A 115,520-nucleotide genomic window follows, 5' to 3' on the forward strand; every position below is an offset into this window, starting at 1 on the left:
TATCTTGCCACATACAGGGGTACAGGGCTTGTCTGTTTACAGTCTGCAATCAAAATGCAATCACTGTTAACCCTACCAAATACAATCAGTATCCCACAGAAAAAAAGGAGCACTGTTTCTTTTATAGTCCTATTCAAACACGCATCCTGTTAAGTTAAAGGATCGCAGCTGCTGGGTGTGTGTGCGCGAGCCAAACGGCATTTGACCTCAAAACAGTGTTGCACATCTGGGCGGACGCGCATGCGCAACAAAAACTGGGTGAAGTACTCCAACTCGCAAAGAACTTTTCAAACAACTTCTCTGCGCTTTCCTTGTCATCACTCGCAAAAACCGACACCGGTCAGTTTGTTTTAGGGGTGGCGTAAAACGGATAAGTGAAGAAATCAGATGTCGTGACGTTGCATATCCTATGTTTCACAGGAAGATGTTGAACTTTTCTGCAACGCTATAAATTAGATCATGTTGCGCCAGACCGGGGGACACAGCGCCGTTGTTTTGAACTTGACATTGCTTTTATGCCACTTCTTATAATAAAACGCCATTCAAGTCGGTTTTAGGCCCACTTTTACGATTTTATTCCGCGGATGCAAAGCTCGCCGTCATGACAAAGAAAACTCTCTGGACCGTGGCGACCACGGTGACGCTTTTCTTCTGTTTATGTTTTTCAACTTTTAAAGCAGAAACCTCTTCTTGTCACGGAGCATACGATCTTTACTTTGTTTTGGACCGGTAAGTAGGCTACTCAAACACTTTGATGTTGTTCAGAATTCAAAGTCATCAAGACAAAACATATGCATGTATAACGCAGAGAGTTACTATTTATAATGTTGTATATATCGTTTACATCACACCAAGCTCGTTTTTGTAGGTTAAGGTGTGAATAGCGTCCAGTTAACTGTCCGTGTCAGCTATTCTGCAGTTTGACCTGATTTTACATTTGTGGCAGACACTGTTGGCGTCCAACATCGTTCAAGCCACACAACAAGACACTTGGCTGAAATAAGTCTTTTGAGACTTGAGACACAAGCAGTTTTGGTTGGTACAGGGAGATTGGTGATTGCAGAAGTAGGGGATAAACGCTGACATCTATCTATATATCTATCTATCTATCTATCTATCTATCTATCTATCTATCTATCCTCTTTCTGTATATCTAATTGATGTACACAAGTTCAAGAAGACTATCCGTACCTCTTTTCTGTCTACATATCTGTATATCCATCAGTCTAACTGTCTGTCTTTCATCTGCATGTGTAATGTTTCATATTAACTTGCACTCCTTTGAGAATCTTTTGTTTGCCTCAGTGCAGTCCTCCATCCTGTCTGCGAATATTACAGGATGATGGCACAGATATGCTCTTTCCTCTTTTTGAAGATCTTAGAGCAGCACAGAACCAGCCATGCATAATGACTGGTCAAGACCAGCAGATCCGGCCTCAATAATCGGAAATCAAACTTCCCTTCACTGGTCCAGACCATTTTTCTTACTGGATGTGGTATGATGTTCTCTGATGATCCCACTAAAGCTTATCTAGATTCTCTGACCTTGGCTTGAGACAAAGAAGAAGACAAAACATAAAAAATGATTTTCTAATTACCTATCGCTTGTGTTTTATGTTCTCAGCACATGCAGTGGACTATAATTATTAGTTCAATTACCTTGTAGCTATTACATCAAGGGCACATTTTATACACTTTTCTCATTAAAGACACTGCATTGCATTGAGGTTAATGTCGCAGAAGTCCACTTCCACTTGAATTGATTAATGGATCGTATATATACATATTTTGCAATAATGGAATAATAATCAAAATTATTATGAAATCATCGCAGTATGTATGTTTACAGTTGCATTCTGGCTAGGCATTCATTATACCACAGCTTCATTTGATGTTCATCTGAGTTTTTTTGTATGTGCTATAGACCTTTTTGGCTTTGGAGTCCTAGCTTGGCCAAAGTTGTGTGTTCTCTGTTACCTGTCCCATTACTTGCCAGTTTAACATGATTTGTACGCTATACCAAACAGAAGTGTAAGCATCCTTATAATAAGAGCCAATAAGAACAATAAATTGACATAATAGCTAATATAAACACACAGAATAATTGTAAATGCTTATAGTTTTCTTTCTGTTCAAGAAAATGACAATACATTTTATGCTTTGTTGGATATTTTCATCTTGTTTATCTGCTAAATATCTTAAAATGTAAAAATATTTGTTTTATTCAGCCAGGCTAATTAATAGGCTGATATTTGACAATTTTGAGATTATCAGCATTGCTTAATAACTATGTTATTAATAACTATGTTAGCTTGGCCAGTTAATATGTGCCACTTTATACCAACAGTCTTGTTAATGGGCAGTAAACATTTTTTGTTTTGGAATTACACTGCCATTTAAAAGTTTGGTGTCAGTGTGATTTTTATACAAAAGAAATGAATTTATTAAAAAATGAAGCATTAAATGAATCAAGGGTGACAGAAAAGACAATTAAAATGTCACAAAGGATATTCCAAGGCTATTTCAAGTAAATTCTGTACTCTTGTACTCTTCTTTTCTTCTGAGAATTCCCCCAAAATATTAAACTGAATGATTTCTGAAGGATTTCTGTGACACTGAAGACTGGAATAATGGCTATTGAAAATTCAGATTTTCCATCACAGGAATTAATTGTAAAATATAGTGAAATCGAAAAACATTCCTTTTCAATTGTAATCGTATTTCACAATACTACCATTTTTTTACTGTAATTTTGTATTTTTAATCAAATAAATGTAGCTTAGGTGAGCATTAGAGACTTTTGAACGGTAATTTATAGGCTATATCATGTTTTTGGTGTAGTTTGTCTCATTTGCTGTTATGTATACACTGGACATCCACCACTGACCCGCTAGTTTGATGTTTGGTGTTGGAATGATGCAGTGGTTCAAGGACTGAGTTTTACTGGGAATTGAAATGGTCAGCAGTTACAATGAAGTGCTTTGACTCATACTGTATGTTGTTATCATAGCTCAAGGTCTGTCCTGAGCCCATTATAGACAGACACCATTTCACTGAGACCGTGTTAACACTAAAGTGTAACTGATTCAGCAGCTTGTTTGCCACAATGTAATCAACAGCACAACTCTTACAGTAACCAGATGGGGACATTTCACTTAAGGATTTAAATATAATTGCCTCAAGCTGTTTTTTTTTAGTGCTGACTTTGTTTTTCATGTGCTTCCTTACAGATCTGGGAGTGTTTCGACCGACTGGAATCAGATCTATGATTTCGTCAAAAATCTTACAGAGAAATTTGTTAGGTAAATATTGTAGTTTTATGCTGCCCGACAAGTTGCTTGTACAATTCTGAAAGTATCTCCCATTTCACCACATCAAAGAAAGTCATCCATCACTTCACTTGAATCAAAGCTAAATGCTAATTTGGTTGCACAGCAGCTACACATCCCTTTCTGAGATGGCCCTACAGTGGGGGGAAGGGGAAAAAAAACAAAAAGTATGTATATATATATATATATATATATATATATATATACAAAAGAAAAATCGCCAGATGAATTTGAACTTATGTAACGTTGACTCAATGTATGTGCCAATACAGACGGTAGCGACCTAGCCAGAAGAAAGCAGTCTGCTTGAGAAAATAGCAAAGGGAGCAGGTGGGAGTGGGTGGCAAGGAGGCTCAGTCTTCTGGGCTGTGAGAATGGCCATTTGCACTGCAACCATCCAACAGCACACTTATCCCTCACACATGAAAGGAGAAGACGCAGCCAATGTACTTTAAGTCATGAGTGCAGGAAGACCAGTGCAGTCTGCCATAGACTTTGATGGTCTTCTGTTGTGCCATGTGGTCTTTTTAGGGTGCTTTTTTAAGCATTGAATGGACCTGCTGTATGAATATATCATTTAGGAATTACCTAGAATATCTGTGTAAGGGGTTCCTGTGTTGTTTGATGGTGTAATAAGGGACCAAGCTGAAAGACGATACAAGTAGGTTACAGTACATCTGTATTCTTTAAATATTCAGGAACACTGAAGGGCATTTCCTTTTCAGGACAATTTTTTGTTTACTCAGGGTATCGTAATACCGTTTGGCGAGTCATTGTTGCATTTATCACTTAATCAGCCCGCGAAAAGTTCAGTTCTCTTGCCTCTTCTTCATCTGATTTTTGTTACCAAAATTTGGCTGCTTGGATACATTTGGATATTCTCACTGAGTATCTCATGTGGGGGATGGTTGTGGATTGGATGTCATGAGTGAGAAAAAGCAGCACCTCTCCTTATGCTCAGTCCTGAGACCTGACTTCAAATGTGTAGAGGAACCCAACATGTTCCTATGCTGTGTCAGCTTTCGTGACAGAAGGTTGTGAAAAAGACCAACTGCTTCATTGAAATGTACTTGTCATTATCAGCTATATATTTGTTGTCAGATTATGTGTCAGTTCTTTCTGAGAAAAGAATGCTGTTCCAGTATCATTAGGAAATAAAATCCATCGTTTTGACGATTTTGATTACTAAAACCTTTAAACTGAAGTATAATTAAAACCCAATTCAAAATGCTAAATACTGTAATGTTTTAATGTCGTTGTTCTACTTTTTGAACTTGACATAGGTCCAAATGCACATCTGTATTGCATCACTGTTATGCAGAAAAGTTGTGTGGCTGCTTGTTTGTCCTTCTCTTATTGCAAAAGGTAGGAGGAATATATATATATAAGTGACAGGTATAAATATAATCACCAACAGGATGTCTGCATGAATCACACATGACAACCTGTTTCCTGTCTGCATATCAATTAATCACTTCCTTGGTCCAGGCAGAAGGGATTTTTTTTCCCAGTCACAAGCTTTTATTAGCTGGTCACACTAGCTATCTTACGCATGAACCAACTCTTACGGTTGCGAAAAGATCATGAGAACAGCTAGACTTTCTACATCACAGGATTTCTCTGCCTCATTTGCAGCAATGCTTGTATTTGGCTTTTTTAATAAAGTATAAAATCAAGTCTCTTCTGAAGAGCTTTTTGCTGTGGTAAAAAAAAAACAAATGTGTCCATGTGTCCAACTAGAATTTGCGGCAGGGCTTGATTTTCCATTTGTCATTCATTTACAGCGTTTTTCCATTTTTCCCATTTTTTCATTCCAGTCCAAATATGCGAGTGTCCTTCATAGTGTTTTCATCGAAAGCAGAGATTGTGTTAGAGCTCACTGGAGACAGGTATGGAATCAAGCTTGCATGAAGTGTTTGCAGTCTCTAGTGTAAGAAAGATAGTAATACACCATGTGTTTGTGTTGTACAGCACATTAAAGAGGAGTAAATATTTATGGTGCAAAGGTTTCATTCATATGTAGATGGTTTTACATGACTTTTATATTTCCATTACATCTTATTGCGAGCATAACATTTAGTAGAATATTTCTTCCATGTACACTGATTAGAATATTCCTTGCTTTTCATTACCAGGGCAAAAATAAATAAAGGACTGAGGGATTTAAATGCAGTCAAACCAGCAGGAGAAACCTACATGCATGAAGGAATTAAACAGGCAAATAACATCTTTTTTTATCATAAACAGTGGAATGGAATTGGTGTGTCTGTTTTAAGAAATTAATTTATTTAAAAAAACTTTAATGCTGTGCAGAAACAGTAGTGTAAATATATTCGACTGACTGTATTTCCTGGACTTTAGTCTTGTACTGAAATAAACAAAATGAAACTTGGTAAACTGTTTGGTTCCCCTCATGACCAAGATAAGGTATAATTACGTCTTTCTAAGTAAACACACCACATTCAATGACCTGAATTCATCTGGCCTCAAGATGAGGTCTGTGTCTTTGATACAATGATAGAAAATTTAAATATTTTTATACATCCCTCCAGTTTTTGAGAAAATAGATACGTTTCTACTCACACAACTATCACTCCCTTTCTCTTTCCAGGCAACTGAACAAATGAAAGAACAGCATAAAAAGTCCTCTAGCATCATTGTGGCTTTGACTGATGGAAAGCTTGAACCATATATCCATCAACTCACTAAGGATGAGGTGAGCTGGTGTCTAAAATCATACATATTTTCCTTAATTTAACAATTGCATTGTTATGACTGTTTGTTGTGTGTATAGGCTGATTTAGCAAGGACGTTTGGGGCCCGTGTGTACTGTGTCGGCGTAAAGGACTTTGATGAAGAACAGGTAATACTGGCATTCCAGCAGATTTTAAAGGGGTGGTTTACTGGTTTTTTTCTAGGCTTGATTGTGTTTATGGGGTGCAGTCTAACATGTGTTCATGCTTCGTTTTTTAAAAAACACATTATTTTTCATATAATTTACCTTTATTCCACACCGCTCTGTCCCTTCTCTGACAAACGCCTCGATTATTTCCTGTTTTTATGAAGCCTCTCCCTCAGAAATATGTGATGGGCTCTGATTGGTTAGCTGGCTCAGTGTGTTGTGATTCACTAAACCGCCGAGTGTGCATCTAATGTCCCACCCCTCAGCTCAGCGGCATGTGCTCCGGTTGTATTGTAAACAATGGCGTCGTCTATATTGCTTATCAATTTGAGCCCGATTGAGACACAGAGGATATTAGCGAAGAGGATTGCGCAGAACCTGTGCAAGCACGGCTCTTAATGGTATGTTTGTTTGTTGTCTCATACTTTTAGATACGCTGTTATTATGCTACTGCTTATGTTAGCTTTTAATATACGGTTTTATTCTGATTAAAGCTTTAATACAGTACGGCAACCGCACACGCGTCCATGTATAACGCTTCTCATTGCTATGTGAAAATGTATAATTGGAACAGTTTGTTGGAGCTGATCTGACGATCTGAATGAGAGAGAGAGAGAGAGAGATGCAGAGCAGGGCGACGCGAGGATCAGTATTAAGAACGGCTGTTTTAGAACATTAATTTTGAAACTTGTGAATCCATTAGAATCTTTAGAAGACAGAATCGCGATTCAAATATGAATAGATTTTTACGTGCACCCCTAGTTTTCTCTTCCTGTTCTCTAAAGCAGCACAGCATGGCCTCGCCCCCTTCCTTACATGTTCCCGATGGCGGGGTTTATCTGGGTCCGTGACGTATCAGGCCCGGGAAGTAGTTTGTTGTAGTCCCTTACCAGCCGTTTTTGTAGGCATTAAACTTCCAGAATTTTAAAAGACTTTGCAACTTTGCAGATATTGTTTATGCTCAAACAGCAACATTACACACTAACTTACGTTAAAAAAGTGAAATTGCAATCAACCACCCCTTTAAAATATTGTGAATACTACACAGAAAACATGTGCGATTGACACTTAAAAAGGTCTCTAAAGCTTCACCAAGTGCAGTGGGTTTTGCAGAGTTTCTTGTAATTACAGGACTGCTTCTCTCTTCCTGTTTCTGTAGCGATGACAAACTGAGTTAAAGAAGAGGAAATGTCAGCACATTTTTTTCTTGCTTGGCTATCAGCCCTGTTATTATTTTCTCTCTGTTTGCATGCCAACAGCTCGCCGATGTGGCTGATACCAGGGAGCAAGTGTTCCCAGTCAAAGGAGGCTTTCAAGCTCTCAAAGGCATTGTTAACTCGGTAAGTTCCCCATGCCAGGGGCACCCATCCCTAAAGGTGTGATAGAGGGCTCTAGTCAACTAAGACAGATCCATTCTTTGAACTATTAAGTACTAATTTAAATGACAGTTTCTTCAAAGCGACTTACAGTAGACTTCTTATGTGAACAACCCCCTGGAGTGGAGCAAAAAGGGGTTAAATGCTTTACTCAAGGGAAGAATGTTGAGAGAAACGACACCAAGCACATCATCCCAACTGAACTAGCGTATACAGCCCTTTTTGGGAATATGTCCTGTGATCTTTGAAAATGGATGTATTTTTTGCCATTAACAAACTGGGTTCAGACAGATGCTTGATGCTAAAACAATCCAGATTTGTTATTTAACATACAGAAAATTATTTAACTACAGAAAAGTTTCCAAAAAGGCAGTTTTATAAAATATAGCTTTTGAAAGTTGTAGCATCACTTGGTTGTAAATTGTAGGTTTTTTGGGAAACATGTTTGTATGAACTTGCCAAAGCAGTTTCGTCCTGCACAAGTCTGTTGACAATTCTTTTGTGATACTTTCCATTTGCTTCATGATGCTTTGAAGTGTTCCTCAGCAAGTATTTTTCAGTGCATTTTTGCTGCTTTGTGTGCATGGCATTTATGGTTTAACGTTGTAAACATGGTACGAACACTGAACATCATCTGCCATCAGTAAACCATCACCAGCTGATGTCAGTGTTTTTGTATACGGGTGTGTTGTTTTGTGACCACAGGAATCAATTTCTGGGATATTTTTCAGGTTTAGTCATGCGAGACAAAAGACAGGACCTCCTTGTAATTTATTGTTTTGTCCAGAAAAGAGATATGAAAAAAAGACCAATCATCTTGTTACTGAGTAAGTTTGTTTGGCCAAATGCAGTTTCAGGCCCAGCAACACAGGCATTCTCCAGTGATTAGTAATCTTGGAGGCTGGGCTAGTTGGCCTCATGTTGCTCTCTGCTCAGATTTCCAGGATTTGAGATCATCTGTGCAGCTTTGCAGTCTGGGCCTAAAGTAGACTTAACAGAGATTTTGCAAAAAGCAAAAGCCTAAAGAATAGATTTATCCAGGCCTAATTTAATATTCCAAGAATGTTTTGATTGATGGCAGAGAAAGTTTTTATTTTTTAAAATTTTTTGTGGCTTCATTTAAAAATTTGCATATCTACACTACCGTTCAAATATTTGGGATCAGTATTTTAATTTTTTTATTCAACTGGGAGGCATTAGTGGATAACTCCACAAAACATAGACCTGTAATGGAGGGAATGGATCTTGCTTAAACGGTCAGAAAGATCTAAGTGTAAACACGGGTTTCTGAGTAAAAACATAAATATTGACCCAGTTGTGATATGAAAGGGAAGGATTTTGTGGACAAATGAGGTCAAGAATATTTTGAGCCAAATTCAAAAGCAGTAGTTGTAGTGCTAACTCTTACAGCGCCGACTCCTCATATATAACGTATAGTGAAGTCATGGCAATATCATGCTTTGGAGCTGTTATTAGCCAGAAGAATATCAGAGAACAATACTGGAGAATACCACAGGAAATGCTATTAAATCTGACTGCATAAATCTGTATTATAAAGATCTGTGTAATTATTATAGATAGATGGCTGCTCTAATGCTTCAAGTCTATTCCTATGTGTGTATAGATACCTGTCAGAGAGAATAAGTTGAAACGTCTTGCGATGAACCTCCCTTGTATTGTGCCATCTCATAACTCATTAAAGAGCCATAAAGACCATCCTGAGTATCTTTCAGCCCTGACGTTCAGTCAGTGTTCCTTCTCCCCTTTAATGATAGCAGAGTTTATCAGGTGTCATATTCAATCAGCCTGTTTTATACGTGTCCTCCACTTCAGTCTGAAGCCTCATCTCCACTGCAGGACCATATCTTTCTGTTAATGTTGCCTTTTTGCCGTTGTGTACAGAGATTTGCATAGTTTGTCCTCTGTTGATTTATGTGGATGATGGGAGAAGCGATGGTGGCCTCTCACAGGCCTGTTTATATGATAATGTCAGCCTGCGGTCTCTAATAGAGCTGAAGAGGGAAAATGGCACTGCATAATTTCCCCATAACGGCTGACACGGGTCTATCCCACACTGCACTGTATGTGATGCTCGTCTCATTGAGCTTGATTTGTCATAACAAACATCCCCAGCGTGAATGCTAAAGACCCGGATACTGTGATAGCTGATACAGTGATTCAGCAGTGACAAGTACTGATTTAAATACTTTTTTTTTTTTTCATAATACAGATCCTCAAGCAATCATGCACGGAGATTCTAACAGTGGAGCCGTCCAGTGTCTGCGTGAACGGTAAGCATTTCAAGGGCTTTTACAGCTGTCAGGGTGGATGGAATTGCGTTTTTGTGTGTGTGTGAATGTGGTCGTTGATTTGGGTGAACACCCAGGATTGCTTCTCATTATGTCCTCATCTGTTTTACATACCTCAGAGACCTTTGACATTGTTTTGAGAGGGAACGGGTTCACACTGGGGAGGCAAACAGAAGGAGTGCTCTGCAGTTTCATAGTGGATGGAGTTACGCAAAGTAAGTATGGTTATACTGCATATACTGATCTCAACCTTACTTGATATGATACTCCATTGACAAAACCAAATGATTTAAGAGAGGCTTTGTGTCTGAAAGTCAGTTGTGCCAGACAGGAAGTGACAAGCAGGCCACACCTAGGATGCAGCGCACCCAAGATGCAAGATGTTTTGTGGCTTAACTGTCACATTAGGCTACTAAGTTGTTAAACTACACCAGCAGATATTTAAAGCAGTGGTTCTTAACCAGGTGGCGGAGCCCACTGAGGAACTTTCAGGAGGGCTGCAGGATTATTTAATTTAATAAATTAATATAATTATTATTGCGCTATAATAAAACATATAGTCCAACTTAATACTGTATGCTTAAGATTGAGGACCACTGATCTAAAGCAACTCATTTTTTTTAAGGGAAATATCACCCAGAAAAGAAAATGTACTTTCATTTACTTACTCTCATGTTGTTGTTTCAAACCTTTATGACTGACTTTATTATGTGAAACACAAAGAAAATTAGTTTGAGAAATGTCTCTGTGGTTCATACTGTTAAAGGCAAGGGGATCCTAAACTACACTTGACTTTAATTGTATGGACACTTTCATTGCATGGATATTTTTCAATGCATCTTCATTTGTGTTTCACAGAATAAATGAAGTCAAATAGGTTTGGTACGATATGAGGTATATTGTTAATTGTTAACTATTTATTTAACTGTGTATTAAAATCATACATGTATAGTTTTCCATAAGCAGCCACATGCTATATAGCCACTGCAGTCAGCTCTCTAGATCTGTTCCTAGCAGACTCTGAATGGTGTTTACTTTATGAGTGCAGTATCATTAGATCACAGATCCACATATGGCATCCACATGTTTGCTCGCTGCTTTTGTAACCAGACGGGAAATACATAAACGTTGAATTCCGGGTGCCTTCAGCAGTGGTGCAACAAAGAAATCATTTTCAAATGAGATGAAAAAAAAAATGGCGCTCTTCCCTAAACTCTTCCTGTGCACACGTCAGCAGTTCTAGTGAGCCTCTACATCATAACAAATGGCCTGGCTGTACTCATCTTGGGGGGAGTTTGTTCTCCAGCTAGTTTGGCAGCGGATCATAACACGATCAACTTTCTGTTCATTTTGCAGAGGTGAAGCCAAGCAAGGTGAAGGATAACTATGTCCTGTGTCCTGCTCCAGTGCTGTATTCAGTGGGACAGTGAGTATTCATGTTTCATAAAGCAGCAAGTGTCACTCAGATCTCCATATGTACAGAAAGCAGACGTATCTTGTTACAGCCTATTGCGCAATTGTGACCCATTAAAACATTGTGTGATACACCGGCCTCAAATGTCATGTTACAGCATTACGTTATTGAAATATCCAAGAGACGCAGCACCCTGTTTAGATCTGGGATTAGCTTTGAGCAGCTTGTGTGAAATTATGGTCTGACTTAACCGGGACATTTGATCCACTATACGTGGTCGCCATTCAAAAGGCTTGCTTAATTAACTCTTGGCTGGCAACTGTGACCCATTAAGTAGTTTGCTGCTATGAACGGCTAGTAAACACATCTGGTGGAGGGCTTTAAAAGGATGTGCGACAGATGCACCGATTCCCTTTTCCACGCTCCCATTTAAATAATTCACCGCATACTGACAACGGGCTACCACATAACACCTGCAACATCGTTGAGTGCAACATCTTTTTCCTACCACTCTCTGTCCGTTTCTACCCATCTGTCCAGTTTGCATTGAGAAAACTGCCTGTTTTTGATCGGAAGCATATCTAGGATATGCCACCTAGAAACAAGTAGTTCATGTCATTTATATTATATATGCAAACATACTGTATATGAGTTGCCCTGAACAGTTCCTACTCAACAGACCACTAAGGAATATCAAATAGTGTCTTTTTGGGATTTAAAGGGTCTTCGTGGTTCAGTGACGTAGCGCCAGATATAAGGGTCTCATCTGCAACGACAGCTGTTGGTTCGTCAGACCAGGATCTAGGGCATCTGTCAGCCTGCCCATTAGCGCTGGCCGGCCCCGTCCCTTTGAGTCTTTGGCTGGAGGGGGTGAGGAACTTTTGTCTGGCAGCAGCATGTCCTCACCTGCGTTTTCATAACAACAACGGAGTGAGAAAAATAACTGAGGGACAGACCTGACACCTGCCTGCAGCGCGAGTGGTGGAACGTGCCTCATCAATAATCAATCTGATCTGTCAGGCCGCCATTTTAGTTCCATCTGCACAGGGGGTGGGAGATGCGCCCAGATAACATGGCAGCGCTGCCTCCACCAGAGCTCCTCCTCTCACTCTGCTAGATGATAAAATGATGGTCACTCTTTCTAAAATGAAATCGTTTGTAACATTATAAATGGCTTTACTGATACTTTTGATCAATTTAATCCATCTTTGCTGGATAAAAGAGAAACAAAATCTTACTGACCCCAAAATTATGAAGTATAGTGTATGCTACATGCTACTAACAAGAGGTAGCTAAGCACATTGAAATGATTTAAGCTGGCAATATATATATATTTTTTAACTGATATCAAGTATAATGTATTTGTTGTAAGCAGTTTTATCCTGGCACAAAAACAATTCAAACGTAAAATGAAAAAAATAATAGCAGCATTTCATTTCAAAACAATGTGATGTCATTACTTGGCAGTAAAACAGATTTAACTTTGCTTAAACTTCAGTCAGGCCTGTTCGCCATTGTGTTGCAGTCTGTGAGGCCTGCTGCATGTTAGGCCTTCAATAATGCAATAATGCCTTTAGTGACACCCGTGTCATCCCATTCAGCTACATCACTTTCAGTTTCTGTCACCATGTGCTTTGTGACAAGAAATCAAACTCACACACCACTCTCAGTCTCCTGTGGTGCTACGAGGGGCCTTCTGTGACTCCAAGAGCACTTTTGTGTCTTCTACTCTGCATTTCTAGACAAAAGAAAACATTAGATGAGGCAGTGTTGTTTAGCAAGGGATTCACCTGATTTCAATATAAATAAATGTAATTGGGAATGCCTTTTAGAGTTTACCACAGAGTTTCCTTTTTTGATATGGGACATTCTGGCAGGCACTGTGGTTTCAGAGTACCTCTAAAGATAAATAAATCAGCCTTCATTGATTGTGGTGTTTGTTGCCAATTGCAGTGTGTCCAAGAATTCTGATCGAATGTAATCAGTTCTCACGGAGCATCACATAAATATTCCTCCAGAACTACTTTGTGTCCAACAAAGACTGAACAAAGGTGATCTGAGGAATTTTAGAGCGTCAAGTCAAGTGCAAAATAAAATAATTTAGTGAATCGGTTCTCCTCTCTTCACCAAACATACATATATCCAGCTTGATTAACAACCTGCCTTCCATTTACATGTATTGAGTATGTCAGCTGAATTAGCCTCTCCTCTCATCCATTCAGCACACGGACCTAGTTAACATGCAAAAAACCCTTTACAAGCTTCCTGCAGCCTCAGGACTAGATTTTCAAAAGGCTATGACAATTCAAGCTAATATCATGTAAAAACCCTCAAGAGACCAAAAAACTACATTACAGTGCAGTACTGTGACAGATTTTAGAGTGGGGGTTAGGCAGTTATGGGAAAAGTTAGTTCTTTGGTTGTTGTTTGTGAAGTAACCTTGCTGTTCTCATTGGTAATGCTTTGCGCAAGACCCAAAAACGAGTGAAATCCTTGTTGTTCGCTGTAGATAACTCTTATCCTGCAATGTCTCTATTGCATCGTCATTGGCTCTGCAGACAGTGGTCTGTCTTTTTTACATATTCTCTCATTTTGGGAAGGATCTCAGGCGTTCAGTCAGTCGATTTCCTGCTTGAGGATTCTCATTAGCCCCATGGTAATTGTCTCCTGCATAATAGACATATGGAAATTACAATGCCGTTCATCATTAGTGCCTTAATTGCGAGCCACCTTCAACTCCCTCCTCAGTAAATAAGAGAGAATTTCAACTCAAATTCTGTAGGACTTAAACTTCAAATAATCTTCATGACACCAGTAAGCATCACTAGTTTTGAATTTTTGATGTATTTGTAGTTTATGTAGTTCATTAGTTTTAATTTTGAATTCATATTTAATTTTATTTTTATTTTTTGCCTATTTTGGTATACTTTCGACATGAGTTATAGTAATTCCCTTTTTCTTCCATTCAGTCTGTAAAACACTCCCTATTATAACACACTTATTTTATCAAACATTGCATCATATTCTAAATAATTCCCAAATTGACCCGTTCCCTGTAGTTGCTTCTCCATTTTTACTGTAACTGTCGTCATATTACAGAAACATATTACAAAAAAATCCCTGCAAGTAAAGCAGACTATACGGTTGTGCTTGAAGAATAACTATATTCCATTGCTTATTTTCAAACTTTATTCAAAGCAGTGTGTAATTACCATTACATTAAAAAAAACATTCAAATGTCCAATTATGTGTTCTCTTCCTATAGACAAATGGAGGCTCTGATTAGTTTGAACAGTGGCACATCGTATATCTCCAGTGCTTTCATCATCACTGCCTCCACATGTGTGAGTCAAACATGAGATCAGATTTTCCGAAAATGTCTCTTCAGCTTATATATTTATTACAGAATTTAGAACTTTAAAAATTTGTTTTATATTACATGCAGTATTTCCTTTGTTTCTTTCTGTTTTCATAACATTTTGCTGTTATCCTGTTTTTAAGCTAACTGTAAATGTTCCCTCTCTCATTAGTCGGACGGCACAGTGGTGGCCATTGTGTTCTTGGTGCTCTTTCTCCTGTTGGCTTTGGTTCTGATGTGGTGGTTCTGGCCTCTCTGCTGCACTATCGTAAGTGTCACATGTCTTCAAGCATCCCCGTGTGAATTTTGTCCCTTTTCACCTACAGAATCTATATTGAGATTTAACTGGTATTGAGATTAACATTAACATGTTTATTTCTCATGATTTATATTTGCCTATATGGTATTTAACTGTAAATTCTCTTGAAGTTTACATCACTCGTTTGACAAATAAGAAAGATAAGAAATTAGTAGTAGGAGCTCTATTGCTGTAATATAGTGCTCTGGTTTACTTTTCAAGGGAAGCACGATACACAGACCTGACCACATCCTGACTATTCATCTGATACGTGCAACTAGACCAGCTGCCAAAAATACAGAAGTATTTCATATGTGTGAAAAAAAAAAAAAAGCTCTTTTCCTGTTGGTGCATGTGTTTTTAAACAAACAAAGTACACTCTTCTATTATAATATAATAATAATTTAAATAAAAAAGCAGCTACACTTCTCGGGCTCTGATGTGCTTGTATATACAGATGGTGCACTTACAAAACATCTAGAATTCGTGGAGCTGGCGAGTATCGCTATGGCAATCAGCGTCACTGCACCACAAAATGATATGCACCACCTCTCTTTGAGAACCTGGCGGGAGCCTTTCCAGGATGAGATGGAAGCATATTTTGGAAAACCAACAAAGGCATTAAAATGTAAACCCCCCGCAGCATGTCTGGACTCGGCCCTGTTTGTCTTGGTGGAGGAGCTGCTGTTCCTCTCCATCAGGGACCCCGGCACAAGAGAAGGGCCATGTGTGCTTTGTTAATATTTAAACTCAGCCTTGCCAGTTTTCAGCAATCAGAGAAATACAGAAGCACCTCATCCCCCCGAAACACACAAATTAGTATCCACAGCCACGGCAACACGTTTTTAGCAGAAATGCCAAAATTTAACCAAATAATAATTAGAAAGGTCATAAGAAAGTAGAGGGTCAAGTATGAAAGTATGTGTTTTTGCGCCATGAAATGGGTCAGTTCAAAAACTAAATTGACTACAGTTGTCTATCTAAACATTAAGTGCCATATATGTAAATAAATAAAAAACATTTTATTTATAAATTATTTTTTTTAATTAAATATTAAACGTAATTTTATTTAGATAAAGGCATCTGTTTATTTATGTTCTGAGAACACACTCTTAGGTCATTCATTTGTTGTTTTACTGCAAACAGGTTAATTTGATGTTAATGGCAATGCACCATTTTAATTTGCAAATATGCTACCTGCTACTTGTCCATGATCATGTTAAGCCTGGGAAACAGCTTGACACAACATTGTGTTCAGAGGGGTGAAATGGACAGATTATAAACTCCAATTGGACAATTATCCCGAAAGCCATATGGGGACGTTGCACTGCTGGGCTGTGATTGGTCGATTCCACAGCTGTGCCACTAGTTTTTTGCCCCTCGCGCGAGTGTCAGATGGCTAAGTACACTGACATTTTAGGATTTAATTATCAGCTCTTTATCGTCCGAACCACATTTAAAGGGTTGTCCCAGCTCCACATCTGTCCGTCAGGTAGTTTGAGAACCTAACAGCCCAGCGTGTCATTTGTGTAATGCCTTATTTGTCCCACAATATGTCTGGCAAATATAAATCTGCTCTTTAATTACTCAATAAAAAAGCTAATCCTTTAGCACAAGGTTCTGTCCAAAGTTATGTTAATCATCACATGCTGGGGCCCCACGGACGGATGGGACTGGATTTTCCAGCAGTCAGTTGTGAGTCAAAGAGCAATTAATTAACTCTAATTGATCATTTTCCATCATTATAATGGTAACAATGGCGAAATGGTATCAGTGCACTTTAATGTGAATGAAACAGCTGTTCTACCCATGATATGTGATGATTAAAAGGCATTTTTTTTCCTGAAAACTAATTTAGTAAATGCTTAACCTGCAATGGCAGTGTATCCATCTTTCATGTTTAATGAGACAAGGCTTGCTTCCATTTTGGAAAGCATCAGCAATGGAAGGGGTTACATGGTTGACAGGTGAAACATGGTCACATCCAAGGCATTTTATCTAGATTTTATCTAGATTCATCTATGCTGTGCTTTTCGAATTACATATGTAGCCATTATATTGCCCTTTTAACCTCAGTGACTGGGAATGGCAAATGACATTGGATTCAAACATAAACTTTTGTCTAGTAACACATTTATCCATCATGTTGAAGAGTGGTTAGATGTGTCAGCTTAGTTGATAAGCAGTTTGCTGAGTGAGCACTAATATGACGACATTTCCAGTGAGGAAGACGTCTTGACTGTGAGTGAAGTCACCTGCTGACTGCTGAATCCAGCGTAGTGTTTCTTGTGACAGATAAGCAGTCACAGAAAGTGCTGCAGGAAGACATCTCATCCTGTTAACTCTCCTCTCCTTTGCACTGGGGATCGGCCTGGAGTGAAGCCCAAGTTTCCCTTCTGCATTTCATTGCAGCTAATTAATTCCTCAGGACTTTATGATTGGGGGATTGCAGGGGAGCGTTGAACCTCATCCAATTAATTAAGAGGTAAACGGACCACTGTGCTCACCCCAAAGACTCCCCTGTCAACAAGTTGATTTTTGGGCTTTCTTTATTTTGCACCAGGGGCCTACAGGGTTAGTTTACAAGCAGATCCCTGTAATCAATTGTGGTGGTGCCAGGCTCCAGTTGTTCAACTTGTTGTTCTAAATATTCTCTTTCTTTTCTCAGGTTATTAAAGACCCACCCCCTCAAAGACCTCCTCCACCTCCACCTGTAAGTTATTATTATTATTTTTTTTTTGTTGTTTTGTTTTTTTGTATAAAATATATTTACATTTACATTTATGAGACACTTTTATCCAAAGCGATTTACATTGCATTCAAGTTATAGTTTTTTACATTTTATCAGCTCATGCTTTCCCTGGGAATCGAACCCATGATTTTGGCGTTGCTCTACTATTTGAGCTACAGGAAAGGTTTTTATTCAGCAAGGATGCATTAAATAGGTCAAAAGTAGCAGTGAAGACATTAATGTTACTATAAATGTTACAAATAAATGCTATTCATAAAAAGAAAAAAAATGTATCAATGTTTTTTTTACAAAAATAATTAGCAGCACAACTGATTTAGGCATTGATAATAATAATAATAATAATATATGCCTCTTGAGCACCAAATCAGCGTATTGGCATGATTTCTGAAGGATCTTGTGACTCTAAAGACTGATTTAGGAAAATCCAGTTTTGGCAGCACAGGAATGAATTACGTTTTCCAAAAATATAATTCCTAAAATATTCAAATACTAATTAAAATCTTAATGACCCCAAACTTTTGAATGGTAGTGTGCATAAATATAAAAGTCACGCATCTGCTGTAATTGCAATGCTTTCTTTGAAGCTGAAAGTTTTAGTTTCTGTCCATGTTTATTTTTTTCAGAAGCCAGAGCCAGAACCAGAACCCAAGAAAAAGTGGCCAACCGTGGATGCATCTTATTATGGAGGAAGAGGAGCTGGTGGAATCAAACGCATGGAGGTGAACATCGAGACATTATGCTTTAATGATGCTTATAATGATTTGCAGCCCCCCGATGACAGGAAAGGTTTTGATGTCATCACAGCTGTCTTTGAGCATTTAGCAGTTGTCCACCACCTCCACTCTCTCTCTCAGGAGTGTTAATGGCCTACCTGACATTATTAATGCTTTGTATGTTTATTAAGTCACGTATTTCTACATCAAGATGTTTCTTTTTCTGACAGTCTTCATAATTCTAGGACTAACATAAAATTGTATTTTATACAACAGTTTTGAACGGTAAATGAGCTGTGCAGAGTTCAAGTGGGGGTGTGTAATTTTGCCTGGAGGCTGAAGCAAGTATGTTTTTGGAAAGTTGGACTATCCTGGTTTTCTTTGGCTTTCTCTCACCAGTGACAGTGAACTGAGAGTTTAGCAGAAAATGGAAAATCAGGAGTGGACATGGAGTTGGGTGCTTTGATTTGGGTCACACATAGGGATACACAATATATTGATACCATATTGGTTATCAGTTGACATTAGAGTTTTTGTTTTTATATATTTTTGGATTTCGGATATTTAATTGTATTGTATTTTTATTTTTTTGCTTTCATCAGACTCTTACCTAAAGTTATTTACACAACAGAATAATTGTATAACACAGTTAAATGTCATTTTTAATAAATCTCAAAGATAAACAGGAATATATAAAAAATATTCATTTTCATACTGTACATTATAATGTTACATTGACATTATAATTACCTAAATTGACTTTTAGCATTTAAACTGTTCATTACCAAAAAAAAAAAAAAAACTAACAGGTCAGGTGTACGTTATTTGATATTAACTTGTTAAAATGTTTAAAGAACTGCAAAATAACTTACTCTTATTCAGTACAACAGCACCCCGGCTCATGTGATATTGCTTTATGAACATAATTCTAGGTTATATTGTTCATTTGATATGGTAGTACTACTTGGGTTGCTTTAGATGACATGCAAATCTTAGTATACTTAACTGCTAAAGGTCATATATTCATGACCATTTTGGTCCAGACCTAAATAATCAGGTGGAGGATTGATGAAGTGAGCTTGGAAAAGAAAACATATTGTTTCCTTTGGATCCACACAAGAACACTTGCTCTTCTTGCCCGTCTAAAAGCCTTTGTGTCTGTGATGTCAAGCTCAAAGTTTCTGATAGAAATCCCCTTAAATGTAGCACAGCCCCTGACTGATGGCTTTGACGTGACAGTGCCCTGCCAGTTCAGCTTCCATGATGTCCCGCTGTCTTAAGTCATGTTGACGCTGAAGGATTGAGAACTGCTGTGACGAGATGAATTCATCTTGCTGACTTCCATTCTGTCATTCAACTTTGTTCAGCTGAAATGTGCTACTTAGCACTGTATCCATCTCAAAGCTGGTTTTAAAAGGGATATTTGTTACACACTCAACCATCCCTTCTTCAAGCTCCCAAGTAAAGGAGACATCACTACGGTTCCTTCTGAAATCTTGGGAAAACAATTCCACTAACTTTTCCCATGAGTGTGTAAAGCTCAGGGCTTACCAGAGCACAACTTTCTTTAATGTTTCGGAAGCTTTCATTCATCCAGACAACCTATCTCCATTTCTAAAGCCGTCTCAGGATGTCCTGGGATGAGATGTCCTGGGATGCTGTAGAAAAGCTGTTCTATTGATGTGTTTTTTAACCTACAGCTTGAGGAGTGCAGTTTTAATTAAGGCTTTTCAATGAGGGACAGGCATGAATTTATATATTATTTTATGTCTTTATATATCTTTTTATTTATAGTTTTAATTCATTTTATATAATATAATATAATATAATATAATTAAAAAATTGTGTAGGTCCGTTGGGGAGAGAAAGGGTCCACAGAGGAGGGTGCACGGCTCGAGATGGCCAAGAATGCAGTGGTGTCAATACAAGAGGAAACAGAGGAACCCATGATCAAAAAGCCATCCGCACCTCCACCCACATACCATCGATCGGAATCCAAGTGGTATACTCCAATCAGGGTGAGTCACTTCCTGGTGCTGTTGAGACCATCACCATCTCTCCTTTGCTTCCCGTTCCTCATTTTAAGTTGTAGTCCACCAAAAAATGGCACTTTATTATGTTTAATGCCTTTGCTTGAGATTAGTGGAAAGGAAATCAAGCTGAGGCCACATCTTGATATTTTTTTTTCATCATAGGGTCGACTTGAGGCACTGTGGGCTCTTCTGCGGCGACAATATGACCGAGTTTCACTCATGCGCCCAACTACCGCAGATAAGGTAAGCCACAGATGGTTTACCCCAATGTAGGTTGCAAATATGATTAATCACCCTTACATACTATACCAATCTAGAGCATTCCGTTGCTGCAAATGAAGTATCAGTGTGTGTTGTAACAGTTCAGGGGCATGTGTGTGAGTGTGTTGCAGTGAATATGTGTGCAAGTTTCACAAACCTTAGCTGCAAAGACTCGCAACAGGATGTGACTGTCATGAGTTCGTATTGGAGACACTTCCACTTTTGTAACTTTTGTAATGCGGTAATATGTGTGTACAAACAAGTCATATGAATGTGCAAAAACAACATTCAAGGGCCTTATATTTAGCAACAGAATGTGCCGCTTGATTTTTATCATTGTACAGATTACACTACCATTGAAAAGTTTGGGATCTGTAAGATTTTTTAAAGATTTCTTTTTCTAACGCTCATCAAAACTACATTTATTTCATCAAGCAAACAGTAAAATATTCTTAAAATAAAAACAGTTTTTTTTGTTTGAATATATTCTAACATTTGTTAATATTGCCAGTATTAAAAAGTTGTGCTGCTTAATATTTTTGTATTTTTTATTTTTTTCAGGATTATTAGATAAATATAAAGTTCTAAAGAACAACATTTATTTGAAATAGAAATTATTATAAATGTTTTTACTGTCACTTTTGATCAATTTAATGCGTCTTTGCAGAATAAAATCATTAAATAAACCTAAAATTTTGACCGGTAGTGTATGTTAAATATGAAGTGAACTTGAGTCAAATGGATCATCCTCTTGTGAGACAAAAGTAAACAGGCTTGAAGTAAACAAGTCATGCTGATGACGTGCACACTGCAATTGAACTTTTTTTTTTCTAAAGTAGGGCACAGTTTGAAGCATTTGTTTGGGTTTGTTTCATCTTGAAGAAGCCCTCACCGCATGTGTGGCGCTAGTGCTCCCATTAGCTAAAATATCCCAGTCACGCTTGAGCCACTTGTTCTGTTTTACTTTCTTCAAACGAACTGTTAGAACCTTTGTAACTCTCAATACATGTGAGAGGAGGGTCTGGAGCCTCCAAGCGGGACCCTGGCACACTTCAGTCAGACCACAGCTCGATCGTGCAGACTTTCAAGCCCTTGATCAAGTGCACTGGGTGCAGGCATGAGCTATCAAAGCCTGAGGAGTCCCTCACCAGAGCCAAGGTGGGCCGCGTACGCTCGGCTAGAGAGAGGGGGGGCTTTGATGCCCGACAGGAACCCTCCGGGGTCATGAATTTTTCAGCGCCGGATCCGTGGGGTTACGAGGACTCGTACAGGTGTAAGGAAGCAGGTTGTCGCAGACATCTGTTCAGCTCGGAGACCCCTCCCGGTCCCTCCCCCCACTCCGCCCACAGACAGACTGCTGGATTGTCAGCAGATGTAGTTTTTTCAAGACAGCCTGAACACTTTCTGCTCTCCCATTTACCGCCTGAGGGGCTCCAACACCAAAGGTAGAGAGGAGGGTGGACACAGCTGCACTGCCGAACTTGCCTGGGGCACAAATAAAGAGATCTAATGTGGTTTGACTGTGTTGTTAGGGAGACCGGGGAGCCAGAGAGGCACTTCAGAGCCAGCTTAGCGCTGCAACATCTGCCGTCAAGTTTCCGGAAAGAGCGGCGGGGGACAGCAGGTAGAGAAGGTGGCAGCGCGTCAAGGGCTGGCCTATTACTGGCGGGGGCTCTTTTGAACGCACGCCCGCCTGCCCGCCCGCCTCTGTGTTTCTCTCTCTCTCTCGCTCCCGCCTCTAACTAACCGTCTCGGCAGGGCTCGGTATTGTTTTACAAAGCAGCAGTCTGCAAAACACACTAATAAGCACCTTTATAAATGATACATTAACATACATTAACCCCAGAGACGGCACACAAAGGCAAACTCAAGACGGGACCCGCAGAACAGGCTTTTGTTTCTCCTGCTGCTGTGGGTCTTAAAGAGATAGTTCACCCAAAAATGACAATTCTGTCATCTTTTATTCTCTCATTCAAGCGTTTGGGGTTGGTAAAATTTTTGAAAAGTTTTTTAAAGCAGTCTCCAAGCAGTCACCAAGGCTGCATGTATTTAACCAAAAATACAGTAATATTGTGAAAAATTATTACAATTTAAAATAGCTGTCTATTTGAATATATTTTAGAATCCTGTAATGGCAAAACTGAATTTTCTTAGTGTCATATGAACCTTGAGATCCGTTAGCACTTATTTTTGAAATCTTTTGTATAATTAGTAGTGCTGTCAAAGGATTAATCGCGATTAATCGCATCCAAAATAAAAGTTTTTGTTTACATAATATATGTATATATAAATACACACACATGCATGTATATGTTTCAGAAAAATGTTATGTTTATATATTAAATATATCTATTTAAAAAATAAATTATTTGAATATAAATATAGACACATATATACATGTAAATATGTCCAAAATAAATACTGTATGTGTGTGTGTATATATATATGTATATATATATATGTATGTGTATATATATATATATATATACATAATGAATATAGACAGTACACTCACATATATTATGCAAACAAAAACTTTTATTTTGGATGCGATTAATCGTGATTCATCGTTTGACGGCACTAATAATTACAAATGTCACTTTTGATCAATTTATTGCATCCTTGCTGAATAAAAGTATAAAATAAAATAAAAATCTCACTGACCCCAAATTTTTTAATAGTAGTATATATAAAATACGTAAATATGTGTGGTCAAGTGAATCATCCTTGACTATGATTTAGGATTTTTTTAACCCAAAGTACGGCGCAGTTTAAAGCATTTGTTTGTATTCAAAAATCATCGTTCCAAACCTGTACAACTCACATTCTTCTGTGGAACACAAAAATATATATTTTTTTAAAATGTCTCCTTACAATGAAAGTCAGTGGGGTCCACTATTGTTTTGGACCTCGTTAACTTTCATTATGTGGACAAAAACAGTTAAAATATCACCGTTTTGTTTCACAAATGAAAGAATGTCATACAGGTTTGGAATGGCATGAGGATAAGTAAACGATGACAGAATCTGTTTCCTCATTGGAGACTTCTGGGGGTGGTATGGGAGTAATGATGTTAACTGATTATAGTGTGGTTTTACATTTATACATATATACATATTCATTTTCAAGGTGTCGTTCAGCAGGATATTTCTTCTTTCTTTTTTTTCTTTTTTTTTGAGGAAATCAATCCTCATTTTCTCTCTGGTTTCAACTCCCACACTCACTTACTCAGGCTGAGTTGATACTGTCAGAGGTTTTGAAGCCAAGGAAGGCTCAATGTGTAATACAAGATTGGTGCAAATGCAATATTTGCAGATTTAGCACCAATGGCCCCCCACACCCCCAGAAAGCATTGTTCAAGACATATAATGTCAGTTTAGCATAGCCTCTGCATACATTAAACCCTATTAAAATCTCTCTCTGTATAACACATACCTTATTAGCCCATGCCGACTGCTTGCCTCCTTAGGGCAGTGCTGTAATGAGGTGGAGTGTATTTTTAAATGGTGTAAATTCCGACCTCAGACAAAGAAAACATGTCAGCTCGCAGTCCCGAGGCCTAGTGCTTGTGGCGGAACTCGCCCCGGCAAAAATAAATAAATAAATAAATATAAATATACTGTTGCGGCCCAGTGTGACAGCATCTTAATTTAACAGTCATCGGTCACATAAACAGAGCGGTGGGAGCATTTTAATTAAGAGACTGTGAGCGGGCGGCACGGCGGGGCCAGCTCTTGAAGAATGCCATTAGAGGAGGCAGGAGAGAGGAAGAGAGGGAGGCAACGCTGGCATGGAGAAATAGCAACGGGGTAGAGGACGAAGGAGAGAGTGAGAACGAGGGAGAGAGTGAGGGAAAGATTAAGGCTCTAGGCTGGCGGGCCGGGTCCCTCAGGTCGGAGGCACACATGGCCAGGCTTAGCCGCAATAGTGTTTAAGAGCCCAGTCTCATGACTGGATTAGGGCGTGGAGCGGCAGACCGCGAACTGTTTGTGTTTTACCCCGGGAGCCAAGAGAGCGAACAGTGTCCTAATGAACTAGCAAGGCCAGTATGAAGTGGGTCTGGCTGCTGTAGTGAGGGACAACTGCCTAATGAGCAGAACTGAGTTGCACTGAACAGATCAGCAATACAACAACCGTCAGAAATGCGGTTGGCTTGGCACTAGGTAGAAGCAGCATCATTTAGATATGCACTATCTGCTTTGCATTTCGAGCTCATGTGTGTGATTTTTGTGCAATGTTAAAATACTTTTCTTATTCCAGAGACATGACTGATTTTCGTAAAATGTGTAAAAACTGTAACATCACCGCAAAAAAATCAATAGACCTTTTTTTTGGTATTTTTTGATGCGAAATATCTAAATATTCATCATTTTGAGCAAATCAAATATAATCGAATAAAACTCTGATAATAATATCTGATATTTAGAGTTGTTTTCAGACAGTATATCTCGAATTAAATTTATTTTTATTGCCTAAATTTCAAATTGTATAAACCTACCTATATTTAGTGAAGTTTCAGCTTAAAACAAAGACAAGAATGCGAGATGAAGAAAAAATGAACATATAATAATCATCTTTTTTAAGGGATGTTTATCTGTTTTTATTGGAAAACGAGATTAAAATACTGAAAATGTGTACTGATTTTTATTTATTTATTTTCAGCAATTGAGGTGATTTTTATTTTAATTTGTTTATTTTTGCAGTGATTGCAGTGATGTGAGTTTTGGGCAAGACAATCTCTTTAATCTGATTTAACAGTTATTACTTCTGTAGTTCCATTTAGTAATGCTGTGTGCAGAAATGAAACACTTCAGCTTTAAGGCAAAATAGTTTTTTTTTTTTTTTGGTTACATTTAAATGGCTCAATTTTTCACCCAAAAATTCTTTTGTGATGTATCCCATTGATATGCAGATTTTGTATAATCAATATGCTGATTAAACAAGAGCACAAATTGTGGACTCTCATCTCATGAAGAATGACAGGAGATAAGAATGCTTAATAGTATTTAATGATTTAATCTCTCTCTGATTGTGTTATCACAGGATGATATGTGACAAATATAGCACACATACAGATTTATTTGCCTCTAGGAAAAAAAAAACACTTTCTGTTCTGTGAACAAATACAAGCAAGCGTTGGTCTCCGTGTACAAATGAAACCTGGCAAATGTTATTAAGTTGAAACATACTCTAGATCAGAGGGCACAAGATTTCTAATTAATGGGGTAATTGGAATTAAATCAGAGCGTCACAAATAATAAAGCAGAGGAAAGCACTTGTTTATGGAAGCAGAGAGCTGACCGCGTAACGAAACATTAACATATTTATAGAAGTATGAGTCTTTCACCTTCTGCTGTAAATCTTCACATCTTCATAATTTTCTTTGAGCAGCTGAGTTTTGTAGCCATTACGGCACCATTGTGTTTGTTATGACAATCGGTGTGCATCCTTTAAACATGCTTGTGTCTTTTTTCTGGTCCTCATTAGTGCTATCAGCAGACTGGCCTGTTACCCTTAACAAGCATTAAGTAGAAAGCTGACAGTTCAGTTAAAGCGCACCGGCCTCAGAGGAGAAATGACAGCTTTAACAATGACTGGCTTGCCGATTCCATGAAATGGCCCCTTGCTTTTTGAACCAGGTCTCTCTCCGTCTTTTTTTGGGGGGGGGAGGATATGTGAAATTCAGAAAGTAGGGCAGATGTCCATGTGGCTGGTTGTAAATTCGACAATGTCTGCCGTGTTAATCTATGAGCCTCCTCAAACAGCCAGACCTCCTGGTAACAGGATTAGGTTGGGGACCCCAGTGAGCTGGTTTGGAGGGTGGCACTGGGAACTAGAATTTGGGGGGTGGGGGGGAGTGCCAAAGCGGATGACAGAACTCTTGGGTTGGAGTAGTGTACACATTAGATGGGTTTGGAGAGGAACTAACCTGTCCACAAATGTAGATAAATAGCGGTTTTCTTATTTGATGGGGCTTTAGCTATTGTCTCCAGTACATTAAGCACTATTAAATTACTATTTATAGTCGTATATTCCTCAGCAGTGGAAATAAATTTCAATTTACTTTAAAAAACTATGTTTATGGAAAAAAAAAAACATATCTTTGGATTATTTATAAAATAATCCATTTTATTTATATATTAGTGCTGTCAAATGATTAATCGCAATTAATTGTGTCCAAAATAAAAGTTTGTGTTTACATAATATATGCATGTGTGCTGTGTATATTTATAAATACACACACATGCATGTATATATTTCAGAAAAATAGGTTGTTTATATATGAAATATATTTATAATATAAATGTAGACATTTAAATACATGTAAATATTTTCAAAACATGCACTGTTATGTGTGTGTATTTATATATACATAATAAATATACACAGAACACACGTATATTATGTAAACAAAAACAAACATTTAAATCATTTTATGTCATTCTTACAATTTCTCTCTATGCTTTCAATTCCTTTTATAAGCTTTCAGCATGGCTTTATTTGACTTAAAACTTTCTTTCTGGATTGAAGGCTTGATCCGAGTACAACAAAAATGCAATCCATTAACAATCATATTTTTTCCTTCCTCTTTGTTTGCATTGTAATTTTTTTCCCCATTTGAGGTCAAGTGTTTTAGCCTACAGAGGTTTTTATCTTAGTGATGAATGTGACAGAGGCATGTGCTCAGAAATCCTTTTCCTCCTGTATCGGAGCAAATTCTGCTGATTAGCTGGGTGGGCTGGTACCTGCCCCCTTTAGCAGACTGTTTAACACAGGCGCAAGCTTCTGTGTACTTCCCCTTAACCCCCTGATTCAATCCGAGTTGATGTCCTGCCGCGTTTGTGTGTGTGTGTGTGCGTGTGCATTCTCTTTCCCTTGGCGAGGCTGACTACAAATGTGCTTGCGTCAACGTGCGGGCCGTTTCTTCATCGTCTATTAAAATCAAAGCCCTGTTGCAATGAGAGCTGGAATCTTGGCTTTAATTAAACAGCATTACTGTTAGTGTCAGACATTCCCTGGGCTGCTTTGTCGCATTGATTTTTCTCCTTGTGTGTGACAGACCTATGGAAATCATACAGGGAATCGGTAATGTATTGTAATTCACTCCTTCCCTCGTCTGATCAATTTGAATATTTAAAGTGATGAACACAGTGCACGACTGTTTAAAAGGCAATTTGCGTAGATTTGTTTTAGTGGTTTGTTTTTAAGATATTTAAATATGTACATTTGCAACAATGGTCATATTAAAATAGAGTAAAAAAAAGAAGAATTGAGAATTTATAATTCAATAAATCTAGTAATTAAAATGAAAGTGAGACACTTGTAAAATAATTAAATTAATACATTTCATTAAAGAAATAAAATTAAGAAATTTGAATTTAATTTAAGAAATTAAATGAAAATATATCTTTTGATTTTTGAAGGTATAGCAATAGTAGTAATCCCAATTTTTGCGCCGTTAGAAAAGTAATCTGAAAGGGAGAAACTACTATAGCTTATAATACACAATAGATCTTTTTTCAGTTTGTAGCTGTTCTTTTTCAGCTCTCTGAATGCCATGCACAGGATTTCAGCGGCTTGATTATGCTAATTAGTTTTAATATGCAAATTTGGGAGGCCTCTTTATTTTTAACCGATGGCCCAAGCAATATTAAATGCAGTTCTAATCTTTATTAGACACTAATTAATTGTGCTCATAAAATGCATGACTTTAACAGTGTTAAAAAGCAGGACTTAATTTTTGTCACTATACTGAAACGGCAAAAGTGTTTGGATAGACGCTGTGAAAATGCACCCTAGGATCTCCCTCTAGATCTCGTATCACAGCATATTATAGATAAGACTCGTGGTCCCACGATTTGGGCAGAAAGTCACTTTCTTACAGGTCTGATGCAATGCAGCATGTAATTTTGAGCAGATGTATTTTTTAAGATGGCAAGTTTGGCGTCCCTATATCACTTTGCGTTTGGAGTGTCTTTAACATTTCATCACTAGAGCCTGAATTGGCCATAAATAAATTACAACTTGTGGTTCATAATTGATTGGAAGAAAGGACACAGATGTGACAATTATCGTGCAGCTGTTGAAAAAATTGGTTTATTCATTTATGTATTTGTTCCGTCCTGTCAGTCAAACATTCTCTCAGAGGAGGCAAGCTAGTGCCCTCAAAAAACTAAATCAAAAAGTCCTACTTCTGTTGCCTAATGTCACTTCAAAACTTCTGCTCGGCAAGCTCACACTTTATCAAAATTAAAGAGATGTGAATCACAATCCATATGACATTCATCATCATAATAGATCATCTTAACAGTTTATAATGTAACATAGGAAGTTTAATGATGATGTCAACCTTAATGAGTTATAGGTCACTATGTCCCATACATCATATCATATATCAAATCAAGTAGAAACAAAGGACTCTGGGTTTGTCATCAGCAGAGAGATTTCGACATAAAGAGATCAGATCTGTGGGAAATGGCATTGTTTACTTTCCTTTGTTTTGATCACAATCATCTGGATATGTATCTGTGGGTCTCAAAACAAATGCATTTAAGTAGTTCTGAATCCCGATTTTTGTGTGCACAGATGCAGAACTGCTCTTGTGGTCTTAATAGTTTTAACCCATCAGATGGCCCAAACCCTTCCGAAGTGGCAGCCGCATAAATTTCCTACCCCAAGAAGTTTCGAGTTTTACCCATCCGTTCTGTCTATCTGTCCAACAGTAGATCTCAGTACAGTGCTCACTTTATTTCCATGCAATTTGCATGCATTTTATCTGATTGCATTTCAAAATATATTAAAGAATCTGTACAATGTAGTAATTCACCAGCTGTCTTTTTTAATATTTACTTTTTTGTAGAGACAGTAGTACTAATTAAGACTTAAACTGTGGTCACTAGCATAGTGATGGAAGCGAGAAATGATGACGTGACGATGTGAAGATCTAATGAAAGGCAAGGACTCAGGAGGGACTGTGTGTGTGTGTGTGTGTGTGTGTGTGTGTGTTTGACCTCTACTGGTTGTCTTGATTAGAAGCAGAAGGCCTTGTTTGTTTCTGGTTTTGGGCCAGTGGAATCATGGGGCACAATTTGTTTCGTATCATGGATGTGTTCACTTCAGCCTGCATGTGAGTAATAACTTCATCACATCATACTGACACTTACGGTATTTAAGGACTGAGGGAATTTCCCATGATTATTAATACATTGTGCAACACTCCTGACTCATATACAGGAAATCTGACTTTTTTTATTGTATCAGGTTTCATCGTAGTTTGTTGTTAACAACAAAACATAGAGGCTGTTTTCTTCTCCCTGATAAGCCTTTTTTATTTTCTGACATTGCAGAGTGATATGGTTATGATTATATGCATTTCATTATTTGCATTTAGCATTGTTTGTCCCTGATATCCACAATGTGACCTATTTTTGAATCGTGACACACCAGTTGAGAAACACTGCATTACAGAATCTGAAAACTGAAACCCAAACGGGAATTCCAGAATTGTGGATTTTCCTGACAAAATGGTTTGAAACTGTTACAAATCGTGCAAAAAAAAAAAAAAAAAAAAAATGCTACGTTCTAGATACTTCTTTCAAAAATAACTTCAAATTTAAAGAAAATAGGGAAGAGCTGAAGCATTAACAATTTTATGTGAACCTTTTTTGTCTCTGTCTGTGGGATGTTGCATTCTCATTTTGGTTAGTTTAACGTTGTGTCTTCATAGGTCTTTTTATGTGAACTTTGCTATCAGGTACATATGCACAGACTCATGACTTTTCATAAGCAAGGCCATCGGGTATGGGTTGATATGATCCACTCTAACAGAAGGAAATGGAAAGTTCTGCTCTTTGTAAATGGTTGCATATATTAGCACTAATTCTGTCGTCTGAGGCTTGGCTCGGGGGCACTGATTCTCCAGAATCGGAACATATGCAAATAAATCATATTTATGGATATTTTTCTCACTGTAAGATATGTAGGTACAGTAGTTGACATGGAATACTTTTGGAAAGTTGACGTCCTGTGTGGTAGTCAGATGATATGCTTTATCTAAAAAGCATTTTGCTCAAAAAAATTTAAATTATTATGCACATAGCTTTTATGACCTGATTTACAGTAGTAATTCATTTTTATAATAACATTATATTATATTATATTATATTATATTATATTATATTATATTATATTATATTATATTATATTATATTATCAGAATCGGAATGAGCTTTATTGCCAGGTGTGTTTACACATGCAAGGAATTTGTTTTCATGACAGAAACTTCCACAGTGCAACAGAATGACAGAAAAAACACAGATAAAAAAAAAAAGGAATTAAAAAACAGAATAAGTAAATAAGGAATAAAAATATACAAATTGACAATTGTATGTACAGATATATAACAATAGACAGTTGTATGTACAGGTATATTATGTGCAAATTGAAATATAGGTATGTGTGTTAGATAAATAAGTCTGTAAGTGTATAAATGGTGTGTGTTCCACAATTATTGTCAGGTGTTCATGAGATGGATTGCCTGAGGGAAGAAACTGTTTCTGTGCCTGGCCGTTCTGGTGCTCAGAGCTCTGTAGCGTCGACCAGTCCGCAGCAGTTCAAAGAAGGAGTGTGCTGGATGTAGTGTTGTCAAAAGACCCGGTACTTCGGTACCAAGTCGGTACTAAAAAAATTAAAGCGTCACGGTACCAGGTTTTTTTAAGTACCGGTGGTACCGAGTACACGGTCAACCTGGTTCTTGACGCGTACGGCCCTATGATTTCCGCGATGCAGAAAACGCGGACGGAATCTCGGAATCCAGTTATAAAAACGGAATTTACAGTTTAGCACGGAATGTCACGGAATTTGTCAAAGTTTGGATGAATTAATCAAAAGTAGGTCATTACATTTGAATCAAATCGCGACATGGATTAATATCTGTAAATATTAAGCCACAAAAGTCAATTCAGATATGAATCCCCATGTTCTGCGAGTCTCTGTGTGAATGAATGAAAAGCAGAGACGCGGTTTACTTTTTTTTTTGCTACACACACTGAAGAGCGCGTGACGCTCGTGGTGATTTCAGCATCTGCCGTCTCAATGAGGACATAAATACATAAACAACATCTACAGAACTGCTCTGAGAGTCACTTCACCAGCATTTTACCGTTTCATTTGAGTAAAACCAGCGTCATATCATATAGCTACACACAGAAATTTAAAGTTATTCACGGCAACCCGTCAAAATAAAAGTTTATCTTAAGGACATTGTGCCAGAAATATATTACTATAATTTAGTTGAATGTATGTGATACTATTACTACTGTTGAAAAAAATATTTATTTTTAAAGAAATAATCACACAATATTTCTTTCATATTTTAATTTTAATAGTAAATCCCCTTTATTTACCAAAAAAAAAAAAAAAAAGTGTTTAAATTTCATTAATTAAAAGACAAATTAAATTTGGGTGAAACTTTACTGTTTACTGTTTTTCATACCTTTATTACTTGCGGGAAAACTTGAAACACAATTTAAATAAGTATAAAGAATGGCATTCATTTTTGTACATTTTATTTTTGTTTGACTTTATTATTAAAAATAGTGTGTTTTATAATTAGCATGTGGTACCGAAATTGGTACCGTGAACCGTGGATTTTCACTGGTATCGGTACCGAATACTGAAATTTTGGTACCGTGACAACACTAGCTGGATGTGAGGGGTCCAGAGTGATTTTGCCAGCCCTTTTGCTCACTCTGGATGAGTACAGTTCTTGGAGAGTGGGGAGGGTTGTACCAAGTGGGGCGCCAGTGCTGATCGTACAGGTGTTGGATGTGTATTTTCCCAGCCTCACTAGCTGCTGCCTGTCTGTCAGGAAGCTGGTGATCCACTGACAGATGGAGGTGGGTATGGAGAGCTAAGTTAGTTTGGACAGGAGGAGGTTTGAAATGATCGTGCTAAAAGCTGAGCTGAAGTCCACAAACAGGATCCTCACATAAGTCCCTGGTCTGTCTAGATGTTGCAGAACATAATGCAGTCCCATGTTGACTGCATCATCCACAGACCTGTTTGCTCTGTAGGCAAATTGAAGAGGATCCAGTAAGGGTCCAGTAATGTCCTTCAGGTGGGCCAGCACCAGTTTTTCAAAAGACTTCATGACCACAGACGTTAGAGCCACAGGCCTATAGTCATTTAGTCCTGGGATGGAGATGATGGTGGAGCATTTGAAGCATGAAGGGACTTGCACAGCTCCAGTGATCTGTTGAAGATCTGTGTGAAGATGGGGGCCAGCTGGTCAGCACAGGATTTCAGACAGACTGGTGTAACATAATCTGGGCCTGGTGCTTATTTCCTTTTCTGCTTCCGGAAGACCTGTCGCACCTCGTCTTCGCTGATCTGAATTGCAGGTGTGGGGGAGAGGGGGGTTGCTGGAGGTGTTAATGGTTGTGTGGAGAGGTGTTCAGGGCAGGTGTGGGGTGTTTTTTCAAACCTGCAGTAGAACTCTTTCAGATCGTCTGCCAGTTGTTGATTCTCCACGGTGCTGGGGGATGGTGTCTTGTAGTTGGTGATCTCTTTCAGACCTTTCCACACTGAGTCACTGGAAGATAATTGAATCCTTATTTTTTCAGTATAATTCCTCTTTGCCACTCTGATCTCCTTTTCCAGTGTGTATTTGGCCTGTTTATACAAGACTTTGTCCCCCTTCCTGTAAGCATCTTGTTTGGCCTGACAGAGCTGTCTGAGTTTTGCAGTGAACCACGGTTTGTCATTGTTGTAGGTTAAATGAGTCCTGGTAGGAATGCACATATCCTCACAGAAACTGATATAAGATGTTAAAGTCTCTGTGAGCTCGTCCATATCGGTGGCAGCAGCTTCAAAAACAGTCCAATCAGTGAGGTGGAAACGGGCTTGTAAATCCATCTCTGCTTCTTTAGTCCATCTTTTAACAGTCCTTAAAACAGGTTTAGCTGATTTCAGTTTCTGCCTGTAGGTCGGTATGAGATGAACCAAACAGTGATCAGAGAGTCCTAAAGCTGCCCGTGGGACAGAGTGATATGCCTCCTTTATTGTTGTGTAACAGTGATCCAATATATTACTGTCTCTGGTGGGACATGTGATGTGCTGTCTGTATTTTGGCAGTTCACGGGAGAGATTTGCTTTATTAAAGTCCCAGAGAATGATTAAAACAGAGTCCGGGTGTTTTTGTTCTGTGTCTGTGATCTGATCAGCCAGTTTCTGTAAAACTGAGCTCATGTGTGCTTGCGGTGGAATGTAAACACTCACAAGAATGAGCGAGCAAAACTCCTGCGGCGAGTAGAAAGGCTTGCAGTTAATGAAGATTATATTATATTATATTATATTATATTATAATGTTATGTTATGTTATATTTAACTGGTGCTAAATGCACTGAAATGGCACTGTATTTATCATAACCATAAGTCATAATAACCACAATCTATATTAATTAGGCTTATTATAGTGTGTTCCTTATTTATAAAGCTCAGCTCTATTTGCCTGAGGCAATTAACATTTCACTGTTATTGACTGCAGAAAGTAGGTGGTAAATAAGAAAATTAGATGCTTTTGTACAATTTCTAGCGATCATGATTTCAGTGATTTATCGAAGGATCAAATAACAGAAATGAGCATTATAACCAGCCTTATTTCCATGCGGTGAAGTCAAGCTCCTTAACCTAGCGCTGGTCCACAAACTGGGGAATTGCGCTCTGCAAATTGCTTTTTTGGGTGTATTTGCACCGCTTTCTGATTTGCATAATTCACTGAAACAGCCACAAAGACAGCGTGTGCAAATGAACACCGTTATCATTCTTAGTGAATTCCCTTCTTTGTTTTATTTGACTTACATTTTTGGAGGTTTTCAATGTAAACTCAAACCAGTTTGTTCTGCTACTTGTGCTCTGGAATATGGGATGACTTATTCCAGGTCCATTTGTCTTAACAACAAAAATGAATTAATTACATTTTTATTCATTTATTTGTCTTTTTTACCTGCTAGGAAATTAAAATACAATATTTTCTTTCATTTTTTTCCTCTGAGGAGACAGAAAGTTAACGAATGTTTGAGTAGCAAAATTAAAGAGGCTGTGTTCATTATACAGGGTACAACATGAGTACAACATAGCTATTACCAGGGCTGGGCAAACTGGTTCTAGAGGCACCCTGACGGTGGCCGGTTAGCGTGGTGGCAGCGGTGTGGGTCAGCCCACCTGGGAGGGAGACAGCTGTCTCGTCGCTATCCAGCGCATGTCAGGCCTAATGACTCGCAGCTGACACCTTAACCCAGCCGCACTGCAAAGTAGCGCATTAGAATAATTACTCCCTGTCATCCTCCATTTAATAGCCAGGCCCACCCCCCTCCAAATATACCCACTCTCATCCACAGGGCCTGTCCTCTGCTAACACACATTCACAGCCGCGAACGCTGTCATTGGTTGGACCATCAAAGCTAAGAGCGCACTCGCTCACCCCACCCCCTTGTCGTTTGCTCTTAGCCGATTCAATAGTATTTGCAAACCTCATTTAAAGAGAATGACTGGGAAACAGGCCGATGCCACGGCCCAAGACGGTGTTTGGTTTTAGTGGGAGAAAAACATACTCTCACACACAGATAGAGACGTGCAGTCACAATACCATCCAGCCTGGAGCAGGCAGCTCATTATCATGACATCTGCATAGCTGAATATGGACCCTCCTTCTCCTGATGCAGAGCCGTTATCTCAGTGCACAGGACCTTTTTTTCCTGCATCTCACTTGTTGGTTTTGATTTGATAAGATGGTATGATTTGTTATGATGCCTGATCCATTTTGCTGTACTGACAACAATCTTGCAGTTGTTTATGAAATGATATAATATTGTATATTGGTTTGAGCAGATAATGTTTATTCTAAATTGTATTTCAATGTCTGCACTGAAAGTGGATATACACTACCTTTCAAAAGTATGGGGTTGGTATGATTTTTTCAATATGTTTTAAATGAAGTATTTTATGTTATCCAAGGCTGCATTTATTTGATTAAAAATACTGTGAAATTGTTACAATTTTAAATAACTGTTTTCTATTTTAATATATTTTAAAATGTAATTTATTCTTGTGATGGCAAAGATGAATTTTCAGAAGCCATTACTCCAGTCTTGAGTGTCACATGATCCTTCAGAAATCATCCTAATGTGCTGATTTGGTGAATAAGAAACATTATTATTAAACGGCTGCTTGATATATTTGTGGAAACCTGATACTTTTTTGTATTCGTCGATTAATTGAAAGTTCAAGAGAATATTTATTTGAAGCAGAAATCTTTTGTAACATTATAAATGTCTTTACTGTTTTTAATCAATTTAATGAGCTGCAGGCATGATCAAATGTGACAAAATATGTAATAATCAAACAATTCAGAGCTTTCTTCTGGAGTTTTAGAATTAGGGGATGATTTACAGTTTTTTTTCTCTCCTTGGGCTGTTATTTCTTGGGTCAGTGAGTGTAATCAGAGATCTTGCAATTGTTGTTTTCTTGCCAGTTTAGTCCAGGTACATATTTTGAAAAGATATGTTTAGTTAACAATAAACTGTAGTGAAATGAAAGAATCTGTTAAGATTTCTTGCAATAGAAATGCAGCTGTGAGTTAATGGAAGTTGATAAGTAGATGAACAAAAGGTCTGCAGAGAAGTAGATGTGTAAGGTGTGACATGGCGACTGGTGTCTGGTCTCCATGGGAGGTTGCAGCAGACACTAGAGGAAAGGTCATGGGTTGTCTCATATGGAAAAATTGTGATCAAGAGACTCTGACCGACTCAATGGGATTATTTCTAGGTATTTGTAGTGATTATTGGCTTGAAGCGTTGTTACACCTGTACGCAGTTGTCTTGTCTTTGAATAAGTGCTTGCACCGTGGAATCTTGAAAATGTTGTGAACATTTTCTGTGTATATCTGAAGAAGGATGTTCTATTAAAGTACTAGTTTTATGCTTTAATATGTGTGTGTGTGTGTGTGTGTGTGTTCTCCTCCTGACCAGTCTGTTGTCTGACCAACTCAGGTCACATTAACCCAGTTCTCACAGTTGTGGTCTAGGAAAAGAAAAACCACACACACACACACACACACACACACACACACACACACACATACAGCTCTCCTTAGTAATGTAGTGTTGCCTGAAGCTGCTTCATGCTGTTAGATTTCCACTGTTGCTGTGCAATGATCAAGTTATTTACTGCTTACATTACCATGCGGCTTGATAAGCATATTTTCCCCAGTAGACATAACAAGATGGTTTATCACCAGGGTTACTACTGAATATAGCAGGGTGTGCAGCCAGTGCATATTTACACTCCTGTGCTTTATAGCACCACATAAATAAACCTTTTCTCTACTGTAATTTAAAGCTGAATTTTTTGCATTAAATAATGAGGGGAACTTGCTCGTAAAGGCATCATGAGGTCATAAATCAAAATAAAAGAGAATATGTGCAGACTCAACCGTTTGGAAACTATATATAACTTTTGGAAAAGTATATACAAACATTCTTTTTTAAATATGGAAATGTAGTTTATTATAATTTGTTTAATTTCATATCTTAACACCCTGGGTGCCGAAATTCCCTGAAGATCATATAAATGAAATTTGACGCAGTTGTTGTTTTAATAATTCACTTGTATAATTTTTAAAGACGTGATTATTAACGTATAACTAGTCCTTGGTCTTTTTAATCATTTGCAAGAGTTATACAAAAAATAAAATGAGCTAGCCAATTGTCACAGTCCATGACACCTTGAGTAGTATTTGAAATAGCTGTATACCTTCCTTTACATTGCAGTTTCTCTAACAGGTCACCCATTGACCTCTTTATGGGCTGGGTGCCAGAAGCGATTCCACACACATTAGCCTCATCACTAGTTTTAATGCACGCCACCCCATGGGATGGTAGGAGCCCCGGCACGTGTGTGTGGTCGAATCCAAATGGCAGGAATCTCACACGGACGCAACGCTGCTCCATCCTGACAGCTCCCTCCAATTACCGCCACTCCTGTCGCATGCCTCCCATCTCTCTCTGGCCCAGATCGCATGTGACCCCGCCTGCCGCCACGCTGGTGGAAGCAAAAGGGGAGACAGAAGAGTCCAAGGGGAAAGGGAGCCTCACACAAACATGCACTCAGATACTTTTTCTGCCTTTTGCGCATTCCTCTTCTCACCAGCATCTCTTTAGAGTTTTTGATAGGACTGTTAGTCCATTACAATAGTTAATTGTATATATTTTTTGAAGTTAATGCATTAACACAGTAAGTAAATTTCACAAAAACAGTTTTTTTTAAGTGAATTAAAGATAGTAAATATGTTTATAAGGAAATATGCTTAGAAATAATACAATTATTTTTAGATTCGTATTTGCACAAATTTTATAATATTACTGTCGGATTCTGCTTTCTAAAGACTGAATTCAGCAGTAGTTTTGGTAGTTTTTACGATAAAGACAAAAAAAAAATGTATGTACTGTTTGTATATCTTAGAAATGCTGTAAACTAAAAGTATAATTTTATTTTGGAAATATATATATAAAGCCTGATATATTTTAATATATTTTTTATTTATAAATAAGGGCTGTTTCTAAGAGAGGGTTTGTGGTCAACAAAATGCAATAATTATAGTGTCAGATTGAATATTAAAAGATTTACAAAAATGAATAACATTAAGCATATTTAATCGCAAGTGTTAGCATGCTGATTTTGACAGCCCTAGTTTTTAGATTGTAGTTAGTGTGTTTTCTCTTGGACTGTGAGTCTGTGTGCAAGCTTATGGTTTTTGTGCAGCTGAATGTTTATCGTGTCTAGGGGCCTGACTGCAGGCCAGTTGAAGCTGCAGAGACAGGCCAGAAATGAAAAAGTACAGATGAGCCCAACAGCTTTGTTTGGATGCTCATTTGCAGTGTCGTGAGATTTCTCTGAGGAGGGAAATAGTGACATACAAGCAGAGGAGTGAGGAAGTGGAGATTTCTGTGGCTTGAGGGATTTCGGTAATTAAACACACAAACTACAAACACGTTACGGCTCTCATAATTTGCACCTTTCTTTTATGTAAAATATAGTTACAAAATGTTTGTATGCTTTGCTGCGTACACTTAAAACACAAAAACTATTAGAGGAAACAGCTTTCACAGAGAGGAAAGCGTTTTACTTTTTAATATATAAACGTTTTTTAATTTTAATTTTTAAATTTTTTATTTTATTTGCAGTAAGCATCTTTATTCCAGTAGCTGTACTATTATTGAGAAAAAAAACAAAACACGAATGGGCTCTTTACATTATATAAACAATATCATATTTAGCAGACTTTTCAGTGGCATTTTTCGGCAGTCGGCAGCTCATGAAAATGATTATGACCAGTGTATCAATCACCAAAATGAGTATCATTTTAAGCATGGAGCATGAAACATTTATTGATTTACAACATTCACAAACAACAGTCCCTGCTCTTCAGATGGCAAGCTGGAGCGGATACCTGCTGTCTCAAGTTTTGCTACACTGGAACATGTATTTAACTAAGAACAACCTCCTCCCATCTGATCCGCTGGCATCTGGCCAAACAGATTTCTCCCCCCTTATGATTATTTTATCACTTTAAATTCTTTATGATGAAACACTGCAGTGGTAACCTTGCTAAAGCTGAGCAGGGCCTGGCTTTCACTGCTGCTATTTGGAATAGCTCTCCTCGGTGGCTCGTTCCTGCTCCCTCTGTTGGATTCTGCTTGTCCATTAGTGCCATCTGTGCCCGCCTGTGCCGTCTGTGAGCGCCTGCGCTCCGCCAAAATGACTGGCATTTTCTCTCAAACAACCAGGGGACGGTGCCCAGAGCTGTTAGCTGGCAATGATGTGCACTTTTTCTGACAAACCCGGGGAAAGAAAGACAGGATGGGGAGCAGAAAACATCTGCACATGTAGTGCAGCTTTGCTTAAGCTACGTTCACAGGAAAAGACTTTTCTGGTGACCATGCTGCTAAGCTGAGCTTTGTAAACTTGATCTCTTCCAACACGTTGGTTCCCCAGAGCAAGTCATCTCCAGATATCAGATGATCAGCAACCTTTGCAATAAGTCTTCTTTGGTTCCGATTCCGTATTGACACTGGATTCAAGTAGGTTCGGGAATCGAGAGCTGGTTAGTAAAAGATAAACATTTGAAAAATAGATTTGTAGTAATAGAAATGATACTTAAAAAAAAAACCATTCAAATATGTAAAACATGATTGTTCTATATAATTTATGATAAGAAAATTAAACCTCTGTCATCTTTTGCTAACCCTAATGTTGTTTCACAAACTTCTTTCAAAATATCTTTTTCTTCCACAGAAGAGAAAAAAAAATCATGCAGGTTTCAATTGAAATATGTAAATGATGACAGTATTTAATGAGCAATAATCATTACGTGAAATCTGAATCATTACATTTGCTTGTATTATACAGTATCTTAATTTTGTCTGCATCTGTGATTAAAATATTACTGTGAATATTTAGATTCTATTTGTGTCTTGTACATAAATGGATTGTTCACTCCAAAATAAAAATTTTAATAATTTGCTCACCCTCATGTCATTCCAAACCTGTATGATTTTCTTTCTTCTGTGAAACATAAAGGTTGATATTTTGAAGAATGCTGGTAACCAAGTGTTTTGGTGACCATTGAAAAAAAAACACCCGATTCCTGAATAACAATGATTGAAAACACACATTCCTCAAAATACCTTCTTTTGTGAATGACATAAGGCATGAATTTCATTTGTTTTAGGTGAAATACCAATATTAAAAAGTGATAGTCAAGTCACAAGTCCTTACTTATTTTTTACACTGCTGACGTAATGTGGTCTATCGGTTACCTCATTAGGTCCACAAAACTATATTCATTTATATGGCTTACTGTAATTCTGAATAGATGAATTATAGGTTAATTTATAAGGATTTTTGCGGGTTGATAGATTAATTTATAGGTTTAACTGTGAATAGATTAGATCAGCTATTATAAATAGAATTTACACCATTTGAAAACCACTGTTTTAGCCTTTCTGGGTTTTTTTTCTTTATATTTTAGAATTATTATTATTTTTATATATATAATTTTTGTAAGCATTTTATTTTCTTTCATTATGTCAAAACATTCGTCTGTTTTATAAATGTTATTGTATAGAACTAATCTGCTCTGTAAGTAGATCTACATAACTAGAGTCAGTCATGTGTTTTATATATGTATGTATATATATATATATATATATATATATACTGTGTGTGTGTGTGTGTATATAATTTACTGTATTTGCTTGAATTAACTAGATCTGAGGCAGATGTAAGTGAGTAGAGGTTAATGGTTTGCAGAGTCTGTTTTTGTTTACTATCAACTTTGCCTCTAATGTTATGCTAAAATGTGAGCCAGTAATGACCAATTTGTAAACATCATGACACCTAATGCCAGTGTTGGATTTTTTACTGGTGTCTCAAGATTAAAAACCATCATTCTCCTGTCTCGTGGGTCAATCCGGTAGTCATCAGCTCTTGATTGCTGATCATATGCCACTTTATTTACTCGGAAGACTTGATTTGAGCCTGCAGGACTTGCTGTAAATATTGTGTCAGCAGGAGGGGGTATTTTATACCCATGTAATTTACAGCGCCTATGTGCCTCCAGAAGACATTGTGGCTCATTGTGACTGTGGACTTAAATTACAGGGATCACCACCACGCTGTCAGCTCTCACTTTCAAAGCAAGCTGCGGGTAGAGCATTATTAGGTCCTCCAGAGCCTAGGAGACTCATGCTGACATGCTTTTTCCAAAATGTAATGCTTGTCAGAGAATCCGTTTTGATTCATCTGTGACAGCTACAGTTTCTCAACTGTAAAATCGAGAGCTTCTTCACTGTTTCTGGTGGCTCAAACTGTCCTTTTCTTGAGGCTTTAATGTATTCACTGTTCCAGTGCCTATATCACTTTTTAATGACTGGAAAATTGATCCAAGTTGTCAGCAGGCGTTAGATTTTAGGCTCTCTTGGCTTGGTTCTGAATCTCCACCAGACCAGATGGCGGTGCTATGTGGGCCGTATGTGGACCATGGGTGTGGAGATAGTGGGGGCCAGCTCTAGAGTGCAGGATTGCTCACATTCTGGCATTTTCCCTAGGCCTGTTTGCAGCTGCACTTCCTGTTCCATTTTGATCTTCTAAAATGTTCAATATGTGGAAAGGGTTCTGGAGGCAGACCTTTTTCTTTGTAATGTCACCGTAGTTTTTATAAATAAGACAGAAAGGTTTCAATGAAAGAAAAATACTTTCATATACAGTATATTGCACTTTAAACATATATATTTAGCACTTTTGCAAATAATGCATGCTCTTATAATGTATGCATCAATTGTTTATACAATTAAAAGTCCAAAATTATGATATATAAACAACAGTTGAATTCAAATGTATTTATATAACATTTATTTCAAATTTACACAGACACACTCACACACACATTGCCAGTCAAATTCCATAATAGATGTTTTTAATATTTCTTAGAGGTATCTTATGCTCACAAAGGCTGCATTTATTTGATCAAAATATAGTATAGTAAAACAGTAATATTGTAAAATCTAAAGTCTTATGCTGTTTTTATATATTTAAAAATGTAATTAATTCCTGTGATGGAAAAGCTGAATTTTCAGTAGTCATTACTTCAGTCTTCAGTGTCACATGATCCTTTAGAAATCATTCTAATATTCTGATTTGCTGCTCAAGAAACATTTCTGTAAAAAAATTAAAATAGTTGTGCGGCTTAATATTTTTGTGGAAATTGTGTTGATTTTTTCAGGATTCTTTTATGAATAGAAAGTTCAAAAGAACAGCATTTATTTGAAATAGAAACCTTTTTTAACATTATACATGTTTTTAGTGTCAATTTTGATCAATTTAATGCATCCTAGGTCAATAAAAGTATTAATTTATTTTTAAAAATCCTACAGACCGTACTCTCTTTTTAACAATAATGTTAAAAAGTATAACATTTAATAAAAAATGTAAATTGTATACATAAATTTTTTTACATTTACGCATTTAGCAGACTTGCATTGCATTCAAGTTACAGTTTTACATTTTTTATCAGCTCTTGCTTTCCCTGGGAATCAATCCCTTGACCTTGGCGTTGCTAGCGCCATGCTCTACTATTTGAGTTACAGGAAAGCTGGTCTGCAACTTTTTATATGTTTATGTGTTATATAATACTGTACTTTTTAAGGAAATCAGCTAAATGGACAAATAATGTAAATACCATATAATACTGTACATACTATTATACATCTTTTGTGGGGAATAAAATGCTCCTCATTTCATGGGATGAGATGGTCCTGAGAAGGACATGGGCTACTTTCCAAGTTCCACCTTTCTCAATTCCTGGATCTCACTCCTTTAAAGAACAGAAAGTGCAAGACGGCTCCTCTGGGAGTTCTAGGGTTGGGGGAATCAAGCTGTTCCAGAGAGTGGCTAGCAGAAGATGAGATGCAAAAACACATGCAGACTCCTCCTTTGGACAGGTGCCCAAGCACACGGCTAATCAGAGCAGCAGACATCTTTCTGTGAAGTCTGGTGGCCGTCAGAATGGTGCGGCTCGGAGAGCGCTCCAAAGAGCAGAGATGGAGGGGTAATGATGGCCCCCCAACAGGCTGTCTCTGTTTGACTGATCTGTATAGGTGAAGCATATGTGTGGGGTCGCGGAGGTGAAGCTCTTGATGAACTGAGCCTTGTGTGATCTCTTAAAGATGGCATGAAACCATGAGAAACCTCTGATCAGGCCAATCAAGTCTTTTTCCTGTTTTTAATAAACTCTGTGTGGTGTAATTATTCCTGCTTTTATGTATTCAGCAACTTTCAACTGATGTGGTTTGATATTTCTGCCTTCATGGCATCATAATTGAACTGTTATTTGTACTGCATATTGACCGATTTAGTGCAAAGAACTTGCAGTCAGGCTCATTTCATAAACAAGAACCAAAATTCACAGTGGTTTGTATGAAATAGAATTTTATTTTTTACAATCTAAAAGAATTCGGAACATTTCAAGTCCATCTCCTCTTGACAACTGCATTTTGCAAGTCTCAAGTGAGAAGAACAAGTCAAAATGTCTCTTCTGTGTACTCTCTCTACTTTTACCCACAACACCCTATCCAATGTCATCACCTTGACATCTAGCCCATGGTCCTTCTATTCTTGTGGCACAGGTGGGCTCTGTCTGTCTCAGTGTGACATTGTGTAGATACAGTGTCCAATGCCAAGTGCTCTTGCCCGGGAGCGATAGAGTTAAAATGGGTATGACCGTATTGCTCTGCACCTGGTCGACTCCTACAGCAGAGCCTCGTGCAGCCTTTGTAGCGAAGGCGGACAGCTTTTCAGAGTTCCTGCTTCAAAGCCTGCAAAATCCAGTAAACTTAGCCACACAATCGACGGTGGCCAAAACAGCATCTGATGTGCCTTATTTGTTGACGGAGTGAGATCTATCGCAGAGGGTGCGCCTCGCTTGGCTTACAATGCAGGGACAACGTAAAGCCCCGTATTCATGGATAGTCTATGAAGACGCTGGGATTCTTCCAATATCTAATGCCAATTGTGACTTGAAACTAGGGCAGGCGACTGTGATGTTAGTTCTTCATTGTTGGTTGTAACACACTAGTTATCAGGCATACATGTTGGGAAAAATATATTAGCTCTTAGTGTTAAAAATGCTTGGGTTCAGTAGAACATTTATAAATCCTGCACATAATTGCATGTGTGTGTGCGTGTGCATGTGGCAGTCTGTATGGTGGTTATACGCTAGGCGAGAGCTCCCTCTTGGTGCCAGTGTACCCAGTTTCTCCAGTTGATGAGACACACTATAGAGCAATGGGAGATACATTGACACAAAATTAAGCACTAGCAACCACCATATTTTTTAGGATTATTTAAAAATTATTTTCAACATAAATACTCAAAACGTATACTTTTGGAAAGTAATAATATTAATAATACACTTGTTATTTGTGAGGGAAATTTGATCAGTAATTTTATTAAGAAAAGGACATTTACCCCCATGAAATGGTTTTATTATTTATATATGTCAATATTACATATACATACATTTAAATTGTATTATTATTTTATTATTGTGTTTTTAAATTTTAAATTAAATATTTGTGGACAAGTGGCGTGAGGGATATTTTGACAAAAAGCCATGATGATTGATGGCTGTGCAAAGGTAATAAAAAATAAATAAATAAAGGTAATAAAAAATCAGAAATACTGTAATTTTATTATATATATATATATATATATAATATATATGTATACTGTATATGTATATGTATTGTTATTATTGTTGTTGTTGTTTCCAATAATTTAATGAATGTAATAATAGTTATAATACTAAAACATGATTTACAAAAATTGATGGATCAATCAATCAATCAATCAGTTAATTAATCAAATCTTCCTCTGTCTTTTTCTTTTTCTTCTAGGGACGCTGTATAAATTTCAATCGGGTGCAACATCAATAGACGACAGCATCCAGTCTCTGAAATACTTTGACTTCCAAGTATATCAGATGGGACAACAGAAAAAAGCATAATTTCTTCGAGATGACATAGCTTATCATTGGCCACTTCAGAGTATCTTGTTTCAGCGTTTACAAGTATTGGCTTTCCAAAACTTATAATTCTGGTATCTCTCAAGCTACTGAATGGCAAGCGGATGACTAAATAGATTAACAAAAAAAGTGTCTGATTTTACAGCTGATCTGGTTAGCTTTAATGCACAGCAATGGCTTTTTCATGTTCTGACCATATTGTGCCTTCTGTGAAGAAAGAAAAAAAAAAAAAAAAACTAATCTTATGGACACAGACGGAGGCTATTTAAAAAAAAAAAAAAAAACGAATGAGATGAGGCTCTTTGCCGTTGGCTGAGAAGTAGAACTAATCCCAGTAGGCTCATGGAGTGCAGTAGTACTTTGCCTCTTGGCAGTGTCTCTTCACAAAAATCTCTCCAAGCCCACTATCGTCGGATGCCTAGCGGGGCTTCTTTGACTGGAGATCTTGTCATTTTAACACTGAGAAGTGCACACGCATGACAAATTGTAGACAGAACGCCCTAAGGTATCGGACGCAGTAAGACTTTGCCCTTTAGTTTGTGAAGACACCTTTCTATCAATGCGAGGACAGCGCAGAGAAATTAATAGAGCGTTATTGCACCGCAAGACACCCTGTGACCAAAGCTCTCCGGCAAGGTTTTGAGGGACAGATTTACCTCTGGTGGCTGGTGGTTCCTCCCCATTTATTTGGCAGTCTGTTCGGTGCTCACTAATGCATAGACCCTCACAATTCAGAAACATGCCCCTCAGTTAAAGGTTTTAATACATCAATACAGCTGTCCAAACCACCCGATCTCCCAAAATTTAGTGCACAAGTTCTCTTGGCATTGGAATATCAAACTTTGATACATCTTAAGGCAACTTTAGAGATTCTTCTTTTGTATGAGGTTTGACCTCTCAAGAGATTTTCTATAGAAATTAAGGAGTTCCTCGGCTGTGCTAATGTGACATCCTCGTCCGATATACTCAGAAGATCAAACCGAAAGGAGCGACGGACGGATGAGTATTGTTCATTTCCAGAAATTATCCACATCGCACTCCCCCCTCCACTTGCGCACAGAAAAGCGAGCAATATATATTTATTTTAGATTTCTTTAACGCGCTGTCACGACGACGATCGCGAATGATGTCAGTGTCAGTGGAAACACTGTGGGGGAGGAAGGGGGCGGCAGCTGAAGAAAAAGGCTCGAACGATCCAGTCACTTTCGATACGCTACTTCAGATGCAAAATGGATATTCGAGTCGAAATCTGACAAAGCGTGCCGGCTTTGACGGGAAGTGGTATAGACAATGACCAGTGGCTGGGTCAGTGGGATGTCTCAGTGCAAGCAGGGAAGCTTATCAAATGACACTAAAAATAAGTTCAACAACCATCAAGTTTGAGGGGGGAACAGAATGGGGCGCGGTGGCTCACATTTGGTGGGCATGCAAGTGTGCAAGATGGCAGGACCATTGGGGGGAAAAAAAGCCCTTGTTTAATGATTTCTTTGTTTCTATCATTGTAATTGTAGGGACATTAATTATTGCTTCCAAAAAAAGAACAGAATACATACATAGAAAAGTTCAAACATTTGAAATCATTCCCGGAGTGGCACATTTACAATTTAAGCTATTGCACTTCTTGGATAGCTAGGTTTCAGCCTTATTTTGATGTGTGTTTCTCATGTCACAGATCATAAATGTCAGTTAAGTGTTAGTAAAAATGTAATTAGGTTTTTACATGTTAGTTGCAACATGGCTTAATATTTTTACCAGCTCCTTACATGCTATTAATCCACCTCAACATCACCAGAGCACATCTGCTTTGCTTTCTCTTTATTATTGTTTTTGCTTTTTTATTTACCTTTTATTTTTTATGTTGCATTTTACATTGTTATATTTATGTTTTCACTTCATTTGTGGTTCTTGTGTGTTTTTTTTTTTTTGTGTGTGTATATTTTATGACTCATTAATGCATTTGTAGAAAACTTTGTGTAGAAAATTGGGTTTATTCTTTGTAATATTGAACTAAGCACACCAGCTATAAAAAATAGTGTTAGTAATTTTTGTAAAAAAAAAAAAAAAAAAAGGAATTATGTATGAAAAAAAGAAGAAAAAAAGCTAATAGCACCAGTTTCAACTTTAAAATAGAAAAGGTATAAATTGGATAGAAAAACAAGGATTTATTTCATTTTTAAGCAGCTCAGTGATGACAATTGTGCACTATTTGTTGTACATAAAAAGGCAAAGAAATAATGTATTGGTAATGATAATTTGTTAATTTAATTAAAACCCATTTAGATTTAGACACAATTTTTTATATATATTTTAGTACTTGTGGCCCTTGTGGTCATAGTGCCTCATGTCCCGCTGCAGTCCGGCCAATGAATGTAATTTCAATAGTAACTTGTATTTATTTCTCTCTGAAAAAACAGTGGGTCTGCAGAGACAAACTTCACTAGTGCACTGGTTAAAAAGTACTATTAAAGCCCTAGTAGTGCACAGAAACATTTTTTTAAATGCACATAAATTTTAAAATAATGATAATAATAAATAAGAATGCTGAGAATTGTGAAAAGAAATTAGCAGTGAATTCGCCCTCACTGGCACTGGCCAGTGACCGCTGCATTTTACACTCATTTTACAAAATTGACATTCGACTTGTTGATTTGTTTCTCACCCACATGAGATGCTTCTAAGAAATCGTTTGATTTGTTAAAGAAAGCTGGAGACACACAGATCTACCGTAAACAATTAGACTGTGTTCACTGTTAGTCATACTGTGCTAGTTTTTCTCTGCAGTTGTCTTATGCTATAGTAATGACACCACACACATTACAGCATTTAGTACGTCTCAGAATGATCTCACATGACAGATTTCAGGAGAATCTCATTTAATCTCATCTTCACATTTTCCTTTATTCAGCCATTATTGAGTTTCAGATATTTTTGTATCTTTTGTATTTGCATTTTGCATTTATTTGTATAAAATAAATGTCACGTTTTTTTTTTTTTAATGAAGCTGTGTCCTTTCTAAACACCTGTCAGTATCACTGAACTTCAATGATTCATCACACTTAAGCAGATTACTCACTGTACATGATTCTGAACGGCTTACACTCAGTAATAGTGAGTTATTAAAAGCCATATTTTCCTATGATAAACTGCTTTAAACCAAAACATCTGCTTATCTGACTATTAGCAGAACTGGACTTGACGTTTTGAACTGTTTTAAATACACATCTCTTCTTTAGCTAACAGTATTTGAATGCATGTTTAGAATGCCCTTTTTAATGCAACACACCGAAAATGGTTCATTTCTGTTTTTGGGACTCATGCAGTCAGTCACCATTAATCAGTTTATACCTATATACTGTATAACAAATTAGAATGTAAACAATTTCGGGTTCTTGCTCCACTTCACATGTTCTCATTTAGATCTGTCTTACAATTTTAGGGTGTTACACGCATATCTCATTTATCTCCATCCATCCAGCTGCACAAGGGCCTTGTTAAGCATATATTCAACCATCATTACACCTACAGGATTCCCACCTAACCCTGCTCTCCAGCTGTGTGTCGTACCCCAGCAATGCGTGACCAAAAGCTTCATGGAGTTAAAGTGCTGCTCATAATTTCCCCTTGAAATGAGGCGTTAAGAGACGTTTCACACACCTGGTTATGACCATAAAACCACTTCTTTTAAAGTCAAAACTTGTGCCTTTAACACAACATTAGGTCTCAAAAGGAAATTTAAGGTATGAAAATGCGGTGAATTGAGTGACATGGCTCATTATCACAGGTTCACACTGTTTGATAGAAGTGTTATGGGGTGTAAATGCTGAATTCTAACATTTTTAATTCATCTTCCAAGTTTGATGAAGTGGAACGTCAGACTTCTATCAAAAACTTTTTGGAATTAAATGGGTCGATTTTTTTTTATTATTATTTAATTCCCCCCTCCCCCCTAGCAGAGGTCCAAATATACACTTCTTTTTTTTCTTTTTTTTTGCCAAAAAGTGTCATAATTCCATTTTTGGTAATTTTACAAATTGTTATTATTGTATTCTATTTTTAGCTTTTTCTGAAAAAAGTTGTGGTTTGTGTTCTCAAATACACAAATATAAAGTTTATATTGTTCTAAAAGAGCAGGAGGTGCTTCCTGAACAAAATCAGACAGGATTTCCTCACCTAATGATGGCCATAAAACAGAATCCTTACTTCCTTGATTGTTTTCACGGAAAAGCCAGATTAATGCAGCTGTTCTCTATGTAAGCTGTTCTGGTTTTACAGGTTATCCCAGCTTTCACAGTTGTCTAAGAATTGTGGTTACGGCGATTAAACACTGCAGAAATACTAACCTTTCAAAGAGAGGCCGCTGGTTTCTTTTAAGACCATCTTGTTAGACTCGACACTTGAGTTTATGCAAAGCATTTCAAAGGGAATAAAACCTAATCCTGCTTATACTGTAAAGAGTTGAATTGCAATGTGCAACATGTGGAACGTACAGGTGGAGGATTACTGTGTTATGGTATTTTACTCAATGTTTTTTTAGCACTTAGAACTATTACATGCTGTTTTAGTGATTTTTCCCTCCTTGTAAATGTTATTATGCAGCATAGTTGAAAAAAGCAAAGCAACCATGAGGCATTAGCTGACACTGACGCCAGCACACTCACCTCAGTGCTGGGAGGGTTACAGGGTGGGCGAAACGCTCCGTCTGTTAATGCTAAAAACCAACATACGAGTGTCAGTTCACTTTTGACTCCAGCATGAGAGCGAAAATATTGCTCTCCACACAAACGACAGACACATCTCTCAGCCAATCCCACGAAGCTGCACCGAATGAGGGCGGAGCTTTCAGCAGCTAACAGAAGTCACCTTGCCACTGGACAAAAAAGTTCAGTTAATGGATATGGAAAGAAACAATGACCGGCGGTGATTTTTCTGCTGGTTTCAGAGCCTTTGTGTCATCCGATGCCCAGAACAGCTTTTAGAATTTTACAGCAGATGTTTGAGCGAATTGTACTAATATTTCCAGTTGCAGCAGTAGGAAAATTTCCTTTTATTTCCTCATTTGCAGAACATTACTAAATATTAGCAGAGTGCGAGTGATCAAAAAGTGATTCGCTCTCAAATCAGCTGTAAAGCGATCAGCGACACATGTCGGACAATGCTTCAATTGTCATTTACGAGGGACTATTCCAGTTGGGTCCAGCTCAGCCAACACTTCCCATAATCCAGCCTGCCCACCACAGAGATGCACTGAGAGGAGGCATTTACTACCTCAGATGCTCCAAGTTCTCTAAGCACAAACACGGGCCGCCCACGCTCAAAGCAGCACCTCTCCCAGTCACTGGCATCATTTAACATTACGATATTTTCCCTGTGTTTTTTGACGGATGATGGGGCCTCATTGCTATGCAAGTGCCAGATGAATCATAAACCTAGACCATATGCCATCGCAATTTGCTGATGGGACCAAGCTGTTTTGGTGGATATAAAATCCAGGGATTATAAATGCCTGATCCTCAGTGAATGGTAGAGGCACAAGGTGGGGTGAACGCAAGCCGTCTTATCTAATGAATTGGGTCAGTGAGCAGCGGAAAAATGCAAAGATCCACCAGCATCAACCTGCTACCTTTACTTTGGTTAATCCTCAAAACAGCAGAAATATTTTGGACAATGGCATTGTTGAACAAAATGAAAATAAACAAACAGTTCAGTGACAACGTGTTTGTCACCTTCAGTCAATGTCAAAGCTTTACAAAGAACAAACAAAATAAAAGGATGATTTTTTTTTTAGAAAATTTCAGCAGGATTATTATTTTTGTGTGGACACATACATATTATAGCCAACAGCAGTACAAAACATTTCAGCAGTGTCCACTATTTGCATGTTGGCCTTCAGATAACCTTTTTTCTACTTTTATATGCTTTATATTTTATAAAATATGAAGAGCTTAATAAATGATTAATAATATGTTTCCACAAAAAATGCAACACTTTATTTTAAGGTGTCCTTGTTACACTTTACGTGTACTTACTATTATAATAACAATAAATTATGCATAATTGCATGCAAGTAATCCTAAACCAAACCCTAATTCTAACCCTAACCTAGTAAGCACATGTAGTTAATTAATATTACTCAGTATTTAAATGTATAATTACACTGTAACAAGGACACCTTAAAATAAAGTGTAACCCACAAAAATATTCCTTAAAATTCAACTTCTTAAAAATCTTACAGGCCCCCAAATGTTTGTTAATTTTCTAGAATTTTATTTATTATTATTATTATTATTATTTTTAACTCAGCAGCCTCTTATTGCATGTAAACCTCACTTATTGTATGCAAAAGTGCAGTGTGGAAAAATACCTATTAGTTTATATTTTGTATTTATCAATTTTTAAAGTGCCTTAACTAGCATCTGTTATTTAGTCACAAGCGTAAATAAAGAAATCCTAAATCATTGTTAAAACCCAACAATTTGTTTACCCTACAAAATTGTTTCACTTATTATGACATAAATTGCTGGTGAAATGAAAATACACTAATCCCCCAGCTAACGTCACCTTCGCCATAATCCTTAACAGCCAACAGCTGCAATGTGTTATGCGATTATGATGTTAAAAAAAAAACAGCCTTTGAAGCAGCCGCACCAACAAACTGTTTGTTTGTGTGTGTGGATTAGTCATACCCCAGGTGGTCAGCCTTTCTCCAAACTAGACGAGCTAAGCTTGCTACGTAATGTATACAGTACATACAGCCACAATATCACAGAGCTCCATCTTTGGTAAGCTGTTCTGTGATTGATTGGCTTTCCTGTAGCTCAAATAGCAGAGGTTCGATTCCCAGGGAAAGCAAGATCTGATAAAATATAAAAACTGTAACTTGAATGCAATGTAAGTTGCTAAAGCGTCTGCTAAATGCATAAATGTAAATGATGGTCTCATTCAGTTTGATTCTGTTATATAAATGATCTCGCACTGTATACCATTGAGGTACTGTAGATAATAACTAAGCACAAAACATGCTTGTGTTCGAGCTCAGAGAACTTGTTGACTTCACCAATCTGGTTTCCTGAACTACTTGCAGTCCTTTTCACTGAAAAGCTGCAGCAGCAACTGTAACTCATGTCCTGAGAGGCAGAAGGCTGACCACCAGCCTCCCATTTTTAATTGAGCAGGTCTGAAGCAGACTTTATGTCTTACCTTTTACGAGCCGAGGATCCATTAAAGGCCAAACTGTTGTAATTCAATCATTTTCATTGTGGAAAATGTTCACGATCAATGTGATAGATTTCTTCATCAATCAATATTACATACTGTAGGTTCACAGACTCCAAGCCCTGAATAGAAGTGATCAAGCCATGAATTTCAGTTTTATGAAGCACATCTCTTCTAAAAGTTCATTAGTAAAGCCAGCTATGTCCTGATCTATGGCTGCATCTGGAAAATTAAATTAAAAACTGGACAGACAGCTCTTAGCATCTCTATTTGTCACTGTATCATTTTAAACCACTACATTTAGTTTTTCTAAACCTGTTTGTAAGGTGTCAGCTTAAAAATAAAGAAAGAAAGAACACCTGTCATTTTCAATGTCACCTTCATTTCATGTAATAATACATTAAACAAATCCTTTTGTGATTTGCATTTAGATCCCTTTTTTCCTTTTCAAAATCAAATGTCCAGTCAAAATAATCTGTTATTTTCAAATCTAGTCTGATCCTGTCCATATTATCTTGAATAACTCAATATTAATCAAAAGCTGTAAATGCCAAAAAATCATAGTTAAATCACAATCGTATTTCCCTTGAACCTGATTATGTAAATAAATAAGTAAATGAAATGTAATATTAAATCATATAAAAATAAATGATGAAATATTAATAATAATATTAAATGATAAAACCTCTGAGATTGTCCAGAGATTGCATTTATATCATGAGCTACAATATAAAGGATTAGACACATTTTTACTTCCCTTGAACCTAATTATGGAAATAAATAAATGAACTGATAATAATATTGAATGATGAAACTTCTGATTGTCTGATAAGTTGTAAACACTTAGAAATCATAATTAAACCTGTTTTACTTCCCTTAAACCTAATTATTAAAAATAAATAATTAAACAGACTGTAAAATATGAAACAATTAAACTTCAGATTTATAAGCCAAGATGAAAAACATTCACTATTAATGATAACTAAACCACAATTGTACTTCCCTCAAACCTGATTATGAAAAATAAACACAACAAGACTGTCAATTCATATTAATGCATGCGATTTTCCTGAGATCGCACTCATATCAAAAACCAGGATTAAAAATCCTCAGACAAGTAAAATCTGATTATATCAGTGATAATATCACACAGACATTATATGAAGAAGAGAGAATCCCCTTATACCTACAGTCTATTATGCTGTCTATTCTTACAGGGCCGAGTCCAGGATGTTGTGTTTTTTTATTCTCTCTGTTTGGTGGTGAAGATAGACGGTGACTGGAGGTTGGGGGTAGAGATCACTGGCGCTCGCTCTCACCCCCAACCCCAGGGCACACCAGGTGAGAGATGGAGAGAAAGAGAGACACACAGCTGTGGAGTTCTTTACAGGCAGGCGAGAGGGCCCTGCAGGCACATCTCATTATTTGAAGGTCATCCTTTTTCATACGACCAAAACCCGGTGACATGTTAAAGTCTGTCCCAACCGATCTGCTGGACCCCATTTGATGCTCAAGAGGAGTAAACAGCAGTCAGGAAACTGAAAAAGAATTATATGATGACAGTATTCTTGTGTTGATCATTTATTTTTATTCAGTGAGTCTAAAAAATATTGTTTATGGGAAGGAATGCAATGTAAATAACACAATAAAGCAACAAACCACATTTTATTTATTTATTTTTTACAAAAGAAAAAAAAAATGCAAAAACCTTTTAATAGTCTTTAAATGTCATGAAGAGATTTTTTTTTTTTTTATTTTTTATTTAGCCAGTTCATTGTCTATTGTTTATATTGCTACACTTGATATGCATATTCATTGTCATTATTTTTTTCAATTACAGCTGTTCAGACATTCACTGTAAACAATAAATAATGGCAACACGTACCATCTGTACACCATAAACACAAAGAAGCAGAAGCAGAGGACAGTGGTATCTTTATTCTTCAATGGCTGCTCCTCAGGGCCTAGGCATGTAACCCAGTTAGCTTATAATTGATGCACTTTGAAAATGAATTAACTCTAAAACCAAAGGCTGGTTTATACCACATTTAGAAGAAGAGCACTGTTATTGATTGTGACTGAAGCACTATGGTGAACCCGATAGCCCACTGTTCACTACTGCCACCCATGAAGTCATGTGTCAGCACGCAGGGCACCAATCACTGAGCTAATTCACATCTGTGCTTTACCAGGTGTATATATAATGCATATGATTTCCATATGATGAGACATGAAACAACCTGATCTCACAGAATTCCGTGTAATGTTCACGGACTTAATTAACCCCGAATCTGTGGTGGCATCACGGAATCGCCGAAAATTCCGTGCTGGGCTCACAGAAGGCATCAGCCGTGGTCCATGCACGGATTCACTGGTTCAACACCAGCGCTGCATCGGACCACGTAAAAAGAGTTATACGTTCACTGGAGTACCTGACCCCACCCCTACCCTAAACCTACCCGGTTCTGAACAATAATGATGACGATAAATTTCCCAGTATCGCGTCGGCATGTTGATGCTAAGGATTTCCGTGCGTGGAGTACGGCTGATGCCTGTCACTGACTTACATTGGTATCATTCCATCACGGAATTTTTTCTGTGAGCCCATCACGGAATTTTCGGCGATTCCGTGATGCCACCACAGATTCGGAGGTTAATTAAGTCCGTGAACATTACACGGAATTCTGTGAGATCATGTTGGAAATAAATATTAGAAACACCTCAGATTGTGCAATTCACTTCAAGTTCAAGTTTTTGAAAAATCAACAGCTGTATTTTACATTAACCACTTTTGCAGGTTCCAGAATGGCAAGATTTTCTCTCATAGCATAGACTGCCCAATACAGTGTTTACTGCCAACGATTGTTTTATTGGCAACCACTATGTGATGCATAATTTAGAGTCATAATTTTGAATATGCTCCTTTCTGCCTCAGCATGTATATTTTATCCCTGTGTCTCTCAGGCCATAAAACGCATCCACCAGATCTGCGTTGGGTCACGACTCACTGCAGGCCCAGCGTGGATCTCTGCAAACAGATGCTCAGAATTAGCAATGAAATGAATGTAGGCCTTACATAGACTGCAAAAGAAGACTTTAAAAGACATATTCATAGGCAATATTCAATATGTATATTGTTTTGTACAAATTTGAAAATGTAATTAGATGCCTAATAAGCATCTACTATAGAAACACACTAGTCAGTGCATAAAAATAGTTATTGTTCAAATATAAAAAACATAAATGTTTTATTTATTTAAACAATTTAAATATTTTTCTCTGGTATGCAATATTTTTCTGCATGTGGTTTACTCTAATGTCCTTATATCTGCAGTCTTTTTCATTTTTTATTCAGCCAAAAAATGATATAGGCAGTGAAGAAATATTGTAGGACAGGATTATGTTTTTAGATTTTCATTAATCATCTTTATGTACTTAACAAATGGTACTAAAAATTATGCTGCTGAACTGAATCTGCAAAATGAATGAATGAATGAGAATAAACCTGTAAATTAAAAAGCATATTTGGCTGAAAATTGATTGCATTAATATCTGCTTTCAGACATTAAAAAAAAAAAAAAAAACATGTTAAATGACATTTTTATTTTCATTGTGAGGCAGCATAAATGATTTCTCAATTCATAAATCACTAATATACTTAACAAAATGAATTATGCTGTCATTCGCTCTGCTTCTCTTCATATTATTAGATATATAGGATCTTATTTATTTTAGGTTTTAAAACTGCATTCATTCCAAGATAATAATTCTTTTGATATGGTGCTGATAGAGAATAAATGAGTGCTTGACGTTGCCGGACAGGAAACTAGCAGTGACAGAAATGTTTCTCCTTGAGAATGGCCATATGGGGCATGCAGCGGGAAGACATTCCCACACCAGACAAATTGTTCTCTGAAACACAACGACCGTCTGGCTTTGCAAAAAAAAATGAGAGAAAAACAATAATTTATGCATGGAGAAACCACACAGCCCATTGTATGAAGTCAACTTTAATAGAAATTCATTGTGTTAGTCAAGGAAATACATCGTTGACATTAATATTCCATGATTTGTAGTTCAGACTTTTAAAGACTGATATGATATAAGATGATTTATGAGTTTGGCTGTGTTTTGAGTGGTAACATTATGTAGTGTTATTTGTAATAATATTGTTAAGCTTTCCCATAAAAAAAGGTTGTCTCTTTTTCAGTCAGTTTAGTCAGTTTTTTTTATCATAACACATCTGTAGAAATACAAAGCAATATTTATCCTGGAAACAAACATCCTGTGTTTCTCATCACAACATCTGAATGTTAAACACAACAGCTCCTGATGCCTGGCAATGGCCAAAGCACAGTGTGTGTGTGTGTGATGGGGTTGTGTGTCCGTGCCATCTTACAGATGTCTTTGTCAAAGCATCGCTGTGGTGACTCTCTACAGGCTGAGATGGCTACTCTCTTTCCTCCTGATAGATAGCATGAGACACGCGGGGTGTTTGGGATGGTTCAGCATCTGTTTTTCTTATGCAGCTGCACCAGTGTAGATGGAACATTTCCAGTTCTGCACACCCACTCACTCTCTCTCTCTCTCTCTCTGTGTGTGTGTGTGTACACATGCTTAACTATTCTTTGAGGACAAATTTGTCTCACAACATCAGACAAATCACTATTTAGGGAACATTATAAAAAACATCAAATATAAAAATAAGAAATATAAAACTAACATAAAACCAATATGCACATCATTAAAAAAAACAAAAACAACAACAAAAAAAACTTATTCATCAGACACATTCAGTTGAAGTTGAAAAGAAGAAAAGAAGACATTTATTTTGTTATATTATAAATTAATACTCTCTGTTCATCAATCATGAAAAAAGTATCAAAAACATGAATTAGTTCCAGCATTAATAAGAAGAAATGTTTCTTAAGCACCAAATCAGCATATTAGAATGATTTCTGACGGATCATGTGACACTGAAGCAGTGTTATTTTAGTATCACTGAGATACTATTATCATTTATATATATATATATATATATATATATATATATATATATATATATATATATGTATATATATATATATATATATATACATATATAAAATATATATATATTTTTATTTCCCATGTTCATTTTCATTTTAGTTAGTTTTAGTCATTTTGTTGTGTTTTTGTCATTTGCATTGTTTTTAATTTTTTTCAATACTGTAGATTTATACATTTTAATTTCAGTTTCAGTCAATTTAGTACATTAATTAAAAACGAAATGAAATTGCTAAATGTTGCCTTGGCAACTAGCTGAAATAATATACATTTTAGTTTTTTACGTCTGATTTTATTTCAATTAGCATTTGTTTTATTTTAACAAACAAAAATGTTTGTTATAGTTTGTTTTTAGTGAACTGCAATAACCGTGCGCTGAAGACTGGATTAATGGCTGCTGAAAATTCAGCTTTGCCATCTCATGAATAAATTACATTAAAAATATCGAAACTTTTCTTTTTTTCTTTTTTACTGTATTCTTTTAATAAATGCAGCCTTGGTGAACATGACTTCTTCCAAAATCATTACAAACACCTTACCTTACTGAATTTTTGAATATTAGTTTGTATATATATTTGACATTCCAAAATATAAGCTTGAAATATTTAAACTGTATGTTTCACTTTCATATGGATGAGCATGTGCAATCAGACCTGGTTTAATTGCTGTGCAGTAAACCAGCAAGGTTCACTGCTTACAAACATATTGAAATGATCCCAGAGTCATATAGTAGCCTACTGTCTACTGCAGAGTTTTTACCCAGCGCCATTGCGGCACAGCTGTTTGTTGTGCAGCCCATCAGCCAGAAGGCATATTTCACTTCACACAAACACTGAAGCTGACCAGTAGATGCAAAGAAGCCTATGTCAGCAGTCTGCATATTTTCAGGGCCTATTCTTATTCTTCCTCTGGAGGACAACATTCACACTCACTCTGTCTCCCAGACCAGATCGGAGAGGACAGACGGACTCCTTGACTGTCTCCCAGAGATGGAGAGAGGGTGAGAGAGGGAGAGAAGTGTCCTCTCAGCCAGTGTCATAGGGAGAGGAGCTGACACTCAGTGTATGTGACAAGGCCAGTCCGGAGTGGAAGGGCCCCCTGCAATATTAACTCTCATTTGGAGCAGCTGTGGCTGAGAGCATGAAACATTGAACAAAACAGCTGCCATGGATCCACTGCCGTCCTGCCAGCTTGCACTGTCTGTTAGTGGGGAGCGAAAACACACGCATACGCAAACAGACACATACACAGCACTGACCTTTTCCAATTCAGCTTTCTAAGTGAACTTGGTCCAGTGTCACAGTCTAGCATACTGAAAGGTCTATAATGTATTCGGTAATGCCCACCGACTCTGCAGAAAGGTCTAAGATGGCATGGCTTTTAAATATTAGAGATGGCATACAATGGAGTGCATTCAGTGAATATATGGATTATGGCATCACTGTTATTGTATACTGTTATATACTAATAGTTTTTGTTAAAATTGTACATTTTATTTTGTTTTATGTATTTTATTTAATTGGTTGTAATAGTTTTTATTGGTTTTTAGTTGATCTAGTTTTAGGTTTTTGAGTACTTTATTTTAAACTAAATGAAAATGAGAAATGTTGCCATGGCATGTCATATATATACCATTACTGAAGCACTTTGACCCTTGACCAAATCTGTTTCTGAGCCATCAAATATGATTTCCTGTTATATCAAGGTAGCTAAGGTATATATCTTCATTTTTTTATATTTTAAATTTATAAAGACCCCTACATACTATTAAAATTTTATTTTATTTTTCCCCTTCTTCTGAAATTTTTTATTTTTTATTTTTTCATCATTATTTAACTATTGCATCATACATCTTTGTTGTATTTTAATTTTTATTACCGTTATTGCAATCGCTATTATTATTATTTATATTAGGTAGTTTGTTCTGGGGTGATTGGGGAGGGTTTAAGAATGTAAAAAAATACAGTTTCTGTACAAACAATAGCAATTGTCTTTGGAATAAAAATAAAGTAATTTTAATTAAAGCCATAATACTAAATGTCACCCTGGACCACAAAACCAGTCATATTGAGATTTAGGACAATATTTGGCCGAGATACAACTATTTGAAAATCTGGAATCTGAGGGTGCAAAACAATCAAAATACTGAGAAAATCACATTTAAAGTTGTCCAAATGAAGTCCTTAGCAATGCATATTACTAAACAAAAATTAAGTTTTTATATATTTATGGTAGGAAATTGACAAAATATCTCCATGGAACATGATCTTTTCTTAATATCCCTATGATTTTTGGCATAAAAGCAAAATTGATCATTTTTACCCATACAACGTATTGTTGGCTACTGCTACAAATATACCCGTGCTACTTATGACTGGTTTTGTGGTCCAGGGTCACAAATGTAGACATCCTGTGAATAATTTTACACTTATCCTCATCATAGAGACTTCAAATTAGGTTGTTTTGATGGGCTAGTAAAAAAAAAAAACACCTTAGCAACTGCAACCACTTATCTGAACTGTAAACTAAACCCAACTGGTTTAAAGAACCAGCTTAAAATTTGATTTGTTAACAAAACGCATCAATCTAATTCTTTTGTTCATTTAATTTTTCACAAAGTTTAAAAACCTCTGGATTAAATCGTCATTTATGCTTGTGTTTTAAATGATTAAATTTGATCTGAGAAGGACAGTTAAAAAGTACTTTACTCGTTTAGCCCTGGGGCTGAGTGTCTTGCTCAAAGGCACAATGATGATAGCTCACTTCTTAATATCAAACCAGCAACCATTCACCACCCTGAGCACCGGTCCTGAGCTTTAACCAGTAGATGAGTTAATGAAATATAATTCATTTCATGATTAAAGTTGTATTTAGTTGCTAAAATTAAAAGTATTTAGTTGCTATCTCAAAATATTTTCTAAATGTTCCACAGACAAAAGTGAGGTGAAGATTTAACCTGCCCAATGTAATGCTTAAAAAACACAGTCACAGCTATAATGTCTCACTAATCAGTGTCTAAACTGTTTTTGTATTTCACATGCCTGCTGCATTTTAAAAGACCTAGGGGTGTAATATAGTTTCAACGGACATGTGTTGATTTATTTAAGACAAGGGAACATGGACTCTCTGAAGAGGTTCCTCCTGATTTTAAGTGACATGTCAAAAGTACACCCAACGCTCTACAGGAAATAGGCTTCTTGAAAGTAGCTCTCTCAGGGGGGCTGCCCCTGTCTACTATGAATCCAAGTGCTGCTACACGTTAGCGCTCGCAATGTAAAGTGTCAGTGACAGATTCAAAGGCAAATGGGCCTGAATAATTGATCGGGTGGGGGCTAGCGTTAGCGGTGGTGCAGTGACTTGCTAATGACGGCAAGTGCATCAATTTTACAAGAACAATTAGCAACAGGAGTAATTACACTTATCACCGTTTTATAAAATCACCTCCCCTGCACACCCCCACACACTCATCATGTAAAGGAGTTTAATCAGAGGAGTCAGGCTTAAAATGGATATAGAGGGTTTCATCGGAATGGGATTCAGTGAAGGGGATCGCCAGCAAATGACGGTTACACCACATACAGTAGATTTTATTTTTGTGGCTGCAGACTTTAGATCATTTAAAAGTCTTTGCATATCAAATATCATATAATTGACAATTGCCTCAATCAGTCTTTGGCCTACTAGTTTATTTAGCTTCTTTTGTTCAAAGGGTGTTGTGCCCGTTCAGTAACCATGATAATGCGCAGCATTTAAAACAAATCAACCTCAGTCTAGACACCCATTGATAGGAACGGTCACCTCGCGATTCTAAGCTTTTTACTAAATGCTGCATAAGTATCCCACAAATAATAACTTGATCACCAGAAGGGTTAATCAAGCAACTTAATAGATCTCTTGAAAAGTTGATGCATCCCAGGTTTATGAGCCCTTCCGATGCTAAGAGAGGAAATCAAGACCTCTCTCGCAGTCAGATTGGACACTGGAAAGTGGTCAAAGGCAGCAATTTGCATCTATCATCTGCAATTTGAAACCAGTCCATCACATCTGCTGTTTGCCCAGCCAATGGCCACTGCTAAAGGACTCCAGAAATGAACTATTAGTTCACTCCTTCTCCCCAGCTCACTCGAATGACTGGATATTTAAACGATTCAGAAATATTGCAGCAAACAAAGAATTGAACTTGGCATTACCTAAATTGTGTTAATTTGTGTACACCGACTGTGGTTTACCAGTGGAGACACTTGTTAAGTGAAGGTTGAAATGCTTCAGGTCTCATGCTGCCTTCACATTTTATATATATAGAAGTTGCATTTACAAAAAAAAAAAAAATGCATGCATTATGATTATTTGATTTATCAACATTCCATGTAATGTTTTGTTGTGTTATTCAAACACCTGACTTCCTAAACACCACTATTAAGAATATTGGCCAAGAAGACACTGGACCCACAGTGGATTGTGTGAGCTAGAATGAATACAAACTTTCTATATATTAGCTCTTTATGAGCTTCATTCAGTGCCAAAGGAACCAGTACTAAAATTACAACCAGTGATGCATAAGTCAGGAGAATTTTCACATTTAAACAATGCTTTAATGCAGGGGTGCCCAAACTCGGTCCAGTGTCCTGCAGAGTTTAGCTCCAACCCCAATCAGACACACCTGAACCAGTTAATCAAGCTCTTACTAGGCATACTAGAAACTTTGCGGCAGGTGTGTTGAGGCAAGTTGGATCTAAACTGTGCAGGACACTGGCCCTCCAGGACCGAGTTTGGGCACCCCTGCTTTAATGCATGTTAAATTTACATTAAATGTTTTGGTTATACTTTATTTTGATAGTCCACTTTAGACATTCTACTGACTATAAGTAACTTTGTAACTACATGTCAACTACATGTCAAATAATTCTCATTAGGGTAGGTTTAGGGTTAGTAGAATAAGTTGACATATACTTATTCTGATACTCAGTATGTTGTATGCTGTGGACCCATCAAAATACAGTGTTAGAAGATATTAAGCAGACAGTCTACTAATACTCTAATGACTGCTAGTTGACATGTAGTTGCAAAGTTACTTACTGTTAGTGGAATGTCTAAAGTGGACTATCGAAATAAAGTGTTACCAATGTTTTGTCTACTGACATACACAATTAGAATCTACAGTGAGGAAAATAAGTATTTGAACACCCTGCTATTTTGCAAGTTCTCCCACTTAGAAATCATGGAGGGGTCTGAAATTGTCATCGTAGGTGCATGTCCACTGTGAGAGACATAATCTAAAACAAAAAAATCCAGAAATCACAATGTATGATTTTTTAACTATTTATTTGTATGATACAGCTGCAAATAAGTATTTGAACACCTGAGAAAATCAATGTTAATATTTGGTACAGTAGCCTTTGTTTGCAATTACAGAGGTCAAACGTTTCCTGTAGTTTTTCACCAGGTTTGCACACACTGCAGGAGGGATTTTGGCCCACTCCTCCACACAGATCTTCTCTAGATCAGTCAGGTTTCTGGCCTGTCGCTGAGAAACACAGAGTTTGAGCTCCTCCAAAGATTCTCTATTGGGTTTAGGTCTGGAGACTGGCTAGGCCACACCAGAACCTTGATATGCTTCTTACAGAGCCACTCCTTGGTTATCCTGGCTGTGTGCTTGGTCATTGTCATGTTGGAAGACCCAGCCTCGACCCATCTTCAATGCTCTAACTGAGGGAAGGGGTTGTTCCCAAAATCTCGCAATACATGGCCCCGGTCATCCTCTCCTTAATACAGTGCAGTCGCCCTGTCCCATGTGCAGAAAAACACCCCAAAGCATGATGCTACCACCCCATGCTTCACAGTAGGGATGGTGTTCTTGGGATGGTACTCATCATTCTTCTTCCTCCAAACACGTTTAGTGGAATTATGACCAAAAGTTCTATTTTGGTCTCATCTGACCACATGACTTTCTCCCACGACTCCTCTGGATCATCCAAATGGTCATTGGCAAACTTAAGTCGGGCCTGGACATGTGCTGGTTTAAGCAGGGGAACCTTCCGTGCCATGCATGATTTCAAACCATGACGTCTTAGTGCATTACCAACAGTAACCTTGGAAACGGTGGTCCCAGCTCTTTTCAGGTCATTGACCAGCTCCTCCCGTGTAGTTCTGGGCTGATTTTTCACCTTTCTTAGGATCATTGAGACCCCACGAGGTAAGATCTTGCATGGAGCCCCAGTCCGAGGGAGATTGACAGTCATGTTTAGCTTCTTCCATTTTCTAATGATTGCTCCAACAGTGGACCTTTTTCACCAAGCTGCTTGGCAATTTCCCGTAGCCCTTTCCAGCCTTGTGGAGGTGTACAATTTTGTCTCTAGTGTCTTTGGACAGCTCTTTGGTCTTAGCCATGTTAGTAGTTGGATTCTTACTGATTGTATGGGGTGGACAGGTGTCTTTATGCAGCTAACAACCTCAAACAGGTGCATCTAATTTAGGATAATAAATGGAGTGGAGGTGGACATTTTAAAGGCAGACTAACAGGTCTTTGAGGGTCAGAATTCTAGCTGATAGACAGGTGTTCAAATACTTATTTGCAGCTGTATCATACAAATAAATAGTTAAAAATCATACATTGTGATTTCTGGATTTTTTTAGATTATGTCTCTCACAGTGGACATGCACCTACGATGACAATTTAAGACCCTCCATGATTTCTAAGTGGGAGAACTTGCAAAATAGCAGGGTGTTCAAATACTTATTTTCCTCACTGTATATTGTCAAATGAGAGTACATGGTTATGCTTACAGCTTACAAATGACAAAATGATCAAATATAATATTATACAGAAGTACAGAAGCACACCTTGAAAGCATTCTTTTTAAGGATTACTTTAATGTGACTACGAATATGATTTTAAATAAAATACAGAGTTTTCTTCTTTCCTTTGTCACCTTTGGCTTGCTAGATTTTAAGGCACTATAAGGCTCATTTGGAGTGATTTTTACTGTTAAAAACAGATAGTAAACAACTGAAATAAAGCTGAATTGAATTACCTGATGCCTCAAAACATGTATACTTCTTTGTCAGGCTCTATAAAAATCACTGAAATAAGCATCTTAGCAGTCATGTTTGGACTGGTCAAGTGTTGTGTGGGATGGCTGTTATCAGCGATTTTGCACTTCGTACCAGAATAAGGCAACCTGGCCTAAGATTCATTGTCAGCTGGACAGTCTGCTGACAGCTTGATGCAATTCTCTGTAAGGCCTAAAAGTATGATAATGTTAATGATAGTATTTGATAACTTGGTTAAAATGATATAATCATTAGTGTTAAATCATTTAGGGGATAAAAACACACATTGTAGCCTAATATATTTAGCTAAATCTACTTACTTAACGTCTGTACATACAATGGTGCCTTGGCTTTTGTAATTCCATTCCTCACAGTAAAAATGAACAGAATTGACTTGCTGCTAACTCAGAAAGACTCGCTGCCAGCTCAGCTACTTCACTCATCCACTGATGTTGAGATTGTGGGAAAACATGGGCTCAAGGAAATGTACCAGTGCTCTTCTCTCTTACTTTGTTTCAAAGTTCTAGCCTTTCCTCCCTCGCGTTCACGACTAGGATCTTCCCTTCCGACAATTAGCATGATGTTTCACAGAACAATGACTTGTTCCCCCTCATCCCATCCAAGCCCAGCATTTCTAGGCCACATCTTTAACCCCATTGTCATAGGCTGACAGCATAACATTTAGCTTGCCTGACATGTCCAGTTAGCTACAAGCAGGGAGTTTACCTGACAGAGGGTGGCATTACTAATCACTCTCCACTTCAGCCCATTCTCCGCTTCTCCCTGCCCTTTATCGTTCTTCTCATCCCCACACATCTTATTTGAGAGAATTAGGAAGGAATCAATCATTTGTCACGTCTATGTGTTGTTGCGGGCCTCTCCGCCCGGATTTTTGTCTCCAGGCTAGCGGGGAACGGGAAGGATCATGTAGCGTGTGGAGGAATCCAAAGTGACGCAGGTTGAGGCTCTGGTACTTTCTCTGACAAACAGACTCCCGTTTCCCCTCAAGGCTTTTCTCTTCCAGCCTTCACTACTCTGATGCACAGCAATATTTCTCGAGCAGACTCGGAAGAGTACTGAGGTCCTGTTAAGAGCATGCAATCCAGAGAGTTTCCACTCTGATTGCACAACACAGGGGAAAGTATAAGACATTCATTTAACTCTAAGTTACATGAGCTGGAATCTTCATGGGTACGAGGATGATGGCTTAGTTTCACAAGTTGCTGTGGCGTTTGTTTGAGAAGTCATTGTTTATGCTGTACAGTCATGACTCATTGCGTAAATTATAAAAGCATCCAGTCAAAAAAAAAAAAACATTTGATATATAATACAGAAATATTTCTTTTTGTGTGAATATGTGATAAAATTATATGGGCATGTACTGTATATATAATGATAAATGTAAAATTCTGCTTAATGCCTTAGCCCGAACACTTTTTTGTACTGAAAATATAAACAAGTTTAGGATTGTATTATGTGTTTGCATAAGATGATGTACCACATTTGCAGACATTTCCTTACTTAATTACTTTTAAAGAATCCTACATTTACAACAAAATTTACCAGGTTAACACATAAAACATATGTTGATTTAGAATTAACTATTTAAATTGTAAAACAGTTTAGAAGAGAATCAGTTGCTGCTTGTGATTGCCATTTTTATTTAATGACTTTTTTTTCTTTTTCTGTATTTTTACGCTATCTTCATGTTGTTAACTGATATTTGGTTAAAGATTTACGCTTACGTTTCTAAGGTTTCAGGGGAGGTTTGCTAAACATCAAACGCTGTGAGAGGAAACTGATACAATAAATAAATAATTACTAGAACAGAATGGTTCTAGAAAGTTTATTAATACTAAAGAACGAGAATAAGTTACCTATGTTACTCTTATGTGGATAATGCAGTCATACAAATTACAATTTAATGCTATCTTAATATTTAAGAAAACAAATTCTTAATACTTTTGTATTATGTTTATTTTTTATTTGTTTATATATTCAGTTGTAGTAGTTTTTAAATATTGGCCTCACATCTTTTCAGGGATTCAGAGTTTTTTTTTTTCACGTATCATTCAAAACATTAAGTCCACGATTTCCCTATGTCCCTCTACATAAAGATGGGCCTCTCAAAGGAATATGATCCAGTTCTTACCATCATGACCTCAATATAGTAATTGCTCCATTTTCATTCATCTGCCTGTATGAAAGCAGCTTAAAGAAGAGGTTCATATTCATCCTCTTTAGGTGTTTTTTTTTTTTCTTTTTTTCTTTTAGATTATGAAGGGAATATGTTCCAGATTATGATGCATGTTATTCCAAGAGCTCTTGTTAATACAAGTGGGAACTACACAGAGCAGAGAACAACAGTCAAATGATTAAAAAATGCTGGTGCAATACCAACTCCAATCAGTAGATGGCTTCCTAAACTACTGCAGCCTGAGGTAGAACCAAACAACTGTTAGTACAGTGAAACATGATTAATGTGGTGACATTGTTGTCAGTCTAAACTCATGCTGAATATTTCCCTTGCACACATACTGATGTCACCTCAATCTAGGATATGTATATACTTAGCTGTTGTGCTAAAGGAAAAGAAAACAACTTGTGTCTCTTCATGCTAGTCATGTAGCACAACTTTACTGTTTTGTTAAATCTGAATTTAACCCTCATTCATCACTCTGTTGGTCACCAGTTGCCATCTTTAGAAGAAAACATGAAGCTCCTCTCACATATTGGCATTGTTAAGATAATGGTGGTTATATAATCCTCATAAAAAATGTTTCATCCAAAGCAATGTACAGTAAACTTAAGTTCCTCTTCACAACATGCTCTCAAGAAATGCTTCATTTTATATTTCCTATAACTACATTAAACTTTCTTTCATATCCATATTTTACATATGCAAGTGTTTTAAAAATCCCCCACAAGATTTGCATATAAATAAAAACTTATGAATACTGGAAGACTCAGATGTAACACTATGAGCTCTCTCTCTCTCTACAAACTTTATTTGTATAGCGCTCTTTCACAATACACAGTTTCAAAGCAACTTTGCAGAAAATCATAATGAAATTATAATCTTTATATTTTTCACATTTAGCATATAAGAGCTGGATGATAATATAGTACAGAATGTGTGATGATATAAACAACACGCATATATATCCAACTTTATATAGAGAGCCGGGAGATCATTATTTTTGTGCGCTCTTTGTAGTTTCACACATTCAAATGTCCATAAACCCCAAGAAATGTACAAATAACGGTACAAGTGGAAAGACTCCCCTAATTTACATTTTATACTTGAAGCGTTTCATTTATGAGTAAATGTAATATACAAATTGTACTGATCCACTTAATGGATATAGTCCTTTTATAATCTACATGCGCTTCTAAGTAGAGATCTAGCTGTCTAACAATAATGTGAATTAAAACTACAGGCTTAGGGTTCACTTTTGTAATCTCCATAATAGCTAGTGTTAGCGGTTGCTCTGTTAATCAATGAGAGCTCGGATATTGGGGCTGTTTCCATTATCAGAGTGGGAAGCTTGGACACGGTTCATGCTAGAGCGCCGCTGAAAGCATGTAAGGCTTCAAAGCGTATCGGCCATAGTGAGATATCAGAGCTGTGTGGCAATCTGTGACACCAAAGCCTCTTTGCCAGATCTGAACGCCACATAAGTCCATTGTCACTCAGCATGCTAAGAAGTGTAAGCCTCAGCCCGGCACAATAGACTAGCATTATGCTGAGATATCGAGTTGAAAAGGATCCTTAAGACCCTATATGGGTATTTACCCATTTTAGGCTGGATTAAAAAGGGAAATATAGGTTATCCCTCAATTTATGTGACAAATGCTCTTCATTGTCACCTCTTAAGTATGTTCTGCAGGAAGCTGGTTAAAATACAATGCAAATCCCTTTTGTTTCTATATGTTTGTTTGGGGACAAATTTGCATATGCCCTTGTTCTCACATATGTATTGTAATAGGAGCTAAATTTCAATTAAAATTGTCATGTGCATCATCCATTATGTTATGTATTTTAACCGTTATGGATATATTGTAAAATACACATTTGCTTAATCATTTTCGTACAAAATAGATTTCGTAACAAGTTCTCGATAAGTTTTGTCGTAAAAATGAAGAAAACAAAATCCTGCAAATAAATAAAACCAAAGTCTGGAAAATATTCAGATTTGCAACAGTGATGAGATAATTAAGATATTCATCATTCAAATGGGAACTCATAAACGCCTAACAAGCATTTGTTTTGTTGACAGTTAAATGTAAGCAGCACCTATTTATATTTGTTAGCGCTTATGGGTCATTATGCTGCTGTCATTTGTCAGCACAGGGGTGTTTACTCCTCTGGATCTCCAGAGAGGCAGTGCTCACTACAGCAGGGCACAGATCTGTGTCTCCATTTTGAACAACCATCCATTCTGCTTAAGCTCTTGTCTTTGGCCTCCTTATGAATCGCCATGCTTCATAATTCAACAAAGTCCCAACAAAACAAAACTAAAATCTCCAAAAATGCTTCCAAAGTCCAGAAAATTAAAAGTTTGAAGTTGAACACCTTAAGTGTTGAACTTATATAAGGAAATATGCCACTTTATACTTGTTTTAATGAGGATTACGTCTTACATGGTGTCACCTTAAAGCAATGGAATGAATATTACAGTGCATTTATTCCTTGCATAAACTATTGCAGTTGCATAAAAGAAGAGACAGTGGTGATGGTCAAGCTTCAGCTGACTTGTAATCAAAATGATCAATTAGTTTTATGACATTTATCTGTTTGAATTGGGTTGGATATAAAGGGAGTGCAAAATTTATCTTATCACAGTTGAATTACTTTCATACCTGAGAATTTCCCCTCTCTGCAACAGACGTCTTATCAAACGTGACTGATTACCGTAATCTGTACTCTGGGCAGCCATTAAGCAAATTACCTGAATCATTGCAAGGATTAGTCTCATTAACACATGATTAGCATCAAATTAAAATAATGAGTGTTTAACTTGTGATGTCTTCCAGTTGTTAGAACGGCTTGATCAGCCACACTGGGCTTCACTGAGACAGGATTTGAGAGGGAAACGTAAGCAGCAGGGACAAAACACACGTCAAAATATGCTTAAAGCACTGTGGGCGATTTTCATAATGTAAAGTTATGCCATCCAACCCTTGCGCTAGATACTTCCAGGTTTTCATTTTGATGCTATGATCTCTTCCTTTGAACAACCAAGATTTTGAGTGAATATTGGAGTTATTGGAGCTATAGTTTCAAAACTTTTTGCATGTTTTATAGGTTTGTTCAAAACATTATACGATATGAACTATGAAGCAAGTAATGTCACATTCTGAATTAATACATTTAATCAATAAAACATGACGAAGTTGGTCATTGGAGACATTAAAAATCATATTCAAAGTCTAACAACAACTGTTTGTTTTAATTTTACAAAATGCATTTATGACATCTGCGACATTTTGCAAACATCTCTCAATGGCATTAGATTCAAATAAAAGCGATTGCAATTTAAAAGAAGAGTCTTACTCAAAAGTAATAAATGAAAGTTATTCCATTATCATAATTTCCACTGTGAGAGCTGATAAATTGCTGTTATGTGTAATGCTCCTTCTGCTTTTAGATTACTGTAACAGAAGATTTATTTTAATACCAAAAATGCATATTTTTCCACCATTAAGTGAAGTGTAGTTAAAAATCATAATACTAACATGTTGTTGAGAGATTAAAGCTGGAATGAAATTGCGTTTCAGTGAGAGGCTGTGGATGACAACAGCCTCGTTCGGTATTATGAGGCGGGGAACAATATCTTTAGTGCTGATGAAAACAATAGCTTGAGATAAATACTCAGAGCTTACATTTAATTTAATCTACAAGGGATTATGGGTCTCCTAATGTCAGTGAGTAGGATCCCCACTGAATATTAAATACATTTCTCTGCAGATGGTTCTACAACATTATCGGGTAATGTTCACAGATTTTTTCCCATTCCTAATACTGCCATGTGGTTTGAGCATCTTGGTATCAGCATTAGTGGGGCAGGTTTTCTCGCTGAGTGATGCACTTGTGTGCAAAACCATGACAGAAAACATATAGGGCTTTCTGGTGCAAGCTGTGTCAGTGGATGAAACACACTATGTTGGGGACAAAGCCTTATTTAATACATTACTTTAGAAGGATTTGACACAGAAGCACAGTTGTGGTATTATTCAGTTGGTCACTACATTAAAGACTTGAATATGGGTTACTTGGAGGATTATGATGGTTTTTCACACTAACGCCCATATTGCAATCTGAAACATTCCCCAACTTCGTTACACTCTAATGAACTATAAAAATGACTAGTTCACAAAATAAATAAATCATTGTAACTTTTAATTAAACACTATAGTTGTACTGTTCTTTATTCTACAGTAAGAAATTGAATCTTTAGGAGCAAAAATTACAGAAGAGATCGTTGTCCTGAAATTAAAATTGTTCAGGTTTGATGAGATAATGAACTTTAGATAAGAGGACGAAAAAGGTCCCTCTCCTACTACAGCAAATAGCCAAGGGCAATAGCCGATAACTAATGTGAATAATATTGCAATTAGCATAGCAAAGTACTTACAGGGAGCAAATTAAAAAATTCATTAACGCACGTACTTAATTAAGAAACAGTTTTCGGTTTACATGATAAATTATGACACCTATTAAATCTTCCACTACAGGCTGTAATGGCTTCTTTGCTCCTGGGCAAAGGAGTGTTTCCTTTTGGTTTCCAGGACGCCTCAGAGGACCTGCGGTATGTCACAGCATTTGTTAGGAAGGATGTCCCTGCAGTTTTCTGCACCAAAATCAACCACACTCTCTTGAACTACTGTAAAACACGGTGCTGCATTGTCATTTGAGTGAACGGAGGATTTCAAGTGAATTGCTCTCTTCAAAAGTATGGGGCTTATTTTGTGGACTGGATGAATTACTTAACACAATACGCAGTAATTCATGGCAAAATGCAACTACACTTTAATGCATTTTTGCTGAAATACGAAATTAATTTTAACAAGCATTTCATCAATGAAAATGTAAAGTTCTTTACAACTCTATTTCTCAATATGATGACCAACATCTTCAATTGAATGAGTTGCTAAATGTCCTGACTAACATGCCTATCTACATGAACATGAAAGGCCTTAATCTCTATATGCTTCAATTACCTTTCAAACCACCAATAAGTTCTGATTACAGAACTTATCCCTTAACCCTTAAAACTGTACTCTTCAGACTGGTTCAATCAAAAACGTCATATTGGTTGCTGCATGCTGTCATGTTAAATAAGAAAGTCTTCACTTGCAAACAAACTAATAAGGACACGGAGAGCAATGCACATGCAACTTTTTCCACAGGTGATAAAAATTGCCCCCAGGTTGCATCATGTGACATGACTTAAGTCACTTTCCATCCATTGCCTGAACTAGTACTAACTGAGCTGCAATTGAGTCACATGATATCAGATCTGCTGTTTGCATCATAGTGTTTACCAGACATGACCTCCTTACATCTGTTTAGCAAGCAAACAAGTAATAAAATAGCCAGAAGATCCAGTAACACCGAACATTGAGGTTAATTCAGGCATCAAGATGGGCACCTTCACTCATTTCATATTCTTTAAACAAGTGGCCAGAGTCGGAAGCATGACTGAATTATTAACTGTGTATTTCATAACGTTAGTGACAATATGTTAACGTGTTTTTTTCTCCCTGTACCCCTGCTGGGAACAGATGGCTCCTTTTACTTTATTTTCCACATCAAGTATGATTATTTCTTTGTGCCAAAAGCCACCTGCCGTTCCTTGGTCTCTGCACTAATTATTTATGTTGGTAACACGCAGCAGGACTTGTTATCAGTTGGATGGTGTCTTAATAAAGGCAGGCACATCAACATATTGACATCATGTTCAAGGGGAAAATTTATCATCGGCCCGAGCGATGGCCGCTGTAACGGTGCTCGGGTGTAGGCTGCTTGCCAACGCTGCCAAAGATGACCTCCTTTTGTGTCTCCTCTCTCTACCCCTGCTCTGGACCATGTGATGATAATTAGGTAAAAGCCTATTAAAAAGTCAAATAAGGGGGAATACATTAACATTGAGACCAGAACTGGATGATTCTCCCGGTTGCGGCGTGACAGAGAAGGACGGAGAGTGCAACTGCTCAGCGCGACATGCAATGCCAGACATGAATCCAGCTGAAAAGGGTCCTTCTGTCAAAAGCAGGCTAAATGTTACATCATCCCTCTCTGACTCTCTGCATACGTACGGACACAGCCGAGCGACAAGGGCCAGAAAACACAAGTACCAATTAACTTAAGTATTCACCGAATTTCAAAGCAATTTGTCTGAGGGATAGGTCAGTTTTAATCACAGATACAGCCCTGCTCAAATGTAGAGCACTTAATAATTACATATCCTCAGTACTGTAATCCTCCAGGGGTGCAAAGCGTCTATCCAGTAATTAAAGCCTCATATACACATATTCTACACTTTGACTTTCTATAATGTGACTGGAGACAGGTTCACAGATATGTCATTTGCTATAGATGCTAAGCATTGCGAATAATTACACTCTTGAGCGTGGAGTGATAAGTTCTATCCTCATTGGACCGAATACAAAACCGAAGGCCTGCACCCAAGCTCTCATCTATTTAAAACTCTTTATCCACCCATTTAACGGCACACAGAGGTTTGTCGTGAGCACGGAGAGAATAAAAAAACGCTATTGTAGCGTCAGACAATGTCCCAGCCTAAGTAAATCTATAATAGCCTTTAGGATTAGAAATATGCTGTCTGAGTTTAATTACATATTGCTGTGGAGAGGTTTAACGCTGTGCTACTGAGAAACATGCAGTTGCAGATATTCTGTCGCAGGAGGCTTGAACCATGAACAGATGTATTCCTCATATTAAACACGAAGATTGCTGGTTCGCTTAAGACGGTGCATCTGCTACAATCAACGGACATTTAAGTCTTCCTTTTTTTTCTTGGTTGTTTCCACGTAATCTTGGCGGTCTTATTAGATAAATACTCCAGATAACACAGGCTACACTGACCATCTGAAGTGGCTTGTACAAGAACATGATGATGATCTTCATGATTCAGGCCTCCAAATCTTGGTGTTGACAATTTGCTTTGGGGGGAAAATGCAGGTTTTGTATTCTATTTAGTGGCGTGTCATTGCAGTATTTTCTTTATTGTCATTAAGTCAAGAAAAGAATAAGAACGCACAACATCTCATTGGAGTTCTGATTAAAAGTTAATGCATCGTTCCACGAAATGAGTGCTGAATGAAGTGCCTGAGCTTCACATTAAAGTGAGTTATGAAGCACAATTCAGCACAACTTTAAAAGTCAAAAAGTACTTTGCTGAAAACATGTGAAAGTGTGTGCATGTTAATGCAATCAAACCTCACAGTCCTGACTTAATTATTAGAACATTCTTCAATAAATTACCCCGATGCCTTCTCTTAGACATGTTTAAAGAATATTGGCAAGTGTATTACACTGTGTTAATTAGTATGCAAATGTATCCTTTTATGATCACCTTCTTCTCATTATATTTAATCTCTCTATTTATCTGATAGATTGAATCCATGTACAAGTATGATGTAATTTATCGCTGGTCAATTAATTTCATATGCATTGCTGGTTAATTGTACAGTTCTGTACAGTAATTTTTAATCAAGTACCACAAAATCACAAATACATGGGGTTTAATATACTACTGTGTGCCCTCTCACAATGTATTTTATTATATAATGGCATAAAAATAAATCAGGAACTTCTTTAACCTTGAAATCAGTGATTCGGAAATAGATTCCAGTCTGTATCAGATGGCCAGTGAATGTAGGCCACCGGCTCCATGACACCTTGATATGCCGTGGACCGCTGCCCGTTGAGCTGGGGGGTTCCCTCTCGTCCAAAAGAGTCATTATTGAGGGGGATCAGTAGACTCTTAATCCTGGACTATCTGTCTATGCATGGTCTCTGTTATCACTATTATTATTTAGATACTGTCTAATGCTCATAATCCTGCATGGAAGCCCTCCTCTGAATTAATGTAAGCCCCTAACTCTTACTGTGGGCCTAACCAGCTAACAAAACCCACCTGGGTTGTTGTCTGAGAAAATTTATGCCAGAACATTACATATAAAACAACGATCGAAATTCCAGACACTGCTTCCCACCACGTCAGACACCAAAGCTTCATCTTTAATCACACCCTGTCTAATAAGACCCCAGAGAGTAATCTTGCCGCAATTTCCGCCTATAAACAAGATCATATTGTGGCGGGTCACCTGCGCTAACCTTCTGTCGAATTACGGCCCAGCGATCCACTCTGATTGCTTCAATCACGGCAGCAGATTTGAATAGCCACAAGAACTTTCCAGTAAAACCCTCAGCCTCCTGATTTATCCCCACATTGAGGAAATTACATTCACTCACTGTCCTCTCTGTTTGGAATCCATTATAGTTTATTATTATCCCTGCCACACACGCACACACGCAGCAAGCCACACAAAAATAAAGGCAAAGAAAAGCAGAAGTTCCAGCCGAGATTGAGGCATATATTACGGCCACCATGCTGTTGCAAAACAGTGATCTGAATTTGATTAGGCTTGCTTTTACGTGTGAGTGTGTGTGTGTGTGTGTAGTATCTCATATTTAATCATGATCCACTTGATGATTATCAGTTGAATTGTTAAAACAATAGTTTGCTCAAAAAAGATGCATGGAAATTTTTACACATTTATAAATGTACTTAAAGAAAAAATAATAATCTGCAGTCATGCAAATCCAGTGCTTTTTTCCTGAAAAGGTTTCCTGACAAACTAAATACAAGGGTTATTTTAGTATAATTTATATACCTTTATTTTTGTTTGTTTATATATACGCACACACACACACATGTTGGTATTTGTGGTTTATGGGGACTCTCCATAGGCATAATGATTTTTATACCATACAAACTATTTTCTATCGGCCTACACCAACCCTGCACCTAACCCTACCCCTTACAGGACACTTTGTGCATTTTTAGATTTTCAAAAAAAAAACACCATTTAGTAGGTTTTTTAAGCCTTTTGAATTACGGGGATACAGAAAGTGTCCTCACAAACCACCTTCAAATTTCAAATTGTAATACCTCTCTCATACCCATGTCATTAAACAAATTTGTGTCCCGTATTTTTTAATATTATTATTTAGATTTAATATATTTTTATTGCAACTTTATTTTTATTTCAGTTTTAGTGTTTATTTATTTATAGTTATTCATTTTAGTGCTTCAACTTCAGTTTATTGCCAAGGAGTTTAGTTAAAGTTTTTTGTTTGAATATTTGATTTTATTTCAGCTTTAATTTAACAAAAATATTTTTAACACTTTTAGTTAATGATAATAACTCAACACCTGAAATAAACGCATAAACGCATAAAATTAGCCAATCAGGTTCGAGCTTGCCAGATCAAGAAAGTGCTGTACATAATATCACAGCAGGTTGAGACCAATTCATTCGACTGTCTTCAGTACTTTCCGCACTCCATGTTTCACACCTCTCTTCATTCATCCTTCTAAGCTGCAGCCCCAGCACACACACACACACATACACACACATACAGCAAGGCTCTCTTCAACAGCTGTCCCACATTTCTCTGAAACCTTAAGCCACTCTGTTCCCAGTAATCAGGTGGTCCTCCAGATCAAATAAAAGCAGAGGTAGTGCCATTGTAATATGAATTAAACCCCTTTAAGCCCTATGTAATGCCTGTGGTTAGACAGAAGTCCAATCCTCGCACAGTCCTCACTCTCTCACGCTCTCTTCGTGCTGCCGCATGGCCATTCCCTTAAGGGACAGATACTAAACGTGTGTTTGGGGTCATCTGCCTCAGACAAACATCTGTGTCTCAGGGAGCAGGTGAAGACAGGAGGCCGTGAAGGAGAGGTGACACTCCCCCAGCCACCAGGGGGAGAGGGAGGTCTTCATAAATAATCTTCAAACAATCTGCCTCTCTTGACTCCCCTTATTAATTACTTTTACGGCCAAAATCAAACATCTGTCACTGTGGAATATACAAATTAATTATGCAGCTTCTTCCCATCGAGAATGATAGCGCTCAGTCTGTGAGTTTTGGCTTATGGGGCAATAATGGCATAAGACAGTCTGATAAAATTTTTGGATTCCATTTTATACTGAGAGAATAATGTGATATTATACAGTCAATCTCACTCTTATATAAAGGTTCTTTATTGGAAAAATAAAGGTTCTTTACTGGCATCTTTGGTTCCATGGAGAACCCTTAATTCCATGGAATCTTTCCATTCCACAAAACGTTCTTTATAGTGGAAAAAGGTTATTCAGATTATTAAAATATTCTTGACACTAATAAAAAAATACAGAAAATTTCTTCTATGACAAAAACACCCTTATTTTTAAGTAGTCAAAACAAAGTGCCCACTTTGCTTCTGATATCTAGCTATTAGAGAATAGTTTCTTCATTTTATCCAAACCAGACACCTGTACAAATAACCATAATAACCAGTTTACATTTCCAAACATTCATTTTGCTATTAACTGTAATAATCTCATCATCATCCAGTCTGTCTGGAATGACATGAAGAAACAGAACAAATAACCATAAGATAAACAAAACCTCTAAAGAAACATAATCACTAATACATTAAACAAAAAAGGATGAGGGGTTTGAAACTCTTCAGCGTGTTCATAAAAGTTTGCCTTGGTCTTGAACGAAGTCAATACCCCGCTATTTAATTTTTTTTTTTCTGAAAGTTTCCTCACTGTTGGCTGGAAGGTGGAGGATCTTCAGCTGGAGCTGGCTGACAGAAGACAGCTGTCTGCCTGTCCTCCAGCTCTGCAGTGAGGTGCCCTGGGACTTTGCCTGCTCAAGGGTCAACACCTTTGTTAGAAGGCAACATTTGGTACCAGTTATTGAGCGGCAGGGGTTCGCCTCGCTCTCTCCTACCATCTTTCAGGGGAAAGAGGCCAGACTGAGGCAGACTCTGGGCTTGCCCATCATCCTTCAAAGCTGAAGGAGGAAGTGACCTTGAGATGGTGTGGGGTGGTGCTGCGTGCTGGGCGTAGCTGTGCTCTGCTCCAAGACTGATGGTGAGCGGAGTTGACTGAGTATAGAAGGATACACTTTGTCTTATGAGAAAAAAAAAAATAGGTGCACAATCTGTATTAGTGAATTAATTTGCATTTTTATTAATATTTACTCTAGGAATTTCACGTCTGAACTGGACAGTTTGGTTATGCGAGCTGTGGTTGTCAGTATTCCAAAGGACTGCCATGCATCTACATTTAATACAGATCAAATGCCTATATTACATTCCTGAAGCTCAAGATCAAGATCTAACATTTCTGGTAAGTATCAAAATCATGGTTACAGATCTCAAAATCTCATCCGGCACTTGACCTGGCACAAAATCTGACTCATGAAGACTCACTGAAGTTCTTCAGAAAGTTGCTAATGTAAACAGCCAATAACTGCTAAGCATGGCATGGCATATTATGACAAACAACACATGCTCCATTATGCCAGCTGGTGTAATGATGTGATAATGTCAGACTCATTAACTTCAGCACACAGTTTACGGTGGCCTTTTACGACACAATTAATTGACTCACAGATACATTAAAACAAAAATAACTGGACTGAAATGCAGTTGCAAACTCACATCTGATCTGTCATAAACACTTCTGATGGTAAATTGAAAGTGGAGATCATTCACACTAACAGCAGTGGGACAAAGAATAAACTCCAAAACATGCATGTGACTGTAACTTCTCATCTTTAGTTATTAGTAAATGAGCCTTCACTATGTAGCCTATTCTGCAGTATGATGCAAAATGCAAATTTGAATGCAGATTATCAAGTGGTTGTCATATTGTAATCTTCAATCTAATTTAACGGAATACATGTAGCAGCAAAGGGGCAGATTTATGTTAATTTCATAAGTTTGTGCTTCATTAAAGGAAATTCCCAAGGGACTCAAGACTTTCCTTGAACACAGGATAGTGAAAATCTGACATTTAATCATGTATGAAGACAGCTTGAAAAGAAAAGGAAGAAAAAAGAAAATTGATGCAAGCTGGTGTGTTAATCCGAATGACTTATGTTACCATGTTATTGCCAGTAATTTAGGGCCATATGTTTAAGCATTTTGTTCAGATCTCAAAGATGAAATGAAGAAAGGATTTAGCTAAGAGATAATATCTGAGCCTCTCAGATGAAGGTCGAATCAAATTATTCCAGTGTTTTGTATTGAGGTTTTTTTTTTTTTTTTTTTACCTCCTAGTTTGATTTATCAGTAATTGTATACAAGATGTCCACTGCTGCAAGCTGAAATTAATTTTCTTAATCCCAAACTGGCTGTTATGAGCTATGCAGTTATATCCTGAAGTAAATAATCCTTCTTGTGAGACCTCTTTGATATCGGATACCATGTCCAAACAAACAGCTTATGACAGCTCGTGCTATAAAGGGTCTTATTGACAACTGCATCATACTAGCCCTATTGCATTAATCATCCTGACAAGTCAACCACTTTATCGAACTTAACAGGTCATGTGGACTATTTAATCTTAGAAACTAATTAGAAATGTATACTGTTCACAGTGTCATTTCTATACCTACCTATGTTTTTCACAAAGTCTGAGCCTCATTCCAAGCCCCTTCTAAAATAAGATTTATTGTGCTCTTCTTGTAAAATAAATCTGTTTGGTGATTCAAGCTTTGGTCATTATGTGTTTGCAGGCCACAGACAGATGTCAGCAAAATCAGTTGTCACGTCTGACCGGAGAGACAAACACTGGGTAAGTAGTAACACTCCTTTTTTATTAATGTCCAACAGAAAGAGATTACCCGCAAGGGGTTCAAAACAACGAAATAATTTAGGCACTCCAAAAGTAGAACTTGACTTGATCCTTCTTTCAGGTACGTTCCGGCAAGAGATGTGAGAGGGAGAACCAGAGCGATCTAGGAGGTAGGTAGTGGTGAGAGACTGGTATGCAACCTTGAGACCAACCAACGGTTGAGTGAGGTGAGTGTCTTGATATAGTGTGCAGGTAAGTGGCATCAGGTGGTGATTAGTAATCTGGTGATTGTGAGCGGGTTTAAGTGGTTGGTGTGGATGATGCGATGGGTGGATCTGTGACATCAGTGACAGCCGATCATGCTGATCCTTCTGTAATTATGTCCAATCATCCTGCCATGACAGTGCATGGAATAAATCCATCAATACCGCCTCAGTGTTCATATGAGCCCTCGTAAGTCCCACTTCCATTTCCCCCTGTCTTTTGTTGGCACGTCCTCTCACTTAAGGGGCGGTCAGTCACACTGTACACTTTTCGTACTATTGATTTCCATTCAGACACATTCAAATATGGACGACTAAAAATGCAAGCTCATGTGAAGAAGTTTCGCACTTCACTGCATTCTGAAGTTCAGGTTTGATGAAGATGTGTGACCAATAGAAGACTGATATGTCACAACCAGAGGCGGACAGTAGTGAAGTATCTTTACTTGAATCAAGTAAATTTAAAGAGTATCGGTAGTTTATCAGAGTGTTTTTCTTTGGAAAACTTTTACTTCACTACATTTCAAAGCATAATATCATACTTTTTACTGCACTACATTTCATAAATAAAAGTTTTTGTTTGTTTTGCCTTTAATACATTAATAATAAAAATATAGTACTTTCTTGTACTCAAGTAAATCTTTTAATTACATTTACTTGAGTAAAAGTAAGAAAGTAATAGATTTCTAATGGAATTCAGTATTAAATGATATTTAATATGAAACATAGTGCAGTAAAAAGTTCAATATTATGCTTTGGAATGTTATGAATTAAAGTTTTCTAAAGAAAAACACTATGATAAAGTACTGGCACCTGAAAAGTACTTTTACTACAGAGTAAAAATACTTCACTACTGTCCGTCTCTGGTCACAACTCTAAAACTGCAGGTTTGCAGCATTGCAGGAACATAGAGCCATTTGTATATTTTTACATATTGGATTTATTATTATTTATTATATGTTGAATTTTTGCTTTTTATAAAGGCACCACAGAGTGTGATGTCATGTCTTGTCCATTGCAGTGTCCAAAGAAATTCTGTGTGAAATGAAAAATTGCAGAAAAACCTCAAGCCATCCAAGATGTAGATGAGTTTGTTACTTCATCTTAACAGATTTGGAGAAATTTAGCATTACCTCTTGCTTACCAGTGAATCCTCTGTAGTGAATGTGTGCCGTCAGAATGAGAGAACAAACAGCTGATAAAAAACACCACAATAGTCCACAAATAATCGATCTAACTGTAGTCCGACAATTAAGACAAAAATCTGTCATTAATTATTCACCCTCATGTTGTTCCAAACCCGTAAGACCTTTGTTCATCTTCGGAACACAAATTAAGATATTTTTGATGAATTCTGAGAGCTCTCTGATCCTCCCATAGACAGCAAGGATACTACCACGATCAAGGCCAGAAAGGTAGTAAGGAAATCGTTAAAATAATCTGTGTGATATCAGCTGAAGCTAGAATGTCACATGGATTCTTTTAATGATGTCCTTGCTACGTTTCTGGGCCTTGATCGTGGTAGTATCCTTGCTGTCTATGGGAGGATCAGAGAGCTCTCAGAATTCATCAAAAATATCTTAATTTGTGTTCTGAAGATGAACAAAGGTCTTACAGGTTTGGATCTACATGAGGGTGAGCAATCAATGACAGAATTTTCATTTTTGGGTGAACTATCCCTTTAAGACTTTTAACTTTAAACCATTGCTTCTGGCCAAAATACAAGTATATAATCCATAATAACACTTCCTGCACAGAGTAAATATTATATAATATTAAATATTATATTTAAATAAAATAAACTTTAAAATTTTTTGAGTGCTATTCCTTTAAATTTTCCTTAGTTTTGAGACAAAATTTTTCTTTAGTTTTGAGGCAAAGACAGTATTGATATGTCTTGTAACAGTCTATTTTGCATAACAATAGTTACATAAATTACACAATACAGTTCTGGCAATAAAAATGTAGGAAAAAAGAAAGAAAGTGAAAATGTATAGTCCATGCAATTGGCTGTTTTTTTCTTTTTATGTCTCCATCCACTTGGCATTGTTGTAACATCTTTTAGTGTTAGGATATATCAAAGGCATCTGGACTATGAGTCACAGATGATTCTGTTTTGCACTGCTGTTTTTTTTGTGTGTGTGTCCTCGATGACATCACCATAAAAGGACACTAAAAACAATACCGTTCTGCATATTTTGCAGATTTTGGCATATGCTCCACTAAAACAGAGGCATCAAACATTTTTGCAAACCTAAGCAGTCTGTGACACTGCCCAGTGATGCCCCTACAAGGCAAAAGGTTTCCAAACAATTTCCTGTTTTTGTTTTGAAAGCCTGCACAAAGAACAAGAGAGCTTTGCATATTCACAGCTCGGTGCTGGCGGGTGAACGCTGTTTGCAGTTTGCTGCTAGTTTTTTCCTCACTGCCAGCAAAGCCCTTGACTAAGGTCACAAACTATTTGTCCAATTCTATTATTCAAATATAGATGGAAAGTCATGATGATCACTGTGCCCAGCAGCTAGCTCCATCATCTGTAGCTATTTCAGCATATGCTCACAAGATAATAAAAAATTTAGCATTAAATATGGTGGCAAATTGAATTTTGTTCCAGGGTACATGCAGCAAACTAACCCGTTTTTCACCGAACCTGTTAAGCGAAGACTGTTAATGCCATCCCTGATGATGATGTTTTTTGCATAATATAATTTATAGCGGATGGAGGTCCATAAAGGGGAAGCATTGTAAAATATTTCCATTATGCCAGAATGTCAGTAGGTAGTAAAGGCTTTATACTGCTTTTATGGGTCTCAATCTGTTGTTGTTCACGGCAATTTTGGAATCTGTTAAAATTTCACTGATTACTTTAATGCCTCTCTTCAGAATGCCGGTAGCTTCTTTTTCCTGAGGATGTGCGCTTACACCTTTGACCCGACATAAAAGCGATGGCAAGGCAGCTAAAGAAAAGTTATGCGATTTATGTTATTATAGAAGGTCTTTCTTTTATAGAAGTTATATATCTTTCTTTAACAGGGCTGTAAAGGTTACACAGTCGTTTAAGCAGCAGTTGAGACAGATTGATGTTTATGTCATTATGGTTACAAATGAAATGTGCCTGACTTGCTGGCCCCCACATAAAGCAGAAATGAGCTTCATCTATCATTAAAGCTGCTGATAAACTTACTATTTGCTTTGCCCTTTGTTTATAGTTTACTGTTTTGAGATTTTCAGAAAAAATTGACTTATTTTAGCAATACTAATCCCCAGTCAGCCGACAGTTTGTTAGTCAATATTCATATTCACTCTCAAGATGACTGCTTATCACAACTGTTGAGACTTGGTCTGATGTGACTGACAGTACTGTAGTAACATGCAATCTTTTTTTTTTTTTTTTTAATTCAATCTTTTTAAAATTCAGATAGTCAGATAGTTGTTCACATACAAATTACTGTGCCACTTTGTCTTAATGCAAGTTAAGCTCAGTCGACAGCATTGGTAGCACAATGTTAATTACCACAAAAAATAATTTTGACCTGTCCTTTGGTCTTTTTTTTATTTTTATTTTTTTAAAGCAAAAATCATGTTATAGTAAATATACTAAAATCATGTTAACATGTATTGTTTACATTCCCTCACTGTAACAGATATTTGCTTTAAAAAAAGAAAAGATGTGGTAATTTTGTGATAATTATGATTATGCCACATATACTGTCAATTGAGCTTGACTTGTACGAAAGCCGAAATATTGCTTTAATGTAAATTTATGAGTTGTGATTGGAACTATATATCATGCTGCAAAAAGAAAGGGCATTGCAATAACATAATACAGCAGGTTTTAAAGTAGACATACATTCTGAATCCTTGTTTGGATTTGTTGACATCTGCCAGAGCTGAATATTCCACACCCCCTTATTTAAAAGCCCATTCTGTGAATAAGGGAAAGTTAACCTAAATAAACAATTTTTACGTAAGGAGGAGGGAAGTGCAAGTCTACACAGATGAGAGCTTAAGCAGGACTGTTTAAATGAAGCACTGCACATTGTTCTTAATACCAAGCTTCCGCAGGGAATATACTAAAGCTCACTGCACCATATGCTGCAGAAATAATGCTGCCCCAAGATACACCTTATCTGATTATGCATAATTCAGAAAGTCTATGAGAGTCTCATATATTTTCACTTGATTATCATACACGTAAACCTGCTGATGAGGCCTCTCCTCTCCTGCGATCTAATCTCCTTTTCAGCGACAGCCTCAAGGCCCTTCAGGAAAATCCCCATTACCACACACCATGTGTTGCGCTGTTTATTTATATATTTAATTTTAAATATTACGAAGCCCTGTAAACATCTGTCTACTCTGTGTATAATCTGTCCAATGAAAATGTTCGTGTATTCTTGACATTCCCTCACTGTAACAGATATTTGCTTTAAAAAGAAAAGATGTGGTAATTTTGTGATAATTATGATTATGCCACATATACTGTCAATTGAGCTTGACTTGTACGAAAGTCGAAATATTGCTTTAATGTAAATTTATGAGTTGTGATTGGAACTATATATCATGCTGCAAAAGAAAGGGCATTGCAATAACATAATACAGCAGGTTTTAAAGTAGACATACATTCTGAATCCTTGTTTGGATTTGTTGACATCTGCCAGAGCTGAATATTCCACACCCCTTATTTAAAAGCCCATTCTGTGAATAAGGGAAAGTTAACCTAAATAAACAATTTTTACGTAAGGAGGAGGGAAGTGCAAGTCTACACAGATGAGAGCTTAAGCAGGACTGTTTAAATGAAGCACTGCACATTGTTCTTAATACCAAGCTTCCGCAGGGAATATACTAAAGCTCACTGCACCATATGCTGCAGAAATAATGCTGCCCCAAGATACACCTTATCTGATTATGCATAATTCAGAAAGTCTATGAGAGTCTCATATATTTTCACTTGATTATCATACACGTAAACCTGCTGATGAGGCCTCTCCTCTCCTGCGATCTAATCTCCTTTTCAGCGACAGCCTCAAGGCCCTTCAGGAAAATCCCCCATTACCACACACCATGTGTTGCGCTGTTTATTTATATATTTAATTTTAAATATTACGAAGCCCTGTAAACATCTGTCTACTCTGTGTATAATCTGTCCAATGAAAATGTTCGTGTATTCTTGAGCCCCTTTTCAATATGTCGCACTCTTATGAGCTTAATGTCAGAACAGTGGAGAGTCAAAGCCTGTGATAGTTAGTCTTTACTGACCTCCTCATCATGTTCCCGATGGGGGAGTGAACAGACATGGTAGATTGGAAGAGTAGGAGAGCTGTTGTGATTCTTCACTCGGGTTAGATCGAGAAACAGACGTTTGAATGAAATATTAGCCACATTTGTGATCAGTTCAGGAACTGAATGATTAAATGATGCTATATATAAGAGATGCAATTAATGATGTATGAATGAACTATTATCATAGTCCTGGACATCGCTTTCACAGGCCTCACAGAAACTCACTAAAAGTCACTGTAGTGTTGACTGTTATCTAAAATCGCAATAAACAACTGCATATGATACTCATGTATAACCGATTTCAGTTGTAAATTCGAAAGTAGATCATAAAAAGTGTGGTTTTCATCTCCATGTTTTGTAAAGAATGCTGGTGCATGTTTACACATATTCTTAATTATGAAAACATATGCTAAAAAAATTTAAACACAAAACTCATGTGATTTTAAAATTTTAGTGTAACTGTGGGTCAAATTCATTCAGTTACCTAAAGATCAATACATCATTATTTTCTACTTACTAAATTGGTGAACACACAAAACAATACAACTTCTTTCCAACTGTTTTAATGTACTTTATTTTATTATTGTTTCTTGGGGGGTGAATTTTGTGTGAGAACATGTTATAATATAAAATATCTTTGGCCTGTTATGAGCACTTAGACTTATTGCAGCAGAATCAAAACAAAAATATGTTATTGAACAAAATAAACAACCAGATATGAAATCAGCAGAAGTCCTGTAGATTGACATGATTGAAGCATGGAACATGATTTAATTCAATCTAAACGCCACTTCAGATCAGGACTAGATTGAAACAGAATTGGACCAAAAGAAGATTGAAAAAATCTGGGGGAAATAATGACGTGCTTATTTAAACACCAACATGAACATATTTCTAAAATACATGATAGGGATTATTATGCTCAGAACTGTAAATACATTTAGAAGATGGATTTTGTAAAGTCAATTCCACAGGCTTAAAGTCTATGTCTTGAAAATATAGTATATAGATTTAATTCCAGCTAAAAGGATATGGAACGTCATAGAAGTTTATGAGAGGCATTGTCACGGGTTGTTGGGGTTTGAAGCTCAATAGAGCATGAAGGAGTCAGGTATGCAAATGAACAGAGTCTTTTAATAAATCTACACAGAACGCGAAAACACAATCTCTTCAAATAACGTAAGACAGGACAAAGAAACAGGGGAAAGGCAGGGCTATAAACACTAACCAAACGAAAGGAACTAATGGGATAAATTAATAAGGAACAGGTGATACAAATGATAATCAGGGAACTAAGGAAAACTAGGTCAGGGCAGGCAGAACAGAAAACACAATGAAAACAAACTCAAAACTAAACAGAACATACAAGTGACATATTTCCAGGGCGCCCCCCCCCCCTCCCTTCCCTGGTGGAACTGTTACGGCACAAGACGCGCCTTATGGGAGGGGGCAGGCACCCTGGTGGCTGGTGCAGGACTGGCGCAAGGAGGGCCTCCAGGGCGGATCAGGGAGTTCCGAGGACCATGGCGGGACAGGCTGTCCCCGGAGCCACGGTGGAGCAGGGGGCTTGGGCGGCCATGGCGGATCAGGGAGCTCGGGCTGCCTTGGTGGATCAGGGGACTCGGGAGGCCACGGTGGAGCAGCCTCCGTGGCCTTGGCCCGGCCACAGGCATATGGGCATCCCCCCCCCCACCTCAAAATTTTCCAGGGGGAAATATGGGCCCTGCAGGCCAGGGCGGGTTCTGGAGGAGCAGGAACTTGAGGGCACTCTGGAGGAACGGACTCTGGGGCTGGAGCCGACACTGGAGCAAACTCTGGGGCTGGAGCCGACACGGGAGCGAGGTCTGGGGCTGGAGCCTATGACATCCACTCATACTCCACCAGTATTCCTAGGGGCTCATGTGTGGTGGACGGTGGGCTTGTGTGAGCTGCAGACGGTGGCGGGCTTGAGTCAGCGGCGGCTGACAGGCTTGATTAGGAATGGCGGACGGACTGCACGGCAGGCTGGTTCTGGATAGGGGCTGGACACTCTCCAGACACCGGAGGATTCCTTCTCTCCAGCTCAGTCCTGTGGTGTCTGGGAGGTCCACGGGGCAGTGGTAATTGGCCCCGATCCAGAACAGAGAGATTGGCATAGCGTCATCCAGTTCCGTAATCACGGCAACCTCACAGAACTCCGGTGCAAACTCCACCAGTGGGAGATCTCGGCGAGCCAGGGCAGCGAAGCTCTCAGCGATCTCCATTGTCTGTCTTGGTCCTGTCTTCTGTCACGAGTTGTTGGGGCTTGAAGCTCAATAGAGCATGAAGGAGTCAGGTATGCAAATGAACAGAGTATTTTAATAAATCTACACAGAACGCGAAAACACAACCTCTTCAAATAACGTAAGACAGGAGAAAGAAACAGGGGAAAGGCAGGGCTATAAATACTAACCAAACGAAAGGAACTAATGGGATAAATTAACAAGGAACAGGTGATACAAATGATAATCAGGGAACTAAGGAAAACTAGGTCAGGGCAGGTAGAACAGAAAACACAATGAAAACAAACTCAAAACTAAACAGAACATACACGTGACAGGCATAGAATATCTTGAAAGCCATCAGCAAGATATATGTTGTGCTAAAGAAGACTGTACACAATTTTATAACAATTGGACATTTGGGACACGTTTGAATCCAAAAGAGGCTCATTTTAACTTTGCAGTCAGCATTGTCCTTTTCACTTTGCTAATAGCGATAACTTAGCAGGCTATTTCTCCATTTGGGACTGCAGTTTCTGCCAGGCTATTTTCAGACTCAGCATTTTGCCATTGGTCCACAGATCAGCATGGACCAAAGCCAGAGCACATGCTACTGTTTCAGGCCTCCCAACTTTAGTCTATAAAGGGAAATCAGGTACAGCAAGAAATGTGGCATTTTACGCAAACTAGTTGCTATTGTTACTATACACCAATTTATTTAATATTAAACTGAATAGATGACATACTGTAACAAGCATTTCACACAATGTGTTCACATAATGTCTTCTCTTCAAGTGTCACTTTGTCCACTGGAGTTCCACAGGTTTGGAGCAGTTTTAATACATTCTGTATAATAAGAATCCAGTTGGGTAATTAAAATATCTGTAAGATTTATATCAGCAGACAGTGAAGGTCTAAAGCTCAGAGTGCCGTGTTATCCATCTTTCCATCAAAGAGTGAGAGAATGACTGTGCGTAAAGCTATTGAAATGAAATAGAAGGCCATGTTATCTTTTCTAAGGATGATTTAATGCCTTGCTTCCTTGACTTTCCTTGACTTCCTAAGCTACACACGGTTTTCATTTACCTGCTTAGTATGTATATATTATCTATCTATCTATCCGTCCGTCCGTCCGTCTAAACATATACCCATATACCGTCTAAACATATCTGTGCTTCTAAAACCACATAGCACTGTGCTAAAAACCAGTAAAAGCACCTTAACACCCTACCAATCACCCATGACATGCTAGCATTGTGACGAATACCTTTGTGCAAGCAACCACCACTCACATTTTCATAAATGTTGATATTCTGCTCTTTTGCCTGTGTTTGAAAAAGCACTCGTCTGTTTGTCACCTCTGGTTCTTGATAAATGTGCACAGCAAACTCGAGCCCTGGATACCAGCTTGCTTGCTCAGCTTTTGTTTAGTTTTAGTAGAGATTGCACTTTGGCATAATATTTCATTTTGTCTAGCAGAGTATGTCAAATTAAACTGTATTAAGATAAACTGGACTGCTCACTTTGACATGTGCAGTGAACTTTTTCCTCACAGGCAAATCTTTTCAGTGACATGCAATATAGACGTGTTGTACATAAGCTATTAGTTTATCCATTAATGTCCCTCGTAGTGTTCAAAAGACAAGAGCTTTATAATTAAATCAGCGCTAAGCAAGGCTACGGTCGCCATAAGGACGTTTGTGTTATGTGGTTTTGCTAGCAGTCATGCCACTAAATTACACATAGCAAATGAGTTGCAGGGCATATTTTTGCATTAGTCTTGGGGAGAGAAACATCTCTTGCTCTTCACAAGGGATCTCGCTCCTGTGATTCAGATGCATGTGATTTGCTTTGAGAGGTCAAGGCCCGGAGATGCCTGTTTTTTTTTTGTTTTGTTTTTTGCTATGTTGAGACTCTGCTGGTTGGGCATCGCATGGCAGTATTTCCTATTGACTCAGGTGCTAGATACTGGGTAATGGGAGGCCGATGGAGGAGGGGGAGGGGGAGACAGGGAGGACCATCTGCTAAATTTGAGGGAAATCACTACAACATGCAGGTGCTGCAATATTTTGCACATCACGCAAGGTAAAAGGAGCTTTGCTACAGTAGTTGGCTAAAACTAGTAGACTATCTATCTATCATCTCTCTATATATCTAAAAACTGGTCAGTTTTCGAAAAGTACAAATATGTAAAAGCATAATGGATATGTTGGATACAGCATGTATCCTTGGATTAAATTTTCATTCCGTTGAACATGCAATCTACCCGACTTACATGCTGTATGGTCTAAACAGTGTGTGCTCACAGAAATAAATGTATGATTTCCAAACATAATATTACATCTGATGGCGATGTATAAATTCTTATGCAGCTGCTTGGCTGTATGTCTGCCTTCACAATCAACTGTTTCCGTGTAATCCTGCGATCAAAGAGAATGAAATTAAACAGATATGCTTATCTAACGTATTTATGAGAAAGACGGAGGCCAGAACTGAGATAAAAAAATCTGAGCTGTAATCCTAATATGTTATCAAGGGGTAGGGATTGTGATGCAGTCGTTCAGGTGTACCAGACCCAAAGTCAGGGGATTAGTGGAAAGGTTATTGTAATTTTTTAAATAACACAGAAGCAGATTTTATTATTAAAAGGCTGAATGTACCATCTGTGCTGGAATACTTTTTTTGGTTGTAATGCATTACATCCCAACGATTCGCAATTCTGCTTTTCATCTAGTCAGATGTTCTGCTACAGGGGAATTGTGAAGTGGTCCAATGAATTATGTCTGATACACTCTGAACATGTGTATGAAAAGATAAACTGTAGCCTCAAGTAATTACATCAGGCCATTGGAATTAAAGTAATATTATTTTTGTGTATCTCTGAGGAAAAAATGAATGAGCTGCACACTCACGTTCTACCTTTTTCCACCATCTCTGTCTGGAGGATATTCTGAATCTATAGATAGATAGATCTGCATCTGCATGTTCCCACTTAACGCATTTACATCTACTATGCCTCAAACAAAATGTTTGAAAAGCTGACTTGGACAGCCATTCAAAACTATTCTCCTGTCTGTCTGTCTGTGTGTGTGTGTGTGTGTGTGTGTGCACTCATCACCATGTCACCATATGGCCTCATGTGGCACTAGCCTCCTCATTTTTGAACTGCAGTTGCAGCTTTCCATGACAGGTATGCCAGCCAAAATCAACACATCCAGCCGGGTGTCTCATCAGGCCTCCTCTGGACTCATCTGTCCTGACGGACATTTTCTGCTTGTTGCCTGAGGGATTACAGTGTGGATAGAACAAAGGAACAAGCATAATGTTTAGTGCTACAGCAGTTTGTATCTCCTGTCCAAAGGCATAGAGAGGTGGAATATGTAATGATGTTTCTACTTCTAGAGAAACAGTGGATTTGATAGTAGTATTGCCCATAAAGCCTTCTGGATTGAATATTTGATCATTTTAGATATTGATGGGCTGTCAGTACACACTTACTCGTTACTTTTACTTTTTTGTTATGGTCAACTGAAGCATAAACCACCCTTCAAAGGTTTAGGGTCAAAGTCTCTTTGTTCTTCACATCTGCATTTATTTGATCAGTTATGATAATTATGAAATTATTACAACTTAAAATATCTGTATTCTATTCAATTTTTATTTATTTTTTTTTTTTTTAACCGAAAATGTAATTTATTCCTGTGATGTAAAGCTGAATTTCAGTTATCAGTGTCACATGACCATTGAGAAATAATTTTATGCTGATTTGGTGCTCATGAAACTTAAAAGAAAAGTATTAATTACATGCAATTAATGCATGCAATTGATTAATAAATTAATAAATATATATTTACCAATAAATAAATGACTACATAAATAAATAAATACATTTTAAATGGTATGTATAAGTGAAAGTGGCAGCCTGCACATAATAATTCAAATGAATGTCAAACATTCAAACATGTACTAACAGACAAATAATGCTGCTGCCCAGATCTTGAAAGGAAAGCAGACGTTTCCCCGCTACCAAAACAGCCGTGTCTGTGTCTGCTGAACTGTGACCCTCCAGAACGCCGTCTTCTGGCTCTCTCCAGGGTGGCAGAGACTGATGGTATTTACAGCTGAGGAGAGCTCTCACCGGGGGGCTGCTGATAGATCCAGGGGAAGCCACAGGCATGCATCAGTAAGAGTAATTCAACAGACTCCACGCAGTGGGGTCCTCCTCTCACTGAGGTGAGGGGGCTGTGTGTAAAGGTCATTGGCACAGCCCTAACTTACCTGAGCTTCAAGAACAAAAAAGCTATTTATTAAAGTGGAGACTGAGACAAGAAAAACACAAACAAAGATTTTATATTCCAGTCCATTATTTATTAAAGGGAAAGTTTACCAGAAAATTACACTGCTGTTACGATTTACTCTCCTTAGTAAATCTTTTAAAACCTTACTACTGTTTCAAACCTTCATGACTTTAGGTTTTATACCTGTTCTTTTCTAATAAACTGCTGCAACTAGATCAGATCTGACTCACATGAACATTCCAAAATAGACATCCCTTCATTTCTCATGAATACGCTAAGAGCTAGAACAAGATTTTCAGTGAATAATGACTTTAATTTCAGTCCGTTTATCACAAAAAGGTGTTGTATGGCTTCAGAAAAATTTAAATATGTATTCGTATTGACTACTTTAATGATGATTTTATGGTCTTCTATCCATTTCCCCTGTTCATTTTAATTACAGTAAAACATATTACCAACAACAATACCAAACAAAGTTATGTATGTTTGAAATGACATGAGGTGAGTAAATAATTTTGGGTGGACTATCCCTTTAAATATATATATATATATATATATATATATATATATATGAGTATTAAAGGGATAAACTTCTCTCATCATTTACTCACCATCACGCCGGCCCAAACTTGTGTGACTTTCTGTCTTTTGCAAAACACAAAATGAAATATTCTGGAGAATGTTGGTAATCAAACTGTTTTGGTTACCACAGACTTTCATTATATTGACAAAAAAACACTGAGAAATGTCTCAAAATTCTGTACATTATTTTATTCTGCAGAAGAAATAAAGCCATACAGGTTTGGAATGACTTGAGGGTGAGTAAATGACAACATTTTCATTTTTGGGAGAACTATCCCTACTGTAAAATATTGTAAACTATAAACAAATTCATTTTAAATAAATGTTTAACCAAAGTCCACAAATATGCTACTGCTTATATCTGTGCAGAAAGGGAAGCTGAATACGTGGCCGTCCTCCTGTCTGCCTTTCTCCTGCACTCTTTTAGCATGGGAGGGGCTGCATTCATGTTCTTCACAGATCAGTACCAGTCCTGGAGGCCCGGTGCTGTTCTGATGATGTAATTATTTCCCAGTGGCACCTGGGAACAGGGCGGCTTAGGAAGGCATCGCTCACCGCCAAGTGTGCAGATGTTTCTAATTGCTTTCCATTACCTAGAATAACAGCTGTTTATATCTATCAGCAAATAATTCAGCAGAGTTCCAGACTGTTAGGATAACATATCCCACCTGGTGACCATCACCAGTTGTCAGCTTTAGGAGAAGGACACTTTGCCATGCCTTTGTTAGAAAGTGCTCTTGATGAGCTATTGGTAGGGTCACCTTCAGCCATTTTATCCCACTTATTCTGAAATATGTTTGGGTGTTAGGAGCAGCTCTTAAAGGGATATTTCACCCAAAAATGAAGATTCTGTCATTATTTACTCACCCTCGCATAGTTATAAATATAGTTATAAATGAAGGAATTTAGAATGTACTAGCTACTATTTTTCATTCAACTATAATGAATGAAAAAAAAGCACTATATTCCATAGTCATATGATAGATGTTGGGTGAGAAACAACCCAAATTTTATTTCGCTGTAAATCCTGAAATCCACTCTAGCTCTGATTGGTTTGGTCACATATTCGTCATGTGTTAAAAAAAATTGCTTATCATTCCTTGATTAAGACCAACTACTATAAATCTGAAACTGTTAACATACTGTAGGTATGAGGGCTCTGAAACCACCTTCAGAGGATAAAGTCCTGATAGCAGGCAGCTGGTCAAGTTCCTTGCAAGTAAGGTCCATGTTCTGCTGAGCTAGGCAGGAGTGGACAGGACAGACTTACAGCGTCCACAGACTGTTTTATTTCACAGCGAATGACTCCGTCCTACAGCCTTTTGGAAGTTATTGGCTTCGCTCTTCCTCATACATTTCTTTTCATGGGGCATCAACCTTAATTTCTTCCATCGCTGACAGCCTGATGCTTATGAAGCTGTTTTTCCTCACTATCGCTTTTTTCTTTCACAGAGATGAAGTCAGTTCTCCTACTTCATGTTCGCAATACTGCAGTGAGATGTCTTCTTCCATTACTGTAACTGGGCAGCCGAGGCCTTAGGCCTAAAGCTGAGCATGCTGCAAAGTGAACCACTGTGGGTGGGAACTCATCTGTGCTGTGTGGCGCTAACAATGCATCGTGGGCAACTGGTCATAGTAACAAAATATTAAAAAAGTATCTCAATGTGCTGACCTCGATATCTCATCTGCTTAACCCTAGAAATAATAATAATAATTAAAATAATTAAAATATTAATAATAATAAAATTATCTTTCCTCTCAATAAAGTTTAAAAGATATATATATTTTAAAATAATTTTCTTAAATAATATATAATATTTAATAATATTAATACTAATAACATTTAAAAAATATTTTGTAATTTTATTTGATTTCAATTTGGGCACTTTCATTGAGAGGAAAATTAACCAGATGGGAAGGGGAAAGTGTTGCAAGCCAGGTTCAAGCTTCCATTGCCCGTATGAGCACCTCATTAGGTACAAGTCACTAGACCACAGCTGTGACTAGAATATTATTCTTTTCCCTCAAATAAATGTAACACACGGGTAGCAGAGAAATGTCAATAACTTATTTTTCCCGTTTTACAGACAGATAAGCTCTTCACTGTATTGCAGTGGTGCATTGTCTGTCACTCACATGGTTTAGAGTGAGCTATCTGCACGGGAGCCCTGCCAGAGAGAGCAGAATGTCATTATGTGTGCAGGCTGCAGCGAACTGTGCCACCATCACGGGGAATTCATCACCAGAAGTGATGATGATAATGGACTTTGCTGCAAATGACTTTGGATGAGCTGCACTTCTGGCAAGCTCTGCAGAATCGGCAGCAATATTTATGAATAAAAAAAGATGGAGGGAGGGATATTTTTTTTTTTTTTTTGTCTCTTCTCTTTTGGCTGGATTAGACATGAACCACTTGCTGGACCTGAAGTGGGTAGAGAATGGTCTGGGATGGTGATGATGACAAACAGCTTTAATGTTTTTGTCTCTCACTTGTAGTCCCAACAACATTCATGATTGTTTTTATATAAGAAAAGTGTTTTTCCACTGTGAAAACAGTTTAGTCAGCTTTTTTTGTGACCTCTTTCTCTTCATAAGTGTATTTTTTTTTTTTTTTCCAGAAATGGCAGAAACATACATTGCTAGCCATCTTGATGTGTCACGTGAAGTCAAGTAAAAACATGTTAAGTCAAGCAAAATCAAGGTAAATAACAATTTACAACCATTTTTCTTTCACACTTGAATATAGTTATATTTGCAACAGCATAACCAACAAGTAAAAAGGCTATTTTATCTAAGGAGGGGAAGGGAATAGAATGGGCTTGTAAAAATGGCTGTTACATTGACCCAGACTGAATTTGAGTTTGCTAAAACAAAGCCTAATTAGCATTATCCAACAGCACACTTGGCCTATATGATGTGAGCGGAAAAGGAAAGTTGTTTCAGATGAAGTTATAAGATTTTAATAAATGATTACAGTGTTTTTGTTTTGTTTTGTTTTGTTTAGTTTTTTCATCAAGAAAGTCAATAGGGTACATTTTTAATATTGACTTAATTTCTGGTATTTCACAATTCACCAGATAGACTGCATTTAAATGTTCATTCATTCGAAATAATAAGTAGAAATTTGGAAGCATGCTGGAAGCCATAGCATAATAAAATAAAATAAAAATTAGAATTGCACATAAAATGACATAGCTATGGGGTGATAGCAAAACAATAATGACCTACTCAATTAATAGAAATAGAGAAATAAAGGCACGATAAAGATATTTGCTCATTATGAAAGAATGACAAATAATGCTGAAAAAAAAAACGCGCTGTGTAAATTCCCTGGATGCTCTTCTAGCCCAGAGAACAACTCCAAATGTTCTGTGCCTCATTAAAACAATGCACTTGAAAGCCTTAGGTTTTGACTGCAAGATCAAAAACGCATGTTGCCATCATGAAGGCGAGGTTTTATGTGCAAATTAAACGGAAGGTACAATGGCATCGTGGCAGACTGTTGACCACATAATTAGCCATAGTATTTTTCCCCCTCCTAATCTGCCATTCTGTCATGCATATTAAAATATGCACTCTGCTCTGCCATTTTAATTGGTTAAAGAGTTCAAACAGACAACAGAATGCCGATTTGTCCCCCCCACCCCCCCACCACCTCTCGGTCCTGGCCTCGCCTGAAAGCGTTAGTGATTTTCTGTCATGCAAAACATCTTTCGGCTTGCTAGATATTTTCTTCCTTTTATTTCCTCCAATTTGTGTTTACAGCTCAGAGCTGTGGAACACATTTCCTTGGCTTGTAATGTGACAGTTGCACTCTGGCGTTCAGTTGAGTGGAGATGTTGTTTTGGAAAGATAGCAGGAGGATGCTGCCCAACTTATCCGATTACCACCGATGTACATCACACGTCCCGGAATGCAACTTTCAAAGAGACACATATCAGTGGGATCAGAAAGAGGGGAGAGTGCAGGAAGGTCGGAGAGAAGGGAAGATCTGCGTTTTGGAGTAAACAAGACTGTTGGTGAGTGACAGCGGACCATACGATGCGTGAGGCCTAGCTGAAGATCCATGCCAACCGCATCCCGCTGTCCATGCGAGGAAATCGGAGAGGACGTTAACATGCAGTGAGCAAACCTTCTTGGACAATGAACATTCGGGTAACGCTCTCTGTGTTACTTCAAACTACAAGCAAACTGTGCCCCATATCCCAGACTTGGCATATTTTGTAGCTCTCTCTCTTTTTCTCTATATAATTACACACACACGTACTATATATTTAAATTTATACTTTTGTTATAAGGTTTGAGCAGTGAGCAAACCTTCTTGGACAATGAATATTCAGGTAATCTACAAGACTTGACATAATAACATGTCCTCTCTTTTTCTCTAAATGTAATATATATACACTACTAGTCAAAACTTTTTGAACAGTAAGATTTTGAATGTTTTTTTTAAAGACGTCTCTTCTGCTCACCAAGCCTGCATTTATTTGATCCAAAGTATAGAAAAAAACAGAAATATTTTTACTATTTAAAATGACTGTTTTCTATTTGAATATATTTTAAGATGCATGTTATTCCTGTGATTTCAAAGCTGAATTTTTAGCATCATTACTTCAGTCACTTGAGCCTTCAGAAATAATTATAATATTCTGATTTGGTGCTTAAAAACATTTATTATTATTATCATTAACTGTTATGTTGAAAACAGCTGAGGAGAATTTTTCAGGGGGGTTTTTTATGAAAAAAAGTTCAGAAGAGCATTTATCTGACATAGAAATCGTTTGTAACATTATAAATGTCTTTATCATCACTTTCGATCAATTTAAAGCATCCTTGCTAAATAAAAGTATTAATTTCTTATAATGACATAGCTATGGGGTGATAGCAAAACTATAATGACCTACCCAATTAATAGAAATAGAGAAATAAAAGCATGATAAAGATCTTTGCTCATTATGAAAGAATGACAAATAATGCTAAATATTAATAATAATAATAATAATACATTTTTGCAAACCAGCATATTAAAATGATTTCTGAAGGATCATGTGACACTGAAGACACTTGTAATGATGCTGAAAATTTTGCTTTGATCACAGGAATATATTACATTTTAAAATATATTCAAATAGAAAGCAGTTATTCTAAATAGTAAAAACATTTCACAATATGACTGCTCTTGCTGTATTTTGGGTCAAATAAATGCAGGCTTCGTGAGCAGAAGAGAATTATTTAAAAAATATTTAAAAAATCTTACTGTTTAAAATGTTTTGACTGGTAGTGTCAAAAACGTAAAAAGTAAAAAGTAGCTCAATTAAAATGAACTCAGAGTAAAAATTACTTAGTTACTTTTTAACAGTGGGAGGGACGCAAAATGGGATAGGCCAAGGGTGTCAAACTCAGTTCCTGGAGGGCCACAGCCCTACACAGTATAGATATAATAACAATAATTAAATGCATCTGATCCAGCTAATCTAATCATTTAGGCTTATTTGAAAACTACATAGCATGTGTGTTGGAGCAGGGTTGAAACTAAACTCTACAGGGCTGCGGCTCTCCAGGAACTGAGTTTGACACCCCTGGGATAGGCCTATAAATCTCAAACTAGTTGTTTTTAATTAAAGGAATCAGTTATTTAGAATAATAAGACATTTGGGCTGTTACCAGGCAAATCAAATCAATATCAACAAAATTCATCTTTGCAATGCAGAGGAAACACAGAAGCTTCATCTGAAGTGCAAGTTCATTTTTTCTTGTAAGTTATTTCAAAAAGGGAAACTTTCATATATTTTAGATTAATTGCATGTAAAGTAAAACATTTCAAAAGTTTTTTTGTTTTAATTTTGATGATTAGAGCTTACAGCTCATGAAAGTCAAACATCAGTATCTCAAAATATTAGAATATTTACATCTGAGTTTGAATAAATGACCATCCCTACAGTATAAACTCCGGGTATCTCTTGTTCTTTGAAACCACAATAATGGGGAAGACTGCTGACTTGGCAATGATCCAGAAGACGAACATTGACGCCCTCCACAAAGAGGGTAAGTCACAGAGGGTCATTACTGATAGGTGTGGCTGTTTACAGAGTGCTGTATCAAAGCATATTAAATGCAAAGTTGACTGGAAGGAATAATTTGGGTAGGAAAAGGTACACAAGCAACAGGGATGACCGCAAGCTTGAGAATACAGTCAAGCAAAGCTGATTCAAACACTTGGGGGAGCTTCACAAGGAGTGAACTGAAGCTGGTGTCAGTGCATCAAGAGTCACCACGCACAGACGTCTTCAGGAAAAGGGCTACCAAGCCACTTCTGAAGCAGAGACAACGTCAGAAGCGTCTTACCTGGGCTGTGGAGAAAAATAACTATACCCCTATAATCTATGGGGTATTGTCAAGAGGAAGATGAGAGACACCAGACCCAACAATGCAGATGAGCTGAAGGCCACTGTCAAAGAAACCTGGGCTTCCATACCACCTCAGCAGTGCCACAAACTGATCACCTCCATGCCACGCCGAATTGAGGCAGTAATTAAAGCAAAAGGAGCCCCTACCAAGTATTGAGTACATATAAAGTAAATGAACATACTTTCCAGAAGGCCAACAATTCACTAAAAATGTTTTTTTTATTGGTCTTATGAAGTATTCTAATTTGTTGAGATAGTGAATTGGTGGGTTTTTGTTAAATGTGAGCCAAAATCATCACAATTAAAAGAACCAAAGACTTAAACTACTTCAGTCTGTGTGCATTGAATTTATTTAATACACGACTTTCACAATTTGAGTTAAATTACTGAAATAAATTAACTTTTCCACGACATTCAAATTTATTGAGATGCACCTGTATGTGTTTACACACTGTTTAATGCAGGGCATGAATGCATTTAACCTGCAGTTACAAATGCAGAAATAATGTTTTGATATCTAAGACATAAAATGTTGAATACTCATTTGAAATTATTAAAAAAAAAATATCAAAAGATACTTTAAATGTGAAATTAAAACCGCCAGTAGGTGTCACCAAGTCACTGTTAATAAGTGAGTCATTGAGACTGAACCAAATCATTTAAACGGTTGATTCATTCAGGAACGAAACACCTTCATGTTGCTCAGAGACGCGAAACTGTGCTGTGTCTGTGTTTGGGATTATTTTCGTTGTCGAAATAGAGCAAAAACAGGCAAGGTCTCTAAAACGCAAGTCTATTAATTAGCTTCTTGTTTATTGAACTGTTGTAAAAATAAATTTAAAAAAAAAAAATTCTAACGGCGCTCTTCCTGTGATATTTTAATTTAGGAATGGTGTAGTTTTAGATATTTACATAGATATTTATTATATTTAAATTATTTTTATATGCTATTTTTCTCTTTTGGTTGGGAATTGTGTATGGTGTAACAAAAAGGAATTTCCCCTCGGGGATAAATAAAGGAATTCTGATTCTGATTCTGATATTGATTCACTATATGAAATGATATAAATATACATTTTCTGCCCCTATATCTTCAATTCCGTGATCATTTTAAATGCATTTTAACAGACTGAACCACGCAATGAAAGAACGCACTCTAAATGCGCACTAGTCTAATCTACTAGATTTCACGGCACTCTGAAGGAGAGTTTTGTTTGGTTTTTGGCTAAATACTGATAATGTCAAATCGTAATAATATCGTCATAATAGAGTATAAACATGGCCAGGGGTTCACTTCATTTCTATGACGGGGTTTGGTTTTCAGCTGGGTCTGCACCATTAACGCCTGTCTTGTCCGCCTGCATCTTTCTTCTGATTTTAGCGCCAGTTTGTTCTTCTGCCCATTATTTACTGCAGTAGTTTCCAGGGAGCGATTTTTTTTTTTTTTTTTTTTTTACTCAGTAATGTGTTTTAAAATGTAGCGAAGTACAATACTTCAAACAAAACATAGGCTACTTAAGTAAAAGTAAAATTACAGATTTTAAAAATTACTTTAAAAAGTACAAGTGCACAAAAAAGCTACTCAATTACAGTAACGCGAGTAAATGTAATTCCTTACTTTGTACCTCTGGAAATATTTGTGCTGCTTAATATTTTTGTGGACACTCATTTGCAATACTTTGATGGATAGGAAGTTCAAAAGAACAGCATTTGTTTGAAATTGAAATCTTTTGTAACATTATGAATGTCTTTACTCTCACTTTTGAACAGTTGATTAATAATATCCCTTTCTTTAAAAGAACATTTTACTGACCCCTAAAGAAATAGATAGTATTTAGATATTAATCATTTTTGGACAGCTTGTGGTTTTCAAACATTATAAACACCTGTTTAAAATAGCTAAACATCCACTAAAAATCAGCAAAGAAATGAGCGGGTTAATTCATTGATTCAGGGCTATTTCTTCACAATTCAACCATATGGACCAATAGACTAGGAATGCTACACCTAGGAGTGATCTCAATTTACAATGCATATGTTTTTAGAAACAGTCCACAGTTAATTCATCCAAAGCCTCTAGGGCCATAATTCAGGGGATTCAGCCTCCTGTGATCATGTGTGAGAGAAAGAAAGGGGAAAGGCCCATTAATATGCATGGCTTTGCTAAAAGCTTCAAACTGACCTACATGACAAGGTTCAGTATACACTCATACTGTGTGCCAGCTCTTGAGGGACTCTGTCATCCATGTTCCCCACCCTAATTAGTGCCTTCTTTCAGCCGGCCAGCTTTTCGGAGTGGTTGTTGAACTTATCTGAACACTCATGTGTTGGGGTAGATGTAGGCCACAGAGGTCACTCCACGAGTCCCAGCCCTTCACAGCCCGGGCGGCTCTCGAGCGCTTTGTGATAGATGCATTAAGTGGATGAAGAAGACTGTGGATTGGCCATACACAGCACTTTCAACTCTCAGAAGGTGTTCCGGTGCTCGTCGATGACTCTTCAGGCCCTTTCAGATAATCCTCCCAACCCTTTTTAGCCAGGATGTATTAATTAACAGATTTATTTTCTTTTCTCCCCTCATGCCTCATCTGCATCGTTTCGCATTCTCTCTTCCTCTCGTGCGCCGATCAAGAGGAACATTGATGCAGAGGAACAAAAACTCTATTAGCATACATATGAGTGCGCTGTGGCTTTTGTTGATTTAAAGTATCAGCCTGAAGTGGTTGGGGATATGAAAAGTTAGAAGATGTTAGCCATGGCTGTTGGTAAATCGTTGTTGACACTGATGATCCTGTTTTGTTTTTGTCAAAAGGGAAGTTAGCATCTATGATGCTAAAGGACAGCTGTTGCTAGAGGGATTAGCCCGATGGCTCAGACTAAACAGTAAGAGGGAATGTAAGCTGTCAGTGCTGGCTAGCCTAGCCTCAATCTGAGTCTTTGGGTGACTGGGGAATTTGTAGCTCTGGGCACTGTGCATAGTAATGAGACTAAACAGATGTGGAGCTCCAGAGTGTGCCGGTCACTGGCTAGCTCATAGCATTTGTCAGAAAATATATGCTGGATGCAGGATTACACAGAGAATATCTATATACAGTATGAGTGTTTCCCTTTTTAGCATAAAAAATGCACAAGAACATATGCAACAATGGAAAAGGAGCTCAGTGTACCTGTGTTTTGTCACATTTGGTATGAAAATACTGTACAGATCAGAGAGAAAGAATCTGTTTAACAATGGTACTTCATCAGTCATGTTCATATGCAAATAGCAAAAATGTCATAGACCTCCACAGAGAAATAACCTCAACATGTAAGGCTGTTTTATACTATATATACATTTACTCGTCAAAAAAAAAAAAAAAGCAAAATATTTTTGGATATAACTGACAGCATATGTATATGTATTGTGTAAGTAGTATAAATCCCTTTATTGATTAAGTGAATAGATTGACACTGGACCTGTGTAGGTAGCCACACTTCAACTACAGTATATGTGTAAAAACATATTGTTTTATTGTGGCCAAGAACTGCCCACTGAGAAGAGACCATCTGCTTGACGTGTGAAGCGACCAACCAGAGACCGGTTTGTTTTTAGATGGTCAGTCAATGGTTTTTGGGTGTGTTGTCTGAGAGACCAAGCATCAGGAATTGGCTTGTTAGCATCATCCCATTAGCCCCTGCTGGCTGACATTGGAACTATATCATTATATTAGCAAAAATGCTTTTGCCCATTGACCACAGGTAACCATGTATTTCTAAATAATAAAAATCCTGTTTTTTTGTTTGTTTTGTTTGTCCAACGGTAGTGGACAAATAAGCTTTTTGTTTTTCCTCACATTGTCACTAACCATATAAGAGGTAGCATAATGGAAACAAAATAAGTTAAATACTCATGGCAAAATAAAAAACTAACAACACTGCAGAAACAAAAGACATGCAACATGAATGTGAGGCAAAAAGTAAAAATTATTTATATAATATTTTATGAGCATAACATTTCCAATATTAATCAGCATTTATTTAATGGATGCTTCAAATAAATTGCTCAAAAAAGGCTTTTGAGTAGCTACTGACAAAGTTCTGTTGTTGATATGCTTCATTACTGCAGTAAGCAAAAATGTAACTTTCAATAAACAACAATGGTGCCTTCAAGCCATGTGCATGAAAACAGCAAAAGTTTTCTAACACCCCCTTTAAAAGAGGTTAGATGTCTGATTAGATTATTACCATTGTCGTGTCCACATTTTAAAGTATCAAACATGCACTGTAGAAAAAAAAAATATTCATTTTGTATTTTATTCCACTTTTTGACCTTTATTACTCTCAATATTAAATATTCAACAAAGAGGGACACTGTGGTTTCTTTACTTCATGCCATCAGTCTTCTCCATGTTCAAGCTTCCTCAGTTTTCGTAGACCATCTATCTCAAACAAAGACAGAACGCACTGGCAGAGGCGCCAGTCACACAAAGCCCACTCATTCTCCACTGAACTCATCTCCATCTGCTGATGTGTGACCATGTCCACACATCCGTATTGCCTCTACTCGAGCTTATAACAAGCACATGAGCTGTGCCTTATGAACCGGAAGCCTGTTGGTCGAAGAACATTCACAACATGCGTAATGAGAACAAGAGACTCTTTGACAGTCCCATGTGTTTAGCATGTTGATATTGCCCAACTAATTAAGATGAAAAATGTGAGGCCAGAACATAACTAGGGTAAAGCTTTAATTGAGGACTTTGATTCTTCTCATGAGGCAGTTTCTTTTGAGAAAGAAAAAAACAGATATCCAGTATGTGATTAATGGTATGAGCTGCGGTTTGGAATGTGTGAATGTCACTTGTTGGGTATGTTGCACAAAATGGTCTACATTGAGTGCATTTCTTCCTTTGCTGTTATTCATTGTTTTTGAACCAGAAGATCTCAGGTTTGTTCTCCTATAAAATGTATTATCATTTTGATGGATTATACCTTTTATTGTTACTGCTGGCTCATTGTATTTAGACTGGATGTTTTGTTAACTTCTTAATGCCAAGTAGTGCCCCAAATATGATGAGCCCTTTCAAGGAATCCTCTTTCTAAAATGTAAATGAATTTATATATTTGCATGTCTAAACATATTTTGAAAAAATCTAAATCAAAACTGTAACCATGATGTTGTATAACCAACTTTTTTTAATTTTGAAGATTGAATAGTTTCATATTGCCATGCTATTATACTAAAATTAAAATAATAATAATAATTATAATAATAAACTATCAACAAAAAAGCACTTTATTTCTCTTATGATGTATCACAAGTCTTAAAGCAAACAATACTAATGGCAGTTTGTTTTACATTTTAATTTAACTTAAACACCATATAGCTACTAGAAATGTGCCCATAATCATTATTATAACATTTATAATAACATTATCAATGTTAGAATAATAATACTCTTTATTAATACTTAAAATCCTAATTATGTGTGTCTCAGAACAATAAATTGTGTTCAATAAATGTTAATTGTTTATATATATATATATATATATATATATATATATCAACATATATATATATATATTTTATTTTATTTTATTTTTTTATAAATTGACTTTTTTTTTTTTTTTTTTTTACATTTTTACTATAGGCCTATAGTCACTGTTCTCTGATTCAAATTCCCGGCAAATTCTCGGAAAAGTCGGCATTTAAAGAACAATTTTACTAATTTTATTTTTAGTTATAGTTATAATAGTTATTTACTTTCTTTACAGTCAAGGAAAACCCCTAAACAATACTTACACAACATAAAATCACATGCTGCTTCGTGTAAGTTAATGGCAATTAATTTGATGCACATGCTTGAAGCTTTAATTCAACTGGACCTTCACCCTATTATAGTGTTTCTTATTGTTGTAGTGCATCAAGACGGTAGCAGACAATTCTATACCTCTGAATGTTTGCTTTTTTTCCTTAACATGATTCACTCTAAACCTAATGAGCCAGCAGAATGAAGTAGATTGTTGTCTCAACAATGTAGGCAATGATTAGGAGCAATTTCTTTTCCCCTAGAAATAAATAACTCTCTGTCATCAATGTACATATTTTACACCTCATTAGAACTAACATGATTGGATGAGGCAGGGGGGGCACATTTGCATTTCAAATTAACAATATGTTTCCTACGAAAAAAAAAAAAGAATGAAATAAAAAGAAAGAAACGCAGTGAGTTTACCACTGTGACGGGGAAGACAGAAATCTAGAGAGTGGGTTAAATAATTCTGGACCACATCTGTGCTTACTGAATTAGCTTTAGGAGGCAACACATGATTTCTCCTAATTAACGATACACATTCTCCTGCTACGTTTTTGTAATGTAAATGGCAGCTGCAATCAGTTCTTGCACACTGAAATGTGCATCGCAGGGTGAAACGGGCAAGATGTTAACTAATTTTATTTTTAATCTTCCTCTTTTTGCCGCCGAGCGTGTCGTTCGGGTAAGCGTTGTGTCTTCTGAAAATTCCTCGCCTCTTTCATAGAAACATATTGGGGCAGCATTTGCCAGATGTCCGCTTCCTCTGCCTTCTGCTGCCATTATCCTCAGGCACCACCCCACCTTATGGCTGGCCAGTCTGCCAGGAGAATGGGAGAAAGGGAGGGCAAGAGAACGTGAGACAGGGAGAGAAAAAGAGTAAGAGAGATAAAGGGTCCTTCCAAAATAAGAGGGTGTCTCTTCAAACAAGGCCATCCCGGCAGAGTACATTTTGTCTCTGTTGCATTGTGATTGGGAAGAGTGCTCATAGTTGTCACAGCTGTGAAAAGTCATCTTTAGAGCTTGGAAACATAAAGTCACTACCAAGATTATGTCTTTAGGATTGCTTTTTTTTTTGGCTAAAGTTTATTCTATGAACATACGAGCTTCCTGTTGATCTCAAAAAATGCCTTTGACCTTTATCAACTTCTGTACCTGGCACATAAAGGGAGCGTTTACCCCAAAAATTCAAACTCTGTCATCATTTACTCATCGATCCAAACCTGTATGACTTTCTTTCTGCTATATTGAATCAAAAACAAGGAGTTTTGAAAAATGTCCAATGAAAAGTGTTCTAATGTTGTTTTGGACCCCATTGACTTTCATTTTTTCAAAAAACTTTACAATATCTTTATTTGTGTTCCACACAAGAAAGCAAGTCGAACAGGTTTGGAATGACATGAGGGCAAGTGAATCCATTTTACAAACCTCTTGTCCCTATGTTGGGTCTTGGGGATGCTGGAGACTTTTCATTTTTGGGTCATTATATGGCATGTTGCATTTCCTACAACCTCACACCCTTCCATGATGACACCAACTCTGAGCAGCTCTACGCACACAGTCCCATTAAATGGATTATTGTAGAATGGAGGGCATATATACCCTCTCAGCACACAGATGCACAAATGGAGGCGTGTTGCTGGCACATCCTCATTAGACTGTTTGTTAGCCTCATTTCGCCACTGTCACAGGCAATCTCAGCTCTTCTACTCCATAAACACATACAGATAGAGTCACGTCGGAGCATCTGGGGGAGAGGTCCCAGCTGCTTTACCCCCTGAAACGTGCACAATCTCGGGGGACCAGCTAAAGAAGCACCGCACACATTTTTCAGAGTTTAGATTGTCAGTATATGGATTGCACTGAACTATTTATTTGAAATTAGAATATTTTATTTACTGATACTTTAGTTTATGGAGGGAGATGATTGCATGGCCACTTAAAGTGCTGGCTGAGTTGGTCTCTGTCAATGACATTAAGGCAATTATTGATAGCAGCACTGTCTGTATTACAATTAATAGAAAAGTGATTGATAATACTGTGTCACTCATTTTTGTTCTTTTTTTATATATTGATTTATTTAAAAATGCATCAAAAGTGACTTAAATGCACCTCTAATGAACATTTCATAAAATTAATGATGCTTTTTTTTTTTTTTCAAACAACTCTCTAAAAGGGACATTGACATGAAAATTTAGGCAGTCATTTACCGTCCCTCATGTTGTTTCATACCTGTATGTATGCATTTCTTTCTTCTCTCTTTCTGCAGAATACTCTCTTAAAAATAAAGGTGCTAAAAAGGTTCTTCACCGCGATGCCATACAGAGGTGTAAAATACTTGAGTAATCTTACTTGATTACTTTACTTAAGTATTATTTTGGGGGATTTTTACTTTATTTAAACTAAAGTACAATTTAAACTAACTACTTGTACTTTTACTTGATTACATTTCTGAAGAAAAAAACAGTACTTTTTACTCCTTACAATTTTATTTCAACTTAAAAAGAACATTATATTTTTATCTTATGCACATTAAATATGGTAAACGGAATCTCAAACATGTGTTCTTGACGTGAGAACCAATGATCATTGTTTTCACACATCAAACACACAGTTTGAACTGTGGCCTTTCAAACATTATTATGATATGTTTTAATTCTATGACTCTCCTCATTAATTCAGCCCATTCTTGCATTCTGTCTGGAATATGTTTCTAACCTCTGCATCACATTGTTATTAAGTGATAGTTCACCCAAAAATTAAGATTCTCATGTCGTCCCAGATGTTTATGACTTTCTTCCTTCAGATGAACACAAGCAAAGGTTTTTAGTCCGTGTAATGCAAGGGGACAGGACCACTATAGAAACAACAAAAGTGAACACGACGTCAAGTTAAAAATATTAGTATTTGTAATTTTCTTACATATGCCTGCCGTTTCACTTAAGACGACACTGATTCATTAACAGGGGTTGTATGAGTTACTGTCATATTCACTTTGTGTAGTTTTTGAAGTGTCATTTTTGGAAGTCCCATACTTGTCTTATTATACGAAGAGAGATGATTTAATTTAGATGATTTAGATCTTAGTTTGTGTTCATCTGATAAATAAAAGTCATATATATATATGGGATGGCATGAGGGTGGAAAGGATGGAGTTTCCTTTTAATTCCTTTCCCTGCAGTTTTGTGTGTGTGTGTGTGTGTGTGTGTGTTCCGCTGTGCTGCATTTTAATTGTTATCGCTGCACTAAATATGTGTTTGACCTGTGCCATTACATTTTGTTTCGTTTTCTCCCTTTAACCAAACTTCTGTATGTCTGTCAGAAAAAAAAAAAAGTACTTCTACTTTTTTAATACTTGAGTACAATTTAAAGTTGTACTTTTTTACTTTTATTCAAATATGTTTTTGGCCAGATACTTGAACTTTTAATTGAGTAAAAGTTTCACTGAGTATCTTTACTTTCACTTAAGTAAAATTTTTGAGTACTTTTTACACCTCTGATGCCATAGAACATACTCAAATCTGGCTCGCGAGATCCACTTTCCTGCAGAGTTTAGCTCTAACCCTAATCAAACACACCTGAGCATGATAATCAATGTCTTCAGGATCATTAGAAAATCCCAGGTAGGTGAGTTTGATCAGGGTTGGAGCTAAACTCTGCAGGAAAGTGAATCTCACAAGCCAGATTTGAGGATCACTGCCATAGAAGAACCATTTTTGGTTCCACAAAGAACCATTCAGTCAAAGGTTCTTTAAAGAACCATCTCTTTCTTAACTTTTTATCTGAAGTTTTTATCCACAAAAAACCTTTTGTGAAACAGAAACATTCTTCAGATGTTAAATGTTCTTTATGGAACCATTTAGACAAAAAGGTTCTTCTATGGCATCGTGAAGCAGCTTTATTTTAAAAGAATCAGACAATATTTGCTGCCACAGTTTGGTAACCAGACAGTTTCGGTTCCCAGTGATTACCTTTGTAAGGACAAAAAAAAAAGTGGCGGAAGTCAATGGTAATCAAAACGATTTGGTTATCAACATTTTTCAAAATATCTTTATTGTGCAGTAAAACATACACGTTTGAAACAACATGAGACAACTATTAAGACAAAAAATGAGGAAAAAAGCCCCATTTAAAAAAAATAAATAACTAAATAAAGACTTTTCCTATGTACAATGTGAACTCTTTTACTTTTGATTTGAAAATTATTTCAACAAATTAGACAAGATATATTATTGATGAACATATCTAGCTTTTCACATTATATTTATGAAATATATGGAACAAAATGTCCTTTTCTTAGGTACGTCTAATAAATTGTGTGGGCGCTGTATTGACTTTGGGGGGTGGGGTGTCTTTGTGTAATGCAGCTAATTCTAACTAAAGCAAAGAGCTCGTTAGTCGTAATCAGTCGTCTAACTGTGCCCTGTTCTGTCAGAGCTTGACCTTTCCTCGTGCACTGCCTGTAAAATCTCCTGCTAGGGTTTCACCGTTTCATGCCTCGCTTAATTGGATATGATTTGCGTTTTGTGCTTCTGCTTTTGTTCATTTGTCCAATTCAGCATGGAGCTAATGGCTAAATGTCACTGCGAATCGCGAGCTACGTTAGCCTGGAGAGAGCTTAATTTTCCTGACAACGTACACAACTAACAAGACCCAACGTCAACATCTCCTCATTACCGATGTTGTCGGAAGCAACAGCAACAGTTGTGAACATGCAGCATGAAAAAAAGATAAACAGTATTATTCAGGCCTCGGTGGTCGTTGTCATTAACCTATGGCCCCAACATCTTAAACTTGGCTAATGAACAGCAGTGATGGGGTGCGCGATTGGCACGCAAAGATAAGACGGCGGCAAAACTATGGCATTTAATTATGCTTGTACACCTCAAACTGCGTGGCATTTGATGGAAAGGTCAAGAGAACTCCCTCGACTTAATCTGTGGAACCTGTGTCTTCAAGCCCTCTGGTGACGGCTGTGCAGAGCCACCGAAGCTACATACAAATACAGTACATAACATTGCAGTTTTTGGCTTTAGATTAATGTTTTAGTTTTGGACTTGTTTTCTTGCTACTCCATATTTTATATCTAGCTTTTAAATGTAATTTGTAATTATAAATATATGCTAAACAAATCAGTTTGCAGCCAAAATGCAAGGAAACTAACAATGATATGTTCGTTTTGTCATCATACACCCCTTTGCAGTCTTAATAGTTCTTCCCATTGATTTCCTGTCTCCTGAATCTGAGAGCTTTATTTGGATTGTTTAGAAAACACATATTCTTTATTCGATCTGTAAGCTGTGCTCATTTGTACTCAAAACATAATGTAACCAACCATATGATGCTACCAAAAATTCACTGAACTGGAGCCTTTTGCTGGAGAATAAATTCATATCACTCGATTTACCGCTCAAGCAGCACTCCCAATAAAGACATACAAGGGTTGGGTTCAGAGAGCAGAAATCTTGCATTAAACGATTCCTTGGTTTCTCCTCATGAGAGTATCTGACTATTTTAACATATATTGAATCCCTCTCACTAAGAGCTTTTACGTGGTCTACTGAGCTTTGCTGTGAATGCTCAATTTTTAAAATATCTACCTAACCCATCACCCATAAAGTATATAATCTGTCAGAAAACTGATTATATTTCTGCAGTTAATTTGAGCTGTAGGGAAAAACAGAGTGAGCGTTGCTGAGATGAGGAGGATGGGGTGGGAGAATGGAAAGGACGTTCTTGATTAAAGTAAGATGCATGTGCCTCTGTGAGTGGGAGAGTGCTCACTAAATCAAAAGTCAGTGCGGCACTGTGAACATCTGTAAGACAAGAGTAAACAGATCATTAAATTTCCTCATTCATATCATCAAGCTTTGAGCTTTCCAAAATATGCTTTTAAACTTATAATTGCTTTACCTTTACAGACTTTGTTGTGCTGTAAAGTACATCTTTTCCCATCCACTAAATCCCACATTATGTACTACACTGAGAAAAGAAGAGAAGAAATTGTTGATTAAAGTCGTTATTTTTGTTTTCTTTGTGCACAAGAATTCTTGTAGCTTCATAAAATGAAGGTTAAACCACTGATGTCTATGCAGGGTCAGAAAGCTCTCAGATTTCATCAAAAATATCTTAATTTATGTTCCGAAGATGAACGAAAGTCTTATGGGTTTGGAACGACATGAGGGCGAGTAATTAATGAATTTTCATTTTTGGGTGAACTATTTTTTTGCATGCAATCCATTTAAAGTCAGCGGGGGATTTGTAGTTCCCAGCATGCTTTGCATGGCAAAGAGGGGAGATTTTGCTTAGGTGGAGAGCTGGTATGAAGAATACTGCATGTTATTTGTTGCTTTAATCAGTGAGCAATAGCTATTTAACATGTTAGAGTGTGCTATTCTTAGGTTTTTGATTATAAATATTTGAGCAATATCATACTAGTAGCAGTGTGATATGGCTGTACATCAGCATGCACTGTAAAAAAAAAAAAAAAAAAAGAAAAAGTTGAGCGAATTTAAAAAAAAAAACTTTACCAGCTTCAGCAGATTTTTGAGTTTGCTCAACTTATTTTTGTGGGAGATTCTCAAATTTTTGTTGTATAAACCTAAAACGACAAGTTGAGATAACTCAAAAATCTGCTGAAGCTGGTTGCCTTAAAATTTTAAGTTGGCTCAACTTTTTTTTTTTTTTACAGTGTGGCTGTGATTCAGCTGGTGGTAATCACAACGTGCTGGTAAGCAGCCCATCACACAGCTACGAGTGTGAGATTGCTTTCATACAAAAGTTTGATGGCACAAGTGTGTAAATAAAAGAAGAGACAAAGTAGTGTCTTTAAAAACTCTCTATTGTGTGGAACCACTTCCTTCTGCCACAAATTCAAATCTCAGTTTGACAGTTTTATAGCTGAGCCCAAGTCTCCGTTCCTAATTCGAAAATGGCACTTTAGAACTAGTTATGAAGGAACATTGAGTCGCTTCATTGAAAGCTTATTGTATTACTGTATTAAAAGCTCAATGTATTATGTAGAGAAAATTATTATGCGAAAGAGATAGACTGAGCGAGTGTGATTACCTGCATCTGATACAGAATTCATTCTTCAGCTCAATCTCATATTCAACAAAAAACATCAGTTTGTATGTCTGCTAAGGAAAGCGATATCTTTGTCGCACTATCCTTTCATCTGTTAAGAGTGATTTCCAATGACAGTGCTGCTCAGTGCATTTGTCGACTGTGTCTTACAAGGTGTCGTTGAAAGTAAAAATAACTTCCCTGTTTACAATCCTGATTCAGTCTCTTTCATGAAAACTCACTCAGAAAAACATCTCAGAAAACGTCAAGGTAAATTTTCAAATAGACTTTATTTTATTAGCAAGCCACACATTTGACATCTAAACAACAACATTCTTGACTAAAGCAACTCTTAAAACTACATTCCGTGAGAATTTGTAAAATTATAGTGGATATGGGTGACCACTATGACACTCGCTGTGAGAAATGCAACATGATCTACAAGTGGAAGGATACAAACAGTGAAACAGTTGGAGTTCTGTTATCACTAGAATATCGCACTGCTGGAAAAAGCTCTCAGCCAATCAGATTAAAAAACCAGAGAGAACTGTTGTATATACAGGTGCTGGTCATATAATTAGAATATCAACAAAAAGTTGATTTATTTCACTAATTCCATTCAAAAAGTGAAACTTGTATATTATATTCATTCATTACACACAGAATGATATATTTCAAATGTTTATTTCTTTTAATTTTGATGATTAGAGCTTACAGCTCATGAAAGTCAAAAATCAGTATCTCAAAATATTAGAATATTTACATTTGAGTTTGAATAAATGACCATCCCTACAGTATAAATTCTGGGTATCTCTTGTTCTTTGAAACCACAATAATGGGGAAGACTGCTGACTTGGCAATGATCCAGAAGACGAACATTGACGCCCTCCACAAAGAGGGTAAGTCACAGAGGGTCATTACTGAAAGGTGTGGCTGTTTACAGAGTGCTGTATCAAAGCTTATTAAATGCAAAGTTGACTGGAAGGAAGAATTTGGGTAGGAAAAGGTGCACAAGCAACAGGGATGACCGCAAGCTTGAGAATACAGTCAAGCAAAGCCGATTCAAACACTTGGGAGAGCTTCACAAGGAGAGAACTGAAGCTGGAGTCAGTGCATCAAGAGTTACCACGCTCAGACGTCTTCAGGAAAAGGCCTACCAAGCCACTTCTGTGGAGAAAAAGAACTGGACTGTTGCTCAGTGGTCCAAAGTCCTCTTTTCAGATGAAAGTAAATTTTACATTTCATTTGGAAATCAAGGTCCCAGAGTCTGGAGGAAGAGTGGAGAGGCACAGAATCCATGTTGCTTGAAGTCCAGTGTGAAGTTTCCACAGTCAGTGATGATTTGGGCTGCCATGTCATCTGCTGGTGTTGGTCCACTGTGTTTTCTGATGTCCACAGTCAACGCAGCCATCTACCAGGAAATTTTAGAGCACTTCATGCTTCCTTCTGTTGACAAGCTTTATGGAGATGCTGATTTCATTTTCCAGCAGGACTTAGCACCTGCCCACACTGCCAAAGGTACCAAAAGCTGGTTCAATGACCATAGTGTTACTGTGCTTGATTGGCCAGCAAACTCGCCTGACCTGAACCCCACAGAGAATCTATGGGGTATTGTCAGGAGGAAGATGAGAGACACCAGACCCAACAATGCAGATGAGCTGAAGGCCACTATCAGAGCAACCTGGGCTCTCATAACACCTGAGCAGTGCCACAGACTGATCGACTCCATGCCACGCCGCATTGCTGCAGTAATTCAGGCAAAAGGAGCCCCAACTAAGTATTGAGTGCTGTACATGCTCATACTTTTCATTTTCATACTTTTCAGTTGGCCAAGATTTCTAAAAATCCTTTCTTTGTATTGGTCTTAAGTAATATTCTAATATTTTGAGATACTGATTTTTGACTTTCATGAGCTGTAAGCTCTAATCATCAAAATTAAAAGAAATAAACATTTGAAATATATCAGTCTGTGTGTAATGAATGAATATAATATACAAGTTTCACTTTTTGAATGGAATTAGTGAAATAAATCAACTTTTTGATGATATTCTAATTATATGACCAGCACCTGTATATATATAATGTTATTCAGTGATTCATGTGGAACTGATGTACATGATTTAATCATGTAAATTTAAAGCACATTTAAGTGTGGATAACGCAGATAAATTACTGTATATGACAACCCAAAATATGACTCATAACAAAGAGAAAATGAGCTCCTACATAGTGATATAACAGAATAAGTAAAGAGCGAAAGAAAGCTGGAGACTGTTGAATACGTCAACTCTAGTCTTCTGTTTGTCTCTCAGCAGAATGCTGAAGTTCTGCTACGGTGGCCAAAGATCACTGAGACAATCAGTAAGACACAGTTCTCTAGCTTCAGGTCTGACATCACCAGAGGACTTAAGTCACTCAGGATCTCGTTACTGCACTGACAAGACAGAGCCCAGTCTGAGACAGATCTTGTAGGCTGAGCCAAGGCCTGAGGATTAAAGCTACAGTTTTTCGCTAGCTATCTTCATCTTCATGGCACGAGGTGCCATGATCCCTAGGTGTTTCCAGGAGGCTAAAGTGTCAATCACAGCCGGTCAAAACGGTCAGGTGCAAGACCTACGCAAGGCCGATGGATTGGAATAAAATCATCATGACAGCTTCACAGTGTCAGCAGTCACATTTTGCCTAAAGCAACTTTCATATAACATGTTTTCGTGTGGTGTTTAGACATGGTTTGCTGTGGCGGGTAGTGTAGTGTAGAACTAGTTCTGAAAACATGCATATTACAGAGAATTAAACCCCAACTCTTCTTTGTGTTATCACAATTAATAGTATTTCTGCAGCCTTCCAGCTGCAAATAAACAGTATTGACTGGGGGATAGCACCTCATGCACTCATATTTTAAAGTGTATTTCACTGAAGAAGAAAAAATTGTAATTGACCATGTACAGCATCAACCCTATCAAAAGCTTCTGTAAAACAGTTTTTTTGCCAGTGTGCAAAATAAACATACAAGCAATAAGTAGTAACCCCATTATGTATAGTACTCACCTACCAATGTCTGGCCTATCAACAGATCAGTTAGGACAGATGTCATATATAGTTATATTTATAACCCAAAGCACACGTGGCACAGCAGTGTTGTCTGAAACTGTTGCCTTGTCAGTGTTTTTGTTACAGACAGGCTTCCAAGGCATCAAGATCATGTCATTACATTGAGGAAATACATATATTGCTCATTTTATTAAGAACTATAAACCTCAAACAGTGGCATGACGCTTGCAACGCAAAGGTCATGGGTTTGATTCCCAGGTAAAGCTCAAACTGATGTCGCTTTGGATAAAGGTGTCTGCCAAATGCATAAATGTAAATGTAAATGATAAGAAAAGGAAGGTCTTCTGATATGACTGTCCTCAAATCAATCTTTGGGAAAAGAGAACTGAATTCCTATTAACTCTAACTGTAACATGTTCTGCAAGACTGAAAGCAGGACATGTGGTGCTGACTACTAATTAAAGAGAGCACCGGACAGAAATAGAGAAGGGAGGAAAAAGTGATCAATACTGTATGCAAAAGAGAGAGAGAGAGAGAGAGACGTTATAGAGATATAGCAGATCCAGAGTCCAGGAAAAAAAGAAAGAAAGGGAGATAATACACTATAACCAGCTGTATAATGCTCTCACTTAATTGCATTACTTTACGTTAATGTTGGTGTTTTTGTTGTTAAAGCTGAAGTTCGCATTGAATAACTTATGCATTATACATTCTAGAAACATATTTTATCAATTTTACACTTACAGTGTAAATAATTTCATTTTGACTGATGCAAATTTGCACAAGATGCATAATTGCCATACCTGTTTAATGAAATAATGCTTTAGCTGTAATTATATTCATATTATAGCCCCATCTGGATCTTTTGGAACCCCATCTTTTCGTCAACTAATCAACTAAATGAATGATTCAAAGACAGTGGCTGTGTCTGAAATCGCATATTCTCTTTTTGCC

The 115,520-nt window shown here is 37.2% G+C and overlaps 1 protein-coding gene across 2 annotated transcripts; it reads left to right on the plus strand.

Annotated features, from left to right (window-relative positions):
* Window positions 1-218: 218 nt before the first annotated feature.
* On the plus strand, window positions 219-46,910 carry antxr2a (ANTXR cell adhesion molecule 2a). Of its 2 annotated transcripts, XM_058774683.1 has the most exons (18): window positions 593-729; window positions 947-1,035; window positions 3,231-3,302; window positions 5,147-5,218; window positions 5,465-5,546; window positions 5,941-6,045; window positions 6,124-6,192; window positions 7,491-7,571; window positions 9,838-9,898; window positions 10,036-10,131; window positions 11,273-11,342; window positions 14,596-14,674; window positions 14,861-14,956; window positions 17,655-17,699; window positions 18,362-18,457; window positions 20,302-20,469; window positions 20,647-20,727; window positions 45,258-46,910. In XM_058774683.1, the coding sequence occupies exons 4-18, from the start codon at window positions 5,154-5,156 to the stop codon at window positions 45,294-45,296; spliced, it is 1,233 nt and encodes a 410-aa protein (XP_058630666.1). In that variant the 5' UTR covers window positions 593-729; window positions 947-1,035; window positions 3,231-3,302; window positions 5,147-5,153; the 3' UTR covers window positions 45,297-46,910. The 2 variants fall into 2 exon arrangements, with proteins under 2 accessions (XP_058630665.1, XP_058630666.1); XM_058774682.1 differs by lacking the exon at window positions 947-1,035 and having other exon boundaries at window positions 219-729.
* The last annotated feature ends 68,610 nt before the right edge of the window (window positions 46,911-115,520 follow it).

The sequence above is a fragment of the Onychostoma macrolepis genome, chromosome 05, assembly GCF_012432095.1.
Source record: "Onychostoma macrolepis isolate SWU-2019 chromosome 05, ASM1243209v1, whole genome shotgun sequence".
Lineage (NCBI taxonomy): Eukaryota > Metazoa > Chordata > Actinopteri > Cypriniformes > Cyprinidae > Onychostoma > Onychostoma macrolepis.

What these genes read in the sequence shown, in the direction of transcription:
- antxr2a (XM_058774682.1), top strand. Translation starts at nt 602, where the DNA reads ATGACAAAGAAAACTCTCTGGACCGTGGCGACCACGGTGACGCTTTTC. An exon ending in AGGACTTTGATGAAGAACAG is followed by an intron (nt 6,193 to 7,490) that starts GTAATACTGGCA and finishes GCATGCCAACAG; the next exon opens with CTCGCCGATGTGGCTGATAC. An exon ending in GTGCTGTATTCAGTGGGACA is followed by an intron (nt 11,343 to 14,595) that starts GTGAGTATTCAT and finishes CTCTTCCTATAG; the next exon opens with ACAAATGGAGGCTCTGATTA.